Here is a 144179-nt window from a genome sequence, read left to right as displayed (position 1 = left end):
TATCTATCTATCTATCTATCTATCTATCTATCTATCTATCTATCTATTATATAGTGCCTTTCATATCTATCTATCTATCTATCTATCTATCTATCTATCTATCTATCTATCTATCTATCTATCTATCTATCTATCTATCTATCTATCTATCTATCTGCTACTGACTCTGATATAAAGTCCTATGACTGAGCTGCTAGGCCACACTAACCAGGTGAATGAAAATAACAGTAAAGGTGAAGTCTAAGGTAAGTAGCCATTGATGCTGTGGCTCGGTGTCTGGTGATGCTGCCTTAGGGCTCCAGATTTCTGCCTCCAGGCTGTGTTTTCCATCAGTTTCTGTGTGGGTTTTTCACCCATTACTTCAGTTTTCAGTTTTTTCAATCCAAAAACATGCAGGTGGACTTAACTGGTGGCTCTCTAAACTGTCCCTTCGGAGTGAGTGTGCCCATGATGCACCAGTGCCCTGTCAAGTGTGGGGTCTCGCCTTGTGCCCACTGCTGCAGTAGTAGCCTCTTATCTCACTATGATACTCAATTGGACAAGGGGTTAAACATTGACAGACAGAAGAAAAATAGGAATTAAAATAAGTGCTATGAAAAAGTATTGGCCCCATGCCTAATATCTTTTATTTTTTTATGTTTTACACAATGAATGGCCTCAGACCTGCAGACAAATGCAATATTAGAGAAAGACATCCTGAGTTAACAAATAATGCAGATTTTAACCATTACTTTATTTATTTAAACAACAAAGTTATCCAACAACCCTCTCACCCATGGGAAAAAGTAATTGCCCCCATCGTTTCAATACTTGATTGCAGCACCTTAAGCTGTAATAATCATAACTAAACACTTCCTGTAACTTGACACCAGTCTTACATTTCTGATGAGGAAGCTGAGCCCACTCTGCTTTGCAGAAATACTTTAGTTCAGACACATTGGCAGGTTTGCGACTTCGACTTGTGACAATGTGAACTGCTCATTTCAGGTCCTGGCCCAGCATCTCTGTTGGGTTCAAGTCAGGACTTTGACGAGGCCACTACAAAACTTTAATTTGGCTTCCTCTGACCCATTCAGTTGTAGACTTGCTTTTTTGCTTTGGTTTATTGTCCTGCTGTATAAGCCAGTAACGCTTCAGCTTCAGGTCACAGATAAATGACCAGACTTTCTCCAAGTGGCAGACCAAAATTTTTGGGGGCTCAGAGGGTTGAATGGAGGCCACTTTGCAACCAGCAATGAGGTCTGGGTAGATTGAAGGCACTATATAATAGATAGATAGATAGATATGAAAGGCACTCTATGATAGATAGATAGATAGATAGATAGATAGATAGATAGATAGATAGATAGATAGATAGATAGATAGATAGATGAAAGGCACTATATAACAGATAGATAGATAGATAGATAGATAGATAGATAGATAGATAGATAGATGAAAGGCACTATATAACAGATAGATAGATAGATAGATAGATAGATAGATAGATAGATAGATAGATAGATAGATAGATAGATAGATAGATAGATAGATAGATAGATAGATAGATAGATGAAAGGCACTATATAACAGATAGATAGATAGACTGTCCCTAGTGTGTGGGGGGTGTGTGTGTGTGCCCTGCGGTGGGCTGGCACCCTACTTGGGGTTTGTTCCTGCCTTGCGCCCTGTGCTGGCTGGGATTGGCTCCAGCAGACTGCCGTGACCCTGTGTTAGGATATAGTGAGTTGGACAATGATTGACTGACTTCTACTTTTATTTTTATACTTTTGCTTTTTACTGCATTTTATTATTCATTGTAATTTAAAATAGACAGTTGTAGTGAAATACTCAAGTAACTGATGTTCTGTCTGTAATAACTAAGGCCCAAACCGTCTTCCTCCCACGCCCCTCATACTCTTCTACTGCATATACCATCTCTTTAAATTCAATCGCGTTCTCTAACAGAGGATGCGCCCCAATGCCCGTCGAGTGACTCAGCCACAAGGTTGTGGGTGCCCAGCACCCATCCCAGGGAGTTAGCAAGTGAAGAGGGCAGAGCCCTCTAGTGAGATTAAAATTTTTCAAGGTTACCATTACAACTTACATGGGGTAAGTAACATTTAAAAAATATATAATTTTTGGGTGGCATATTCCTTTAAAATATTACAAAATTGCATTCTTTACCCAGGCTGATGCTTATAGTAATGTTTTTTACTCACAAGCTAACAAACAAGGTTGTTTTTTGGACAGTATAAAGAAATTAAGTAACAGATAAAGATTTGGATCAATAAAGATTTAAAGAATGAAAGATTCAGAGTTGACATCAATACCTAGCAGTCTGCACTACTGTCATTTAAAAGAAGCAAAATCTGTAAATGTAAAATAGAATGTGCATCTGTGCGTCCAGATGTCGACATGTTTCCTATACATTCCTACACCTTTGACTGATTTGGACCAAATCTGGCACGGTTGCTCTCCAGGGCCACACGGGCACAACAGACTACTTTGGAACCCAAAACTTTGACCCTGGGGGTCCCAGTGTTTTTCTTTTTCTTTTTTTTCCCTGTGTGCTAGAGTTTGCACACCAGTGCCACCTGCTGGTTCAGAACATGTGAAACATCCAAACAGACAATAAACTAGTAGGACAAGTCAGACATGACAGAGTTCATAGTGGGAATCAAACTGAACCCAAAAAGAACAAATCCCAGAGTCACGAGAGCCCATTGGTGTGTGTACATGTGCTTCAATAACCTGATTATTCACAGATACCTGGTTTCTAAAATGCCTTGTAAACCATTAATGTGATTGGAGAAATCCTAAGAATCCTGACTAACAGAGGTAGATTTCTGTGGCCTTGTGAACCCCTAAGTGGGTTACTGTTAAGGATTTTGTAGTCTGCGTATGTCCAATGCACTCTGTCAGCCTGCGTATGTTTTTGTTCCACACTCGCTTTTAGTGCCCACAGGTAGAAGCGTCAATAGGCACATGTTGTGGTAATCACATTATTCCTTCTCTTAGCCAAAATAATCTGTCTAAATATATAAGAGATCACTAAATTTATGTTGATGAGCTGAACATACAGAGCTTAACTCAGCAACACAATCTCGAGAGCAGTAGGGTAACGTGTTAAAAGTACTGCGCATTACATAGTCTGATAAGAGAAGATTACAACATTAGAACAATCTAGATGAGAACAGGCCATTCTGCCCAGTGAAGATCATCAGTTCTATTCATTTAATTCTTCTAAAAAAAATCACATCTAGTTTTGAAAGTCCCTAAAGTTTACTGTTTACCACACTACCTGGTCGCTTACTCCAAGTGTCTGTTGTTCTCTGTGTGAAGAAAAACTTCCTAATGTTTGTGCGACATTTACCCTTAACAAGTTTCCAACTGTGTCCCCGTGTTCTTGATGAACTCATTTTAAAGTCACCATCTTGATCCACTGGACTAATTCCCTTTATAATTTTAAACACTTCAGTCAGGTCACCTCTTAATCTGTATCTTAATCTTCTTTTGTTTAAACTTTAAAGGCTCAGCTCTTTTAATCTTTCCTCATAACTCGTCCCCTGTAGCCCTGGACTCAGCCCTGTTGCTCTTCTCTGGACCTTTTCTAGCCCTGCTATGTCCTTTTTGTAGCCTGGAGACCAAAACTGCACACAGGACTCCAGATGAGGCCTCACCAGTGTGTTATAAAGCTTGAGCAGAATCTCTTTGGACTTGTACTCCACACATCAAGGCACTATATAACCTGACATTCTGTTAGCTTTCTTAATGGCTTCTGCACAGTCTCTGGATGTTGATCGTGTAGAGTCCACTATGACTCCTAAATCCTTCTCATAAGGTGTACTCTCGATTTTCCGACTGCCCATTGTGTATTCAAACCTCACATTTTTACTTCCTACATATAATACTTTACATTTCCTGACATTAAATTTCATCTGCCACAAATCTTCCCAAGCTTGTATGCTGTCCAAGTCCCTGTGTAATGATATAATGGATTCCAAATTATCTGCCAGTCCACTTATCTTGGTATCATCTGCAAACTTAACCAACTTGTTACTAACATTCCCATCCACATCATTTATATTTATTAAAAATTGCAGCAGCCCTAGCACTGATCCCTGTGGAACACCACACTAAATGTCAACCAGTTCTGATGAGGTTCCTCACACCATCACCCTCTGCTTCCTGTGTCTGAGCCAATTCTGCACCCGTCTACAAACTCCTACTCCTTTTAGTTTGATGCCCAATCTCTCATGTGGCACTTTATCAAACGCTTTCTGAAAGTCCAGATAAATAATATCATAAGCTCCACTTTGATTGTATCTTTTTGTTGCTTCCTCATAGAATTCCAGCCTGTTAGTAAAGCATGATCACCCTCTTCTGAAGCCCCCTGGAAAACTCCTGTTCTTGCCAGGTATTGCTCAATCTTATCCTTAATAATTCCTTCCATTAATTTTCCTAAGATGCATGTTAAGCTTACTGGCCTGTAGTTGCTTAGATCTGTATAATGGGATAATATTTCCCAGTTTCCAGTCTTTTGGAGTTTCCCCAGTGCGCAGTGACTTCCTAATAATATGTGTCAAGGGTTTATATCTGTACTCGCTAGTGTTTCCTTAAGAGGCATTAGCTCTCTGGGAATGTATTCTTTTCAATTGCGGCTTTTTAATTAACCTGAATTTAAATAATAAAAAGGTATTATCCCCCTCCAGCATGCAATAAGACGGTTACAAGATTTCACGAAAAGTTAAAAGGATAATTTAGCTCTTTATTGATGGGTTCACGCGGTATTACAGAGTGGTGGCTCTGAGGCTAAGGATCTGCGCTGGTATCCAGAAGGTTGCTGGTTCGAATCCCCGTCACTGCCAAAAGAGATCCTACTCTGCTGGGCCCTTGAGCAAGACCCTTAACCTGTAATTGCTCCAGGGGCGCTGTACAATGGCTGACCCTGCGTTCTGACCCCAAGGGGTATGCGAAAACTAACAAATTTCTAATACGAGAAATCGTATAAGACGAAATAAAGAACAAAAAAAAAAAAAAAAAAGCTTATGACAAACATATCAAGCATGTGGGTATCTTGACCTACGCAGTCTGCCATCTCTCATCACCACGCTGAAAGGATTTTCACTGGACGGAAGACATAATCTTCCGCCCAGCAGCTTCAAAGTGTGTTGGCCATTGGTCCATTCTTATATACTGGTTGCTCCATGTGCAGGCTCTTGGTTCTGAATCCAAACAAGGACAGGAAAGGACTCAAACCCCACCTTCAAAAATACAGGAATAGCACAATGCCTACATACAGTTCTCATTCTCCCAACAAGGAAAGAGAATGGTGTGCTGACAGAAGACAGAAATATACTAGTCTGTCTTTAGGCTGACTATTCAGTTCTCCAGTTGTCTTTGGTTCTCTTGTCCTGTGTTTGGCTCGGCAATTCTAAACGCTGATGCTGTGCCCCTGTGTACCATACTTGGTCGGCCTGTATGAATGAGCCCATAACAGTGGGCACAGAGAACAGTGACATTAAACTTAATAACAAAACATAGTATAACAGCTAGCCTCCTTAAGAACTTGAGGGTAAATATTATCAGGCCCTGGTGATTTGTTTGAGTTCAGCTTATTTAATGTGAGCAGCTCTTCTCCCTCTACAATTTCCAAATCACTCAGAACCTCCTTAGTTGTCCTTGTTACCTCTGGGAGGTTATCCACTTGCTCACTTGTGAAGACCTCCGAAATATGCAAGTTTAGAGCACTGTCTGTATTTTTTCAATTCCCTTTTATTATTCTTGATGTACTTTACCTCCTCCTTGACTGTTGTTTTACTGCTCAAATACTGAAAGAATCTCTTTGGGTCGTTTCTGGCCTTATCTGCTACATTCCTCTCTAACTGACTTTCAGCCTCCCTAATATCCTTCGTAATGGTTGCCTTCATCTTCTCATACGCCCTACAATAAATTTTTAAAGTGACGAGTAATTTTATTGAAGTAAAAATATCTGCATTTTTATTATCCCCCACAGCACTGGGTGTAAGGTGAGAAGCACATGTACCAGTATGCAGGTCCTTTGCGAGGCTCAATGGCACAGCCATGCAGAAAAGAGTGTGCTGCATGCAATCCAGTGACAGAAACCAATAAATAACATGTCAGTGTGACTAAGAGTATTTGTAAAACACAAGAAAATGATCACAGGCCTCATTCTTATTTTTGAATTCACAGTGGCCAGTAATGATGGTTAACTATTTTTTGCTCAGTTTAACAACGTCGGAGTGTTTTGCCAAATGAGGACTCCCGAAGATTACTTGCACATGTAAACACGGATTATTAAGAATCCAGATTTCTGCCTTAACCGGATTACTCTCCTTAATCTGATTATGTGTGTGCATGTAAACACAACTGAATGACAGAGAGGCAGTGTGGGTGACAGATGGACAGCTAGCCATAACAACAGGGTCACCATTTTAAAAACACAGAACTCTTTGCCTTCGTTCCTTAACCTATTCTACAAAAAAAAACCCGGGCAATGCCAGACACTTTGGCCATATTATTAAGAAACCAAGTCTCTGCCTTAACTGGGTTATTCACCTTAACCTGATTATGCATCTGAATGTGAACGTCCCGAGTGATAGGCAGGAAGTGTGGATGACAAATAGGACAGCTAGCCATAACAACAGGGTCACCATTTGAAACAACACAAAACTCTTTGTTTTCATTCCTTAACCCATCCTACAAAAATACTTGGGCAGCGCCAGGCACTTCAGATAACATCAAATGAAGAATTCAGCAGCTAAAATTGTAGCTTGTGTTTGAGCAAACCATCTGTAATAAGTACATAAGTTTAATATGTCACTGTGCTCTGTACAAAAAATATTTTATAAATCCACTCACATGTACAGCTAACACAAGGCCAGATTTAGCACACAGGGGCTCATCATTTAGAACTGCTAGGCAAGCATTAGAAGATAAGAAAGGAACAACTACGAAATGGGCATTGTACTATTTCTGTGTGTCAGAGTCAGCATGACATTGGATCTTCTTTTCCTTGTCTGGAATGGCAGAATTTGCCTAAGTGGGGGTCTGCACATGAAGAAAAAGTATAAAGCCTTGGAACATTGCCCGGCACACCTTTGAAGCCGACGGATGGATGGGATATAACGTCAGCTGATACTGAAAATCCTTCCAACGCAGAGATGAAAATGGCAGACTCTACACAAGGGCTTGTCATGGCTTCCTCGTCTGTTATGACACGCGTAAACCGTCATTAAAGTTATTTCTGCAATGTGATTTCTTACCGCTGTATCACTAATGGAGGGGTATCGCCATGTTATATTATGTCTATATAGTTTCGGCTTATGTAACATGCCGCAATTACAAAAGAACTCATTCTAACAAGGGAGCTAGCGCCCCCTGCTGGATAGACCATCTTTAGTGTGGCTTGGTGAAAACAAAGCTTTTCTTGATTAAAGTTAGTTAATCAGTTTGTATTGAACATTTCCACTGTAGCAACTTGTTAATCGGTCCATTTAACTTCATTAACGTTCATATTTTATATACAGTATTTTAAATTCGCAGTGCAGCAGAGTGAGTTTGAACATTGATTCAAACTTGTTCCCATCACTATGCAGGGTGCCATACTGTGCTCGGCTGTCCTGCCAAGAAAGTCACACTAACCCCAGAAATGCGCTATTGTAATTATAAGGTTTGTAAAATGAACAAATAAACAATAACGTAACATTTAAGAAGCACCAGCCCCTGCAAACATTTACTGCACTAAGCATTCATTCATTTCCTTAACATAGGGACGCTGGAGCCTATCTCGGCGCAAGTCAGGATCAATCCCTGGAGAGGGCAGTAGGCCATCTGAGTGCGACTTCACGGACACACACATCAGGGGTCATTTTAACAACAGCTATTCACTAAACATTCATGGCTTTGGACTGTGGGAGGAAACCCACACTAACAATCCAAGATAGGATCCTCCTTGTTTTGAGGTAGCGGCCATACCACTGCACCACCATGTCACCCCTGGAGTGAGCAGATTTGTAAAACAAGTAAACGACTGGATGAGTGAGTGTGTTCTGTGGTGGGATTCTTGCTGCCATGTGAGTCCCCTTGTAGCCTTGTTTCATGAGTTAGCAGGTCATTCTTACTCTGAATGAATGACTATGGATGGTTGCAGGAGGTCCCAGTGATGCTGCCATGTCTTTAGAACATTTGAACAATCTAAACGAGAACAGGCCATTCAGCCCAACATAGCTCACCAGTTCTATCCATTTATTTCTTCCAAAAAACACCAAGTCAAGTTTTGAAAGTCCCTAAAGTCTTACTGTCTACCACACTACTTGGTCGCTTATTCCAAGTGTCTATTGTTCTTTGTGTAAAGAAAAACTTCCTTATGTTTGTGCAAAATTTACCCTTAACAAGTTTCCAACTGTGTCCCCGTGTTCTTGATGAACTCATTTTAAAATCACAGTCTTGATCCACTGGATTAATTCCCTTCATAATTTTAAACACTTCAATCAGGTCTCCCCTTAATCTTCTTTTGCTTAAACTGTAAAGGCTCAGCTCTTTTAATGTTTCTTCACAATTCGTCCCCTGTAGCCCTGGACTCAGCCCTGTTGCTCTTCTCTGGACCTTTTCTAGTGCTGCTATGTCCTTTTTGTAGCATGGAGATCAGAACTGCACACAGGACTCCAGATGAGGCCTCACCAGTGTGTTATAAAGCTTGAGCAGAACCTCCTTAGACTTGTACTCCACACATCAAGGCGCTATATAATCTGACATTCTGTTAGCCTTCTTAGTGGCTTCTGAACACTGGCTGGAAGTTGATAGCTTAGAGTCCACTTTGACTCCTAAATCCTTCTCATAAGGCGTTCTCTCGATTATCTGACCACCCATTGTGTATTCAAACCTAACATTTTTACTTCAATGTGTCACACTTTACATTTACTAACATTTAATTCCATCTGCCACAAATCTTCCCAAGCCTGTATGCTATCCAAGTCCTTCTGTAATGATATAACAGATTCCAAATTATCTGCTAATCCACCTATCTTGGTATCATCTGCAAACTTAACCAGCTTGTTACTTATATTCCTATCTAAATCATTTATATTTATTAAAAATAGCAGCGGCCCCTGCACTGACCCTTGCTGGACACCACTCCTAACATCAGCCAGTTCTAATGAGGTTCCTCGCACCATCACCCTCTGCTTCCTGTGTCTGAGCCAATTCTGCACCCATCTACAAACATCACCCTGAACTCCCACTTCTTTTAATTTGATGCCCAACCTCTCATGTGGCACCTTATCAAATGCTTTCTGAAAGTCCAGATAAATATTTTCATCTGCTCCACTTTGATCGTATCCTTTTGTTGCCTCCTCATAGAATTCCAGCATGTTAGTAAAACACGACCTCCATCTTCTGACCCCACACTGACTGTTCCTAATAACTCCTGTCCTTGCCAGGTGTTGCTCAGTCTTATCCTTAATAATCTTATGTTGAAACCTCCAAGATACACCTTGTAATGAAATAAATAAATAATAAAAATAATAATAAAAAATAATAAAATAAAAATAAAAAATGGATGGATGGGTCATTCTCTTTAGGTGCTTCCTTTCCCATTTTTAAACAGATTTAACTTTATCTCCTGCTAGTTTGACTCTGAGGCCCCGTTAACTGGGACAGGAATATGAAATCTTTCAATCTGACTGACAGAACTATAATTGAAAACATTTTGGCCAGACATACTCTTGCGTGAATGGCCATCGACAATACTAAACAGTTGCATTTCTTTTTTTTTTAAATTTTTTTGCCAGTCATATTTGCATTTGTTGTTTGCTGTTTGACAAGGAAGCCTTCTGTCTCTCACAATTGAAACCTGCTCACAATTATCATCCCTTAACCTCCAGAATAAATTATTATAATCTGTCAAACAAAAACCACACAAAACCAAAAAAAAAAAAAATACAAAAAAACCTTTGAAGGAAGTCATTTTGAAATTGGATCTGCTGGTTGTCGGAGGTCAGAAGGCTGTCCCTTTAACCTCAGAAGCTCCCCACTCATCGGCTGCAGCTCAGAATTCCCTGCCTGTCATCTTTATTTTGATCTTGTATCTGCGCTTCATTCCCATTGCACCCTTCGTAATTTGCAGATTCAGTTTGACAAATTGCTGAACTGTCTGCCAAGGGCTTCTATTCAAGATGGGTCAACGGTATCAAGTGACTGCCAGAGGGGGCAGGCCATGCCCACCATCCACTGCGGTGGCCAGCATGGGCTTTCCCAGCAGACTGTCACACCCAGCTGATTAAAGCCAAAGTTATGAGTGCCATCGCGGCGCTGAGTGTGCACATTAGTCATGCCGGCCACAGATAGAATTTGGACAATGGACGTCTGTTTCTTTTCCCAAATGGCTAGCAGATCCTGCTCTGAGTGTCATTCTCCTACTTAAGAATGATTCAGGGAATCTGTTATTAGTGGAGACAAAGAGCAGGAAAAGGGGACAGCTGGAATGGACACAGGCCCATCTTCAAAGCCTGTGCTTCCGGACATTGGCCGCGTCAGAGCCACATCACCCCTCTCTCTAATGTGTATGTGTGTGCCAGCGCGCTCCTAGCGTAGTGCTGTCCGTCGGGGCAGCAGCCTTTCTTTTATTTTATTTCAGGTTTTTGGAAGATGGACACTTTTAAACACTAAAGCTGGCTTCTGCTTTACCACGTGGACCAAAGAAAATTTAAAAGTGCTTAACAACGCACATAGATAGATAGAGAGGACACCTCCCAACCGAGAAGAAACCATTCAGTCCGACAAACTCATTTGATTAACTAATAGCCAAGCTGGTCCGATAACTCAACGAAAAGCCGTCAAGGGTTCCTCCTCAACGTCGTGACTCAGTAGTTTGTTACACAAATCCACACTGATGTGTCTGAATACTTACACTTTAGCTTCACATTCTAATTGTAACTTCATGATTCAGAAAGTATTCAGACCTCTTCGCTTTCAGCAAAATTTATCCTGTTGTAGATTTAATTATGGATACATTTTCCATTTTTGTCCATCAATCGATATGTGATAACCCATAATGACAAAGTGAAACCATGTTTTTGGAAAGGTCTGCAAGTCTATTCAAGATCAAAAAGCATGTAAGTAAGACCATTTGCTGTCAGATGGATTCTGTTTGCTTTGAGTCTTCTTGAGATGTTTCTAGAACCTGTGGCACATTGAATTGATCAGACATCATTTAGAAAGGTGCACATGTGCCTGTGTATGTGAGGTCCACAGTTTACATCTCAGAACAAAAACCAAGGCATGAAGTCCAAGGAACTCTCTGTAGACCTCCGCAATCAGATTGTAGTGGGGCATAAATCAGGGCAATGAGATAAAACCGTTTCTAAAGGCTTGAGTGTTCATGAGCGCACAGTGGTCTTAATAATTGTGAAGTGGAAGATGTTTGGAACCAGCAGGACTCTTCCCAGGGAATGGCAGGCTCAAACAGGAAATGTTGGGGCATCAAGAAGGCTGCCCCCATTTATTTAACAGTATAAGCAAAAACAACACTCGATGGCGTAAAAAAGATATAAAAACTCTGGCCAACTGAATAATGTGGCCAGTACAATAATGGATGTTCTATCTGCTGTCAAATGATTGAGAAGCTGCTTTGCTCTTGTCACTTGGAAAAGAAGTGACTCCTCCTTCCAGGCTGTCGTGTTTTTATGCCCCAGGGACTGGAAGGGGTAGAGTCAGTTGCCCTCATTGGGCGGTTTTCTCTACTCTGTGGAGGAACAGAAAGACAAGACAGTTAGAGGCAGCGCCCCCTCTTGGCCCACGATGGTGCCACATACCTGGGAAGAACTTGGAGGGTGACCCTCTGAAGCGCATGCGTGACACTAATTAAAGAAGCAGGAATGGCCTTGGTCAGGTAGGACCAAGAACTCAGTGGTCACTCTAACAGAACTTCAGAAGTCCTCAGCGGCACTCCATCAATCATGTATTTATGGAAGAGTCTCTAATTCCTGCTTTCAGTTTATCAAATGGCATTTAAAGGACTCTGAGAGCCTGAGAAAAAAGATTTTCTGGTCTGATCAGACAAAATTGAACTCTTTGGGGAAAAACTCCAAGTGCTCCACTGCTCCTCATCTGTCTAATGCCACCCTTACGGTGAAGCCAGGTGGTGGCGGCATCATGCTATATGGGATTAAAGCACCCAAAAACAGAGAGGTCCTTGAAGAAAACCTGCTGCAGAGTGCAGTGACCTCAGATTGGGGCGATAGTTCACCTTTGAGTATGACAATGTCCTGAAGTATAGAGCCAGGGCAATATGGAGTGGCTTTGGGACAAGTCTGTGACTGTTCTTGAGCAGCCCAGCCAAAACCCAGACTTAACTAGGTTAGATTAGATGAGATGAGATAAATTTGATTGATCCCATGTGGAAATTCAGATGCATGCAGCAACAAAAACATAAAAAACAATACAGACTCACAGGACAAATAATACATCCAATCAATCAATTAATCAATGAAAATAAAAGATAAATAAATAAATACATGTATATTGTGCAGAAATTTAAAAATGAACTTAATGAGTGTATCAGGAGGAAGCATTCAATTGCCTAAGAGCAATAGGTAGAAAGGATCACCACTAGCATGGCAGAATGAGCCATGAGAACACATCCTGGAGGGGATGGTGGGGATTTTTCATGATGGCATCCAATTTTGCCATCATTATCTTCTCCATAACAGCTTCTAGTGTGTCCATGGTTCACCCTGTGATGGTTCAGACTTTCCTGGTAAGTTTGTGGTTGTTTTCTGCTCAGGTTGTTTCCCCAGGATACTGCACCACACTGATTATTATAGACTGGTAGGACATTTCCAGCTGTTTGCTGAATACATCAGAACACCTGCGTCTCCTTAGCAAGTCCAATCTACTCTGGCCGTTCTTGTACAGCACCACCGTGTTATCAGACCAGTCCAGTTTGTTGTTCATGTGAACCCCCAGGTACTTGTAGCTCTGCACCACTACCACGTCGTCCCCTGAATGGTGACTGCTCCTTGGCATGCTCTTTTGTCTTGAATCCCATTGAACATCTATGGAGAGACCTGAAGATGGCAATTTAAAGAAACTTCTCATCCATCTAATGGGGCTTGAGAGGATCTGCCAGGAAGAATGGGATAAACTGTCCCAGTCAAGGTGCTTAAAACCAAAAAAGACATAAAGATGTAATTGCTGTAGAAGGGGTTTCTACAAAATACTGAATTAAGGGTCTGAATACATCTATGATTGAAAGAATACAGTTTTTTATTTTTAACAAATTTGAAAACCCTTTTAAAAACATTTTCACTTTATCATTATCGATTATTGAATGCAGATTAATGGGCAAAAATGCAGATTTATTATTTTAGCCACTCTGCTATAAACACCTGCTTGATGGAGTGCTGCTTAGATAGAAGAACCTGTCAGGCAGTCAGCCATCTCTGCAGCACTCCATCAATCAGGCATACTGGTGACTTCTGGAGCTCTTTTAAAGTGATCATTGGCCTCTTGTTCATCTCTGACAAAAACGCTTCTTGCCTGGTTACAAAGTTTGGCCAGGTGTCCAACTTCTAGAAGTAGTCCCGGTGGTCCAAAACGTCGTCCATTTCACAATTCATGAGGCCACTGTGCTCCTGGGAACACTCAAAGCTCTAGAAATTGTTTTTATCCCTGATCTTAACCTCACCACTGTTTGATTATGGAGGTCTTCAGAGAGTTCACTGGACTTTATGGCTTGGTTTTTGTCCTCACATGCAGAGTGTGTGCCTTACTAAATGATGTCCAGTCAATTCAGTTTGCCACAGGTGGACTCCAAACACGTTCTAGACACATCTCAAGGATAATTAAAGCAATTTGGAGTGCCACAGCAAAGGGACTGAATACTTAAAGGAATAAATGAGAAATTTCAGATTTTGATTTTTAATAAATTTGCAAACCTTTATTAAAGTACTAGAAAAATACCCGCACTTCGCAGTGGAGAAGTAGTGTGTTAAAGATGTTATGAAAAAGAAAAGGAAACATTTCAAAAATAACGTAACATGATTGTCAATGTAATTGTCGTAGGCTTGTTTTAGTATTGAGAGTAAATTTGATGATTGTAAAGAGTTTAATTTATAATTGTAAATGTTGTGTATGAGAAATGCACATTTTTAGGATGTAAGGATTTCTTTGTAAATGACGTTTGCAGTTCTGCCCTCGGGCTGTAAAATGACCAAGCTGTCTGCTGATCTTACTCTTGAGCATGGAATGTACAGTTGACCATGTGAGAAGCAATCTTGTGTCAAGTCAATGGCGACTGTTTTTAGAGTCTGGCCCTGTGACTTATTTATTGTCATAGCGAAGCAGACCCTAACTGGAAATTGGAGGTGTTTGAATTGGAATGGGAGGTCAGAAGGTATGAGAGGGATGCGAGGAATAAATCCAGTTTCCGCTGAGCCAGTGCCAGTGAAGACAGTTGCCTCAATGAGGTTCTTGTGCAGAGATTTGATCTGAAGCCTGATGCCGTTACAAAGTGTTGGTGGTTGTAAGTTTCGTAGTAACATAATTGGTGCGCCGACCTTCAAAAGTAGAGTGCGCGGTGGCATGCCTGGAGGATTAAGAGTGTGAAGAAACTAAATGAAAAGGCAGGAGTCACCAGTAGGAAGATGTGAAGCAGGGCGAACAATAACAGGCTTGAAGAGGTGGATTAAAGAAGAAGGGAGCAGTGAGCACGACGAACAACTGAGGAAACTAAGAAAGCGAGTGAGGAGGCACATGAGCGCGGGATGTCATTAATATATATGAGCAGGGAGCCAACCACATGGTAGGTGCACGGTCAGCGGCCATGCAGAAAAAGGAAGGGGGACCGGGGGTGGCCCTTGTGCGTCTCTGCAGTGAAATAAGGAGTGAAACTACCAAAAGGAGAGGTCAGTTCCGAAAGTTCTTTACAGCATAATGGTGAGAACCACCAAAAAGAAGACGTTATTTTCGAAAGTTCATTACGGGTCACGGTGCAAAATGAAACATACTTAACGTTTGTAAGTACAGTGTAAAGGATGAGCATGGGAAATTTGGGTTTCCTTCATATATTGGAAGTCACTGAAATAGTGAGCAGGGGTTTCCCCTATCTATATATACAGTTTAGAGGGTACACCCGTTTCCCCCCCTTGGGTGTTGCAATAGGACATGAAACATACCTAACTTTTGAAAGTACACAGCAAGGAATGAGCACGTGAAATTTCAGCTTCCCACGTATATGGAAATTGGGAAAATTAGTGAGGAGTCAGTGAGGGCTTTGACTTTTTATATATATATAGATGTTATCACTTTGTCTTCATGGGTTGAGCGTAGACTGATGGGCAAAATTGGTAAGCTTATCCATTTAAATCTAATTTTGCAACACAATAAAGTGTGCAGGGGTGTGTGAAGGGGTTCGAATACTTTCTGAACCCACTGTAGGGTCATTTGTTTCAGATAAGGAAGAGAGCAGTTCTGAGGTTAAGAAGACTGACGTTTCAAGTCATTGGCACATACAAGTTTGAATTTCACTGCATTCTGTACGTGTGACACAGATGACCCGATAAACCTCTGAACCTGTAAGCACCTCCCGACTGACGTCAGTGTTACAGTAAATGCAGTTCTCCATAGTGTCCACTAGGTGCCCTGGAGTATTTGAGTCACTGTTTCATTGAAATAACTGATGGATCGATTTTATTAATACTTTTGAGAATTCTGAAGACCTGGATTAGGTTCTCACACAGCCTACTCAGCTTGAGACCAAACAGATTTAAACGTGAACTCCACCTAAATGTGATGTTTTTTTTATCTGTTACTTACCCCATGTGTAATGAAGGCCAAGAAAAGTTTTTAATCTTATGCTTTCACACAGAAGAGAGATAACAAAGTTTCTGATATAGTGGGGGACTGTGGTGACCAACGCTGTACAATAGCACACGTTAGTAAATGTAGTGGCTGAACCAGGAGGTGACTGATGACTGGACATTGACACATTGGCTCAGGTAGGTGCAGGGTGACAGGGAGGGCCAGTGATCAACTCTGGCTGTGTGCTTTGGGTCATTGTCGTGTTAAAAGGTGATCCGTTGCCCCGGTCTGAGGTCACTGCACTCTGGAGCAGGTTTTCTTCAAATTCCTCTCTGTCTTTGGCTCCTTTTGTTCTTCCCTAACTTCTGACCAGTCTCCCTGTGTCTGGCACTGAGAAGCGCCCCCATAGCATGATGCTACTACCATCATGCTTCAATGTTGGGATGGTACTAGGCAGGTAACGAGCAGAGCTTGGTCTTCACCAGACATGGTGGAGTTTTTCCCAAAGAGTTCCATTTTTGTCTGATCACACCAGAGAATCTTTTCCTTTCCCCTCATTCTCTAAGAGTCTTTAAAATGCCATTTGGCAAACTCCAAGCAGGAATTAGACACTCATTTTATTTTCTCCATACACATTCTTCCTTATTTACCTTCAGTCTCCAAGGCAGACGGCACATTGTTTTGCACATATCCTTTCTTCTCTGTATGTGAAGCAGGTGAGGCATGCCTGCTCATTGCACTCGAGAGGCTTGGGGAAAAATGGCTTACTTTCACAATGAAGGGGATTTGCTTTTATTATCCTGGAGCCTGCCGGCACTATTGTGCGTCACTCTGGGGCGTGTTAGATTTCTCTCTGATCTGCAGCTTCGTCTACAGGGAGGTTCAGCTTGGGATAGCTTGAGCAGAATCTGAACAGCCGGTCAGGGTGAGTTAAGTGGCAGAGGCGACGGCTGGGAGATTATCTCCAGTAGCTCTGGAGAGCCCTGTATGACCCACCTCAGGGTCACCCTCTGCTCGGCACACACTAGAAGATCATCAGTGTGTTTGAAGGTATGAATGCCACTTAAACACACAGTATGTACGCAGGGGGCACCATTTCTGAAACAGTGCGCTATTTTTTTGTATATCAAATGTTTTGTGTCTTTTATTGTGCAAAATAGCAAACATCCAGTGTATAATGTGAAAGCCCAGCTTGTATGTCAGATGTCTCACTTATGTGGCAAATCTCTCATATCTCATATATCCAGCTTATATGGTGTCCCTCACTCAAGAGGAGGACAGGACTTGAAAGATTATTAGGGTGTCAGCCAGGCCACTCTGTTTACTTGCAAAAAACAAAAAGAACTGAAAATAACAGGCACCTGATAGCGCAAAGGGTTAACTAAACCATCTTTAATACGTTGACTTCAAATCAAAAGGCTCTGGAGAGTGGTCCAGTCACAGGGTCGGAGCTCCGTAACGTGGGTAACTCGTCTCCTGAATGAGACGCCACCTTTCAGGAGCACCTTGTTTTTATAGCTCCTGGCACCAAAGGGCTGGGGTCAATTACCCTCAGTGGGGGTCTTCTCTGAACTGAGGTTGATGAGAGAGATGAGAGAGTTGGAGATTGCGCCCCCTGGCGTCCCGCAGTAGTAGTAGTGCTTACCTTAGACAAGCTTGGAAGGTGACTCTGATACTGTTATGTTACAGTGTGGCGCTTTGGTTAAGGCTTTGGACTTCAAACCCTGAGATGGTGGGTTTAAATCCTGCTACTGATATTGCGTGACCCTTAGCAAGTCCCTTCACCTGCCTCACCTGTGTTCTAATTGGGAAAAGAAATGTTAACCAGTTACATCTCAAATGTAAATATTTCAGCCAGCATTTCTCCCCTGGCTGGAGTTCTAAGTCATGTTTCTGGTCTGTCTTGTCTAATTTTGTATTATTTATTTGTATTCATGTTTCTTTTGTTTATTATGTACATTTTTCTTTGTGTCTATTTGTAACAGGTTATGTCCCATGTCTTTTGTGGGTGGTTCCCAGAGGGGGTGTGGTCACCTGCCAATCACCACCAGGGACGGCCCTCCACCCTATTTAAGGGAAGGCCTTCCATAGTCCCTGGTGGTTCAAGTCAAATGCGCTAGGGCAGGGGTCCTCAGTCACGGTCCTGGAGGGCCGCAGTGGCTCCAGGTTTTCCTTCCAGCCAGTTTCCTAAATAGAGGACAGTCCTTGCTGATAATTTATATTTAACTGTTCGGCTTGTTAGTGCTTTTGTTCATCCAAGAGAAATTTTAATTGCACTGTAGAGTTTCCTTCTCTGAGAACATTATCCCTGGGTTTTGTAGACCAGAATAGATGTGAACTTAATGGTCCTTCCAATTCCCCTCTCATTTATTTCTAAACATTTTTAAATGTTTATATGCACAGGTCTAAAAGGAAGCACGTTAGCTGCAGAGCTGCTGGTTTATTGGTTTTCTGCATTCCATTATTAACTAATGTCTGCTTAAGAAAAAAGGCAACAATTAAATGCAGCTGCTAAAAACTAAAATAGGCAATTAAGGGCTCTGAATTGTAACAGGTAAGATAACTAAAAGTAAGCTTTAGTAGTAAATAAAAGGGTTCTAATTAAGAAACTGGTTGAAGTAAAAACCTGCAGCCACTGCAGACCTCCAGGACTGTAATTGAGGACCTCTGATGTACAATGTACAGGGGGTCCTCGGGTTACAACGTCTCGACATACGACATTTGACTCCCATAAAAACTTAAAAAAATTGAGACGTGAGTGTTTCAGCTTACTTCAAGCGTTGTACTTACAGACTACGTGGGTGAAGTAGTTTGGTTGCTTGCAGCGGAAGAACACGCAGTAACGCGGCGTATGAGTGAGGGAGTTGGCAAACTAGTTTGGTTGTTCGCAGCGGAAGTGTTCCGTTTGTGTTGTTTTGTTTGGTGACTTTTTGACCTTTATCATGGCTCCTAAATGAAAGTCAGGGTCTTCAGATGGTAGAGCTTCGAAGAAGAGGAAAGCCATCACAATGGATGTGAAATTAGAAATTGTAAAGAGATCAGAAGGAATAAAGGTAAGGAATTTTTTTACACTCAGTTTTTGTCATTTTTTCTGTTATTACAGCACAGTGTACAGTACAGTATATTTATGTTCTTTTCCTTTTTCTGTGGCTTAGTTGTGTTTTTATCTTCTAGATTATGATTTTGCAAATGTGTTAGGATAGATAAGTGACTTAGGCTAGGGTGTGTTTCGACTTACACCAAAATTCAGGTTACATGACTGTTATAGGAACGGAACTGTGTCGTAACCCGAGGACCCCCTGTAACTAAAATTTGTCTTAAGTTAAATACCAAGTTTCATTATCAGCAATGATTGAGCTCTAATTAGGAAACTGGCTGGAAAGAAAACCTGCAGCTACTGCGGCCCTCCGGGACTGTGATTGAGGACCCCTGCGCTAGGAAGTGGAGAGTTTTTGTGGTTATTGTGCTGTATGCTAATGATTCCTAATTTTCTGGTATTTTGACCCTGTGCTCTTTTTTTTTAATACATCTTTGGGTTCTGTTTTGGAACTGTGTTTTATTCTTAATTAAACCTTTGCTCTGTATTTGACTACACCTCCGGATTCTGTGTTGAGACTTTGTTCATTGTGGATTGCGTTTCCTTTACAGGCAATTCCTTGTGCTGTTCGGGGCTTAGTGCATTGCAGAGCCATTTAGCAAATAAACCTTTTTACTTCATCAAGATTTTTCAAGGCCCTTTTTGATGTCTAGTCGGGGGTTTTGAGGGTCTTATCTCCACCTAGAAGGCAACCTTTGAAGTGCTTTTGGAACTTTTGTGCTTTTGGGATTCCCCAGTCATGACACATATGTGACAATGGCAAATATCAAGTTGAACTGTTAAATAGACAGGAAGCAACTCATTTGCCATATGAACTGAAAATATGCCAAATAAATAACAGAATAGCCAAGTAACCTGTAAATCTATACCTATACTGTATATATACTGTAATGTCATGTGGTGATGGTAATTCTCTGCCAATGCAGAGGTTGGTGCAGTATGATAACGGCTTCTCCTTTCTCCATCTGCAGAAAGAAAGATTGGCAGCATCGCTTCTGGGGTCCGCCATCTGTACCCGCCTCATAACCAGAGGAATTCCCATCTTTGTCAGTCACCTAAGAGGACTCTGGTCTGAGGAAGACTTGCACTGCATTTATTATGCACTTTTTTAAAAATGTATTATTCATGTAATTATACAGGGTGTAATATCTATATATATTACTTATTGTGATAAGTCAACCACTCCAGACATCATAAAGGTTTGGGGCAGCCACCCATATGTTATAACCTGGATGAAAAAGTTTAAGTATTTGAACAGAGATGTTCACAAGATCGAGTCCAAATCCGAACTGCCAAAATGGAGGTAAGCTGGCGGCTTTAAAGGCCCGTAGAGGAAGTGACGTCATCAGGGCTGGAACTGGAAATGACGTCATCCCTGGTGCTGGAACCTGGTGGGATTTCCTGGGAATGATCTGCAAGGAACTGAGAAAGACAGTCAGTACATCCTGCCGCCCCCTGGTCTGATGTAGTATTAGAATTACTCAAGCCCTTTAGCTGTGTCCTACTTGCACCTGTGTGACACTATCTAAATATATATTGTCACACACATGCACATGGGAGATGGCTTACAGGCTCAAATAGAATTCTTTTTCACCCAGAACAGGGGTTGGTGCTGTCATCTGATCCTCTCTCCTCTTATCCCTCTGTAGACCAGCCAAAGACGGCGCCTCTCAGTGACCTCACCACTGGTCCACCCACTGATGATAACAATAATAATAATAATAAGTTTTATTTATGTAGCGCCTTTCATACACTCAAGGACACTTTACAATTCAATACACACATTAACAAGACAGTAGAAATGACATACATGAAAAAGAATAATACTCATTGAAAGGATGTGTTTTTAACAGAAGTTTGAAATTAATAATAGATTTTTCCTCGTGAAGGCTGAGAGAAAGAGAATTCCAAATTTTAGGAGCTATCACTCTGAAATCTCTGCCACCCATAGTTACTAACCTGCATTTAGGTACAGTGAGTAACTTAGCGTCCGATGATTGTAATGCATGGGCAGGAGTGTAAGGAAGCAGCAGCTCCGACAGATAATGAGGGGCTAAACCATGAAGGGCTTTAAAGGTGAGAAGAACAATTTTATATTTGATTCTTGAAGAAACTGGTAACCAATGTAAATCATAGAGGACAGGAGTGATGTGAGCAGATTTTTTTAGTGTGTGTAAGTAAACGAGCAGTGGAATTCTGAACATATTGTAATCTACTGATATATTTAGTTGGGAGGCCATAAAACAAAGCATTGCAATAGTCCAGATGGGTAGTGATGAAAGCATGAATGAGGGTCTCAGTATCTGTCACACTGAGGAAAGAATGCAGATGAGCAATGTTGCGAAGATTAAAAAAAGCTGTCTGTACTATTGAGCTAATGTGTGGTTGAAAAGTAAGAAGCTGATCAAAGATGACACCCAAATTACGGACTGATGCTGGGGGTTGAACCAGGATTCCATTAATGTCCATTTTTAGCCACGAAGGGTAGAGAGGACAGATTTGGTACCAACTAATAAGATTTCTGTTTTATCAGGACTGAGTTGTAAAAAATTATCTGTCATCCAGTGATTGGTTTCCCGAATGCAGTCAGTCAGTGCAACAGGTGAAGATGTTGCAGTTTCCTCAACGCTTACATAAAGTTGTGTGTCATCGGCATAGCAGTGGAAGCTCAGACCATACCGACGAATAATCTCACCTAATGGGAGCATACAGATGTTGAGGAGGATTGGACCGAGAACTGGCCCTTGAGGGATACCTTGTGTGAGTGAAGTAGTGGCAGATTTGTGTTCCCTAATGAAGACATAATACTGATATTCACTGAGGTATGATGTGAACCAAGAAAGAGCGGCACCAGAGATACCAATAGCTGAAAGTCGGGACAGTAAAATGTTATGGTTAACTGTATCAAACGCTGAGCTCAAGTCAAGAAGAACTAGAATAGCGGCCATCCCAGAATCTGTGGTTATAAGTAAGTCATTGGCTACCTTAAGTAAAGCAATTTCAGTGCTATGTAGGGCTCTGAATCCTAATTGAGAAGGCTCAAGCAGGATATGCAGATTTAAATAATCATGGAGTTGAGCAGCAACAACCTTTTCTAAGATCTTAGTCATAAATGGAAGATTAGAAATTGGGTGATACAATTTGAGCTGTAAGGGATCTGAGCCAGGTGTTTTTAAAACAGGGGTTACAGCAGCAGTTTTTAAATCACTTGGAACAACACGGGTGCGGAAACTACAGTTGATAAAGTGAGAAATGGAGGCATAAAGTTTGTCAGTGCAAGCCTTAATCAGTAAAGTAGGGGCAGGATCTAAGTGACAGGTAGATTGATTTAATTTAGATATTACTTCAGCAATAGAAGTTGGTGTAGTGAGGTTAAATTTAGATAAATAAACTGTAGATTTAGTATAATCAGTCGACAGAGATGAGGAATGGTTAGTAGAGAAACTTTGATATATGGTCATAATTTTTGACTGAAAATAGTCCAAAAATAGATTACAGTGCTCAACGGAGAAATAAGGATTTTTAACAGCAGGTTGACAAAGTCTGTTAACTGTATTAAAAAGAGACCTAGGGCGACAAGTGCCAAAGTCAATGAGAGTAGAATAGTACTTTGAATGTGCCGCCGACAAGGCACATCTGTATTCCTTCAGATGTTCGGTGTAAGTCAGGGCGTGAACAGCCAGACCAGTCTTCTTCCAGAGCCTTTCCAAGCGGCGACCAGTTTGTTTCATGGTATGCAATTCTGCTGTAAACCATGGAGATGACCGGGTAGTAGGAACAACCAAGGATTTAATAGGTGCGTAATGATCCAAAATTTGTGACAATGTGGAATTATATAGAGATAAAATCTGCACAGGGCAAGACAACCCAGAAACATCATGGAGACAGGAAGGACCAACAGACATAGAGATGGATAACTGATCAATGTTCTTGATATTACGATAGGTTATTTTAGATTTTAGACTTATTTTAGGGAGGGGATAAGTGAAGCAAAATTCCATCTGCTTGTGATCGGAGATACCAATAACAGTACCTACCGGATGTACAAACATCCTGCAGACCAGTGGAACATACAAGATCCAGAATATGGCCCTTAGCATGGGTTGAAAAACCAACATGCTGCACAAAACTGAAACAATCCAGTACTGAACGTAGCTCACAAGCAGATGGACAGTCAGACGTAACATTTTGCCACGTTATGATGTCACGTCTGGCACCTTTTGATGTCTTCACTTCCAGTACCCAGAACCCATCCACCTGCCACATCAGTTCTATTAAATAACTATCAAACCCCAACTTGTGAAGTAAAAGAGCAACAAAATATCTTTACAACAACAACAACAACATTTATTTATATAGCACATTTTCATACAAATAATGTAGCTCAAAGTGCTTTACATGATGAAAAAAGTAAGAATTAAAATAAGACAACACTAATTAATATAGAATAAGAGTAAGGTCCGATGGCCAGGGAGGACAGAAAAAACAAAAAAAAATCCAAAATAAAATCTGCAGGGGTACCAGACCATGGGACCGCCCAGCCCACTCTGGGCATTCTTATAAATTGAAAATTTATTTAATTAAAAATAGAAAAATGCAGAAATTCTCAACAGAGCAAAAAGAGACAAAGGAGTTGCCTAAATGGTAATCTTACAGCAAACAAGTGTAAAAAAAACTCTATCTAGAAATCAGAATGTTAAGTTGGAACTAACCAGTAAATCTAATAATAAAAATAGCAATACTCACAGATGTCTACAGTAAATGAAGTGATCTCCTACTCCTGAGCCTTCTCAGCTAACTTAAATAGCTAAAGGGAGGGCTCAGGGGTGGAGATGTTATTGTATCCCCGCCTCCTGGAGCTCCACCCACAAAGAAGAAAGAACAGAGGGACATTTAAAAGAACAGCACATAATGATAGACATAACAGAAAATACATTCAAATATGACACATAATAACTCAAAAACAGCTAATATCAATAAAATATATAAACACATATTAGTACATAACAGGGCGGCACGGTGGCACAGTGATAGCGCTGCTGCCTCGCAGCAAGGGGATCTGGGTTTGCTTCCTGAGTCCTCCCTGCGTGGAATTTGCATGTTCTCCCCGTGTCTGTATGGGTCTCCTCTCACAGTCCAAAGACATGCAGGTTAGGTGCATTGGCGATCCTAAATTGTACCTAGTGTGTGCTTGGTGTGCGGGTGTGTGTGTGTTTGCCCTGTGGTGGGCTGGCGCCCTGCCTGGGGTTTGTTCCTGCCTTGTGCCCTGTGCTGGCTGAGATTGGCTCTAGCAGACCCTGTGTGACCCTGTAGTTAGGATATAGCGGGTTGGACAATGACTGATTGACTGACTGACTGACTAATACATAACAATACATTAAACATGATGACTAAGTGACAAATGAACATGACATTAACAGAAATAATCATAATAAATAATCCAAACAGAAAATTGAATGAAAAAGAAAAGGAATTTAAACATAAGTCAAGTAAAGAACCCAGTCTAAAACATAACAGAACCCTGCATAACTGTTGGCTATTGTGTTTTTCATCTTTCTGGATTCTTCTTATGATTTCAGCTTGAAATCTTCTTTTTTGTCTTTGTGGCTGAATGAGCTTGGAGTCTGTGTTCTTGATTTTAGTTTTAAAATTTAGCTCATTCTAATAAAATGGCTACTTTAGCAGAATAAATTGGAGATCTTCTAGTAGCAGGGATGGCAGTCCTCCACTGGATTTTTCTTTATGAGTACTTCACGTCTGTCACACATATGTGTCAGAGGGTCACCATCCGGGTTTCTCCTAGGTATGTAATTCTGCTGCGGGCCGAGGGTGGCTGGGGGTGCTGACGGTAAATGTGTTGTCTTCCTTTGTCTCCAAAGTGCCAAGAAACAACCCAAGGAAGACAACTAACTTCGCCCCTTCCAGTCCCAGGACCTTAAAAGCCCAGCCACCTGGAAGGAAGCATCACTTGTTGACTGGAGAGCAGTGGAGATGGAGCTCCTGCAAGCCCAGAGAAAAGCACCTGAAGAAGCCTTGTTTTGTTAGGACACTAGAGGGCGACATTTTTTGTTTGTACTTGCGCCATTGAGCGCTGTTTGTTTTTCAGTTTGCAAGTAAACAGGCAAAGCTGGGTTGGTACCCCAACATTTATCTTGTCTTTTGACCCATCATTCCTTCAGATGACCACCCATTTCATTCATCCATCATTCCACTATTAAACCTGACTAACCCAGTTCAGAGTTATGAGGGCCAAACCCATGACAGAACCATAAGGTGTAAGTAAGGCAGGTAACAACCTGGATGGAGTGCAGGTCTTTCGCAGGTTATGCACACACACAAACACTCCTGCAATCCCACTCACACAGGGCCACCTTAGAGTCACATGGCTTTTCTTATAACTGGGCTAAGTGCTTTCATGTAGGTTGCCTTTGACTGAGGGGCAGACAGAATCCTGATACCTAACATTACCAGCTGGGTAGCCTCAGTGCGGAAAGGTGTTAGTGTGGTAGGTAATTCGAGGGGAGCCACTGACTCATTTACTTTGAAAGTTCGTCACACTGCCCACCTGAGGCCAGGAGGCCGAAAATGTGCAAGGCATACCACACCATAGTTGTCTTAAACACAACCTCACATTAAATTCTGTTCTGGACAAGGAAGGTTTGTTTGATAAGTGTGTTCTCTGTTAATTGCTCATCTGGGTAAATGACATTTTTATGTCATAAGGAAGCAGAGCAGGTTTAAATTGGCACCAGTAGATCATCCATAGTTCAGCAATTAATTAATAGCCAAATACCGCTGGGCTCTGCTTATGTTAATCAGTTTCAAACCATTTTGTTGCTAGTCATAGTAAAAGCTGCATTTGTAAAACTTGACGGAGTGCTGTATGACTGGACTCATTGAAGAGCACTATACAAAAATAAACTGAAACTGGGGGTTGATTTGTTTTCGAATCTAGTTTTGTAAAACTTGACTTGCTTGTATGGAATGTTATTTGATTTTTAATAAATTAAAAAAACAAAACAAAACTGAAACTGAACCTACAGGTGGCGCTGTAGCTCAGTGGTGGCACTGCCGCCTTCTAGTAACACCAGGGTTTGTGTCCCTGGTCCTGCCTGCTTGGAGTTTGCATGTTCTCCCCATGTCAGTGTGGGTTTCCTCCAACAGTCCAGGGGCCTCATGTATAAACGGTGCGTACGCACAGAAATGTTGCGTACGAACGTTTCCAGGCTCAAATCGCGATGTATAAAACCTAAACTTGGCGTAAAGCCACGCACATTTCCACGGTAACTCATACCTTGGCGTACGCAATTTCTCCGATCGGTTTTGCAGACTGGCGGCACCCAGCGTCAAAGCAGTGCTACTGTTCCTGTGTGATCACCTTTCTTTCTTAGATCCACATTCCTGACGCTGCTTTATAAATACACTGAAACTAACTGCATATTGTGTATTAGTGTAATGCATCTGATTGTAATTAACCTGTAGTAATATAATGGTCCAGGGAATAGCCATAGTATTCCAAATACCATAACTGCTTTAGCGTTGTAACTCTCACTGCATCTTCTTCTTCTTTCAGATGCTCCCGTTAAGGGTTGCCACAGCAGATCATCTTTTTCCATATTACTCTCACTGCACTACTCGGAGTATTTATATCACTGTATCTGAGTGGGGAATCACAGCAGCAGCTGAAATATCGGTATACAGCATGAAGCAGACGCTGCCTGAGCCATGGCAAAACGCTTTATAGAGACTTCCCAGTACGGACTTCGCGGTTTAGAAAAGGTTTCATCCCAAAAACTCTAAACGCACTCAATCAGTCCATCAAGTGCTCCTTATATAACTGTTTACTTATAAGTACAATCACCTCACTGTAAACTTGCACTACAGTTATAATATTGCACAACCTGCGCCACTTTATAAAGTGCGTATTTACATATGATGACGGTATTCATTTTTAAGATGAAATGCAGCAAAATATGTTGATTATATTATACAGATAAAACTTTAACTTCATTTAAATAATCTGTATTGTTAATAATTAAACATGTGAGGACACGGTGCGGCAGCGCTAGCTAGCTCAGGGATTGTTCCTGCATTGCGTTGTATTCTTGCGCTGACGCGACACTGGAAAGATAGACGGATAGAATAATTAAACATGTACTACGAAGATATTTCGATGTTCCTTAAAAGTTTTGAAGAATCGGCGTTCTAAGTTTACAGATGGCTTAACGTCTATTACAGAGCTGATTGTGTGGCGATTGGTCATTTGGAGAAAGAAAAGTAAGGACAGGAATTGGAGGCTAGTACGTTTGAAAGAGACAGTACTTCTGTAATAAATTATTTCATCGAAGGTCGCACATGGCGCAGCAAGCCTCTTGCGTGAGATATGAACAATCACTGCGCCACCGTGTTCCCATGTTTAATAACATGCTTTCATTCCTATCATCATGAAAATGATATCACGTATACATGTCAGTATTTTAATTATTCAGAGAGCTGTAATATCACGAATGAAATTGATTCTGTGTCGGAGAAAGAGAAAGAACGGAAGCACGTAGTGATTCATATACATAGAGCACAAAGAAGATCAAATACAGAACAAAGCATTTAACGTGCTACTTGAGAAACTAGTAAAATAAACGATCTTAAAATGAAGTTTATGATGTTCTACTTTAATGGCAAAATAAACTACGTGAAATTTCGAGATTAAAGTTGACATTTCGTGCTTTTTTCCCACTGTGTGCCTATTTTTTTTTCTGTACCCTGATAAGCTTTCATATGACACTCAGACGGTGGGCTACGACTCGCCTTTTCATGGCGACTTTGATATGTGATTTCTTTTTTATTTCGGGCACTGTGCGACTTTGTGAAGTTGAGCCTTCGAGTTTCTCCGACACTCTGTCACTCGATCAACTTTCTTTTGTTGATTATACCACTGCTTAAACCAACAAATAGTACGTTTTTCCTTTTCCTCCACTTGGTATTCGCTGAAATTCTTATATTTTCCCCTGTGCTTTTCCCATTGTCTTTTCACAGAAGGCTATTTATATTGATTTGCATATTGAAAGAGGCGTAATTCTGGGAGGAGTTGGGGCGGGACAGAAGGCGCGTGCACGTGCGTTACTTTTCACGCAAATTGGGATTTATGTAGTGGAAGAACGTGAAAGTATGCGTGCGCACAGATTCCTGCATCTGGATTTTTCTGTGCGTACGCACAATCCCGCTTTTGTGTCTTACGCCATGTTATAGTGTGAGTTCTACGCACGGCGTTATACATGAGGCCCCAGTTTAGGTGGACTGACAACACTAAATTGGCCCTAATATGTGTTTAGTGTGTGAGTGTGTTCACCCTTCAAAGGAGTATGCTAGCTGTGATAGGCTCCTGCAGCACCCCCTGTGAGCCTGGTCTGGACTAAGCGGGTTAGACAATAACATGACGTAACGTCATCCTACACAGTGATCTGCAATAGAAACTTAAAAAAAGCTTTCAGAATAACCGGATGTGACATTGTGTGGTATACTGAAGGTGTGAGTGAAGATGTGATGAGTCGGACTAGAAGAGACTCGAATTGGGCTTCAGGATGTGCTGCCATATGGAGTTTGGCACTTTAGCAAATTGCAACCTAGTAGTACTGCTGTAGTGTAACAAAGCAGAAATAAATACTCCGTTTATCCATCCATCCATTATCCAAGCCGCTATATCCTAACTACAGGATCACGGGGGTCTGCTGGAGCCAATCCCAGTGAACACAGGGCGCAAGGCAGGAAACAAACCCCGGGCAGGGCGCCAGCCCACCGCAGAAATACTCCGTTTAGTACCTGAGCATATGTGGAGAATTTTTCTAATTTACATAACATTTTGTAATTTTTGCACTTTTACATAACTACAGACAGATAGATAGATAGATAGATAGATACTTTATTGATCCCGAGGGAAATATAAGAACTTTCAAATACAAACACAAGTCGCTACTTTTACTCCGATTTCTTTTTGCCCGTCAATTTACGCTGAATAACCAAAAATGACGAAATGAAGGCATGTTTTCATAAAGGTTTGCAAATATATTATAAATCAAAACTGAAGTTTCATTCGTATCAGAAGCTGACTGGAAGCGAGTAAGTAGCCAGCCGATTAGGTTGGTGACTTCAGTCTCGTCTCGTTCGTGTGTTGCACCTGCCCAGGAAACGCTGGGCTTAAGGGAGGAATCGACACTGGATGGTGGAGAGCCCAATCACGCACACACATATGCATTCGACATTAATTTTAATTGCTTTTATATAAAATAACTAAGCTGCGAAGTAGGCAATGGCTCCTCGCGGCCTGGCTTCAGCTGGACCAGCAGGTTAGAAATGGATAAAATGATGCACAAGTTTCTTCTTTTCAAATATCAGAGATATGTTTTTTAATGTATGTTAAAATGCTTTGCCGCATAATTAAACAACGAGTACAGGAAGACAGGCAATAGCCCTAAGACAAGGAAGAGGGAGGAGTCACGCAGAAGACACGCCCCCTTTCATCTTCTCCCCTTACCTCCCCTCTTCCACTCGGCTCGGCGCAGCTCAGCACGACTCTTACACAAGACGCAGGATGGCAGGATACGTGACGCTCTCCGCTTGCATCTCGCTCGCCTTAATTTCCTTGACTTTGGCCTCCGACCTCTTTGACTCCCAGTTAGGCGACATCGCTTACTGCAAAAGGCAATGCAAGGCAGCTTTCCGGGAGCGGAGCGCCGTCAAGGTAAGAGATGGGCACCCTCGTCCCAGTAGACAGAGGCCTCTGCCGGCGCTGCCGCTGCTGCTACTGTTACTGCTGCTGATGGGATTACCAAGAATCAAATAGGCCTCCCCTCCGATGTCTGCCTTTATGTTATTTGTGGGATAAGCGGCTGCCTAATCGGGTCTCACATCGACGACGCGCAGGAACCGCAGCTCGTTCAGTACCATTTTGTGCAACGAATGTCGCCAAATCTGGCTGTAGAAAAAAAAAAAACATGTAATGACGCGAAGACAGCGTATCGTTATCCTTAAAAACACAAACGCAAAGCTTTGATTTAAATATGGAGAAATCAAATATTCCCCAGGATAGAAATTAAGCTGTCATTACACACGAAAGACTACCGCAGGAGCGTCACGGTGTTGATGTGACACACGCGAAAAACCGCGAGCGGGGGTAAAAATAAACCAGACGGGCACCGTTTCAGTTTATAAACATTTTCTTGGTAGCAGGCAAGCATGAGGAGGCCAGGCTATACGTTGTGATAATGTATCAGCTAAGAATATTGTATTATGTGTCAGTTTGTCTTTTATGTGGTTAAGCGCATTTTGCAGCGAACACTATTACAGTGTACAATTTCGAGATCCAAGTTATACATTATTAAACAAGGCTTATTGATAACATTCTGTAGTAGATATAAATAAAAGCGCATTAAGGAATGCATTGATGACTGCCATCTAAGCAATCTATTTTTATTACAATGAGTGCATTTTATGTCTATTGCTGTGCCAAGACTGAAATACATCAGTTCACAGTACAACCTAAAAGGTCCATCCATAAATTTACAGAATCTGCTCAATCCAAATTCACCAAAGCAAACAATATACTTGTGTATAAGCATAGTGACAGTATAAAAGTGTGTGTGTGTGTACATATGCATACATGCAGGGGTGGGCAAAAGTAGGTTTACAGTTGTTCGTATGGAAAAACACATGCAGGTTATGATTACAATAGCTTTATTAAATCAATAGCTTTAAGAAGAAGACAATACAATAATTAATAAATAATATTACAAGAATATATATATATATATATATAATATATATATACACATATTCAGAAGGGTTATTGTGCATTTAACGATGTGATAGGTAATTTCAAAGAGAGAACACAAAATTTCAGCTTACAGATCAGTCAGTCAAGTAACCGCTCATTTGTACAGCAATATCCACAGCTGGATAGGTAATGGACAATTGCAAACCTGAACAGCTTTACCCGAGTTTAAGAATGTTACATTACTGAGCACACAAGGTGTTGTAGAGAGCAGATAGAGGACCCGTGTATGGAGAAATTGTGCATTAATTACCTGCTATGGATGTCCCCTCTTAATAATAATCTTTACTTTTTAATCAAATTTCATTTGTCACATACAGTCACACAGAGTGCAACATGTAGTGAAGTGCTTAGTTGCTGAGCTACAAGACTGTGCATTAGAAGAAGAATACAAAAGACAATTTCAAATGACCCAGTAAAAATTGATATGTACTGTACAATGACAGTAGTAGGTTGCATTATTTTAGTATAATAAACAATGGGGCATCATGCGGATGTGTGTGGACTGTGGACAGTTGCTTCTGTTTGGTCTCTCAGAACTGCTATGGCGTTTCACTGACCGCAGCACAGAGAAGAGGCTGTAGCCTGGGTGGCTGACATCTCTGATTATTTTCTTTGCCCTGGTCCGACATCATTTAATAAGGATGTCCTGGAAGTTAGAGCGTGCACACCTAGTGACGAGTTCAGCTGACTGTACAATTCTCAGTAGAGCCTTGTGGTCCTGCTTCATGCCATTTCCAAACCAGGTGGTGATTTTTTTTCCTTCAGGATATTTTCAATTGGCGGATAATGTAGAGGTTCGTTACTATCTGGAAGGGAAGCATAAAATCTGTGAGGCATCTGAGGTGGTAAAGATATCATCGTGCCTTCTTCACCAAGGCATCTGTGTGCTTGGACCATGGCAGCATTTCTCATAAGAAATTTCTGTGCAGTTAAGCATTATATAATTGAGTGCATTGTGAGCCCAGCAGTGTTAAAAAGTTATTTGCACATCAGTCCAAATTAAAGAACTCAAAGACGATGTTGACATCACCAGGCTGAAGTGACTCAAATTCAATTTTATTTCTGCTTTAACATGACACATGTCTGATGTTTTCAGCACTGTGTGGATACAGAAAGCCAACCTTTTCAAATCAGATTTGTATCGCTTTCGTATGTGGTCCTAGATTGGAATACGTATCCAATTTGTGGCGATGTGACATGTATGATCGGAATTCATGTTTTTTTGTTGTCATCAGCCAGCCCCGACAGCATGGTAAAACAACAATGGAGGAGAGCTACAGCTGTGACAATAGTCATGGTCCCCCCATTACAGGCACGTTTCTTGTCCCCACACATCTCTTGTTGCAGCAGTGCCAGCAGTAGCTGCTAAAACACCAAAATCTAGTCGCCTGGCTTTAGATCGTCTTCTCCACCTAATCATGTACAGCTGACGAACTTGTTTGCTATCCTCCAGAGCAAAATGCAATGCACACACTAACTACTAGCTCATCTTTTTTGTTGGTTTTAATACCTTAATTTGTCTCACAAGTATAATGTTTTCAGCTGTTGGTGATGCAGATAACGTGGGCACCAATATATAAATGCATGCCATTTCGGAGGTCAGATGCGTTCACGTTAAATTAGATACAGAAGGTCACTTGTTCTTATGAATGTGAACTGTCAGTATAGGCAAACCTGATCTGAGTGAAAAATTGGGATTGCGCGATGAGGCTTTTAATGTGAACATAATGAAACAATGCACGTGCAGCGCAGCTCTTTCATTCGGTCTTTATTTTGTACAGCTGTTAATTGCATGTGTCATAAGCAGATGAAGATTACGGTACAGAGAGGAAGTCTGTTTATTGTGATCAAGGCTTCATTTTGTATAGTGCTGTAAATAGCAAGAACCATAACAATATGCTTTTTAAAGCAGAGAAAATGTCTTGGAAATGCTTTATGATTTTGATTAATGTGATTTAGATTTCTCTTTATAGTTATATACAAAAATCAAATGCAAATTTGCATTGAAGTGTAAATCAATATTGCTTTATGTTGTCCTTTAGCACTTTGAGCTTCATCCCATGCATGGAAATGTGCTTTAGAAATAATAAATGCTGTTGTCTTTATAGTTAGCACTGTCATAAAACGACATGGCAGATTGTACAGTGTGTTTGTGGAACATGTCAGCAGGTGTAAAGTGGGGAACATTTGTACCTCAACAGAAGGCAAGGCTCAGACTGGTAAAGCGTCAGCCATGCTGTCTTTATTTTCTGTAGTGCCATTTTTGGAAACCATCATCAAAATAAGAAAAGCCCCACAGTGTTATCAGTTACCAAAAATATACAGTGCATCCGGAAAGTATTCACAGCGCATCACTTTTTCCACTTTTTGTTATGTTACAGCCTTATTCCAAAATGGATTAAATTAATTTTTTCCCTCAGAATTCTACACATAACACCCCATAATGACAATGTGAAAAAAGTTTACTTGAGATTTTTGCAAATTTATTAAAAATAAAAAAACTGAGAAAGCACATGTACATAAGTATTCACAGCCTTTGCCATGAAGCTCAAAATTGAGCTCAGGTGCATCCTGTTTCCCCTGATCATCCTTGAGATGTTTCTGCAGCTTAATTGGAGTCCACCTGTGGTAAAGTCAGTTGATTGGACATGATTTGGAAAGGCACACACCTGTCTATATAAGGTCCCACAGTTGACAGTTCATGTCAGAGCACAAACCAAGCATGAAGTCAAAGGAATTGTCTGTAGACCTCCGAGACAGGATTGTCTCGAGGCACAAATCTGGGGAAGGTCACAGAAAAATTTCTGCTGCTTTGGAGGACCCAATGAGCACAGTGGCCTCCATCATCCGTAAGTGGAAGAAGTTTGAAACCACCAGGACTCTTCCTAGAGCTGGCCAGCCATCTAAACAGAGTGATCGGAGGAGAAGGGCGTTAGTCAGGGAGGTGACCAAGAACCCGATGGTCCTCTGTGGACAGAGGAGAACCTTTCTGAAGGACAACCATCTCTGCAGCAATCCACCAATCAGGCCTGTATGGTAGAGTAGCCAGACGGAAGCCACTCCTTAGTAAAAGGCACATGACAGCCCGCCTGGAGTTTGCCAAAAGGCACCTGAAGGACTCTCAGACTATGAGAAAGAAAATTCTCTGGTCTGATGAGACAAAGATTGAACTCTTTGGTGTGAATGCCAGGCGTTACGTTTGGAGGAAAGCAGGCACCGCTCATCACCAGGCCAATACCATCCCTACAGTGAAGCATGGTGGTGGCAGCATCATGCTGTGGGGATGTTTTTCAGCGTCAGGGACTGGGAGACTAGTCAGGATAAAGGGAAAGATGACTGCAGCAATGTACAGAGACATCCTGGATGAAAACCTGCTCCAGAGCGCTCTTGACCTCAGACTGGGGCGACGGTTCACCTTTCAGCAGGACAACGACCCTAAGCACGCAGCCAAGATATCAAAGGAGTGGCTTCAGGACAACTCTGTGAATGTCCTTGAGTGGCCCAGCCAGAGCCCAGACTTGAGTCTGATTGAACATCTCTGGAGAGATCTTAAAATGGCTGTGCACCTACGCTTCCCATCCAACTTGATGGAGCTTGAGAGGTGCTGCAAAGAGGAATGGGCGAAACTGGCCAAGGATAGGTGTGCCAAGCTTGTGGCATCATATTCAACAAGACTTGAGGCTGTAATTGGTGCCAAAGGTGCATCGACAAAGTATTGAGCAAAGGCTGTGAATACTTATGGACATGGGATTTGTCAGTTTTTTTATTTTTAATAAATTTGCAAAAACCTCAAGTAAACTTTTTTCACGTTGTCATTATGGGGTGTTGTGTGTAGAATTCTGAGGAAAAAAATGAATTTAATCCATTTTGGAATAAGGCTGTAACATAACAAAATGTGGAAAAAGCGATGCGCTGTGAATACTTTCCGGATGCACTGTAAGAGTAGTGAAGTGCTCTTTGTTTTAAACAATCCGCACCATCACCCTGCTTAACAGGTTAATCCACACTGGAGTAAGAGAGGAGATCAGACAGGTGTGCGAGAAGAGGAGAGTACATGGCTAACTCCTTAGAAGATAGGTAAGGTCAAGACAAAGTTAACTGTAACCAAGACTGCAAGATGAGTGCCTTCTGGTAGCGTCACCTGAGCTCTCTCTCGCATTCGGCCTACACCTTTCTGTTCAGTGTCGCCACTACACTTCCCCTGTTCTCTGTGCGATTTCTGCCAACTGCGCCACATGTTTTGTCATGGAATCACACAACAGTCCATCCTAGGTTGCACCTTTTGCACTGTGGTAACTGCTGGTGGTCAGCCAATGAACCCTGACATCTAGATTACAGATGTCCTGAGAAGCAGTTTTTCTATGGCAAGAGCAATAGGAAACTTCTATTCTCTGCCATGCAGAGACTGCCTGTGAGCACTGAAAGTGGAGACCTTCCTGGTGACATCACATTAGCTCACTCGCTCACATTCAGCCTCCACCTTTCTGTGCAGCACTGCCACTACCCTCCACCCGGTCGCAGTGGAAATCCTGCTGACTACGCCACATGTTTTGTTATAGAGTCGCACACAATCCATCCCAGGTTGTACATTTTGCACTGTGATAACTGCTGGTGGTCAGCCACAAACCCACAATGTCTAGATTACAACTGCCTTCCAAAGTGCTTTTTCTGCAGCGTTGGCTAACAAAAGAACTCCCCTTCTTGGCGGGCCAGAGAGTGCCAGTAAACACTACAAATAGACCGGTGGCATCACCTAAGCTCGTCCGCTCTCTTATTCAGTCCCCACCAATCTGTGTAGGACTACCACTGCAGGACACAAATAGGAAAATGAAACAAATATGTTAAAGCATTTTTAAACTGTAATATCCAGAAATAAACAGTAAGCCAACGATTACAAAAGTGTTATGTCAATTATTTCTTAATCCATTTTGCTGGTAAATGCACCAGAAATTTTGACTTTGCTTTTTCAATACTTGTCACAGGCACGGGAAATTTAAATCATCAACAGCATTACATTTACTTATTTGGCTGACACCTTAATTCAAGGTGACTTACACCATTTTTGATACAGTTGGTTCCGTTTCTTTTGGTTTTCCAGTTGGAGCACAGGCCGGTCGAGTGACTTGCTCAGGGTCACACAGCGTCTCTCAATAGTGGGATTTGAACCCTCAGCCTCAGGGTTTGAAATCCAAATCCTTAAGCACTACACCACAGTTTACTTTATCTCAGTAGGACATGCTGTTGTCAACTGCAATAACTGTAAGCAACGCAAAAGATGGTGGGCCTAAGGAATGCTGGCTTATTAGTACAGAGTTGCACTTTTGGACAGATTGGGCTCTGGCAGTTGACCACAGAGAAAAGAGTTAGAAGGAGTAGCTGTGAGAAACAGAATTGTGGTGCAGTACCATCGAGTTTGTGTTGTCCTGATAATTAAGTCATCAACATGTGCTGTATATGTCAGAATGGTTGAATTTATTGCTTGGTAGAGAAGTTACAGTGTCTTCAAAGTTGATCGGAAATGGTCAAGAAGCTGTTTTTATAGACTGATGCACTCATTGACGATGGATGGAAAGCAAAGGTGTCTGCCTTGAATTCTATCTCAGAAATGTGCTACGAGTTTTATATTTTGAAATGAAGAGCATTGTTTTCTGCAGCTGTCTTTTTTTTTTGGTTTGCTATAGAATACTGCTGGGGGGCATTGCTATGTCAGCTTTTAATTCCCCCCTTCTGGATTCTGCTCACTGTTGAGACAGTTAATGCGTATTAAAAGGTGCTGGTTATGCAGTGACGGCTTTCCCGATCAGCCATGCCTAAATTTAAAGAAAGAATTTATGTTTGAATTATTGATACCCTGTCTGTCAAGAGCTTCAGTAAATCATTTCCTTAAAAGACGAATTGAGCTCATTTGTAACTTGCATTACAAAGCAGTTAATACATTTTAAGGGAGCATCATTCAGTGTGGGATTTCACCAGTGCAATTCAGATGAGTCTCTGCAGTGAGAGGGCACATTCACTGTACTCCTGGCAATACATATGGTTTAGTGTTTATTTTTATAATTGACCTCCTTGGCGTTAACCCCAGGCCGCTCTCAGGATCGAAATTCTAAAAACGGTTAAACCCGAGTATCTCTCAGGTTAGGCCGTTATGACACAAAGCATACTATTAAGCTGGCAAAAAGGCTGGTAAAGTATTCTGCTGCCATCTAGTGGATAAAATAATGTCATGCTACAAAAGAATAATGAATATTTTTAGGTATTTTGCCACTGTATGGTATCTCATCAGTGTTCATGAGTGGGGTAGAGCTTTCAACCAAAGCACTCGATGGCATGTAAACGAAAGGCTGTAAAGCACTGAACTGAGTCATTAGTTGAATTACCGAATAGTGGACCTGCATACAGCACTGTACGACTAAGCCACCGTCCGGTTACATAAAGCCGCTCCAGCGTGCAGAATCTATGTGGCAAAATGATTGCAATCAAGTGGATGGACAAGAAAGACATTACAGTGGAACCTCGGTTTGCGAGTAACTTGGTTTACGAGTGTTTTGCAAGACGAGCTAAAATTTTTAATAAATTTTGACTTGATAAACAAGCGAGGTCTTGCAATACCAGTAGTATGTATACGCTTTGTCTGCTGAGCGTCATGTGATCACAACTCAGCTGATGGTTCTTCTCTCTCTCTCGCTGCGGGATTGTGGGCAATCATCTCCTATTCTCCGTCTGAGTCGGCGTGCCTCACTTATATAGTCAACATCCGTACGAGCGTATACTGTTTACTACAGCATTGTGACTGTGTGTGTGTGTATGTGTGTGCGCTGTGTCGTGCGAGTCCCTGTCATGCGCCCCAAAACAAGAGGCTGAGTCTCAGTACTTTAGCGACACCAGCTTTATTCAGCTTGAAACAGCAACAGCGCGGTTATTTATTGTAGCGGGATCTGCCGCTCTCCTATACACAGACACAGCAGTCAGGCAGGGCCGTGGCCAAGTAATACTGTGCCCTGCGCATTTATAATGTTCCTTGTTCCTTGTATCACACATTGACGGCAGGCATTTATAGCATGTCCACGATCTTTTCGGATTCGCTTTTACGGCAAACTGCTACAGCGCTGGGAGACTGCGATTGCTTTGGGACGCTCTTTCGCGTGTTGTCCCGTTGGGTGCAATCCCGCAAGAGTTTAGAAACTCACTCACACCAGCCATGATTCTTTTCAAAGGTAAAGTACAGGTTAATTTGTTTCATGTATTTTTACTTTATATTTTGTATTAATCATTTTTATATGAATAGTTTTGGGTTGTGGAACGAATCATCTGAGTTTCCATTATTTCTTATGGGGAAATTCACTTTGATATACGAGTGCTTTGGACTGCGAGCACGTTTCCGGAACGAGTTATGCTCGCAAACCGAGGTTCCACTGTAGCTCCCTAAGCGCTGTTTACAGTGCAGCAACTGTCAAAGTTCATGTTGGGGAAATGTAGAAGTCACTAAGCCTTGAGCTGCTGTAACCAACAATAATACAATGAGCGGCACTGATCATGCGCATATGGCACGCTAGAATTTATACCCTCTAATGTGAAAGCAAAAGAAAAAAATAAGAAAAGTTCCCAGAGAAACACGCTTCTACTGTCCTGATTGAGATGACAGGCTGTACGTTGCTGGCTGTTTCAAAACGTATCACATGAAGGTCTTGTACTAAATCTGTATCAGTACAGCAGTGGACACTAGACATACCTTTTCTACCGTATTTCTGTTAACACACAATACATTTTTTCTTATCGAAAAATGTTCCGCATTTTTGGCTTGGTTTCCAAAAATTCAGATTTTTTGGTTCGTTTTTCTGGAGTTAAACGTAACGCCAAGGAAGTTAAGCTTCAGGATTGCACAGTGTGTGTGTGCTGAAGGTAAAATCCACTCATTTTACTTGGAGAGTGAACATGAGAGTGTCCCGATGTTACAAGGAATCTTGTGGCTCCCAAGACTGACATCATACCAGACTCCCAAAAATCACAATACAGGACTTCAGAGCGAGATCATTCCTTAGCTTATTTCTTGAGTTGTTTCTGTGCCATGAAATGCGGATTCTTTCCATCTGTTCACAGAATTAATATTCCTGAAGCAGTAAAGATATTGCCATCGTGTGTGTGCCACATAAATTTTGTTGACCATCTATATATATAAAATCCCTGTGTGCGTCCAGGTGTCCGTGTGTGTTTGTCATGCGCGGGACACGTTGCGATGCGCGATATTACTATCAGAGAAAGTTAGAGGCGTTTTACGGAAATACAAACCCGTATTACTGTGAGAGGAAATTAAAGGTACACAATACAGTGACGCATATTACAGCCACATACAAGCCAGTATTACTGTCAGAGGAGATTAAAGGCATATTACCAACGCGCACGCCTGTATTACCGCCAGAGAAAATTAAAGGTATATTGCGGACGTACAAGCCAGCGGATGTACAAGACGGTATCCTTCAATAAGGGCGCGCACAAAAAGGCGAGCCTCAAAAGGGCGACCTCAATTGGGCGCAGCGAATAAAGGCGCGCGTAAATAAAGATCTGCACCTGTTGTTCTTCACATATTCCAGAGCCATTTGAACTAAATTATCTACGAACGCCTTTATTCGCCTCGCTCAATTGAGGTCGCCCTTTTGAAGCTCGCCTTTTTGTGCGCGCCCTTATTGAATAGAGCCGTACAAGACAGTATTACTGTCACAGAAAGTTAAAGACACACAATACACGGCGGCAGCCCATGAAGAACGGTCAGCTCAGCAAGTAAACATAAACAAAAGAAAGGCTGAAAGAAAGAAAAATACGACCAACAAAAAGAATGAGGTCAAAGTCCCTTGCCATTTAATATAGACTGTTCCTACTAATGTTTATGCACTACTGTACTAGTGCCCGTTATTGTAACGGACTAAATGACTAGTTCTTAATAATTATCGTAGGGCAGCATAGTAAGATTAATGAATCGCTGTAGGTTTTCTCCCTTTACGGTTGTCATTGTACAATTATGAATGGGTTACGTATTCATTTTTGAATGAGATTTTCTGCATCAATGAATAAGGATTGAGCACTTGTTTTGAGGATTTCTTGATGCCTACATTCTGAATCTTCCATTCATTTTTTTGATTTAAAAATTAACTTTGTTGTTGTACCATTTTTTGCCACCATCTTGGCTATTTACCAATTAACGCTATTTTGTCTTCCTGTTGTTAATAGTGTGTCCTCAGAAGTTGCAACCCACATTAACAACGCAGTGGTTTTAAAAAAGTCACCCTTGAGATCCGTTTCCTAACTGAAACCTGCGTCTCCTGTGGCTCTTCGTAATCAAGTCACTGAGCGGCAGTCTTTATCACCTCCTTTGGATGGGGTGTGACACATTGTTTATGTCGAATGCATATTTTGCTGGTTGTATTTTTATGAACAAAGCAATTTATTGTAACCAGAGGCTTGGTCTCTGTCAGATCAAATTAACAAGAGCACCACTGCTCTTTGCAGTTCAAAGTCACTCTGAGCGCCACTTTCATGAGGTGATGGATTGGTTTAGAAATGTGACACTCAGTGAGCCGTCTAATTGTTCCCCAGCACTCATGGCTCTCTCCAGACGTCCTGGATATATTAAATGTCTGGTGCAGTGAGACTACGTGTAGACTAGTAGCACAGACTACCGCATGTGTGCTTTAAATGCTAATGCTGTTTTTTTTTCTTGTGTAGTATGTGACAGGACTTGACATTTGGACATGGTGATTTATAGTATGTGACAAAACGAGACTCCAGACATGATAAAGGTTGGGGCTGCAAAAGAAAAGAATTGTATGACCAGAGTAGTTTACAAGACTGAGTCCAAAACAGAACTGAAATCCAGAGGAGGTGAGAGAGGTTTTATAGGGAGTCTGGGGGAAGAGATGTCGTCCTCGGGCCCAGGACCAGAAGTGACGTGCTCTGAGCTGAGGCACCAGCTCCTGGTGGGATTTCCTGGGAAAAGGTCTGCAAGAGACTTGGAGTCAGTTCACCCCACCACCCCCTGGGCGGACGTGTTAACATCATTTAAATCATTTGGATGATATCCTTGGACAGGGGAAGAAAACCTAGGATATGAGAATGACCTGACATAGCAGAGTTAAAGCACTAACAAGCCATGAAATGTAATTATTGGCAAGAATGTGAATTTCCCCTTGGGATTAATAAAGTATCTATCTATCTATCTATCTATCTATCTATCTATCTATCTATCTATCTATCTATCTATCTATCTATCTATCTATCTATCTATCTATCTATCTATCTATCTATCTATCTATCTATCTATCTATCTATCTATCTATCTATCTATCTATCTATCTATCTATCTATCTATCTATCTATCTATCTATCTATCTATCTATCAGCCCTTCAGCTGCTTCCTATTCACACGTGTGTGACAAGTACAATAGGTTACATTTTCGTTCTTGCTTATATGTTGCACGATTCTCCTTAAAGCAGAGTAGCTGAATGTTTATTCATGCCCTATAGTTCAATTATAATTAATATTTTAATTCTCTTGGATTCAGGTCTTGTTTATATTAAGGGGAAAGTGTGTGTTGGTCTTTGTGCAGATTTTTACAAAGAAAATCCTGTAGGCCACTTTGAAATGGTTTACTCATACTTGGAGTGTGTGATCACAGAAATACTTGCACTGGTGATTTCAATGTTTTTGTAACTGTTTTTACTTGAATTCTTCAATTTTAAGTAAATAAATAAGACCTGCTTTCCTTAAATATGTTGTTTCCATTAATATCTTTAGTAAGCAAAAGTTAATATCCTGTTTACTAGAGTGAGCTGGAGCTTGTACGATATAAGACCTTTAACACTAGAATTACCAGAGCCTACGAAAAAACTCATAAATCCGTCCCACCTTAAATCGCGTCTTAAATCTGTTTGCACCTCTCCGCCAGAGTCCTTTGTCATCTAAATGTGCTGATAAACAAAAGCTACTAGCAGCCAGCTATTCCATCCCCCCACCGACTTAGAATGAATTTCTCCTAGCTCATGCCTTGCCTTGATTTGATTATCTGGGATTGAAGTGGAGTTTTAGAGTGGAAATAATATAGTGTTATTTGGAATACACGCATTTCATGTGTGTTCAGTTTCTATAGTAGTCTGTGCAAGCACATTTTTAAAACAGAAACGTTTTTCATATTCTAATAGTAAATGACAAAATGTAGGCATAAACTATATAACGTATGAAGCCTGAAGTCCATATATCAAAGAAACACTTTCACAAAAGGTACAAATAAGAGAACACGTGCGCTTTTATTCAAAAATATAACTGCACAAAAAAAAAAGCCGCGTTAGCATGCCACATTGACATTCTTACTACAACTGCCGCAGTGGCGTAATGGTATCAGCTCCTGACTGGGGATCAGAGGGTGGCGAGTTTGATCCCGCACGGCTCCACTTCGAGAAATGAACTGCTCTTATTCTTACAATTTTAGAATAACAACATAAATTTGATTTCAGTCTGTAACAGCCGGTGTAACTTATCATACTGGTAAAGGTTAGCTTTTTTTTTTTTTTTTTAATTCACTTTTCATTCTCGCAGTCGCATTCAGAATCAATCCATACAACCCCATCTGACATAAAGACGCGCTATAGGTCTGCAGTGTACCACGATGCATACTACCGCCCCCCCCCCAAAAGGGTTCTGACACACAAACGCTGGCGAAGCTGCCTTCTTCGTATCTCACCGTCACTTGAAATCAGCAGTTCTTAGCTGCTTATCAATCCATACAACCCCATCTGACACAGCTGTTTTCACATAAATAAAAGTGTACTTTTATTCAAGACTATAACCGAAGAATAAAGAAAGCAAGTTACAGTTGGTGGTTGATACGACAGCTTGCGTGGTGCAATGCTAAGAACTGCTGATTTCAAGTGACGGTGAGATACGAAGAAGGCAGCTTCGCCAGCGTTTGTGTGTCAGAACCCTTTTGGGGGGGGGGGGGCGGTAGTATGCATCGTGGTACACTGCAGACCTATAGCGCGTCTTTATGTCAGATGGGGTTGTATGGATTGATTCTGAATGCGACTGCGAGAAAGAAAAGTGAATTAAAAAAAAAAGCTAACCTTTACCAGTATGATAAGTTACACCGGCTGTTACAGACTGAAATCAAATTTATGTTGTTATTCTAAAATTGTAAGAATAAGAACAGTTCATTTCTCGAAGTGGAGCCGTGCGGGATCAAACTCGCCACCCTCTGATCCCCAGTCAGGAGCTGATACCATTACGCCACCGCGGCGGTTGTAGTAAGAATGTCAATGTGGCATGCTAACGCGGCTTTTTTTTTTGTGCAGTTATATTTTTGAATAAAAGCGCACGTGTTCTCTTATTTGTACCTTTTGTGAAAGTGTTACTTTGATATATGGACTTCAGGCTTCATACGTTATATAGTTTATGCCTACATTTTGTCATTTACTATTAGAATATGAAAAACGTTTCTGTTTTAAAAATGTGTTTGCACAGACTACTGAACGGAACGGAACACACATGAAATGCGTGTATTCCAAATAACACTATATTATTTCCACTCTAAAACTCCACTTCAATCCCAGATAATCAAATCAAGGCAAGGCTTGAGCTAGGAGAAATTCATTCTAAGTCGGTGGGGGGATGGAATAGCTGGCTGCTAGTAGTTTTTGTTTATCAGCACATTTAGATGACAAAGGACTCTGGCGGAGAGGTGCAAACGGATTTAAGACGCGATTTAAGGTGGGACGGATTTACGAGTTTTTTTGTAGGCTCTGGTAATTCTAGTGTTAAAAAGGCATTTTTGAAGGATGCAAAGTATCATCTACTTTTCGTTATCGACAAAATGATCTCATCAGACCTTCTAATGCAGGGAATCTTGGTGTCCTTTTTGATTCCTCCCTTTTTTATTCCGCCCCCTTAAACCACATTAAGAATCTTTGTTACTTCCACCTTTGTAACATATCCCGTGTTTGCTCATTCCTCTCTTTTTCTACTGCTGAGAAACTTGTCCATGCTTTTATCATACCCTGTATCCATTATTGTAACTCTCTACTGGCAGGTGCCCCTGCTAATCTTCTATCACAGCTCCAGTTGATTCAAAACTCAGCTGCAAGAGTGCTAACATGTAAAAGCAACAGCGAGCACGTAATACCCATCCTGCTTCACCTCCACTGGCTCCCTGTGTCTTACTGCAGAGGTCCTCAATCACAGTCCTGGAGGGCCGCAGTGGCTGCAGGTTTTTGTTCTAACCTGGTTGCTTAATTAGAAAGAAGTTCTTGCCAATAATTTAATTTCATGGCTTGTTAGTGTTTTAACTCTGCCATGTCAAGTCATTCTCATATCCTAGATTTTCTTCCCCTGTCCAAGGATATTATCCAAATGATTTGAAGGCTAAAATGGACGAGTAATTCTCAGTCCTTCACTTTTCTCTCTTCACTTTCCTTCCAAGTATTTAATTAAACCCAATAGTGTATGATATTTACACACAGGTGTAAATGGTAACCAGCTAAATTGATAAATGCTGGTCTCTTTTGTCATTTGCATGTTATTGCTAATTAGGAGCCATTCAAAATGAAGAATAGAGCTGTTTAAGACTAGATAGATAGATAGACAGATACTTTATTAATCCCAAGGGGAAATTCACATACTCCAGCAGCACCTTACTGATACAAAAAACAATATTAAATTAAAGATTGATAATAATGCAGGTAAAAACAGACAATAACTTTATATAATGTTAACGTTTACCCCCCCAGGTGGAATTGAAGAGTTGCATAGTTTGGGGGAGGAATGATCTTCTCAGTCTGTCAGTGGAGCAGGACAGTGACAGTAGTCTGTCGCTGAAGCTGCTCCTCTGTCTGGAGATGACACTGTTTAGTGGATGCAGTGGATTTTCCATAATTGATAGGAGCCTGCTGAGCACCCGTCGCTCTGCCACGGATGTCAAACTGTCCAGCTCCATGCCAACAATAGAGCCTGCCTTCCTCACCAGTTTGTCCAGGCGTGAGGCGTCTAAGAGCGTCTAAGTCTGAGACTAAGCAATAAGGGTTCAAAATCTTAACAAGCGAGACAACTAAAACGAAGCAGGAGTGTTACTTGAGCAATAAGTGCTTCTTATTAAGCAATTGGGTTGGAGCAAAAACCTGCAGCCACTGCGGCCCTCTAGGACCGTGATTGAGGACCCCTGTCTTACTGGATCGAATGTAAAAATCTATTACTAACCTACAAAGTTTTAAATGGCCTCACACCAGACTCCATCAGTGACCTTCTCCATCACTATGCTCCTGTTGCCCACTAAGGTCCTATAATTCTGGCCATCTTGTTGTGCCCCACACTAACCTGCACTCTATGGGTGACAAGGCCTTCAGCTGTATAGCGCCCAGACTCCTGAAATGAATGAGATCAGCTGATGCCATTCATTCTTTTAAAAAACAACTGAAAACTCGTCTGTTCAGGAAGGCTTTTAATTTAACCTGACATTCTGCTCCTCTTTCAGTCTTCCTCTCTGTCCAGATGCTCAGGAGAATGTGTGTGTGTGTGTGTTATATGACAATTGATGTGATTTGCTAGGCTTTCTTTTAGTATTGCATTTAGTATTTTATTGTCTTTTATTCTATTTAATGCTTTGTATATCCTATATCTATCTGTTTTAATGTTCTGTTTAGGAAACATCTGTATCCAATGTTGCATATCCCTGCTGTTTCTTTATGAGACTCGGTAAAGTGCCTTGAGCATGGGGAAGGTGCTATATAAATTATTATTGTTATTATTATTAAATCCCAGAAAATATTGAGATATAATTTTTTGTCAATATCACTCATCCTACTTTGAGATATTAACGATTTTAAATGAACAACTGAAAAAGATGAGTTAAACACAAATGTATGTAATTTGGAATGTTCACTACCAACAATGATGGATGAGAATGTGTTGCTAGGCTACAACGTTTAACAAGGAAATACGGTACAAATTCAAAAGTTTGCTTTGCTAATCTCTCTTGTGCCACTGCTACAACATTTATGTTTATATGTATTCACTTGGCAAACAGTTTTATCCAAAGCGACTTATAGTTAGGTCCATAAATATTTGGACAGAGAAAACTTTTTTCTAATTTTGATTCTGTACATTACCACAATGAATTTGAAATGAAACAACTCAGATGCAGTTGAAGTGCAGACTTTCAGCTTTAATTCAGTGGGGTGAACAAAACGATTGCATAAAAATGTGAGGCAACTAAAGCATTTTTTTAACACAATCCCTTCATTTCAGGAGCTCAAAAGTAATTGGACAAATTAAATAACTGGAAATAAAATGTTCATTTCTAATACTTGGTTGAAAACCCTTTGCTGGCAATGACAGCCTGAAGTCTTGAACTCATGGACGTCACCAGGGGCCTCATGTATAACGCCGTGCGTAGAACTCACACTATAACATGGCGTAAGCACAAAAGCGGGATTGTGCGTACACACAGAAAAATCCAGATGCAGGAATCTGTGCGCACGCATACTTTCACGTTCTTCTACTACATAAATCCCTATCAGCGTGAAAAGTAACGCACGTGCACGCGCCTTCTGTCCCGCCCCAACTCCTCCCAGAATTACGCCTCTTTGAATATGCAAATCAATATAAATAGCCTTCTGTGAAAAGACAATGGGAAAAGCACGGGAGAAAATATAAGAATTTCAGCGAATACCAAGTGGAGGCAAAGGAAAACGTACTATTTGTTGGTTTAAACAGTGGTATAATCAACAAAAGGAAGCTGATCGAGTGACATAGTGTCGGAGAAACTCGAAGGCTCAACTTCACAAGGTCGCACAGTGCCCGAAATAAAAAAGAAATCACATATCAAAGTCGCCGTGAAAAAGCGAGTCGTAGCCCACCGTCTGAGTGTCATATGAAAGCTTATTAGGGTACAGACAAAAAAAAGGCACACAGTGGGGAAAAAAGCACGAAATGTCAACTTTAATCTCGAAATTTCCACTTTAATCACGTAGTTTATTTTGCCATTAAAGTAGAACATCATAAACTTCATCTTAAAATCGTTTAATTTACTAGTTTCTCAAATCCTATTGTAACTAAAGTGGCATGTTAAATGCTTTGTTCTGTATTTGATCTTCTATGTGCTCTGTGTGTATGAATCACTACCTGCTTTTTAAACGGGCTTTCTCTTTCTCCGACGGGACACATACTCCATTACATTCTTGATATTACAGCTCTCTGAATAATTAAAATACGAGATGTATACGTGATATCATTTTCATGATGATAGGAATGAAAGCATGTTATTAAACATGGGAACACGGTGGCGCAGTGCTTGTTCATGTCTCACGCAAGAGGCTTGCTGCGCCATGCGCAACCTTCAGTTAAATAATTTATCACAGCAGTACTGTCTCTGTCAAACGTACTAACCTCCAATTCCTGTCCTTACTTTTCTTTCTCCAAAAACTCAATCGCCACACAATAAGCTATGTAATAGACGTGAAGCCATCTGTAAGCTTAGAACTTCGATTCTTCAAAACTTTTAAGGAACATTGAAATATCTTAGTAGTACGTGTTTAATTATTATATCCGTCTATCTTTCCAGTGTCGCGTCAGCACCAGCAATAATACAGCTCAAGGCAGGAACAATTACTGAACTAGCTAGCGCTGTGGCACCGTGTCCTCACATGTTTAGTTATTAACAATACAGATTATTTAAATGAAGTTAAAGTTTTATCTGTATAATATAATCAACATGTTTTGCTGCATTTCGTCTTAGAAATGAATACCGTCATCACATGTAAATACGCGCTTTATAAAGTGGCGCAGGTTGTGCAATATTATAACTGTAGTGCAAGTTTACAGTGGGGTAATTGTACTTATAAGTCCAAATATTTCTACAAGGAGCACTTGATGGACTGATTTAGTGTGTTTAGAGTTCTTGGGATGAAACTGTTTCTAAACCGCGAAGTCCGTACAGGGACTAAAGCGTTTGCTGTGGCTCAGGCAGCATCTGCTTCATGCTGTATACCGATAATTCTCTTTCCAATCAGCTGCTGCTGTGATTTCCCACTCAGATACAGTGATATAAATACTCCGAGTGGTGCAGTGAGAGTAATGTGGGAAAAGATGATCTGCTGTGGCAACACCTAACGGGATCAGCTGAAAGAAGATGCAGTGAGAGTTACAACGCTAAAGCAGTTATGGTATTTGGAATACTATGGCTATTCCCTGGACCATTATATTGCTGCAGGTTAATTACAATCAGATGCATTACACTAATAAACAATATGCAGTTAGTTTCAGTGCATTTATAAAGCCGCGCCAGGAATGTGGATTTAAGAAAGAAAGAGTGATCACACAGGAACAGTAGCATTGCTTTGACACTGGGTGCCGCCAGTCTGCAAAACCGGGCGGATAAATTGCGTACGCCAAGGAATGAGTTACCGTGGAAATGTGTGTGGCTTTACGCCAAGTTTAGGTTTTATACATCGCGATTTGAGCGTGGAAAGGTTCGTACGCAACATTTCTGTGCGTACGCACCGTTTATACATGAGGCCCCAGATGCTGGGTTTCCTCCTTTTTAATGCTCTGCCAGGCATTTACTGCAGCGGCTTTCAGTTGCTGTTTGTTTGTGGGCCTTTCTGTCTGAAGTTTAGTCTTCAACAAGTGAAATGCATGCTCAATTGGGTTAAGATCAGGTGACTGACTTGGCCATTTAAGAATTTTCCACTTCTTTGCTTTAATAAACTCCTGGGTTGCTTTGGCTGTATGTTTTGGTTCATTGTCCATCTGTGTCATGAAACGCTGCCCAATCAATTTGACTGCATGTAGCTGGATTTGAGCAGACAGTATGTCTCTGAACACCTCAGAATTCATTCGGCTGCTTCTGTCCTGTGTCACGTCATCAATAAACACTAGTGTCCCAGTGCCACTGGCAGCCATGCACGCCCAAGCCGTCACACTGCGTCCACCGTGTTTTACAGATGATGTGCTATGCTTTGGATAATGAGCTGTTCCACGCCTTCTCCATACTTTTTTCTTGCCATCATTCTGGTAGAGGTTGATCTTGGTTTCATCTGTCCAAAGAATGTTTTTCCAGAACTGTGCTGGCTTTTTTTAGATGTTCTTTAGCAAAGTCCAATCTAGCCTTTCTATTCTTGAGGCTTATGAGTGGCTTGCACCTTGCAGTGCACCCTCTGTATTTACTTTCATGCAGTCTTCTCTCTATGGTAGACTTGGATATCGATATGCCTACCCCCTGGAGAGTGTTGTTCACTTGGTTGGCTGTTGTGAAGGGGTTTCTCTTCACCATGGAAATGATTCTGCGATCATCCACCACTGTTGTCTTCCGTGGACGTCCAGGTCTTTTTGCGTTGCTGAGTTCACCAGTGCTTGCTTTCTTTCTCAGGATGTACCAAACTGTAGATTTTGCCACTCGTAATATTGTAGCAATTTCTCGGATGAGTGTTTTCTGTTTTCGCAGCTTAAGGATGGCTTCTTTCAACTGCATGGAGAGCTCCTTTGACCGCATGTTGTCTGTTCACAGCAAAATCTTCCACATGCAAGCACCACACCTCAAATCAACTCCAGGCCTTTTATCTGCTTAATTGATAATGACATAACGACGGACTTGCCCACACCTGCCCATGAAATAGCCTTTGAGTCAATTGTCCAATTAATTTTGAGCCCCTGAAATGAAGGGATTGTGTTAAAAAAATGCTTTAGTTGCCTCACATTTTTATGCAATCGTTTTATTCACCCCACTGAATTAAAGCTGAAAGTCTGCACTTCAACTGCATCTGAGTTGTTTCATTTAAAATTCATTGTGATAATGTACAGAACCAAAATTCGAAAAAAGTTGTCTCTGTCCCAATATTTATGGACCTAACTGTACATAAGAGGTAAATATAATCGAGTAACATTAGGCTAAACCTGTTTGTTTAGCAAGTGTAGTAGGACAGGTAAGAAAAGTTGTTAGTGAAAAGATGTAATAACTAATAAGTTAACAATCAATTAAGCAATCAAACTTAATATAACAACATATCAGCTAACAATATGAAATATCACAGAGCGAAGTTTCTGTTTGTTTCTTTTTTTCCCCACTCAATTAGACAGCCATTCACAATAGAGGTGAGTTTTCAGTTGCTTCTTGAATACAATGAGTAAGTCAGCTGTTCGGATGGAGGTGGGCAGCTCATTCCACCAACTAGGAACTTCACAGAAAGAGAGTCTGGATTGAGACTTAATACCGCACAGAGGCAGCATCACCAGACACTGTTCCCTGGCAGACCTTGTAACAGCCGACCCCTTACCCAGCTGGCAGCCACACTACCAGGACCTGTGGCCTGGATGAATTACTGAGAAAACCTATCAATACCAAGCCGTACCTCTAACAAATAATAATTTTCCCTCCTCTCCAATCGACGGTTAAATACTAGCAAACGAAAGCAAATACGTAAAATAAGTGTGGGAATACTGTATATTAAATACAATACAAAGACAGATACAAGAATAATCATCCGTGACGTAAAATATATCTACATTTTATACCAAAGCAGCTAAGTGAAAACAACACCTGTACAAGAACAAAACCTCCCTTGCCCCTGCAAACGTATAATAAACACAAAACACAAATAATAGCAATGTATGAATGCAGTATGAGAATGAACCTGAAATTGAGTCCGGGTAAATAACTGTCCAGAACACGGATAACTGATCAAATGGATGTGTTTGAATCTCCCGATTAATACAGAATGACCTCATCGTGCTTCCTCGGCGAATGGTGGATTATAATGTCCAACCCCGGGTTTTCTGGCGATGATGGTGTTGTCGTGATTTCGGCAGAATGAGAATCAAACTGGAACCAGGCACGATGTAAATAATAGCAGAATAATGTTGATCGGTTGTCGGTACTTGAGTTCTCCATCTCTCTCCCTCTCCTTTCTTCTTTCCCTCCTGATGGTTTAAATCAGGGGTGTCGAACTCCGGTCCTGGAGGGCCGCAATGGTTGCAGGTTTTCATTCTAACCACCTTCTTAATTAGTGACATGTTTTCCTGCTAATTAACTTTTGCCTTAGTTTTAATTAACTCAGCTAAGACCCTTTAGTTCTTTCTTTTTCCTTAATTAGCAGCCAAACAATAATTTGACACAAAATGAACAAACAGGGGACAAGCTAAGCACATTATCTGAACATAAAGAAAGGTGATGGTCTTGGTAAGGTTGATCTCTCAGGTCAGTAATCAGAAACAGAAAATCAACAGTTTGGGAAATGTCTGCTGTGGTAGAATGAGAGCAGCAGCAAGCTATGGAATTAAACAACAGGCTTCATTAACAGCCAGTATTGGCTTCTCATTAAGCAACTGGTTGGAGTGAAATTGGTTGGCTTTTGAAGCCCCAATTTAGCTGGTCATCTGTTGCCTCGTTTCATGTCTTATTTCTGTTTGGCTGCCATTTAATGAAGAAAAGAATCAATTGAGAGGACTGAATCCTTAAAAGTAGGGCTAGTAAAATGAAGGGAAAAGGAGTTAATTAACAGTGAAAACTGGTCAAGTGTTAGAATGAAAACCTACAGCCACTGCAGCCCTCCAGGCCTGGAGTTCGACACCTGTGGTTTAAATAATGATAAGCTGGATGTAACTGTTAAAATCCCAGTCCTGATGTGTCCAGGGGGTCGCTGCCTCCCTGCACCACCCTTCTCTGTTTCTTATTACGGGGACGACATTTAAACAGACACACATTAGTTTAAACAGGGTGCTGAGGCGAGACGCGACTGGGTGCAACACAATAAACAACAATACCTATGTGGCCCCACTACAACCTTAGAGGGTGAGAAGGCGGCAGAGCACCTCACCCGTGTCTCCATATACTCGGGTGCTGACCCACTGACTACTCTGTAGACAATCATCAGGGATTTGAACTTAATGTGTGCTGCTACAGGGAGACAATGTATCAACCTGAAGAGAGGAGTGACATGCGCCTGTCTCGCTGGTTAAATACAAGAAGGGCCGCTGCATTCTGGGTCATCTGCAGCGGCTTGATAGCACATATGGGTATTCCTGCCAGAAGTGAGCTGCAGTAGTCCAGACCAAAGCCCGGACCAGAGGCCATGCTGCATACACTGTCAGATAAGGTCTGGTCTTGTGGATGTTGTACAGCTTGAACCTGCGTGAATAGTAGAAATGTGGTCAGAAAAAGATAGCTGCTCATCGATCACCACACCAAGGTTGCATACTGACTTGGCAGGTGTTGGTGACAGTCATGGGGAGTTGACTGGCTGGCCAGGGTCACAAGAAGGTACAACTGCAGTGTTCACTGTAAATTACTTCCTTGTTGAGGTGACAGCGAATTGGCAGTGCAGGAAAGGGTTTGGTTTTTTTTTTTGGAAAAAGGCGTTGCCAACAAAAATCAAAGTAATAAAACATAGGCAAAGGTCAAAACCAAAAAGAAACTAAGCAAAAGGGTTTTTAGAATCCCTAAACTCAGTACTCGAAACGCCCAAATCGACAAATCTGCTAAATGGCAGCAGTAGAAGTGCGGCTGCACAACATCCACCTTCTCACTGCATGTTTTAAGTTGAATAACTAAAGGAAGTTAACACTACCGGCTAATTGGAAAGCAAACATGCGTTGTAAGATTAGCCGCAGCGTTTTAACACGTCGGGTATCCATTGACCACAAAGCAGTTCTCAAACACGCAGAGCTAAATGGCTGTTTTTTTTTGTCACCACATTGTTTACAATGTATAAAATAATCTTGAAGCTTCCGTTACGTTGTATTTGCTCCTCAGCTCCTGAACTGATAACAGCCATTTTAGATTTTTATTTTCTCTCCGAGTCAAGTCTTTTGTTTGTTATATTTTGCTGTGTTCTGAACCCTGGCAGTTTAAACTTCGCAGACTGGAGGAATTGGGGATGGGTGTTTAAAAAGAAGTCCTGTGGGTGTAGCCTGTGCTTTTACAGGACTTCACCACTATTTCTATTAACTTTTTTAAAATGGTTGTCTCAGTATCACTTCTGGTCCCGCGAGAGAAGGCTATGTGACGTAGTGATAATACTTGATAATGTCAGCTCACACATCTTTAACACAACAATTAATATAATATCACTGATGATGCATATCACACGCCCCAACCTCAAAGCCAGTCTGCCTAACTAAAAGACACTCTTTGCAGTGGTTCACTCACTTAGTGCTCCTTTTATTTCATCTCCCCAGAGCACTTTACACAGCAAAAGTATTGTAATAAAATATCAGTTACTAGCTGTACCCCGTGGCTGCGCCCATATAGTAATGAAACAGGACAAACTTTAAAAATCAATAGACGTTGGCACTGTATCTGATCGTGCTCAGCTCTGACGGGAGAGAGTGTTCCCCGCGTGGGGAGAACAGCACATGACCGTGATATCTCTGGCAATCCGCAGCTACCCTCTAAAACACATGGAGCTCAAATCTCTCTGTCAAAAACGTCAAACGTTACTCCTTAACAATCTGTAGATGTTAATGTTTGTTGAACAAACCGGTATCGCTAGCTAAGCGGAGACAAGGTGCACTCCAACACATGGGGAGACGTAGACCAACACGAACTGAGGCTGGTGAGTGAATGAAGGAGACCCCGCCCTCCTGCTCTCGGCCCACAGCCACTCTCTTGGATTTGCATAAATACATCGGTACTGCAAGCAAACTATGGTACTTAGCGCGATGAGAGAAGTCGCAAAATCAACCGGAAAGTTCAAGCAAATTATTGAAAACAACCAGATCTAAATCCGTTAAGTAATTCTCTCATGAAAAGCGGACAGACATACAGACAGAATGTGCTTGGACCATGAAATTTTTAAAACCATTTCTTAGCGAGTGCCTATGGACCAAGGGTAACCTACATTCCAAATTTGAAGTCCTCATGGTTTGAGTGATTTCATGATGGGTGAGTCAGTGGTATTTGGCTTTTATATATATATATATATATATATATATATATATATATATATATATATATATATATATATATATATATATATACAGTGCATCCAGAAAGTATTCACAGCGCATCACTTTTTCCACATATTGTTATGTTACAGCCTTATTCCAAAATGGATTAAATTCATTTTTTTCATCAGAATTCTACACACAACACCCCATAATGACAACATGAAAAAGTTTACTTGAGGTTTTTGCAAATTTATTAAAAATAAAAAAAATTGAGAAAGCACATGTACATAAGTATTCACAGCCTTTGCCATGAAGTTCAAAATTGAGCTCAGGTGCATCCTGTTTCCCCTGATCATCCTTGAGATGTTTCTGCAGCTTAATTGGAGTCCACCTGTGGTAAATTCAGTTGATTGGACATGATTTGGAAAGGCACACACCTGTCTATGTAAGGTCCCACAGTTGACAGTTCATGTCAGAGCACAAACCAAGCATGAAGTCAAAGGAATTGTCTGTAGACCTCCGAGACAGGATTGTCTCGAGGCACAAATCTGGGGAAGGTTACAGAAAAATGTCTGCTGCTTTGAAGGTCCCAATGAGCACAGTGGCCTCCATCATCCATAAGTGGAAGAAGTTCGAAACCACCAGGACTCTTCCTAGAGCTGGCCGGCCATCTAAACTGCGCGATCGGGGGAGAAGGGCCTTAGTCAGGGAGGTGACCAAGAACCTGATGGTCACTCTGTCAGAGCTCCAGAGGTCCTCTGTGGAGAGAGGAGAACCTTCCAGAATGACAACCAACTCTGCAGCAATCCACCAATCAGGTCTGTATGGTACAGTGGCCAGACGGAAGCCACTCCTTAGTAAAAGGCACATGGCAGCCTGCCTGGAGTTTGCCAAAAGGCACCTGAAGGACTCTCAGACCATGAGAAAGAAAATCCTCTGGTCTGATGAGACATAGATTGAACTCTTTGGTGTGAATGCCAGGCATCACGTTTGGAGGAAACCAGGCACCGCTCATCACCAGGCCAATACCATCCCTACAGTGAAGCATGGTGGTGGCAGCATCATTCTGTGGGGATGTTTTTCAGCGGCAGGAACTGGGAGACTAGTCAGGATAAAGGGAAAGATGACTGCAGCAATGTACAGAGACATCCTGGATGAAAACCTGCTCCAGAGCGCTCTTGACCTCAGACTGGGGCGACGGTTCATCTTTCAGCAGGACAACGACCCTAAGCACACAGCCAAGATATCAAAGGAGTGGCTTCAGGACAACTCTGGGAATGTCCTTGAGTGGCCCAGCCAGAGCCCAGACTTGAATCCGATTGAACATCTCTGGAGAGATCTTAAAATGGCTGTGCACCTACACTTCCCATCCAACCTGATGGAGCTTGAGAGGTGCTACAAAAAGGAATGGGCGAAACTGGCCAAGGATAGGTGTGCCAAGCTTGTGGCATCATATTCAAAAAGACTTGAGGCTGTAATTGCTGCCAAAGGTGCATCGACAAAGTATTGAGCAAAGGCTGTGAATACATATGGACATGGGATTTCTCATTTTTTTTTATTTTTAATAAATTTGCAAAAACCTCAAGTAAACTTTTTTCATGTTGTCATTATGGGGAGTTGTGTGTAGAATTCTGAGGAAAAAAATGAACTGAATCCATTTTGGAATAAGGCTGCACTATATATATATATATATATATATATATATATATATATATATGTATATGTATATGTATATGTGTGTGTGTGTGTGTGTGTGTGTGTGTGTATAAATATATATATACATATATATATATTTAAAGTGATATGTATAGTAAATGCAATACAGCAAATAACAATTGTTTTTCGAAACGTTTCCATGGTTTATTTTTACATTTGTTAATCTATTTTGCGTATTTACAATTCATTACTTTTCCTGCCTCTCAGTGTCACACATTGTTATATGTATAAGTTTGTGTATTTTACGCTTTCTTCCTGTAAGGATTCCATTTTCATTTTGATGCAGAATTCCAATGTTTATTTTTCCTCACGTCTTGTTCTCTGTTTATTCTTCGGCATTACATGACCACAGGTGTTGCATAGATGACATTGCAATTGCTTCACTCCCAGTTTGCATTTTTCCTCAGTGCTTGCACAAGTTTCATTTCTCTGCAGCATAGCTAGTTTCTAAATTCGGGTAGGCCCCTAGCGCTAGGTTTGTTTTTTTTGGTGTAGACATCCTGTTGTTCCTGACTTATGATTCTCACCTTGACCCCTTTTGAAGTTGATACAGTCTCGCAGCTTTGACCCTTGCCTGGTGTTCACCACATCTCCGTTTTGTGCTAACCATCTCCTAGTTACAGAAGCTGAGAAAGGACATGCAATATCATTATTTTTTTAACTTGTCTCCTCAAGATAACATACTAATTTTATCGAGATTTCAAGAAAATGAATGTTGTTTTCTCGAGATAGGAATAATTTTATCACGATCTCGAGAAAACGAAACGTAGCCTTTGCTCCTGGCATCAGGCTCACTTAGATTGTGACGCCTATACAGCTGAAGCCTTGCTAACCGTCTTCTTAAATGACGGACACTAACGTTATTATTTTCTTAGCTAAGGCATAAACATATTTCATCCTGCGTCAGCCCTTGATTGAACAAAAATTGACACGCTGATCAACACAGTTCTGTACTTCTGCCATTTCAAACAGGACATGGCTTCCATAAACTAAACATTAACGTTTAAACGTTAGATACAATTATTTCATAATTTCGAGAAAACAAGATCTTTTGTTTTATCGAAATAAAAGTTTGTTTTCTCGAGATCTCGATAAAATTAGTCCGTTATCTTGAGGAAACAATTTAAAAAAAAAAAAAATAACGATATTACACGTCCTCTCTCTGCTTCAGTACCTGGTTAACTGGAATGTAACAAAAATCTTTTGGCACGTTGAGTGCGTCAGCACTCAGTGCACTTCTACCAAATGGAACTTTAGCTCCTGGGGGCCCTTAGAGAAATGTTTTTACGTTTCCCAATTTCTTTCACTCCGTCATCATCTACAAATCGACAACCTCCCATTACTGTAATGAGGTTTCCTCCTCTTCCTTTACTCTTGCTTTGATGACTTTCTTCCTGTCTCTCAAAAGTTATTGATATTAATGGCAGTGTTGAGTGTTGTGCTCTGCAGTAAGGTGATACAATGGCGCACTGGTTGGTGCTGATTCCTCACAGCTCCAGGAACTTTGGTTTATATACCAGCCCAGTCCATTGATGTAGCATGTGGATGTTCTCCTTGTGTTCTTGTTTGACATTCCCACAATGCAAACATATGGACCTGTGCTGTGCTTAAAAACAGGTGTGAAATTTAACACGTCTGTATTCTATGGTGTATAGTAACCGCCATATTCATGACTGCAGCAGCAACTGACTTGCATACAACAAGATCAGTGACAGCAGGATACAGAACTGCCACACGTACTCTTTCAGGTGATGGTGTTATCTAAATTGCCTTCTGAGTCACTTGGGTTTATAGTCTTGTTTTAATTGTTCTATGATAGAAGCACCAGGAGCTTAAATGGCTGGCAGAGGGGGTTATTTACACCACAACAGCTTGACTGCTAGGGTAGCAGGTAGGACATCATGGTAGTTATCTGTATATTGCATACATGGTAGATGCATTGTGGGATTATGGGTGAAAAGGGTCACTTCTCGTTATGATTTTGACTGTGGATTGTGCAGGGATTTTTTAATGGCAGAACTAGCTGGTGTTTTATGTGCAGGCAAAAAATGTATTTGATTTAGGCTGTGTAGTCTAGTGGTTAAGACATTAGAATGCCAATGCCTGTTCAGTCCTCCCCTCTGTCCCTCCGTGAGACCCTGAGCAAGTCACTAAGCATGCTTGTGTTAAACTGTTTAGCTCTGCCTTTGTGCAGGAAGACTGCCTTGGATTGGAGTTTACTATAGGAAGGGGATATACATAATAAAGGTTATTTAAATGCTGTTTGCTATCCTTAACGTTTCACTTTCAAAACATTTTTCACATAGACACTCCTCAAACAAGAGGTAAGCATTCTTAGCATTGTGTTCCGATGCCTTAATCACACGGAACGTTTCACGTGCTGAAATTTATTTCTGAATTAGAAGAAGTCAATTGTTGGGGTGCCGCAGGTGTCCCATGTACCTAATCAGCCTTCTCCATACAGTACAGCCCGGTCCTGTGCCTCCTCCCCAGTCAAATCTTCTCTTTCAAATCTTCATCAACCTCCGCTTTGGCTTCCTTCTCTTTCTCTTCCCCTGCACTTCCCTTCATCACTCTTGTGCCCACATATTCATTGTCTCTCCTCATCACAGGTTGACACCACTTCAGCCTTTCCTTCATGTACTGTCTTAGATATCTCTCCCACTTTTGTTGTAAATCTAATTTGTTTTTTCAGTTCTTTTTTTGTAACTCCACACTTCATTCTGGACATTCTCATTTCAGTCTAACCTAACCTCATATGGTGTCCTCCCTTTACTATCCATGTTTCAGCTCCCTACATCATTGCTGGTCTTAACATTGTCTTAAAAATCTTGCCTTTGTTAAACTAAAAAAAAAACACCTAGCAGATGAGTTAAATTTGTAGTTGACTCTAAACTACGCAGATAAGCAGATGGCTCCTGCGGAGATGCACCTGGGCAGAACTTACATTTAGCTGGCATGCAGCAGTAGAATTTCCTGCATCTTTGTGCCACAAATCCCTTAAACGCCAGAAGTGATTCCACTCTGATTGGCCCTTGAGCAAGGCCCTTAACCTGCAGTGGCTCCTTCCTGGGTATGATGTTAACCTGCATCCAGCGCTGCAAACAGGTCCTCCAACTTGCAGGGAGAACTTGGTGGTTGGTAGCAGGATTGGCACTCCAGCCACTGTTTAAAAAAAAAAAAAAAAAATATATATCTCACACAGTTCCACTGTATTCATACTAGTGTGGTGCTGAGGTGTCACCTGTTGCATGGCTACCCCCGGGGGGTCCTACTTTGGGATCCTGAGATTTATCGGCGTGTGTTGAGTGCAGCAACGTGCTGTATCAGTGCATGCTCCTAACCTCTCTCTCTCGCTCTGAAGATAGACATTCTTTAATCCGGTTTAATGTGATTTAATGTTGCACCTTTGCAGTGTAAGAAACAAGAATAGTTTTGATAAAATCAGGTCGCCCAACCCTTATTTACTTACTTTTACAATACTAGGGGGCTCTGCCCCCTGCTCGCTTTGCTTGCCAACCCCTGTGTGGGCCCTACACACTAGTCATTTCCCGGATCTGCTGCTGGCGACGAATTGTGCTATGCTTTTGGCTAAACACGAATATCAACTCTGTCTTCTATATCTCCGTCTTTCGAAACTATTATCGCTGACAGTAAGTAACATGTTGGTTTATTATATAAGCGAGCATGATGTTTCGTATTCATATAGAAATCCAAGAAAACTACTTTGTCCATGTTTTTCTGATAAATTTTGTTTAGAGTGCGATACTTTTGGACGTATGGATTTGCATCCATTATTGGCTGTAGAATTTCTAATCTGTCCGATCGTTTAACTCTTTCGATTCTATGTTGTATCTCTTCTCCGTGATCATAAATATAAACCTGACCAAATTGTGGTTTCTTTGAAATTAAACTTATCGAAGCTTTAATTGTTGCGGGACCACAGATTCTCATAGTGTAATGTCCTGAATCGTGTAAATCTACGTTTTGAGCATTGAATGATGCGAACACGGACAGATTATTGTAGATGCAGATGTTTTGGCTTTAGTGTTTGTGGATTTCACTTTCACCAAATAACAAATCTTTTAATTCTCATGGATACACCTCTTCATTGGGAAGAAACACTGCTTTTCCCTGATGGCAGCACAAATTAGACGATCTACAACTCTCCAACTTAAACTTCAAAGCCAAACAATATCTACATACTTCTGTCAAATCATGTCTATATATTTGATCTCTTTTCACTGTTTGGTTATTTCACTGAGTAATAATTTCCATTTCTTAGCGCTAATGCGATCTTTACTATCAGTTTTTTGAGACTTTTGAATTTGAGTACTTTCATAATCTCTAACCTGCTCTGCATGTGTATCATGCCAATGTTTTTGAACCTCTTTACGACGTTCTACTTTGTCTTCTACTTTGTCTTTTTATTTCCGCCCCTGCTTGGGGAGCTGAGAGCACAGGAACTGTGTCTGACAAAAGCATTCACACGAATGAGAGGTGAGTGGACCGTGGGTGTGATTAAATCTCCTGGCACAAAGTCTTGTCTCGCGGGACTTGAAATTATCTTTCTGAAAAAGTCTTGTCTCGTCCCAGGATTTTTTTTTTATATAATAGGGATATATCCTCAAGTCAAAATATGAAGGTCCCCAAACTAACTACCATACTGCTTGGTGGAACCACTTTGTGATTGAAAGCTTTCTGACATTTATGTGAAATTTCCCTTTAAAGGAACACTCCACCCAAAAATGATTTTTTTCATATTACTTGTGTTTTGTAGTGATGACCAAGACAATTTTTTAATCTCATGTTTTCATGGAAAGCAGACAAAAAAGTTTAATGGCTATGGTGAGCAACGCTGGACCAAAGGAAACAATATCAGAAACGAAGATGAAAAAAAGAAATTTCCTGTTACTCTTGCCACGTAATCTACATGTCAGTTATCCAGTTTTATGCTCACAACGTGCATAAAAATATGGTTAAATTAATGCACCTGGAAAAAATAGCACTGGGCATAAACAGGACCCGCAGTTTGTGTTGGATTGTAGCATCGCTTTGTAGCATCTCTGCAAAACACATTGGGTAGCATATTAAAAAAATATAATTTGGGTTTAGCATTCCTTTAACTTTCTTCCATCAGTGCTAAAGTGTTCCACTTGAAATACTCATTTTAAAGTACAGTATGTCTACAAAGTCTAATTTAAATATATTTCACTATCTTTAATTTCTGACTACAGATTAGTCTCAGTTAGTGACCTGCCTTGCCGTGATTAAGGCATTGAGGGCACACGGTTTTAAACCGTGCCTTAACATGCCCAATAGTATGTAACACAATGTGCTCCATTGAACGTTTGTAGCATACTGAAGGTGAACTAAAGCATCTTTAAGTGTAGAAACAACTGAAGTTTGACAAGAAAAAGTAAGTTTAGAGAAGCGATTTTTTTTTTTTGCCTTTTTTTCTATGTGTACGTATAACAACCTGTTCTTTATTCTTGTGTGGACTGTTTGCTTTGCAATTTCCCTAAATCTTTCAAAAACTGAGAAATTTCTGTCGGCACGTGTTTGACACTTGCTTGATCCTGCCTTACTCACCAGCAGCTACAAAGACTATTCTGGCAGCATAAGATGCAGAGGAACAGCCATGACTAGACATGCTGTTGGTCCATTTTATGTTATATTTGTGCAGATGACACAAACACACCAAAGTTCAGTCAACATTTAACCTAAATTGAACATCTTTGGGATGTATGAGGAAACTGGACTACCTGGAAGAAAAAAAAAACATTAGGGATATGGGGAAAATGTGCAAACTCCACAGAGACCATGACTATGTTCCGATTCTCTCACCACAAAATGTTAAAATGGAAGAGGGCTTCAGAAAGATCCACAAAAAAAAGGCCACAATCCTCACTGGCCTGCCTCCATATAGGTCTCACCCAGGCAAGCCTGACCCTAGGCAACTGGGAATTTCAGGCTGACCTGGCCCCGAATGTGTGAAACAGGCTTTTAAAGTTTAAAATTTCAAAATTCCAAATTCTTGGCTTATTAGAGGCAATTCAGACAAGGAACGGTTTATAAATAAATAATATTTATTTAATATAAGTGCAAGAAAGCAAGTACGGGTTTTCCAAAATGCAACTCAAAGCAGTCATATCTCAATATATAGTCCAGAGAAATGCTTAAAAACAAGTGCAGAAAAATAAACGAAAGCCAGAAAATCAATATCAGATTTAAAAAATAAAATATAAGACATCACCAGGCAAATTCAGTGAAAAACAAAGAGACTAACTTCTGAGCCTGCTTTTTAAAGGCTGGTTGTGCGGTGATGCAAGGAGTAGTCCTGACCCTAGCATATAAGGAACATAAGAGATCACACTTAAGTACATGGACACAAAATTATGACAAAACAAAAAATAACATTTAGTAAGTGAAAAGCAATACATAACAGTGAACAAAGAAGACATCTAAAAAAAATGCATATAAGCCAGGGAACACATCCTGGTACAACATGGCAGAACAGACTGATTTCTGTGCACTGTAATGTACTTTCAGTGCATCGTTTCGTCTTGTAGTTTAGTATTCTTTGCTTTTGAAGGCAAACCCTCAATTAAAGCTTCGATATAATAGAAAGAAAATGAAGTGTCCTACATGTAAACATTTAAAAACATCTTAACGTATTTATAATAATATCCAGGACAGCTGCCACATAGTAAGGAAGAATGTTCAAGTTCTGGCTTATCCAGAGTCATCTTCCATACACCAGTCTTTGAGCTCCATTTCAGCACCTGAACTCCCTCTTTGTTTGACGCATTTATTATGGGTTCTGAATTGGCATACACCCTGGTAGACTTAGTCATTGTAATCTTAGAGCCATCTGTTTGTTTTAGGACATAACTGGAGGCAGAAAGAAGCTTCTCTGATGTATTTAGAGAAACCAAAATGGAAGGTCTGTTATGTTCCGACTGGTATTTCATTTAGTAATTAGTGCAGGTCTTGAATTCATGTGTTTATACAAGAGCCAATCAGTCTGGCTTTTTTTTTTTCTCTCTCTCAAAACAAGTCGTTCCTGAATTGGAAGTGCATCTCTGGTTTCAGTCAGGCCCCCGGTTGCCAGAGTATCCTAATGTTTATGAGTAAATTTCAACCCTCCTGAAGCTGTGCTGTTGGATTCCAAGTTTTTGATTGACTTCAGATGCCTGTTGGGCGCCTCACTTTGTGTTGTATATTGCATTTTGGATTTGCCTTTGTGTGAAATGCTCATCTGAAACTGCATAATAACACCTGGAAGAACAATGATGCCAAAAACAGAAACAAAATGAGCACTTTGCTTTGAAGTTGATAGTCTTTATAGTTTGTATATTTTTAAGGTCACCCTGATGAATTTCTCCAGTGGTGGGCTGATGTCACAGCAAGTCTGATTCTGCATTTGGTGCATATTTTTCCTCGAGTCGCTATGGTGTTTTTGAGGACTTCCCAGCTCCTCTAAACTGCCCATATTCGTTAAATTGTCCAAATCTAAATGGCCCTGGTTTGAATAAGCGTGGGTGTGGTGTTTCACCCAGGGCTGCTTCCTCCTCTGAGCCTAATGTTGCCATGACACACCAATTTGCAAAAAAAAAAATACATTTAAAAGGTTTTCTTTCCAAGCACTTTCTTATAGTAGTTCCTGTAGAAGGCAGCAAGGAAAATAATATACTGTAGTACGTGAACACTAAGAAGAAAAGAGAATCAAGGAAACCTGGTATGCAGTGGTGAAGATGCACTTAACTGGCTGGGAGTTCCCATTGAAGGGCAGGTGGTCCAATGAAGGAAAAGATAATAGTTCTGCATCAGTTTTCATTGTAATATATCATTGATATGCTGACGACAGGTTTGAGGATTATAGTTTCAATCTATGGAAATGTATATCCATTTTTATTCAAAAAGTTAAAACAAAATATATTGCTTTGAACACACTGCTAGCTTATTGTTTTTTATTTTCTTATGAAAATGAAACACACTGTACACTCCTTCAGAATATGGAGCATAATGGGCTGTGCTTTTCTCCTGAAAAGTTATGTACCATTGGAACGTTATGAATATTTGATAACCAAACAGTTCTCAGTATGTTTAGATTGTCTATATAAGTAATTGGTTCATTGTTGTGAAAATAACATTTTAATGATCTAATTACACATACCAAATATGTGAATTTACATGTATGCAGGTCACAGAATTTTAAATGCACATTTGTTTACATTTAAACAGAAAATTTTACATATGAAGCATTCTGTTCTTAATGATTGAGTAACACACAGGGTATAAGCATAAGTGCTCATCTCACAAGGAGTCGCTCAGAGCTAAAGTTAGACAACATACTGATGTGTGCAGTATGAGGTAGTTGAATTTTTAAATTTCATTTAATTTTCACAGATTAAAAATGTATTTAGTGGGGTGAACTGAGCCAGAAGTTCTCCTTATTATGGTATCGTGACCCAAGTAAACAGATACTATCATATCATTGTATCCTTAGCAGGTCCCACATCTATTATGCCATGTTCACATCCAAACAACATTTTCAGAGTTCTGACTTGTGACGGTTCCACTTTAGCGCATTCTTGTCAAATTTTTAGAGAAATGCATTGTTGATCTATTGCTTGGTCAGTAAAAATCAATCACAGATAAACTTTATTTTTTGATTAAAGAGCAAAATAAATGAACTGAATTTGTATCACTTCACTCCAAATACAATTTCTGGTTGATTGGCTTATATTTTTCAATTTTATACAAATAACTAAGGTGAAAGGGCAGTGTTGTGTCACAATTCATAAAATTCAATTAGCTGTACTTTCTCTCGGAGTGCCAAGTTCAAACAACACTTTTGTGGAATTTCGGACTCATATTTACCATCAGTCTGATAGCATGTGAACACAACATCAGTCCTTGCACTTTGTTTGATCGTTTGTTGATTCTTTCTGTCTTTTTGCTAATGTAGTAATTTTTAAAGGGATTCTGTGCCAGTGGACCCCTCACATCTCTTTACACAACAGAGCTCAATAATACAAATCTTAGAGAGCAAGCTATCTCTAATCTATCTTTTTAATCCTTATAATTATAAATGCCAACGTAACAATAGCTTTCAGGGCAATAACTCCTGGGAAAATTGGGAAATTAAGGTTAAAGCTGTCTTATTTTCAGTTAAGACTTAAAAATGACAATAAAAGCTCAGATGCAATGTCTCAAAGACTGAACAGTTAACTTTGTGAGCTGGAATGTTAAAGACCTGAATCATGAATTAAAGAGAGAACTCTTTTAAACACTCTTATATAAAAATATATTTATTGAAACAGTTGAAACCATTGTATTCTACCATGGATCTTTAGAAACATTTGGCACAGGAACAGGAAATTTAACCCAAAACAGTTTATGAATTGCTATTCACGCAGCTTTATTAGAAAATTGTTAAACTGAGAGATTAGAAGTCCATCAAAATGCACCTATGAATTGCATTATTTGGCATCGTATCTGAGGGATGTAATGATGCCAAATGCTTGTGCTAAATTTACCCTTATGCACTTATCATCATGTCAACTCTTTATCTCCATTTTGTGTTAAGTGAAGTTATTCAACTCCTGTCATATTTCCTCACAATTTACTGAACTTATTCCAGGACTAAAAGATGTATTTCTTCCCCCTGAACCTTTCTTTAATTTGTGAAAACTTTTTTATATGTTAACAAACAACTTTTTTTTAACAGATGTATGCTAGGTGCAAAGGAAAACCAAAAGTTCTCAACATCCTTTTTGTCAGTCAGATTAAAACTGTAAAATATTATGATATTCGATTACCAGACTGTCAATGGTTGACACTGGGGCGTTGCTTGGATAGTCGAGCCATGATGTGCCTCATTGCCTGTGTCCATGTTTGACCAAGTGAACTGGAGTGAGAAAATGATTTAACTTAGTGCTTTGTATGAAAGCCCTGCAGAGAGTTACATGTTAAGCATTTCTGGAGTTGGGTGATAACCCCATGTGTAGCAGCTTTGTTTTTATAGTGTAAGAAGACGCTATGTAGCGCCCGACCTGACACAGATTTGACACTGGAGGCACTCGTAAAATAAAATAAACTTTTTATTTTCTTCAGCTGGAGGGCACGTCTTCCCCATAATCCCTCCAGCCACAATACAGTCCCAAGCACTAAACGCTGAATCACCACACTCCTCTCTCTTTCACCACCACTCCTCCACAGCTTTGTCCTCGTTCCACCCGAGTCTGGCCGTCGAGTGGTGGTTGCTGGCTCCTTTTATGGCCCACTCGGAAGTGCTCCAGGTGCTTGATCACCTGTTTCCGGTTGCACTCCCGGGTGGGGCTGAAGATTAGTCTAGCTGAGCTCAGGGACCCATGCCGCACCCCTGGTGGCCACCCCAGACCCCAACAGGGCTGTGGAGAACTCCATCTCCCATGAAGCCCTGAGAGAGACCGAGGCACCGCTTCAACCCAGGGGGGCAGCCATCCAGCATCCAGGGGGAGGTACTGCACCGTCCAGGGCTGCTCCCCCTGAATACACATTGAAGGGGCATCCTGGCCGGGCATGGGACCTGGCCGTCCGCCACAATAGCTATGGGAATTTTTTTTTTTAACTGTAGAATGAACATTAGAAAACCTTTGATGAGAACAGGCCATTTGGCCCAACAACGCTTGCCAGTCCTATCAATTTAATTCCTCCAATATGACAGCGTGTCTAGTTTTGAAGGTCCCTAAAGGTCTTACTGTCTACCGCACTACTTGGTAACTTGGATTCCAAGTGTCTGTTGTACTCTGTGTAAAGAAATATCATATCACCTCTTAATCTCTTAAACTGAAAATTTTCAACTCTTGTAATCTTTCCTCCAAGTCTCACTGTAATGATTTCACTGTCTGCCAATCCACCTAGCTTGATATCATCTTCAGACTTAACCAGCTTGTTGTTTATATTCCTATCCAATAATTTATATTTATCAAAAATAGTAGAGGTAATAACACTGACCCCTGTGGAACAACGCTCTTAATGTTAGCCAATTCTGATGAGGTTCCTCACACCATCACATTCTGCTTTCTGTGTCTGAGACAATTCTTCACCCATCTACAAACATTACCCTGAACTCCCACTTCTTTCAGTTTGATTCCCAGCCTCTTATGTGGTAACTTATCAAATGTTTTCTGAAAGTCCAGATAAATAATATCTGATGTGCCATTTTGATCATATACTTTAGTTGTTTCCTCATATTATTCCTGCATGTTGGTTAAATATGACCTTCCTCTTTTGAATCTTTGCTGACTGATCAGTAAAACTCCTGTTCTTGACTTGTGTTGCTCAATCTTTCCCTTAATAATTCCTTCCATTAATTTTCCTGTGATGCACGTTAAGCTTACTGGCCAATAGATACCTAGATCTGCCCGGTCACCCATTTTATATAAAGAGAGAAATATTTGCCATTCCCAGTCCTTTGGAATTTCCTTAGTGTGCAGTGACTCCGTAAAATTATGCGTCAAGGTTTTATATCTGTACTCGCTATCCTCCTTAAGAGCTCAAGTGTAAATACTATATGGTCCTGGTGATTTGTTTGATTTCAGCCAGTTTAATCAGAGCAGCTCTTCTTCTTCTCCAGTTTCCAAATTACTCAGAACCTCCGTAGCAGTCCCTTTTACTGCTGGATGGTTATCCACTTCCTCACATGTGAAAAACCTAAGGGAAATGCAAGTTTAAAGCATGCACTGTTTTAATGTCTGTATATTTTAATTCCTGTTTACTAGTCCTAAGCTCTTCACCTCCTCCTTGATTGTTCTTTTTCAACTTAAATCCTGGATGAATTTTTTTGGGATGTATTTCGCCTTATCTGCTATATTCCACTTTAGCTGTCTTGCCTCCCTAATATCTTAATGGTTGCTCTCATGTTCTCATACATCCTACAGTTGACATTAGTTATTAGTCTTACATGCCTTATACAGCTGTCTTTTCCTTTGCTTCTGCTTTTTTTTTTATCTTTTTATCTTCTTACTTACCGACAGCTTAGGCTGTGTATCTATCTTGCATTACATGTAAAATGTATTTAAATCTGTTCCACTGCTCCTCGACTATTTCTACATTTACTATAAAATTTTATTCCAGTTTACCCCATTTAGATTTTGTTCAAAATTTGTTTTGCCAAAATTAAATTTAATAGTTTTGCCCTACGCATTCGCACTCTGCCAAAACACCTAAATTGTACTATATTATTGTCATTTGACCCTAGTGGTTCAATAATTTCTACAATCTCAATTCTGTTTTGATTATTACACAATATTAAATCTATTCAGGCTCCCCTCTACATTGTTGCTTTAACATTCTGTGTTAAAAACAGTCACTAATTACGTCTAAAACCTCCTGCTTTTGTGCTATCTGCTATTTGCAAGGTTAGCCCAGTTAATATAAGACCCCCCCATGAATATGATATTCTCTTTTAAACCTGCCTTTTTAATATTACTAAAAAGGTGCATATTGAAATTACTGTCTGCATTGGGGGGTCGATAGCACACTCCTAAGGCTTCTTTCCCAAATGCGTTCCAGCTTAATCCAGATGTTGTCACTAAGAAGGGGCTCTTCATCCAAATGAAGAAGACTTTCATTTAAATTCTGTTAAACATAACCGGTAACCTCCCTCTTTTTCTTTTTTTTGTCTGTCCTTTCTAATAAATGTATACTCCTCTATGTTAGGCTCACCCCTATCACTGCTATTCACATAATATAAGATGATACCCTTTTTAGTTATGTAATGGTGCAAGACGAGTAGGATCAAACAGTTAGTTACACTTATTTAATTATACTAAACCAGTAACGGATAACGTGCAGTGCATACACTTGAGCATTCATAGTCTTCATCCTCTTTCTCTGTACGTTTATCATTTTGTTTGCTCAGAGGTTGATGCGCTTGCTGCTTCCTGAGCAGCTCTTCTTTTTTTCACCCTAGCGGTCTGCTTCTTCTCTTCTTTCGTCGGCATATTTTCACATTAAAACTGATTAAAAAAAGTACGTTTTCTTTAATTTTTCACTTAAGTTGCTACAATCTGCCTCCGGAATGATTTAAGATATGAAGAGGTAGGGGAATTGACGGCAAAGGTGGTAGGGATGAGAACGGCATCTGTATGCATGTGCCGTACGGCCGCCCTGCTGGCCGCTGCCAAGAGTTGATTCTACAATATAAAATAATAATAAAAAGAGGAATAACCTTGGAGGTCAATCATCACCTGGATAGTAGATGTCAAGTAGTATATGTGTACCAAATTTCAGGTCAATAGGTCAAACGGTTTGTGAGCTACAGGTGATATAAAATCCCAGACAGACAAACAAATAGCCACGGTAGCTTATTATATATAAAGATAACAAATTCCACTTCAAAATTATGTTTTCTGTTTTCATTTCAAAGCATTTAAACTCAAAAGGAATATTTTAAGTTCGAAAATATTCCAAAATTAAAAAAAGTCTGGTGCTTGCACAAAATTTGATCCTCACACTTTAATTCCCAGGATCAGACCTGACATGCAAGGAATGCAGGCAGACACGAGCCTCCTTTGGCCTTGTGTTTCATTTTTGTCCCCCAGCACCTCAGATTTTTCTGTGCTTGGTGTTCCAATAGACATTCAACCTCTCATAACTCTTCAACTCATAACTCTTGCTGTTTATCACTTGATTGGATCACTTGATTATCACAATTGCTAATTTAAATGTATCACTGTTTTAAGTGGTAGTGTTCATCTGATGGTTAACTGAAGGTGAAGCACTAAAAGGCCCAAAGGTAGGCTCACTAGTAGCCTACTGGGCCTGAATTACATTCATGGGGTGGTTCCGCCCAATGTAGTAACAATTTGGGGCAATTTAACAGACTTGAGGAGGACTTTGACATGGGATTTTTGTCAAGAATTGTATGATCGGCATGGAATACCACATTTTATTCACTATTTTCTACTGTATGTGTTCAGTGTATACTGCTTAAAATCAGTACTAAAAGTAAGAATTTTAACTTTATTATAACAGCACCTTATGAATTAGTAAATGCCAATGTTATTTAGATATTTTCATTTACACAAACAATTACAACTGCCTTTGTAACAACACAGTTTTAAAATCAGTTTTGTCAGCAAGTCACTTTTGTCAGGTTTGTTACAATTGGTGTTGTGAGATTCATGTTTGCATCATCATATTGAGGAAACATTAACTGGTTAATAACTCTTGTGGAGAAGTGAAGTTATTTAAAAATTTCAAATGTCACTAACTGCTGATGCTTTCATTTTCCAAATCTTTCCCTCCAGTTTTTACATTTTTCTCAATTTTAAAGACATTTTCCACTCAAGTATATGATATTTTTATACAGTCTGTCACTTATACTGTATGTCTCACCCGGGTTGTGCTTTTTTACTGAAAACAGGACTCCTGACCAGTGAAAGCGCAGGAGAGAGGTGGGTCATCATTTCAAATGTGAAGGACAGGAAATTTGAAATGAAAGTGGATGGTTTCTTTTAGTAATAAACATCACACATTGATTGCACTGATACAGAAAGAGACTCTTCAGATTCTTCCAGCAAATACAATACAGTTTTCAGTCCGTTCATCCCTTTTTGAACTGGTTTCTGTGCAGTGCTGAGCTTCAGGTAACCCTGGGCGGGGCGCCACTCTATTAGTAGGCGGAGTGGTGGCACTGAGGCTAGGGATCTGCACTGGCAGTCGGAAGGTTGCCAGTTCGAATCCCGTAAATGCCAAAAGGGACTCTGCTTTGTTGGGCCCTTAAGCATGGCCCTTAACCTGCAATTGCTGAGCGCTTTAAGTAGTGAGAAAGCGATATATAAATGTAAACAATTATTATTATTATTATTATTACAGGATACACGCATACTTGCTAATTTGTAGTTAGTTTAGAGCTGTCACTTAATCTAACCTGCATATTTTTGGAGTGTGGGAGGAAGACCCACGCAGACATACAGAGAATGAGTAAGTGGCACTGAGGCAGTGCCAGTTACAGTTACAGCACGCACCCACCTCCATACTTGTGCCTAGTCTACAACAGTGCTGGAATGCTCTACATAGTGCTGCTTTGAAGCATAACGCAGGCTGCTGTAATGAAGCAGATGCTGTGAAAAATCGTATAGATGTGCAGTTAGTGAGTCTGCTAACACAGTACACTAAATTAATAGAGACAAATTAGCAAACACCAGTATTTGTCAAATAAGTTTATTAGTGCATCATTTAAAATACCAAAAGCATACACATTACGTAATTGAATGGTACGGGAGTGACTGGGATGCGGTCTCCAGTTACAATTCGATTACTGTAGTTGAGGCCAGACCTGTTCTGGGAATTCAGGATGAAGTCATCAAAGCACAGGATAGACATGCAAAAATATTTGAAGTGCATCTCTTCATCATGTAGGTCACCAACTCACGAGATTTTTATACTTGTCCTTCCTCTACCCCTTTTGGTTAATCGGTCTGACATCCACCTTATTTTTTTCCTCTTAAAGGCAGTAATAACAGGCAAAACTCTTCTTCCATCAGCAGAGTCTCACTTCCTCTTCTGTGACATTGTTAGTTATGTGACATTGACCAAACACCGTCACCTCCTGACTAGAACAACATCAATGTGCGGATTGAACAGCCCGCCACAAGTATACAAGTATTGTTATGATCTCAGATATTTTTATTTCAAGAAAATAAGTATTGTGTTAACATTACACTTTACTTTAAAAAACAGGCAGGGTTTTCTTTAATTTAGAAGCTAGCAAGAAAATAAATGTGCATTTGTATAACAAGTATTGCTTCTGAGAGGATGTTCAGTACAGCTGGCAACATTGATACCCCAGTGGGATGTCACCTTAATCCAGATGAGGTGAAGATGTTGGTATTCCTTGCCTGGAATCTACCTACCCAGTGATGAGCATGATTGGTTGTGGTTAGGCATGACAGGGATTTTTTTGATCATGGTACCTTGGTTATTGGATGTTGTAATGTAATTAATGTGTTATCTGCCAGGTCCAATTTTTGGTTAAAAAGCCTTAAAGGCAAACAGAAATGCAGTTTTTATTTATATGTTCAAATGTTTCATGCCAATAAATGGCTCTTCTTCATAAGGTGTATGTGTAATATTAAATTACTATTAGACTTTTTCTATAAAAGTGGTATAAAATGGACAGAAAAAGACAAATTGTTAATCACAATTATTTGTCAGCTAAAATTTCATGATTGTGACAGCCCTACCTTCACACGGTGCCACACATTTGAAGACGGGACACTCAACCAATGAATATAGAGTTACCATAATTATATGACAAATGGAGTGCTAGTTAAGGCTGAACAATTGAACCATTTGATAAGTTTTTATTGTAAGACAGTATGGTACAGCAAAAAAAAACTTGATTGAAAGACTGGCATTCTTATAAGTTGCTGTTTTACAAGTGAGAAATCGTCCATATGGAGCTACCGTGTTTCCCCGAAAATAAGACCTGCTCTGAAAATAAGCCCTAGCATGATTTTCAGGCTGCTTTATAATATAAGCCCTACCTCAAAAATAAGTCCTAGTCAAGATCATCAGCTGAAAAGTAAGGTGCCACGCAATGCGATGCGTGTGCCCGAAACATCCATTAAATTCCGAGGATACCTTGCCACAATATCTCTGAAAAGGATGTTTAATGATTACATCCATCAATTAGGAGATGCGCAAGATAGAAACAAAATCCCTGGATGGGGCATCAGCTCATCGCAAGGGGAACACAAGCACACATAATACACTGGCATCATTTTAGAGTCATCAAATCCCGAAACCTTCATGTCTTTGGATGGAAAACTGAGCACACTGTGGAAACCCACCAGGAAAACATGCAAACTCCAGGCAGGGATCACAAGGAATGTGACTCCCTGCGAGACAACAGCACTACCACCGTGCCACCCCCGTACAGTATGTGTAGCTATTAACAGTATTCATTATTTAAACAAAGTTAACGATTTATCTGTAAAATGTAACATACATATTTTAATGCATTTCATCATAAAAGTGATATCAAGCATAAATCTAAGAATTCTAAATGTGCAGAGAGTTAGAATATCATAAATTTAATGTGTTCTGTGTGGCGATCTATTGCTGCTTGCCGCTGCTGTCAGGTCAGGAGGAAAAACCAGAAGCGCGTAGCTATCAACAACTGGGTTGGTTTTAAGATGACGTTTACGATAGTCTACTTTAATGATAAAGTAAACTACGAGGTTATAGTGGACATTTCGAGTTTAAAGCCGAAATTTCCACTTTAATCACAAAATAGACATTTTCATTATGTCCTTATTTTTTTTCTCTGTAGCTCAAATATGCCGCCGTACATTCTGATGGTATTGTGAAGGTGCAAAAAAAAAAAAAAGAGAGACGGCACAGAAGATGGTACAAGATGGAATAGAAAATGTATATGAAAGTTTTAAAATATGTCGTGTCATTACTTTGGGGAATATGCAATGCTTGAATATCAAAGCACCACGAATGCATTTATATGTCAGCATTTTGCTTCACCACATCGAACCATTCATCAAACATCGAAGCACGCACATCGATCCTGTAGGATCCTAAAAGCGGCTGGGGTAGCAAGAAATTCAGGCTGGAATTCAGGGTCTGATTGTGGAGAGTTTTGACTATATTCCAGAAGAAGATGACATGACTGTACAGTATTTGGATAAATGTATATTGTTGTACATGAATAAATATAAGATATCCCTGAAAATAAGCCCTAGCGCATATTTTGGAACAAAAATTAATATAAGACCCAGTCTTATTTTCGGGGAAGCACAGTATCTTCTGCACCCAGGTGTCCCACATAAGTGGATGGCCTGTACTAATGGCCTGTCTCTTTTGCTTCCTCAGCACGGCCCAACACTGAATGCCTGCCATCGTGGCTGCCGACTGTTCTCCATCTGTGGGTTTGTAAATGGAAATGCTGACTTCAACTCGACAAAATCGGAGTGTGAGTCAGGTGAGTATCCAGTTGGGGAGTGCATAAACTATTCCTAGTGGGTGACTGAACCATTTTCAAACTTGTAAGACAGCAAGTTGATAAAGTTGGCAGTGTTCTGTATATGAATATATTAAGTAATTTTAACATAATCTAATAAAGTCATCTACTTATTTGTAATATACATTTACCATTAGAAATGCATCCATTAAGTTTCAGTTCTTGCTTTATCCAGTTCACTATTGCAGGCACAAATCCATCTGTTTTCTTAACCAGTTTTAGTCTGTGTTAGCAGCCAACAACATACAGTGCATCCGGAAAGTATTCACAGCGCATCACTTTTTCCACATTTTGTTATGTTACAGCCTTATTCCAAAATGGATTAAATTCATTTTTTTCCTCAGAATTCTACACACAACACTCCATAATGCGCTTTGAAGGTCCCAATGAGCACAGTGGCCTCCATCATCCATAAGTGGAAGAAGTTCGAAACCACCAGGACTCTTCCTAGAGCCTGCCGGCCATCTAAACTGAGTGATCGGGGGAGAAGGGCCTTAGTCAGGGAGGTGACCAAGAACCCAATGGTCTCTCTGTCAGAGCTCCAGAGGTCCTCTGTGGAGAGAGGAGAACCTTCCAGAATGACAACCAACTCTGCAGCAATCCACCAATCAGGCCTGTATGGTAGAGTGGCCAGACGGAAGCCACTCCTTAGTAAAAGGCACATGACAGCCCACCTGGAGTTTGCCAAAAGGCACCTGAGGGACTCTTAGACCATGAGAAAGAAAATTCTCTGGTTTGATGAGACAAAGATTGAACTCTTTGGTGTGAATGCCAGGCGTCACGTTTGGAGGAATCCTGGCACCATCCCTACAGTGAAGCATGGTGGTGGCAGCATCATGCTGTGGGGATGTTTTTCAGCGGCAGGAACTGGGAGACTAGTCAGGATAAAGGGAAAGATGACTGCAGCAATGTACAGAGACATCCTTGATGAAAACCTGCTCTAGAGTGCTCTTGACCTCAGACTGGGGTGATGGTTCATCTTTCAGCAGGACAACGACCCTAAGCACACAGCCAAGATATCAAAGGAGTGGCTTCAGGACAACTCTGTGAATGTCCTTGAGTGATCCAGCCAGAGCCCAGACTTGAATCCAATTGAACATCTCTGGAGAGATCTTAAAATGGCTGTGCACCGACGCTTCCCATCCAACCTGATGGAGCTTGAGAGGTGCTGCAAAGAGGAATGGGCGAAACTGGCCAAGGATAGGTGTGCCAAGCTTGTGGCATCATATTCAAAAAGACTTGAGGCTGTAATTGCTGCCAAAGGTGCATCGACAAAGTATTGAGCAAAGGCTGTGAATACTTATGTACATGTGATTTCTCAGTTTTTTTTATTTTTAATAAATTTGCAAAAACCTCAAGTAAACTTTTTTCACGTTGTCATTATGGGGAGTTGTGTGTAGAATTCTGAGGAAAAAAATGAACTGAATCCATTTTGGAATAAGGCTGTAACATAACAAAATGTGGAAAAAGTGATGTGCTGTGAATACTTTCTGGATGCACTATATGGTGAGTCCTAAACAATTAAATGGCATACAGCAAAAGCCCAAACATAACTCAAAAACACCATCCAATGCATACACTGTTATATTGTTGAAAACTGTCCTAGGTCGTCTGGTAACTATGCATTGCAATACTGTGCAGGCAAACAATGACAACAACAACATCTATACTAATAAAAGGCAAAGCCTTCACTCACTGACTCACTCATCACTAATTCTTCAACTTCCTGTGTAGGTGGAAGGCTGAAATTTGGCAGGCTCATTCCTTACAGCTTACTTACAAAAGTTAAGCAGGTTTCATTTTGAAATTCTACGTGTAATGGTCATAACTGAATCCTACTTACGTACATATAGACGTCCATAGCCTGCAGCTCGGTCGCTGTGTGAGGCGGGGTTGCGTCCTGCATCCCCCAGCCTCCCACGTAGTTGGCTGCCTGCCTATTTTACACGTTTGGAGAACCGCCAATGCCTCTTAAACATCTTAGATTCACAGGTGATGATTTGAGTAGTGGACGCTTTGATGTTTATGAATGTTTCAACTCTCAAAAGCTGGATGCGAGGTTATCGATGAAACCTTACAACGCTTGACAGATGCCGAATGTCACTTCAACACAACAAGTCCTGAGAATACTAATGTAGTTGAAACAAACCATGAAACTCAAACCGATTATGACAGCAGCAATCCAAGCTGTGAGAAAACAGCAAAAAGGAGGCGTGTCAGACGTCGTGGTACATTTTCTGATGCAGCTAGACGGAAACAACTTTGTGACACTCCCACCAAATACTCGCAGGCAAATTCACAAGTTAATAGAGCTTCTGTTTCTAGGTACGATCCCAATAATGAAAAGCGGCTCATACGAAAACAACAGGTTTGGCTCAAAAAAGCCGATTGTGGATTTGCGTACAGCCACCAAAACTTTGTAATGGCACGAGACTTCAGGTCATATGTCTGCAAAAGAACCTAATTGAGGCAACTATTTTTACTGGAAGTGGCTCAGGGGAGAGAGTTTTATTCCTCGCATCCCCATTATACCTTCTGATCTCCCATTTCAATTCAAATGCCTCCAATTTCCAGTAAGGCTCTACTTCACAATGGCAGTAAGTCTCAGGGACAAACCCTACAAAAGGTTGGCATTGATTTGAGGCAAGATTGCTTTTCACATGGCCAACTGTACGTTGCATGCTCAAGAGTAAGCTCAGCGCACAGATTAGTCATATTACAACCGGAGGGCCGAACTGACAACGTGGTATACAAAGAGATCCTTAACAAATAATTGTATATTTTCCCTCAGTTTAAAAATGTTTACTTTTCTTCTTAATAACAATTTTAAGGCAGTACTTCGCCGCTGGGAAGCGCGAGTATTTTGGTAGTTTATTTATATAGCACATTTTCATACAGATAATGCTGCTCAGAGTGCTTTACATGACGAAGAAAGAGAAAAAAGACAAAATAAATAAGAATTAAAATAAGGGAACACTAATTAACATAGAATAGAAGTAAGGTCCGATGGCCAGGGAGGACAGAAAAAACAAAAAAAAACTCCAGATGGCTGGAGAAAAAAAAAAAAAAATCTGCAGGCGTTCCAAGGCCACGAGACCACCCAGCCCCATCTAGGCATTCTACCTAACATAAATGACCTCAATCAGTCCTCATTGTATTCAGGATTCTCATGGAAGAACTTGATGATGATGGTTGTGTGGACTTGTGGCTTTTAATCCATCAATGTAGGAACATCATGGTGCTTTGATCAGGTGGTGGTGGTGCAGGTTGCCACCCCAGAAAATCGGAAAAAGAACAGAAGAGAAAGTAGGGGTTAGTACAGATTTTGAATATGAATACCATGAATAATAATGATAATTAATTGAATATACAGAACATCAGGATTAAACTAAGATGAAGCTATGAGAAAGCCAAGTTAAACTAATGTGTTTTCAGCAGTTTTTTTAAAAGTGCTCCACCGTATTTTCCTGGCGAATTCCTATTGGCAAGCTATTCCAGATTTTAGGTGCATAACAGCAGTAGGCCGCCTCACCACATCTTTTATGATAACTTCAGAAGAATACCACCATACTCTAAACTTCAATCATCTTGTCCAGTTCCATTAACCTCCTTAGTGTTACATTTTTTCTCAAAAAAAACGTAAAAATCTTTGCAATTTTTTGCTTGAAAAATTACATTTTTATTGAATCTCATCTTTGTACCGTAAAACGTGCAAAACACAAAGTACAAAGTCTGAAGTGTAGAAACTACGATAATAATAATAATACTAATAATATGAACAGCACACTGCACATGTGTGAGTGACGCGAGTATCACTTTCAGATTTACCAGCATCACTTTCGATTTCACTGACCATTTCAGTTTCAAAGCCTGAAGTCTGATTCACTTCGTCATCACTGCTGATGAGAGGCATTTCTTACGAGACGCCATTATTAGGCTAAGAGAAGATGCATCCGATGCTTATGCAAGACACGCCTATGCCATTGCTCAAGGAACGCTCGGCCCTATCACTGTTGGCACTTTTACAGCCCAAGTAGATCTCGAGTCTTTTGTGAGACGCGTCAGTACTGTTTCCCAAATGAGACTCGGGACTGATACTTTTGCACTGTTTTTACAGCCCGAGTGACACTCGGGTCTAACGCTAAGGAGGTTAAAGGAATACTCCACCCAAAAATTATAGCTTACCTACCTCATGTAGTGCGAGTGATGGCCAAAAACTATTTTTAATTTCACGCTTTCATGTAGAACAGTGATAACAAAGTTTCTGATAGAATAGCTGTTTATGGTGACCAGCTCTGGACGACAGCAAACAATATCAAAACATCCATGAAAAAATTTCACATTGCTCATATTGCATAATCCACATGCCAAGCCATCCAGCCATATGCTCACAACATTCATACATATCAGAATTTCTTCTCAGATGTTTAGGCTGAACTCCAGACATTCTGATTGACTGAAGATTGGCGCTGGTTTCAAGGATTAATCAAGCCTTGTGATCTGATAAAAGTTAATTTCCAAACGAGAAAGACTCTGAATGAAGACAGAAGAAGATGCAATTAATTATTGATGAGTTTATTAATTTCAATGTTAAAGAGTTGAAGCTTAATTACCCATTGGGATTAATAAAGTATCTATCTATCTATCTATCTATCTATCTATCTATCTATCTATCTAATTAAAGAATTGAGGAAGAATGTGTTTTTACATTGTGGACCAAAAAAGGGCACTCGAGCACCCCCTTAACCCAAATCACAATATGGGTGATCAAAATAATGGGAGGAATAATTATTATAATGAGCCACATGAACCAACACGGTTTGGAGCTTTTATCTGCTGTAATAAATGTTACTCCCAGACCACTTTCTTTAATCACCCATCTTCCCCTGCTCAGTCGTTCTTTCCCTCTCGCCAATTGAGCCTTAGTGAAAGCTCACCATACAACTCCCAAGAATCCTAGCTCTCTGACCTTGTTGTCAGAAGTGGCTTTTAATCCTTGGCAAGTAATCACTTCCAGGGATAACATCACCAAGTGTTCTGGGCAGCACCAGGTAGACTGACCTTCCCAGTGCATTGAGAAACTGTAATACATTGCATGTGGACTATACTGCCCTCTAGTATAGATAGATTGATAGATAGATAGATAGATACTTTATTAATCCCAAGGGGAAATTCACATACTCCAGCAGCAGCATACTGATAAAGAAACAATATTAAATTAAAGAGATAAAAAATGCAATCTAGTGGCTTGGTAATTCACATTAAACTAGCCAGAGCTTTTTTTTTTTCCTTTATGGTTGCCTAAGACCCATTCCTTGTGCCATCTGGTGGTCATAAATGTTGTCGCTACTGTTCTGTACTTAACAATATTTAAGTGATTCTGATCTTATCAATACCGCATGGCATGTGACTGCACAGGCACAATTTCAAGAGCTTAAATACCTGCAAACATGACATCTGTACGAAATCTTAAAACATATGTTCCCCCACTATGCTAAATAAGATGGGTTTTGGCATCCGTCTGATCACAATGAAAATGCTTCCTGTTAAGCCAGATCTGCCATCTGACAGAGGGAAGGATTCAAGCATCTATCTTTAGAAATTATAATGTCATATAAAGGGAGATGCACTTAATATATTGCACCCACATTTGAAGCTCTATTGCAACTGTTCCAGCCAGCAGTATAAAAGTGTAGGAAATCCAACATGGTAGGAAAGAGTTTAAATAACTTCTATTTAAAAAAAAAAGACTATTTAAAAAGTCTTCTTCTTCTTCTGGCTGCTCCCATTAGGGGTTGCCACAGCGGATCATCTTTTTCCATATCTTCCTGTCCTCTGCATCTTGTTCTATTACCCCCATCACCTGCATGTCCTCTCTCACCACATCCTTAAACCTTCTCTTAGGCCTTCCTCTTTTCCTCTTATCTGGCAGCTCTATCCTTAACATCCTTCTCCCAATATACTCAGCATCTCTCCTCTGCACATGTCCAAACCAGTGCAATCTCGCCTCACTGACTTTGTCTCTCAACAGTCCAACTTGAGCTGACCATCTAATGTCCTCATTTCTAATCCTGTCCATCCTCGTCACACACATTGCAAATCTTAGCATCTTTAACTCTGCCACCTCCAGCTCTGTCTCCTGCTTTCTGGTCAGTGCCACCGTCTCCAGCCCATATAACATAGCTGGTCTCACTACCGTCCTGTAGACCTTCCCTTTCACTCTTGCTGATATTCGTCTGTCACAAATCACTCCTGACACTCTTCTCCACCCATTCCACTCTGCCTGCACTCTCTTTTTCACCTCTCTCCTTCAATCCCTGTTACTCTGAACTGTTGATCCCAAGTATTTAAACTCAAGCACCTTCTCCAACTCTACTCCTTGCATCCTCAGACCCCAGCACAAAGAGTACTGGCCACACATAATCAGCATGTACAAATATCCCTGCTTCAAGAGAGGAGAGGACCGGACAGTTGTGCAACTTCATACTCATGACAAGATGCTGGTTCAGACCCCACATCAGATAAACTGTGTCACCCTGCTATTTTCCAAGTTGGTTATTTCTTCACGGTCATGGTGTATATAAGTCTGCCAAATGGAATTATGTTCTAAAGGGGAGAATATTTTATACATTTTTAAAAACAACTAGCCCTCTTTTACGTTTTGTAATGGAACTGACTTATGGGTAGCAGAGTTTCACTATGAAGAAAAGCCTTCAAACCTATCAAATACATCCACTTTTAAGCTAAAAAATATTTTTCTTATTTATCCACGTATTGAGATTACATACATATTGCAGAATACCATATCGTTTTTAAAAGGGAAAAAGTAAAACAAGATATGAATTGCTGCATCAGTTTTGTACACAGCTAGACAGTAATAACTTATGATCGCTTATATTATTTCACTATATGGAAACTTATTTAATTATCTCTTAAAGATACTGCCTGCTGCTGGATTGATAATGCACACATCTGCTTCTGTGAGGGAGAATATTGAGCGTACATATAACATGCAATCAAAATGACAAGAACTAAACAAGATGTTAAAGGCATGCATCCATCCATCCATCTTCCTAACCTGCTTTATCCTAAGGAGAGTTGCAGGATAGCTTGAGCGTATCCCAGCAAATATACGGCGCAAAGCAGAAACAATTCCCAGGTAGAGCACTAGGCCATCACAAGGCAAATGTATACAGAGCTGCTGGCAAATGGCTGTGATAGACATACTGTAAATAATAATTGTTCTCAATATTGTCCATCCTTTAATCTATTCATATATTTTTCTCCACTGTTATCCCGACAACAATAATATTATAATAAATCCTCCCACCATTCATCTTCCTAACCCACTTGTCCAGGGCAGGGTCTAGGGCAGCTGAATCCCATGCCATCAATCATCAGACATAAGGCAGGAACAACACATGTTATAACCCCACCCATGATGGCCACTGCAGACAGAGAAGTGAGCAAAACACATATTCTTATTTTGGAAAAACAAGTACTAAGAATCTGAGATAAAATGTATTGTTTCTGGTTTACTTTTGTTGTCACATACATGCCTTAGAAATCTGGAAGGTGCAAAGTGAACATATCTGGTAAGTTTTAAGGCTATTCTTTATAATGAGAACTGTTTTAGTTTGGGAAAATGGTTCCAAGGTTTTAAGAGAAAATAAGCAGGCAAGAATCAGAGAGGAAAGGTCCAATACTTCAATTGTTTACTTGTTCAAATATAATATCAGTTACATACAATATAATAGCAATATACATGCAGATATAGGAATTGTACTATTGACAAAGATATATGATTTATACTATTAACTTACAGTAATACAGATATGTGAATTATACTATACTTACAGTAATATCAAAAGACCCAGAGCCATCATCCTAGACCAGTAGACTGAGGGAGCCCGCGTGTCAGTCTCGTCAGAGGATCAACTCGTGAGCCTGGTCCAATACCGGGCGGTGTGCACGTTCCCCACGGTTGAGCTTCCGAAGAAACTGAGGGCGGAACCTTCCCTTATATACTAATTGAGTGTCCTTACCCAAAATGGCTTACGTGTAAGCAGTGTATACAGAAGTGATCAGTTTCTGCACACCTTCTTCCCACGGGACATCTTATTGTTTTTCTTCTACTTGGCCCTCACTGAGATGGTGCCTAGTATCAGAAGACACACAATAACAAGCGTTGCCCTTCAATGAAGCCCCTCGAAGTGAAAAACAAGTACATGGCCTTGACTGTATTCCCATAACATTCTGAAACTCTTTATGAGAAGCAAGTTTTTGCACATTCTTTCGCTATCATCCCAAACATTCCAATCTTTGTAGCTGGTTTTGCACTGAAGCGACCAATCCCCTCTTACTCCTTTATTTTATCCCTTCTCCTGTTACAGAGAAAACCTTTTTTATTACAATCGGTCCCTCGCTCAGCGCAAAATCAGCAACCTTGTCTGTCGTGCTCTGTTATTAATTCGTTTTAAAACACAAAACACATAGCAATTAAATATAGTCATTAAAGCAATAATAATAATAAGCAGCACCAAAGGGCGGAGGAAAACTGACAACATTGTGGATGCCTTTGGTGACCAACCTGTAAAGATTGACCACCACGCATTTACAGATTCACCTTCAATTTTGGTCCCTAAAATTTGTAATTGAGACGTCGTCATGACTGTCTGTACAGTAAGTGCATCTACATGTTTTTGATGTTTAGCAGCCAATTCTTTTAATTGCAGGGAGCTATTTAATAAACGTTCAGCTACAGCCAGTGAAATTGAGGTCGGAGCATGGCAGACTTGCCATTGAACCTTGGTAAGATGGTTTTTAGTGGTGTAATTATTCAGATAGTAAGTATTATTTGCTATTTGCCAAACATATACATTATCAAGACATCCAGAAAACGGAACCTGTGGCAGCCTACGATTAGCGATGGTGGTGGAAACACAGAGTCGGTGAGGTCCCACTTCATACAGAGTGGTGTTCTGATTAACTAGTCTCCAATTACAGGTGGTTGCTTTACCTGAAATACATGGGTTTTCCTGTCCTGACATCAATCCACAGAACATACCAATATTAGTGTGTTCGCAATTTCGTAAATCATATGTTTTGTTTGTTTTAGGTTCTAGCCACTCACCATCCAATTGCAGCTGCCAAAAGTGTCCGTGTGCAACAACAGGTAAAACGTGATATCTACACAAGGTTATCATAGTGGTAACATTATATTGAAACCAATACCCATTACATATTGTATCATTACACCTAGTGTTTTCAGGTTTAACCGTTAACCATAAGCTACTGCTAAAGTTCCATATATCATGCCATATTTGCATATTATTTTTCTGTATCTGTGCTTGTAATATATTAAAAGTGCATACAGTCCAGTTCATGAAAGTTGAGACATTTAGCCATCGAATGTCATTGCTAGCCGTGATTATCCAATCTGAAGCGCGTTGTTCCCAGTTTACTGTTTGCTGATGAGAGACCATGGACTGAGGTAACCACCTAGCCATTTGGTCTGCCACTTTGTGAGTATGTCGTCCCACATTCTCAAGCTTGTTTGCAGTTATTTCATTATCTACGGTGTTTAAAGTTCCTAGGGTGGTGCCAACCCCTCCTAAGAAAGTGTCGTACCATGCTCGTTTAGCACGCTTATACTGTGGCAACAGTGGAAACGTCACTTGCCATGTAACCTTAGTCCTTTTTGCTGTCATAGAAACAAGTTTACATGTGTCAATTATTGGTTCTACATGTGACTGTCTCGTTATGGGGGTTCTGGCCCACACGGCTATAGCAAGCATTGGTATAGTCCTGTTAATAATTTCAGTTGCATTGATCCAGCCAATGGGCCCAGTCTTATTAGAGGTGTATTCGCCTGATGTTGCATTGACCTCGCACTGTACCTTGGAGCCATTCCAGGGCCCCATACACCAAGTTACTTTCGACGTCCAGGTAATATTTAAGTTTTCAGAGCACTCAATCAGATACTTCTGTGGTTTTACCCCCGGCACCTTCAAGTTCGAGGAGTAGATGGTGCACCCGTCACCAGTCGTAATTGTAAGGACATTGCAAGACTGATTCTCCGGACACGTCGTGTTCTCCTGCCGTCTAGATTTAGTGGAAGTGTTCCACCACCATCGGACCTGAGTCGTCTCCGTTACCTCGCCTCCTAATGTGGTGGCTCCTACTTCATTCAGAACACCCCAATTCTGTAAAACAAGAACACAGCATGTTGCACCCACTCCTCACTCCCGTCTATAGCAGTGTTTTACAGGAACATTTACCCATGCTTCTTCTCCATTGTATAGAACAGTTACAATCAAATCCTGTCCCATTGCGATGATTTCTGCCGGGCGGGGTGGTTCATGGGGTTGTTTAACCCACACTTTCGCCCCATTAACCAATTTAGGAGCATCTGTTGATCCAAATCCCCCCACATTCCGGCCAGTCTTAACTACTGGTGCAGTACTTTCCTGCACTTTTCCCATGTGAACTGGTATTATTAACAAGTGCGCTATTCGATCTCCCTTAGTCAATTTGATTGGATCCCCCATTGAGGATTGTAACAGAACTTTGACGGTCCCTTGGTAATCTGCATCGATTACGCCTGCTAGCACAGTGACTCCCTTTAGCGCCAGACTTGATCTTGGGCATACATGCCCGTAGTGTCCCTTCGGGATTTTCACCCCTTTGTTTTACATGCTGAGCTCCAAAAACTGGATGGTAAGCCACTGCCTTTCATTTACTTATTCCCCAATATGAATGTGCTGCTTGAAACACCAATAAGTTTTTTTCATTCCAACTAACTGCTAAAATGGCCATTCCATTAATTCAAATGCAGTACTTTCAAAAGCTTTCATATACAAACACGTGCTTTGCTTTCATCTCCTCTATTTCTTTCTTTAATTCACTTAGTTTTCAGTCACATTATTCAACTCATGCCCTGCAGTCTACAATGGCTATACAAATCCACCAGTTTCTCCACATTCAATGTCTAAATCAAATCTTATCTTAGCACTGGTTACTTTTACAAAAAGTTATGAATTAACTATTGGTATAACATTTTTAAACCTCAGAATTATACAGAGAATGCAGTGCAGTAGAGAATAAATGGAAGAAAACATTCTTACTCTTTTCCTTTTCTTTCAGTCCTCTGTTTTCACTTGCAGTTTGGCATTGGCTGTTTTTATACTGCCACATGCCATTTTTCATACCAATTATTGCATTTAAACAAATGCACACCATATTGTCACGTACACTTTCCTTCATTACTACATACAAGTAACCCTCACATTATAGCAGCTTTACTTGTAAACTGACGTCTCCAATATACATATTGTTTTCTCTGCAGCAACAATCAACACAGGGGCTTTGAAAGGAGTGCTCCCAATAACCAGCTTAAGTTCTACTGCTGTTCCTCAGGGTCAAAAGACCCCGAAATCAAAGCACACACTTTAACACTGAGCGGTCGTTGTTTAATCCGTATGGCATTCTCCTTATGCATCGCTACGTGTACTGCTAGCTGCTCGTGACTTTTTAGCCAGGTATTACTCCTCTCTCTTGCTTTCCCATCTATTTGCTTTATAATTATTAACCATACACAATCTGTCTGACCAGCAGAAAAGTGTAGGTTTTCTGTTTCAACCGCCTTTGCCTCCACTCTATGCAGAGACACCTTATCTGCGTCTTTGACTAGCTCGGCTGCTGCAGCTGACTCCGCCCTCCTCAAGGAAAGCACAACGGCCTCCGATTCGACTCTCTTTATTGCTACTGCTACGGTTAACGTTGCCGTTAAAGTTTCTGTTGCAACTACTGCTGTCTCCATTTTTAGCGAAGAAAACACAGCTGTAAAAGCTGATTCTACCGTACACCTAAAAAACTTCAGAAATGCTGTTGATGCACGCTGACATTTGCAGGCTGTATGCCAGCATGCGATTACAGCATATTTGCCACCTGTGGACGATCCATCCCTATTATATACTCTTTCACTGGGGTGATTAGTACGGGGTAGGGTCTCACGGGCAACTGACCAATTTGTAACATCACCGTCACCTGAGTGGCAGGGATGTCCGTTCCCCCAATCCCCTGCACTGTCAATCGTTTCCCCTTGAATTTAGATGGATTCCCATATATTAAAGTGGCCTCCGCACCCGTATCGATGAGAGCCTTTACTATTTGTTTGTTTTTAGTTTCCCAATGTATCGTTACCGGTACAAAAGGTCGAATGTCCGCATCATGCCAATTTAGGGCTCTCACCTGTGCTTGGCCCCATCCCTAACAATCTCGTGCTGCGCGTTCTAATTCTTTGACGGGATATAAAGTCCTTCCTTTATTTTTCCCTTTCCCTTTGCTTTTAGCTTTCTTCCCTCCTTTCTTATGTTTACTCTTGCGCCGGTTTTTCCCCCTGTCTTCCTCCTCCTCCTCCGAGGAGCTCTCGGAAGATGAAGAGGGGCCAGTTTCATCACGCTTCTTACTCAACTTTTCCCACTCAGCAAAAGTAAGAACTTCGTCATGCTTTTTACTTAATTTTTCCCATTCAGCGAAGGTAAGAAGTAAATGTACTTCTGCCTTTGCTACTCGTTTCTTTATTCCACCAGACTTATCTATAAGTCCTTTTTTCTTTGCCCTGTCCAGGAGCACTCCTGTAGGCTGTCCATCTATCTCCTCCTTAGGGACCTTAGCATTAATTAACGCTCCCCATAACTCCTTCCTATTCACTCCCCCTGTTCTATAGGCGCTATTCCTTGATGTAGCCCCAGTGGGTTGTGTTGCAGCTGTCCCTGGCGGGGCTCCTCCCCACTCCCCCAGGTCACCTAAATCCCGTAATTTGGCTACAACTTCCCCCACTCCTGCACCTACCTCATTCAGTAAAAGAGTCATTATTATTCCTTTCAAGTTAGCAGGGGCTGTTTTTATTAGGATGGTCCTGGCTACAGATGTAAATGGGAACACATCTAACTGATCCGCTTGGCCCGCTACCACGGCGTCCCTCATTGCCAATTCTCTAACCACTCGAATCGCCTGCTGCAAAGTCGTCCATGGTTTTACTTCAGGCCAATTCTGTGGGTGTGGATATATATTAAATGCTGCGTTCGCCGCCAGCGCCAGCAACGTGCTGTCCCCTTCTAACTTAGTCAATTCTTGTCTCATTGCTTGTTTAAAACGGGGATCGATGGCATAATCTGTAAATTCAGTACCATCCCCCTTATCCAGTGACACATGCCCGGCTCCTGCATCATGCAAGCGTACAAGCCATGTGTCTACTGGCTCATTTCGCCCTTGTGCATAACGTGATCTAAATCCTTCTCTTTCTTGTGCAGTGTAATCTTCATAAACATCTCCCCTCCTAACATTACCATGTGCGTCAGTAAAAAGTCTGCGACGCATCACGGGTTTAGCCTGTAAAGGCAGAGGATCAATTACCGACCCTGCATCGGGTCCGTCATCATCCTCATAATCATCATCCCAAATTTTACCGTCCCATTTTTCAGGATCCCACTCATGGACATTAGCTGCGGCTACAAACGCTTTAACCTTCGCAACATCCGGTCTACGCTTCTTTTTTGCATTCACCTTGGCTATGCAAAAGGCTGCCTTTTCCGACATCCCCTCGGCTCTCTGTACCCGCGGCAATAATACAGCTACCTGGGATTCGGCCATTGAGGCCCGCCCTAACGCATCCGCCAAGTCCATTTGCATTTTCTTAATCTCCCTTTCTTTTTCGTCTATCAGACTATCCAGACTTCTAACCGCAGTTAGCAAAACCCACTCCCGCGTCTGCAAGCCCGTTATGGGTTCCTTTACAGACACCTGACATTTCTTAAACATCTCTGATTTCCTTTGCCTCACTTAGTAATTGAATATTTTACCAAATTCCCCAAAATCCTGCAACCGACTACGCCAAAATGTTTTAGTTTGGGAAAATGGTTCCAAGGTTTTAAGAGAAAATAAGCAGGCAAGAATCAGAGAGGAAAGGTCCAATACTTCAATTGTTTACTTGTTCAAATATAATATCAGTTACATACAATATAATAGCAATATACATGCAGATATAGGAATTGTACTATTGACAAAGATATATGATTTATACTATTAACTTACAGTAATACAGATATGTGAATTATACTATACTTACAGTAATATCAAAAGACCCAGAGCCATCATCCTAGACCAGTAGACTGAGGGAGCCCGCGTGTCAGTCTCGTCAGAGGATCAACTCGTGAGCCTGGTCCAATACCGGGCGGTGTGCACGTTCCCCACGGTTGAGCTTCCGAAGAAACTGAGGGCGGAACCTTCCCTTATATACTAATTGAGTGTCCTTACCCAAAATGGCTTACGTGTAAGCAGTGTATACAGAAGTGATCAGTTTCTGCACACCTTCTTCCCACGGGACATCTTATTGTTTTTCTTCTACTTGGCCCTCACTGAGATGGTGCCTAGTATCAGAAGACACACAATAACAAGCGTTGCCCTTCAATGAAGCCCCTCGAAGTGAAAAACAAGTACATGGCCTTGACTGTATTCCCATAACATTCTGAAACTCTTTATGAGAAGCAAGTTTTTGCACATTCTTTCGCTATCATCCCAAACATTCCAATCTTTGTAGCTGGTTTTGCACTGAAGCGACCAATCCCCTCTTACTCCTTTATTTTATCCCTTCTCCTGTTACAGAGAAAACCTTTTTTATTACAAGAACCCATTAGCCATTGCCTCTATTATAAAACTGTGGGCTAGTTATTTTTTTACATTTATAAAGTACTAAGGGGTTCCCTAACCCTCACCAACATCTCTGCTGCTTACGTTGTGAAGAGGAGGGCTGAATGCACCCTAAGGAGACGCACTTGCTGAAGCCCCTCTTAAACTGTGTTACAATGGGAAACAAATAGGTTTTTTTAAACTCCTCTTTGCTCGATCAGCTGCTGGCTTGCTGCTGATGCAGTGCCACGTGATCTGCATCTCCCATGGTGCTTCGAACATTTAAAAGCCTATAGAGCAGCTGTCCTACTCTTTGTCTTTTACTTTCAGCCCCGGGAGTGGTTAAATCTCTTGGCACAAAGTCTTGTCTCATGGGATGTGAGTTCTTGATATTTTTTAGTTTATAATTTAAAAATGGAATAAGAATCTGAAAATCTAACGACATCACATTAAAGTTCGATAAATTCTGAAAAGAATGATACCAAACATATATATGTAGGTTTTAAAATAAGCCCGATTTAAAGCGTGACAAAAAACGTGACATAAGAACGTCACATAAAATCATTGCACAAAATCTTTGCACTTTTAGGCTTAGGATTTTATATATAGAGAGTAGATGTTTCTGCAATGATTACTGCAATGTGCTTCTTTTTGGAATTAGCCAGGCCTCCATAGCTCGCCTACAGCAAGTGCAAAATGCCGCTGCTCGATTTTTAACTGGCACAAGCAAGCATAAGCACGTTACCCTGATTTTTGGCTTCCCTTCAACGGCTTCCAGTTCATTTTCAAATCCATTTTAAGATCCTTGTATTTGTTTTTAAATCCTTTAATGGTTGTGCCCCATTTTATTTGTCGGAACTGCTGCACCCTTATGTATCGTCTTGCTCTCTCAGGTAAGCAGACCAGATGCTTTTACGTGTTCCTAAGGCACAATGCAAACTCTGAGGTGATCGGGCTTTTTCAGTTACAGCTCCAAAACTCTGGAATGATTTGCCGTTGCACATTAGGCAGGCTCCTTCACTTGCTGTCTTTAAATCTTATTTAAAAACGCACTTTTACTCCCTGGCCTTTAACCCAGTATGATATGTTGACTATCTGTGTACTTTTTATTATGAATCTGTTTCCTTTGGTTATTGTTTTTCTGATATGTTGGATTTTTATTGTACATCACTTTGGTTAGCCTTGATGTTGTTTTTAAAATGCTTTATAAATAAATAAATAAATAAATAAATAATGTTTCATGTTAGAATGCAATTTCAATGCAATGTGGTAAACTAACATATACCATGATTGCGAAGAAATAACTTTTACTTGATAAACACCAAACTTATCCTTTAACCTGCAGATATGCCAATTGCAAAATAAATCTTTGCAGCAGACACACATTGGAAAATAAATTGTGTTAGCTTCTTTGTTTAAATTTTTTTGTTTGTATTCTGAAGATAGGCCTTTAGATCAATGAGGGACAACAGTTTGTGAATAATCGAGCAACAGATGCAACCTGGATTTGAGCCGTTTTCTAACCTCATTGTAATCTGCCTTCTTGACAGCATGCCTTGAAGCATACAGCACATTTGAAGAACAGGATGGTTGTGTTACAGGATGCCGAAGCCAGCCTACTGAGGAAGACAACAGGAGTCAGAGGGTAGGAAATTCATGTTTTTGTTTTTATGTAGTGCACACAATAATGGTTTTCTTTGCATGCAAGCCAACTAAACAGTCTACAGCTGTATCGGCGAGGATGGAGGTCAGAGACGTGTTACTGTACGTGGTCATAGAATTTAAAGTCCCTCTTTTGTCAGAGAAGAGCATGTTGCAATTCACCTCCACTCTTTGCCCTGCTGCTTTCTTGTAGTTTGAAGCAATGGCCCAGGAGCCCAGCCTGTTATCTGTCATGGATTTGGTGTCCAACTGGTGCAGCGAAATTGTGAGCTCTGCCCAGAGCTTCATCTCCTCTACATGGACCTTCTACCTGCAATCTGATGATGGCAAAGTGGTTGTATTTCAGGTGAGACAAAAATTTTTCCTTTGTTGTTGAACGGCAAGATGTGAACGACCCTTGTGATGCATGTTAGGTCCTTCATGGCGTGTCAGTCTGCCTGTACGTTATACTACATCTGTGGCAGAGCGAAGGGCGCTCAGCAGGCTCCTATCAGTTATGGAGAATCCACTGCATGCACTTAATAGTATCATCTCCAGACAGAAGAGCAGCTTCAGCGACAGACTGCTGTCACTGTCCTGCTCCACTGACAGATTGAGGAGATCGTTCCTCCCCCAAACTATGCGACTCTTCAATTCCACCCGGGGGGGTAAACGTTAACATTTAACATTATACAAAGTTATTGTTTTTTTTTCACCTGCATTATTATCATTCTTTAATTTAATATTATTTATTGTATCAGTATGCTGCTGCTGAAGAATGTGAATTTCCCATTGGGATTAATAAAGTATCTATCTATCTATCTATCTATCTATCTATCTATCTATCTATCTATCTATCTATCTATCTATCTATCTATCTATCTATCTATCTATCTATCTATCTATCTATCTGTCTGTCTGTCTGTCTGTCTGTCTGTCTGTCTGTCTGTCTGTCTGTCTGTCTGTCTGTCTGTCTGTCTGTCTGTCTATATTATGTTGCATCTGACTTTGTTCTGCGTTGTATGATGTGCATTTTAGTAATGTGTAATCCCAGTTAGATTCCAGCTCTTTATCCCAACCCCCCCATAAACTATTGTCAGTTTCCATTATCATGAAACTGGGTCCAGCATTCACAGCGGGGTCTTCAATAACATATTGATGTTCAAAGAAACATGAGTAACATTAAATCTTTTGTTTCAGATTTGCTTTGAATATATTCAGGCTTGTTAAGGCCGCCTAAGAACAAGCACAGTACTTAAAGCCTAATAGAAAACAATTCCCAAACTTCAGGCAGCAGCTTGTATTTAGCATAATATTAATTCCTCTCAGCTGTACCCTCTGGATTTAGACACAGTAAAAATTTAATTTAAAAAAAATAATTTGTTTTCTTTCTTTGGTCTGCTGCCAACCTATTAACTTCCTTCCTCTAAAATTGACAAGCTTTTGAAATGCATCTGGAATTTATAATCACTATAATGGCAAAAGCAACTTTAGCATGTGTGTGTCGTCAGCCCCTTTTACAGGTATGGGGCAGAGTTGGGCACATACTGTATTTCTTACAAAATTACATATTCGTTAGTAGTTTTGGTAAGTTTAACCTCTTAAGGTTTTGTGAAAAATTGTAAAAACTGATCTCTCTTTACTTGCATAAAAGTTTTCTTTTCTGTAGTTTTTCACATGTTGGACCTAAGAAATCCCCAAATAAGCCATTCCAGGCTTTTAGCAGGATATGCTCAAATGCACACCATTACTAATTTCTCTGGCAGGTACCATTTACATATTACAGTTCAAGACATGAGGATGGGGATTTTAAAAATTTAAGACCATGATGGATGCTATAGAGATGCTTTGATTTTACCTCACAGATCTGGCGTCTTGGGTTCAGATCTGCTGTGTGGCTGCTGTTTGTGTGAAGTTTGCATGTTCTCCTAGTGTTTCTGTGTGATTTTTCTCTGTGTGCTCAGATTTTACTCCCATCTTCCAAAGATGTGTATATTATACTAATTGGTGGTTCTAAAGGGGCACCATTTGGGTTAGTGTGTGGTTGTGTGCCTGAGAAGAACTGCATTGGACTGGTGCCCTGTACAGGACTGGCCCCTGCTTTGCTGCTGGGATAGGCTTTAACCTGTCTGACCCTAAATTGCATTAAGTGGATTTAGGAATATATTGTGTTTTATTATAATGTACTTGAACAACAAAGCCCTATTCTAAAAAATAATCAGAGCTGTGTGTGGGAGAATAAAAAGTGGAACTAGATATGAAGCAGCCATGATCTGAAGAAGGTATGTTACTGCATATCCACTTTTCTTGAAAGTTGTACAAACTTCAGTTTCCACAGTATGAACGCCATAAACATTTTGTTTTGTTGCCACATTAATGCACTACTTGTGTAGTTGGTGATAAATGTGTTACGTTCAGTTTACTAATATGTAAGCAGCTGTGTTTGTGGCTGGTGTGTGGCCACACATGGAGGTAAGGAGAGTTAACATTTGCATTTTCTGTTTGGACTCCACTTCTTATTTCAGATTCCATTCTATTTCCAGACACTTTTCAGAGAGCTAACCTTGCATTATATCAATTAATCATGAGAAGTTGAGCAAAGTGACACCTTTTATTGGATAACTGAACAGATTACAATATGTAAGCCTTCAGGGCAGCTTAGGCCCAACTACAAGTTGCCTGAAGAAGGGGCCTAAGCTGCCTCAAAAACTTGCATATTGCAACCTGTTTGGTTTGCCAATAAAAAAATGTCATTTTTCTTGACTTCTCATTGCATGCATTATGGCTGACATGGTACAAGACCCTACTACTACTACCACTACTACATCAGTTGATCATAAACTCTACATTGGGGTGGACCATTTGGTTCCTGACTTGTATATATACTTGCCTGTCTATGTTCTGTTGTATCACGTAGGTGAAAGCTTTGTGACTTTTTGTGTCTGATGGCTTAGCAGATGCAGCACACTGCTCACTTTGTCTTGATCTGGGAAATTTCCAGGTTGTATTTTCTTGGATACTCTGCTTCATATGTCCTTTGATAGTTTTCTAGTAAATTTCTAGAGGCACTTGTACGTGTAATGGTTGCGCCACTTCCATACAAAAACACCATATCTTACATTCACTGAGCAAATTAATTAGAACACTACGCTAACACTGGGTAGGGCCTCCTTTGTCTCTCAGAACTGCTTGAACTCTTCATGGCATGGATTCCGTGTTGACGTCATTGCATCACACAATCCATATTACTAACCGAGAATGCTAAACCGGATGGACGCAGGGACATCCGGCCATGGGCCGTAGCCGCAAAAAGATGTACTGCGCAGGCGCCCCAAGAAATGAGGGGCCGCGAGAGGCGGACAAGAGCACAGAAAAAAGGAGTCAAAGAAATGAGGCGACGCGAGCACAGAAAAAAGGAAAAGGCACAGAAAAAAGTAGTCAAACGCAGGCGCCGCACGAAACCCATTGCACACGAAACTAGCACACAAAAAAAAAGAAGACGCTCGCGCACAACAGCAAGGCCCCCCCCCTCCCCCCCCCCCCCCCCCCCCACAAGCACCGGACGGGACACACACCAAGAGGGGGATTCAACAAGCCCCTGGAACACAAAAAGAAAGAAGACGCTCGCGCAACAACAATCCTCACCCACCCCCAAAACATCAATAAGAAGTGACACCCAAAGCCACATATCTAAAGGAAACGTCCATATTAAACATACGTCATCTCAACACCTTCACACTAGGCAGCATAGGTGGATATCCTTACAATAAAGCACTATTAACCGTTCAACTGCAGAAAAGGCTCCATATTAACAGTGAGTGCGATCCTCCTTATTACTTATCCATATTTCGCACGCTGAGGAACAAACAAGTCATGAATACACGGTCACGGGTACAAAACGATTCGGATCGGATAACGGGACAAAACACACGAACACGAATGAAACAACAAAATACACGGCGGAGCATACAACGCGCTTCGGAAACTCCGGGAGAAAAAATGTCTCGGATCAAAAAAAGCAAAGCTCAAGTAACCCCGTTACAGTGACGTGCCCAAATGGACAGACACAATGAACGTAGACGCATACAGCGCGCGTCTCAAAGTACTGCATTGAAACAAGCACGATTTCAAAAGAAAGAGCTCGCGTCTCAGACATACAAAAAAGGGAGCGAAGAGACAGAATAAATGAACGCAGACGTGTACAACGCGCATATGACCTGTCAGAAAAAAAGCAAGCAAGACTCCAAAAGCAGAAAGCTCAACTGACCGACATACAAAAACGGACAAGGCTCGATACAAACAATGCATGACGTAGACTGAAACGGACTTTTCGCAAAGCGGAGGCGAATCAATTAAAACTCAAAAATAGCGCGTCACAAATAATGGACATGCAACAACGCGGCACTCAAACGCCACAAGCAAAACATGCCCGTCGCGGACATCAACGCCAGACACCTGCTAAACGCTTACGCCAGTTGGCTGACAACGCCTTCAATAATGAGTCCACTATTGAGGAAAATTCATTGGGATTAATGAATGTCATTTGCAATCATTGTCATTCACTTAACTTCCCAGAAGAAACAACTGGCAATACAAATAATGAATTTACACGTTGTTGTCAAAAGGGGCAGATTAGACTGCCTCCTTTACATTCATATCCTGAATATCTACAGAAGCTTCTAACTAACGATGTGCCTGAAAGTAAAAACTTTATGAACTGCATTAGATCCTACAATAATTCATTTGCTTTTGCATCTACCGGAGTACATATCAGGCCACCAAAAGGCAATGGCCCATACTGCTTTCGCATATGTGGTTAACACAACGCACTATATTATGTCCAAAAAATATTAATGTTAATCACATTAATAACCAGGTCATTTCATTACTTCCTGGACAGACACGGCTCTTTCTAAGCTCTGACAAAGTTGACTCTGATGACGACAATGAACATCTGAATTTCCCCATAGAATATTTGAACACTATTAATCCGGACGGATGACCACAACACAACCTTACCCTTAAAAATGGAACAATAATCATGCTATTAAGAAACCTTAACACTAAACAGGGTTTATGCAATGGCACACGGTTAGTCGTCAACACCATGACACACAATGTTATTCAAGCAACAGTTCTTTCAGATTCACATGTTAACAATACTGTTCTCATTCCTAGAATTGACCTTACGAGTTCTGACCTAGAATTACCTTTTACATTGAAACGCCGACAGTTCCCCATTAAACCTGCATTTGCCATGACCATCAACAAATCACAAGGACAAACCATGGACAAGGTTGGCATCTACCTCTCTGAGCCCGTTTTTGGACATGGACAACTTTATGTTGCCTTCTCACGTGTTCGACGTTCATCTGACGTTAAAGTTAAATTTATAAATGATCCATGCCAAGGAAGACTCATTCAAAGACAAGACACCATCTTTACTACTAATGTTGTATACAAAGAAATATTCCAATAAAACATTACTCTATGCCAAACACTCTATTTTTTATTTATATAGGCATCATCCAAACCTGCACACTATTCTATATCTAATTCATACATCTCACTCTTTGTCATGCCCCAACGCCAGGGGTTGGCGAGCGGAGCCCCCTAGTTTCTACAGATTTGTCAGCTGCATATTCATGCAGTGAATCTTCTGTTCTACCACATCTCAAAGTTGTTCTGTTGGTTTCAGATCCAGTGATTGAGAATGCCACTGAAGAACACTGAAATTGTGGTCATGTTCATGAAATCAGTTGGTAGAGACTTTTGTTTTGTGGCATAGTGCATTATCATGCTGCAAATGGCCAATAGAAGATGGGTAGATTGTGCCTATGAAGGGAAGCACATGGCCAGCTGTAATACTCAGATAGGCTGTGGCATTCTTGCACTGATTGATTCATATTAAATGGGCCGGAAGTGTACCAAGAAAATATTTCCTAGACCACCACAACTACTAGCCTGGAATGTTGATACAAGATAGGTTAGATACATGGATTCATGCCATTGGCATCCAAATTCTGACCTTATTATGTGTGTGCCACAGAAGAAATTAAGATTCATCAGACCAGACTTTTTTTTCCAGTCTTCAACTGTCCACTATTGGTGAGCCTGTGCCCACTGTAGCCTCAGGTTTCTGTTCTTGGCTGACAGGATTGGAACTCGATGTGGTCTCCTTCTTTTGCCACCCATCTGCCTCAAGGACTTGTTGTGCATTCTAGGATTCTTTTCTGCTCACCACAGTTGTACATTGAGGTTATCTGAGTTTTCATAGACTTTCTGGCAACTTGGACCAGTTTGACTGTTCTCTTCTGACCTCTCCCATCCACATTGCGTTTCTGTCTGCAGAACTGGCACTCATTGGATGTTCTTTTGTTTTTCTTCCATCATTAAGAATACACTCTGGAGACTTTTGTGTGAGAAACTCCCAGAAGATCATCAGTTACAGAATCGCCCAAACCAGCTCCCTGGCATCAACAATCATGTCAAAGTCTGAATCACTGAGATCACATTTTTTCCCTTTTCTGGTGTTTGATGTGAACTCAACCTGATGTGCATTACCTGTTTCTGCATGATTTTATGCATTGCACTTCTGCCACATGCAATATATATATGTATTGTTGACCTGATGGGGGTGCTCCAGCCATCCAAACCCGACGCAAGCAGATACCAGGGCATATGCGTTTTTATTCACATGAGGTAGCGCTTTTCCCTCCCTTCCCACAGCAGCACTGTACAAAGTACCAAACACAAGTAACACAGTACTTTTCGTCTTCGTCTTCTTCTTCTTCTCTGTCTCTGTCTGTCTGTCCCTCTTCTTTACTTCCAGTTCATTAACTAATTCATTAGCTTAAGGTGGAGTGCTGCTTCATTTTAGTAGTCAACATTCTGGAATCAGGAGTGGACTTATAATTAGTCTGCTATCTCCTGCATTGTCACTCTTTAGTCCTCCTTTATGGCTTGCTCCATGGTGGCTAGTTTTTCTTGTGTCATCAATGTTGATTAGATCTCATTTCTAAGCAGGGCCTCCTGTTGTCTCTGGGACAGCCTGGCCTGAATTCAGCAAGACGCTGGAAACCGTTCTTAGAGATCTGGTGTATGGGGACTTCCTACAGATATTCTGGCCACTCTTTTATTCTTTGCACCTTCCATTTTACCTCTTCTCCTCTGGAATCTGTGCATGCTAGTGAAGTAAACTCAAGACACTGTCATGGTTGTGGAACCAACTTGAGATGGATAATGATCAATGTCATAAAGTGTGAATCATTTAAAGGTGGGCAGACTAGTGGCATAAAGGGATGGTCAGCAACTTTTCTTAGGTGCGCTGTGATATTCTGAAGAGACACTTTTGGTATTAAAAGGCCTCATGTACTAAGAAAAATATTTCCTTTTACCACTAAAATACCACGACCAGCATGAATGGTGAACAGCAGATCCATAGATTGATATAGCTTATGCCAAATCTGCATGTAACGCCAGAAATCAAGAGAGTCTAACCAGGTCCCATTTTTCCCAATTCTTAGTTGTCTTGTTTTGGTGATCACATACTACTGTAGCCTCACCTTCCTGATCTTAGCTGACAGGACTGCGACTTGGCTTGGTCTTTTACTGTTGCAGCCCATCTGCATGAAGTTTCATTGTATTTTGAGATGCTCTTTTTCGTATAAATGTTTTAAGGAGCTGTTATTTGAGTACTCTGGCCTTTCTGTTAACATCAGTTGATCTGGCTGATCTCTCCACAGATCACCCTCATTAGCAAGGTGTTTTCGCTTACAGAGCTACCTCTCACTGGATGCTTTTTGTTTATCACACCATGGTTTTTAAACTCTAGAGACTGTAGTGTGTGATGAACCCAGGAGGGAAGCTGTTCCTCAGATCTGCAGTAGGAATCATCACATTTGACACTTAAGAATCACACAGTAGTCCCTTAAGGCTCTGTCACATTACGCAGCTCTTCCAGTGATTTTCAATCATCGCCTTCAATTACATAATCTTAACAAGTCGGAAGCAGTGGGTGGCATGCTGTCATGAAGCTGATCACCTAATGTGACATACCCAATAGTGGTGTAAAAAAATATCGATACACCTGAGTATTGCAATATTAGGTTTTTTTTGATTCTCAAAAACATAGTATTCATTTTTAATGACGAGTTTACATTCAAAGATTCAAGGCACACAGTTCCTTTTGCGTTGTGTTTAAACCCCTGATCGCAAGATAGCAGCTAACGTAACAACATAAATTGAGACAAGAAGTTGCGTAAGGGTTGATGTATGTAGGCTTTCAATACTCAGGCGAGCGGATCTGGCAGACAACGTGGATTGTGCAGTGACAAACCGAACTGACTAGTAACACGACAACCAATGGCTGAATCCAGAAGAGTTAGAGCGGCTCCTGCAGCGTACAAAGCAGAAGTGTGGGCTCATTTTGGCTTTCACAGTAAAGAAGGCACTAAGGAGATTGACAAGAGCCATGTCGTCTGCAAATTGTGCCATGCCAAAATCAAATATTCGGGGGAACACAACGAATCTGAGAGCACGCTTAGCAAGACAACATTCTGAAGTACAGATAGAGGAGCAGCAAACGGCAAGCGTTAAAGTGTGTCCCTCTCAACTCACTAATAGAACAAGTTCACACACCAAAGTTAGCAAACAGACCTCAACTCACGCAAACAAAATAACTTAGTCAATGCTGTATTTAATTTGCAAAGATATGCGCCCTCTGAGTGTTGTAGAGAGTGAAGCCTTCTGAAATATGGTGAATGCAATGGAGCCTCGTTACACCATACCCTCCCGACAACACATCACTGACATCGCTGTGCCCAAGTTGTGCGAGGAGATAAAAACGAAGGAACTGGAATCTCTCAGCTCTACCATAGGAGACATTTTTACCGCAGAGAAGTGCTCTGAAAGCTGGGCATGTTGACCAGCTCATCTTCCTCCACAAAAACCTTGACATTTAAAAAATAAGCACTGACATACATACAAACTGTAATAACACGTGCAATCCAAGTTTAAGATCTAAAAATGTTCACTATCAATATATACTGTACGTATTTTCTTACATTTGTTTAATATTTTCTTTAGGAATCCTGTAAGCACTTTTAATTTTCACTGATACAGGCAAATGTAGTTCCTTTTTTAAGATTGAAGAAAATCTAGTGTTATGATGTTACAGGGACAATGCATTTTCTTTTATTAACCACTTCAGATTGAAAAATTTAAAAATGGCCTATATACTATAATAGAATGTGAACCATTAAAGCAGAATTTAATATACATACTGTCTGAATTTATTTGTAACACTTTGATTTTTTTTTTTAATTTTCTCAATTTGTTTACCTAAAGAATCCTGCAAGCACTTTTATTTTTTACTGATACAGTAATCCCTCGCTATATCGCGCTTCGCCTTTCGCGGCTTCACTCCATCGCGGATTTTATATGTAAGCATATTTAAATATATATCACGGATTTTTTGCTGGTTCGTGGATTTCTGCTGACAATGGGTCTTTTAATTTCTGGTACATGCTTCCTCAGTTGGTTTGCCCAGTTGATTTCATACAAGGGACGCTATTGGCAGATGGCTGAGAAGCTACCCGGCTTACTTTTCTGTCTCTCTTGCGCTGCCTTTCTCTGATCCTGACGTAGGGGGATTGAGCAGGGGGGGCTGTTCGCACACCTAGACGATACGGACGCTCGTCTAAAAATGCTGAAAGATTATCTTCACGTTGCTATCTTTTGTGCAGCTGCTTCCTGAAACGACATGCTGCACGGTGCTTCGCATACTTAAAAGCTCGAAGGGCACGTATTGATTTTTGATTGAAAAACAAACTGTCTCTCTCTATCTCTCTCTCTCTATCTCTCTCTCTCTTTGTCTGCTCCTGATGGAGGGGGTGTGAGCTGCCGCCTTCAACAGCTTTGTGCCGCGGTGCTTCGTGTACTTAAAAGCAAACAGCCCTATTGATTTGTTTGCTTTCCTCTGTCTTTCTGACATTCTGTGCTCCTGACGCGCACTCCTTTGAAGAGGAAAATATGTTTGCATTCTTTTAATTGTGAGACGGAACTGTCATCTCTGTCTTGTCATGGAGCACAGTTTAAACTTTTGAAAAAGAGACAAATGTTTGTTTGCAGTGTTTGAATAACGTTCCTGTCTCTCTACAACCTCCTGTGTTTCTGCGCAAATCTGTGACCCAAGCATGACAATATAAAAATAACCATATAAACATATGGTTTCTACTTCACGGATTTTCTTATTTCGCGGGTGGCTCTGGAACGCAACCCCCGCGATGGAGGAGGGATTACTGTATACTGTAACTAAATCTTAATTCCTTTGTTCAGATTACAGTGCTATGATGTTATGCATTTTCTTATAAACTGCTTGAAACATAGTGTGGCAAACTATGAACCTTTAAAGCAGGGTCACAAAGTACCGTGATTTTTTAGTGATGTAGGAACAGATTGCACAAAAGGTATTGCTATGATGTCTGAAGTTATAAGGACTGTGATAAATGCAGTTGCAGATCCCACTGTTCTGATTGCATAAAAAAGTAAACTTTTTTTTACTCAGATTTTATGCATATAGTGATGTGAAAAGTTTTCTTTTCTGTAATTTTCACATGTTGGATCTAAGAAATCCCCAAATAAGCCATTCCAGGCTTTTAGCAGGATATGCTCAATTGCACACCATTACAACAGCTAATTTCTCTGGCAGGTACAATTTACATATTACAGTTCAAGACATGAGGATGGGGATTTTAAAAATTTAAGACCATGATGGATGCTATAAATGCTTTGATTTTACAAAATGTATTCAAAGCGGCACCGTGGTTAGCAATGCTACCTCACAGATCTGGCGTCTTGGGTTCAAATCTGCTCTGTGGCTGCTGTTTGTGTGAAGTTTGCATGTTCTCCTAGTGTTTCTGTGTGATTTTTCTCTGTGTGCTCAAATTTTACTCCCATCTTCCAAAGATGTGTATATTATACTAATTGGTTATTCTAAAGGGGCCCCATTTGGGTTAGTATGTGGTTGTGTGCCTGAGAAGAACTGCATTGGACTGGTGCCCTGTACGGGACTGGCCCCTGCTTTGCTGCTGGGATAGGCTTTAACCTGTCTGACCCTAAATTGCATTAAGTGGATTTAGGAATATTTTGTGTTTTATTATAATGTACTTGAATAACAAAGCCCTATTCTAAAAAATAATCAAAGCTGTGTGTGGGAGAATAAAAAGTGGAACTAGATATGAAGCAGCCATGATCTGAAGAAGTTATGTTACTGCATATCCACTTTTCTTGAAAGTTGTACAAACTTCAGTTTCCACAGTATGAACGCCATAAACATTTTGTTTTGTTGCCACATTAATGCACTACTTGTGTAGTTGGTGATAAATGTGTTACGTTCAGTTTACTGATATGTAAGCAGCTGTGTTTGTGGCTGGTGCGTGGCCACACATGGAGGTAAGGAGAGTTAACATTTGCATTTTCTGTTTGGACTCCACTTCTTATTTCAGATTCCATTCCATTTCCAGACACTTTTCAGTGAGCTAACCTTGCATTATATCAATTAATCATGAGAAGTTGAGCAAAGTAACACCTTTTATTGGATAACTGAACAGATTACAATATGCAAGCCTTCAGGGCAGCTTAGGCCCAACTACAAGTTGACTGAAGAAGGGGCCTAAGCTGCCTCAAAAGCTTGCATATTGTAATTTGTTTGGTTTGCCAATAAAAAATGTAATTTTTCTTGACTTCTCATTGCACGCATTATGGCTTTACACTACGATAGTTTTCCTAAAATGAGTTTTAAAAAAATTGCAATATATCACCATGCTTACAGTATTGCAATATATCGCAATATATTGAATCGTAACCCATGTATTATGATACGTATCATATTGCAAAATTTTTGCCAGTAAACAGCCCTAATACCCAGCGACTCACTCCAGCTAGCCCATGACTCATTACAGATAAATCACACAGGTTTGATTTTGTGCTTAGTCAGAGTGGTGGGCTGTGTGTGCATGAGAGCGGACAAACAGTGAATTCTTATCCAGAAGGATGAAACATAGAAGGCAGCAATGAGGAATTAGAAATGCACATATTTTGAACCTCGCAAAAAGAAGAGAAGCTAATCTATCTGATCGCTCACATTTTATGTACTAAAACAGAATTGAAAGTAGAAAAATGCGACTGGACTCACTTTACTTGTTAACCTGTTGAAACTTCATATAGAGCTGACTCCACCATGCAGCCTGGGGGCCTGTGGACCTCACAAACAGAAGAGAGGCTGTCTGTTGTTTTGTATTTTACTTACTACACATGACACAACAAACATGATGTTGCTGGACGGTTGGCGTGTGATTGCTTTTTGTGACATAGGCAGTGATTTTAATTTATTTAAATTGACTTTGTTTGGAAATGAGATCAGTGACTGCGGTCAGCTAACTTGGCATACCCCATGACTCATGTAATGTGACATTGACTTTAGTTGTTATGTCCCTTTCCCAGTTAGGTTCAACAACAACTAAACCTCTTGACCACATTTGGTCCCAGTGCCTACTAGAAATCTGATGGTAACTTTGAAGGACCTCTGTCACTTTATTTCAAACTCTGATCACTGTCTGCATCTTGCCACTTGGACCAGCTCACCACAATGCTGGTGTGAGTGCTTAGCTGGGTGAAGAATGAAGAAAAAAAAATTTAAGATAAGCCATCAAAAGTTGTAATTGTTTTTAACACTATATAAGAAGCCAACAAGGTTTTAATATGGACCATCAACATTAATTTTATATGTTGCCACATTGACTCCTGTGTGTGTGTGTTCATCTTGCAGTGGACTGGTGACCTGTCCAAGGATTGTTCCTGTCTTGCACCCAATGCTTGCTGGGATAGGCTCCGGCTTTACTGAAACCCTGCTGTGGATAAGCAGTTTTAGATAACAGGTGGCTTGATGGAGGGATGTTGTTCTTTATAGAGACCGTCAACACAGGCAGTAACTGTCATATAGCGACTCACACACACTCGGTCCATTCATGTACACACGGCCCCTGTCACTTCTGCTAACTTTGCTTTTCCCATTGCACTCTTGTCACGGTGACTAAGCACTTAATGCTGAAGGCGTTTCACCCTGGAGATCCTCTCTTTGAAATGAAGGTGTCACTTGAGAATGAGGAAATAGATGTAATTCTCCAGGGCTGCTTACACACACACACACACACACACACACACACAGTGACTCCCTGACATGTGAATTTGCACAGTTCAGATATGAAAAATAAACTGCATTATCTGTGTGGTATCAGCCTGTGAGGACCCAATTCATAGTCGTTAAAAACCTAAACTTGTAACCCTTTTCTGTGCCTCTGCTTTGTGATTTGTAACTTGTACGATCAAAAATCTCAAACATATCCTGAACTGGCTTCAAAACCCATCCATTGGGACATTTTCTTTATCTACAGGGGACAAGCGAATATCCTGGTACCACAGGGCACAAGGCAGGATTAAAGTATTGGATTGGATTGTATTGTAGGATTGCAGGATTGTATTGTATTTACCCCGTTTTTTTGACACCCACTCCACAATCAACCTACCTGGAAAGGGGTCTCTCTTTGGACGGCCTTTCCCAAGGTTTCTTCCATTTTTTTCCCTACAAGGGTTTTTTTTTTTTTGGGGGGAGTTTTTCCTTGTCTTCTTAAAGAGTCAAAAAGGCAGGGCCTGTTAAAGTCCATTTCGGCACTTCTTGTGTGATTTTGAGCTATACAGAAGTAAATTGTATTGTATTGTATAAAGCCAGCATGTCACAGCGCACTTTCACTTATTCAGTGCAGGTCCAGTGGAGAGACACCGATTGAACTAAATTGTATTTCCTCAGGATGTGGGAAAGCCAGAGTACTTGTAGGAAAACTCAGATGGAGAACATGCAAATAGAACACATACAGTGGCTGTTATTATTCTGCTTGAAAACTAACACACACACACACACACAGTTGCAGTGAAGTAGTAGTGAATCTGAGGTGCTCAGTGCATGTCACATAGGCATTCAGTGTAAGACCATCTCACATTACACAAGTCCTCCTAATGGCTAACACGGTACAACACCCTAGTACAACACAAGTCCTCCTTTGATTTTCAGTCATAGGCTTCATTTACAGAAGCTTAGCAAGTCAGGGGCAGTTGGTTGACCGCGTCGGTGAAGACATTCGTGTATATTGACGTCCCAGCAATGTCTTGACTTGCTCCAACAAAATCAGATCATTAGTCGTTGTGGCAGGCTCTGTGTACATGAGAGCTGACAACCAATAAATACTCATCTGGACGTACAATTCATATAATGCAGCAACAAGGAATAAGGAATGTGGGTGTTTTGGACAACACAAACAGTGCAGAGGCTCATCTGTCTGCTATCTTATGTACAATGACAGAATGGAAAAATGAAAAAGAGAGCAGAGATTGCAAATGGACTTGCTGTTGTAGCTACAACAACAACATTTATTTATATAGCACATTTTCATACAAATAATGTAGCTCAAAGTGCTTTACATAATGAAGAAAGAGAAAAAAGACAAAATAAATAAAATAAAATTAGGGAACACTAATTAACATAGATGGCCAGGGAGGACAGAAAAAAAACTCCAGACTGCTGGAGAAAAAAATAAAATCTGCAGGGGTTCCGAGGCCACAAGACCACCCAACCCTTTCTAGGCATTCTACCTAACATAAATGACCTCAATCAGTCCTCATGGTATTCAGGCTTCACGTGGAAGAACTTCACTTGGAAGAACGGTCATGTGGATTTCTGGCCTTTAATCCATCAATGTAAGGACATCACGGTGCTTTGATCAGGTGGTGGTGGTGCAGATCGCCACCACAGAAAACCGGAAAAAGAACAGAAGAGAAAGTAGGGGTTAGTACGGATTTCACCATGAATAATAATGATAATTAATTGAATATACAGAGCATCAGGATTAAACTTAAATGAAGCTATGAGAAAATCATGTTAAAGTAATGTGTTTTCAGCAGTGTTTTAAAGTGCTCCACTGTATTAGCCTGGCGAATTTCTATCAGTAAGCTATTCCAGATTTTAGGTGCATAACAGCAGAAAGCCGCCTCACCACTTCTTATAAGTTTAGCTCTTGTAATAATAAGCAGACAGTCATTTGAAAATCTAAGGTTACAATTTGGAGTGTAAGGTGAAAGACATTCTGAAATATAAGATGGAGCGAGATTATTTAAGGCTTTGTAAACCATAAGCAGGATTTTAAAATCAATTCTAAATGTCATAAGTAACCAGTGTAGTGACATCAGAACTGGGGTGATGTGTTCGGATTTTCTTTTCCTAGTTAAAATTCTAGCAGCTGCATTCTGCACTCGTTGCAATTGATTGATGTCTTTTTTTGGTAGTCTTGAGGATCGATAGATAGATAGATAGATAGATAGATAGATAGATAGATAGATAGATAGATAGATAGATAGATACTTTATTAATCCCAATGGGAAATTCACATTCTTCAGCAGCAGCATACTGATACAATAAATAATATTAAATTAAAGAATGATAATAATACAGGTGAAAAAAACAGACAATAACTATGTATAATGTTAAATATTAACGTTTACCCCCCCTGGTGGAATTAAAGAGTCGTATAGTTTGGGGGAGGAACGATCTCCTCAATCTGTCAGTGGAGCAGGACAGTGACAGCAGTCTGTCGCTGAAGCTGCTCTTCTGTCTGGAGATGACATTATTTAGTGGATGCAGTGGATTCTCCATAATTGATAGGAGTGTGTTACAGTAATCTAGCCGACTGAAAATAAAAGTGTAAACTAATTTCTCAGCATCTTGCAGTGTTATAAGAGGTCTAACTTTTGCTATATTTCTTAATTGAAAAAATGCTGTCCTAGTAATCTGATTAATATGTGATTTGAAATTCAGGTCAGAGTCAATCGTTATTCCTAAATTCTTTACCTCTGTCTTGACTTTTAATCCTAATGCATCAAGTTTATTTCTAATAACCTCATTATATCCATTTTTGCCAGTCACTAAAATTTCTGTTTCTCCTTAACCCTTCGTACAGTGCCGACTCCGTCAGGCAGCACGCTATTGGCTGTCATAAAAAGGGGTGAGAAGTCGTCACACAGTTGGAAAATTAGACACGTCTAGCAATGAGATTAGCAACTGCAATTGATAAGTCTCACATACTTTACAACTACAAGTCATGTAATGTGAACATCGGCTTTAGTGCGGCTTTGTAGTACAAGTAAAACTGCATTACTGCATGTCTTTGGGTCCTTGCTGCTACACATTTAAAATCTTCTGTTTGTCAGATGCTGATGACTTGAATGAGCACCATGTAAAAATAATATAGAAATATGTTGAACGTACAGCTTATACAAATAATTGTATTGTACAACTTGTACTAAAAATAAATTGAATGTATGCCTTCTTCCATCCATCCATTTTCCAACCCGCTGAATCCGAACACAGGGTCACGGGGGTCTGCTGGAGCCAATCCCAGCCAACACAGGGCACAAGGCAGGAACCAATCCTGGGCAGGGTGCCAACCCACCACAGGACACACACAAACACACCCACACACCAAGCACACACTAGGGCCAATTTAGAATCGCCAATCCACCTAACCTGCATGTCTTTGGACTGTGGGAGGAAACCGGAGTGCCCGGAGGAAACCCACGCAGACACGGGGAGAACATGCAAACTCCACGCAGGGAGGATCCGGGCAGCGAACTCAGGTCCCCAGGTCTCCCAACTGCGAGGCAGCAGCGCTTCCCACTGTGCCATGTATGCCTTCTTCAAAATCATAAATAATTTAATAAGTAAATCTTCACCTAATACAAAATCAATACATAAGAGTTTGTGGAAGTTTCGTTTCCCTTTTAAGATTGCTACTCTCTTACCTGGAATGAGAGGGCCTATCCTTCCTATCAAATGGTTGAATTCCCCGGTAGGTGTGAATGAACAAATCTCAGTAAATTCCTAGGTTGCTTATCCATATTTGTATGTGTGGAGCAGTCTTGTAGCCTCAGGGATGCTTCTTTTATAGAAGCTTTCTGAAGTCATACCCACCCACTTGGAGTGTATTGTCAGTAATGGCTAAAAGGGTAAAATGTGGATGTAGCAGCATTTCATTGTTTTCATTTTTTTTATGTAAAGCAGGAAAAGGAGCCGCGGTCTGCTCCTAGCAGGACTCCAGTTTGATTGAGCATGGGAAGAAATGCTAAACCTGTCACATTAGTAATGAGGAGGAAAGCCATTTTTGAGTTTCATCTGGTAACATCATTTGCTCAGGCGGCACAGTGAAGGCATGTGGCGAGAAGGCAAGAGCTGAGCGCCAGCCTGGCGAGACGGCATAAACCCAGCATCAAATTCTTCTTTAAAAACTCTAGTCAGAGATCTTGTTTTAATGAGTTCCCACGGGATGAAAGTACAAGTCTTATAACTGTTAGAAAAAAAAATGTTACAAGGGAAGTCTGAAAGATCTGGAGTAAAAAATATATAAAGGGCACAGTAGTGTGTCCTTTTCTGCTTCATTTATTATTGTTTTCATGATAATTCTTTTTTCCCTGAGGTTTGACACAATTCACTATGGGGTGGGGTTTGAATTTGCTTTAATTTTAACGGGAAAATTCGTTAAAACGTTCAACCTCTCTGCAAAATGTCAATTTACTGATTGACACTTTTCTCTCAGCACTATTGATGTTTTAAGCACAAAACTCTTTAATCATAATATCCAGGAAGGCTGCCATTTTATGAAATACTAGACAAATTGTTTTCAGCTGGCTTTAGTAAAATGCGAATGGCAACTTCATATAAAAGATGAGCCTGTTTCCTTGACAGGCAGTTTTAAGAAATTAACATTTGCCTTTTATGAAGTACATATTTAGTTTTGGTAACACTTAAGTATATCTGATGCAAAAATGCATGTATTACTCATTTACGGTTATATAACAAGACCGTAACGCACACTTCTTTGGGTTTTCATAACGCTTGCAAAGCATCGGTAAAGTGTTTCTTCATCTTTGTAATGTGACTTACTAACAAAACGTCACTTTGGAGTGGCCCAAGATGGATTAGCTGAGACACACATCCCCTGATATTACATATTTAGGCATAAGACCCATGAATCCTCCATATTAACAAGTAACTTTACCATCATGTCGACACGCCACACTGCACAGAGATCAATAACTGATTTGCTGATTTTATGTAAGTGTTACGAAGGCCAAAGAACCCTTTGTTAAGACGTTTTTACCCAAGAGTACGTGAGGAACAGATGCATTTTTCCAGTACCTAAACTAAAGTGTTACCTTAGCTTTCGGGCGGCCTGGTGATGCGGTGGTTAGTGCGGCTGCCTCCTAGCTCCATAGTCCTGCCCGCTCCCTGTCTTTGCTGGTTCTCACTCTGTGTACTTGGCGTTTCACTCCAGGTACTCCATTTTTTCCTTTCCATATCCCAAAGATGTGTATGTGTTACATTACTTGTGGACCCTTAATTGGTGACACGTGAGAATGTGTGTGTGGGTGTTGTCATGATTTGCCTTTTCTATTTAAATTTGTTAAAACCTATGTGGCCATTCTTGGGGGGGTAATTAAACCCCCAAACTCCAGACACAAAAAAATGTATTTTTTAAGTTAACGACGTACCTTCCAACAGGTGGTGTCTTCTTCCAAATCAGCACAATACAATGCACAGTTCTTTTGTTTGTCCCTTTCCACTCCTCCCGTCTACGACTCCCTCAGTGAAGTGGAGGGCTCTCTTTTGAACCCACCCTAGGAGAACTTCAAATGCAAAACCATTGTCTCCCTGGAGTGTCCTGGTAGCATCACCTGGCAGCACCCAAGGGAACCCTACAGGGCAGCACTGTGGAACCACAACCCCCATGCTTCCCTGCGGGCGCCCAAACAAGGGCTCACCAAAAGAGATGCTGCCACCTAGTGCTGTGGGGTGTTCATGAGCGTTGGAAGCAGTCTCCCACTGTCCCTTATTTTATCTGGCCTCCTGCCTGGGAAAGGAGATGCTAACCATCCCAGTTGGACAGCTAGTGGATTTCTATCCATTGCTGCCAGAATGATAGTCCCAGTGTACAGTCTGCCTCAGTGCCCCTCCATGCAAGCTTCGGGTAGAGAATGCCATTCCTCTCTTCCTGACCATCTGTTATACTGGCCTCTCGTTCAGGTAAAGGACAGGGGTCCTTCCCAGCCGGGATGCCAGTTCATCCATGACACTTCTAGAAATTAAGACGTCGTTTTAGAGGTGAAGGAATCCATTTGTTACATTTATTTTTGGAATAGATGTGTTTTTCATTTTGCTAAAAACAAATAATTTCCACTGGCACCCCTTTGTTTTTATTTTTTGTTATGGCCATCACAATTTTGTGATCTTTGGTGTCTTTCTTTCCGGGCAGATGCTAGGTAAAGTCAACTGGAAGTGTACGGCGAGTGACATCATGGGGTCAAAGCATGGTCACTGCTCTCGCAGTTGGCATCGGGCACTTTCTGGTTTGAATCCGTCACTGGATATTCAAAGAAATCTTAGCCGTTCTATTTGTGTAATTAATTGAAAAGCTATTTGGCTGTGAACTCTCCACTATCCCTGACTATGTTTTGGCTCCAGTTACTTTTACTAATCTCACTTTTGCCCTTTTTACTCCATTGTTTTCCTGTTGCATGTCCTGGGCTTTGCTATCTGGATTCCTGACTATCTGGTTTTGAGCTTACCTTGATTTTGACCTCACTGTATCTTTTTATTCCAATTTCTAATTAATACTGCTGCCACCCTGTGCTGTCAGTGGAGGTGTGTGGTTCAGCTCTGTGATGGACTGGTGCCCAGTTCAGGGGTGGTCTTCGCTTTTCAACATTCTAACTGGTTAAGTGATGTAAAAGACAGACAGGTGGATATTTTCTTTCCTTTTTCTTCCTCTGTCTCACTGTATTTCTAGTTCATGAATGCTTTATTTTCTGCCAGGTCTTATTTATAAATGTCATCATTTCTTTCCAGTTTGGACTCACTCTTGCATGTGATGATCATTATGGTTAATCTCGCATAAATGTTTTGGCTGTCAGGTAGTAAGAGGTGCCACACAGAGCTGCTTTTCCCAATCTGTGGAGCACAGTAACTCTGTGTCTGCTTTTCTAGTCTTGATAGTCTTTTTGCAGCTTTATACCATGTAAAAGCTTTACTGTCAACCTCCCAGGAGGGCTTAACTTTTGTAGGGGATATTGTGGATATCACCATAAACCACTGTAAAATGGCAGGACTGGCTATGTATTTTTTAAAATGTATAGAAACTGCTTAACTTTAGAATACAATTTTGTGTGGCAACTGCATATGCAGTGGTGGAAATAAGTACAGTATTTGATCCCCTGCTGAATTTGTAAGTTTGCTCAATTACAAAGAAATAAACAGTCTCTAATTTTATAGTAGTTTCATTTTAATGGACAGAGACAGAATATCAACCAAAAATCCAGAAAAACTCATTACATAAAAGTTATAAACTGATTTTCCTGTCATTGAGAGAAATAAGTATTTGATCCCCCACATCCCAGCCAGAATTCTGGCTTCCACAGATTGGCTGTGTACCCATGTGGCACACAGACTGCAATCAATCAATCAATTCCAGATGCTCCTGATCTCAACTCATTATGTGTATAAAGCACACCTGTCCACAGAATCAGTTTCTTCTATTTCAAGCTCTCCACCACCATGGACAAGACCAAAGAGCTCTCAAAGGACGTCAGGGACAAGATTGTAGACCTGCACAAGGCTGGAATGAGCTACAAGACCATCAGCAAGAAGCTTGGTGAGAAGGTGACAACTGTTGGCACGACTATTAGGAAATGGAAGAAATATAAAATGACTATCAATCGCTGTCTGTCTGGAGCTCCATGCATGATCTTGCCTCATGGGGTGAGGATGATCATGAGAAAGATGAGGGATCAGCCCAAAACTACACGGGAGGACCTTGTTAATGATCTGAAGGCAGTTGGGACCCCAGCTACCAAGAACACCATTGGTAAAACACTATGCCGTAATGGATTGAAATCTTGCAGGTCCCCCTGCTCAAGAAGGCACACGTACCGGTCCGTCTTAAGTTTGCCAGTAAACTTCTGAATCATCTACAGTCTTATCCTTGACGTCCTTTGTCAGCTCTTTGGTCTTGCCCATGGTGGTGGAGAGGATGAAATGGAAGAAATTGATTCTGTGGACTGGTGTTCTTTATACACATAACAAGTTGAGATCAGGAGTATCTGGAATTGATTGATTGATTGTAATCTGTGTGCCACATGGACTCATAGCCAATCTGTGGAAGCCAGAATTCTGGCTGGGTTGTAGGGGATCAAATACTTATTTCTCTCAATAACTGGCAAATCACTTTATAACGTTTATAAATTGCAGGGTGCCACTGGCTTTAAAGCACAAGAAGTCTCTTACATTTGCATTCCATTACATTAAGCACGTGGCTACAATGAGAACCTACAGCCGCTGTGGCCCACTAGGATTTTGCCTGGTCAGTCTAACATATTTAGAAACCCATTCATGTATTTGCTGAATTTGTTTAATACAATTTTAGGGCTGCTGTTCAAAACCCATCCTGACAATAATGAGCACCAAAGCAGGAAACAAGCCTGGGGCACACGCTGTCAAAAGAAGGAGCTGAAATGAGTGACAGCTTCTGAGATGTGGAGCTTGATAGAGATGACGAGGAAAAAACTTAAGTGGAGGGTGTGTGAGAACGTGAGGGAGAAGAGAAATGTTTGATGCAGATCACTTGTAAAACTTGCATGCTGCAGTTATATTTTCTTGAGTCAAGCAATAGAAAAAGTTTGGAACCATGTGAATTACATACACCTCTTCACTCACATGTGTGTTATTTTGTGCCTTTCATAGATAGGTAGACAGAACTTTGTTTGTCCCCAGGGGGAAATTTGGCAACAACGAGCCCAGTTGCAAAGCACTTGACAATTTTTTTGTTTTTTTCTTCTTAAGAAAATGAAGTATCGTATCACATATGCAAAGTGCTAACTGAAAAACAAAGCAAGAATAAGTCACAGTAGTTAGTTGCATGGAGTTAATGGTCAGCTCTGTTAAGAGCTGCTGTTTTGGTAGATAATATAGCTGCTCATCAATTTTCTTAACAGTAGAATCCCTGAGGCCTACGAAAAAACTCGTAATCCTGGACCACTTTAAATTCCTTCACACCTCCTCATCAGCGTCTTTTGTTTTGCAAATGTGTCAATCAGTACAAGCAGCCTGCTATCCCATCCCCCACCAACGGAGCTCAACTCGGGCAGAAAGCTCTCCCAGCTCAAGTGTGTTTATCTGCATGTGAGGTACCTGGAGTTGTATAGGGTTAATAATATGTCATTATTTGGAATACATGCATTTCATGTGTGTTACGTGTCTACAACGATCTGTGTAAGTATACAGGATGAAAGGAAATTTGAGTCAAAAAATGCTGAACACATACCTAAAAGAGAAACTTCTTCCATGTTATACAAGTAATGACGTGAAGTGTATAATGAGTGAAGACTTTAGTCCAAATATCAAATAAACATGTGCTTTTATTCAAGAATATAACCAAAGTATAAAAGAATCATTCAATTTACATGTTGCTGTCAATGAGTTGAAAACCCAAGCTCAAATGTCAATTGACAGAAAGCTGATATGTATTCTTAGATGGTACAGAGTTAAGAACTGCTGCCTTATAAGCAAAAGGTTCCAGGTTCGAGACTGGGTGCTCCGTGTTTTGAGTAGTGAGCTGCTATTATTATTACTATAATATAATAAAAACATACACTTGGTTTGAGTCTGTAACACCCGATGTAAATTCTGGCTACTTGTAAAAGTTAGCGATTTTTTTTTTTTTATTATTCACTTTAATTCTGTCAGTGACGTTCATATGATACAATGAGCTTGCCTCTCCCACTCTGAGTTGATGGCGTTTATCTCCATTCTTTTCACAAGAGCAGCAATGTGCCATGACCGCTATCAGACTTATCATGTGGCATTTGCGCTTTGACAACAAAGACACCTGTGCAGAACGTCTGAAAAACGACAGGTTTGCTGCGATTTCGGACATCTGGAAACGTTTTGTTGAGAACTGTGTTTTGAGTTACAACCCAAGGGCAAAAACTTTCCAAGTCTGTGGTCATAAAGCTTATGGAGCCGTTTTTGGACAAAGGCAGAACCATAACAACCGATAGCTTCTTCTCAGCACTTTTGCTAGCTAATAGACTGCTGCACCGCAATGCAACTCTGCTTGGAGCTGATGGAGAGGTGCGAAGGAAATTAAAGTGGCCTGGGATTACGAGTTTTTTCATAGACTTCAGGGATTGTAGTGTTAATTGATTTAATCCAAGTCTGCAGTATGGGAGGCATTTTGACCAGCATCAGGTGCAAGGCAGGAGTCAGTCTTTTGCAGGGTGCAACACCTGTATGCTCACTAATACATGAGCAATCTTTGTCAACAGTGAATCCACACTCTGTAATGTTCTGCAGTTCACAATGAGCCCAATTGCATTGGAAATAGTTTTACATGAATGTGCACCCTCATGCATTCTCACAGATGCCTGATCTAGTTCAGAGTTACTGAGGACTAGAAAACATGCAGATGCTGGTTACTAGAGTTTGGCAGATATACCCAACATTGCAATTCTGCAAAAAACTTTTGATTGTTTTACTTTATATACAGTATATGACTCCAACTATGAAAACATTATATGACAGAACATTCTCAAACCCGCTTAATTTAATTCAAGATTGAGTGCCAAAGCCTAGCCTGGCAACACTTGGTGCCAAACAGGAATCAGACCAGAAGAGGTACCAGTCTAACGTAAGACATGCATGCCTACTCACACTAGGCCCCTATTAGAAATGCCAGTTAAACTAAAAACCCTAACTGAAAATCAAATTCTGATTGAAGGCCAGTTGATTCCATGACAATTGTCTGTTTTGCCATTTAGTACGGTCACCAGCCCATTTTCTTAACTTGTTATGCAGGGAGCTGGATCCATACTGGTCAGATGACAGCGGGTGTAAGGTAAGAACCGTCTCTAGATGGGGTGCCACAACATCACAGGGCACATTCATGCACATCAGGCTTACTTAAGATTTACCTCTCAACCTAAAATCTGTGTCTTTGTGATGTGGTAAGAAAAGTCTTGGACACAGGAAAACCATGCCAACCTCCACAGGAGGTGTCTTAATATTTCTGTCATTGAGGTCCAGGTTTCTGTGTTCACCAGTTCTGTCCTGACTTCTTTTTTTTTGCCATTATAGAGTGAACCAGAAATGGCATTTGCTGCTCCAGAAGTTCAGGCTCCACGGTCTGATGTAGCAGAAAAGGACTGGCCTCCAGCAGACGTCAGCACACTGAATCCTCAAACCAGTAAGCACTTGCTTTCTGTGTGTTATTGCACAGTTAAAAGTTTTTAATGCATTTGTATTTACCAGTTGCTACTGGACAAGACTCAACAAAAAGACCTAAGGCAACTACATGGGTAAGGAAGTAGAGCAAAGCAGTTGTACATGGAGTGTAACTTCTCTTTTATGAAAGCCTTCTCCAAGATGGCACCACTTGTAGTGATTTTCCCCTGTGTCGATACATCAGCCTGATTGGAGTCATCGTTAAGATGGGAAAAGTGAGGTGCAATATAGGGATGAAACACAAATTATAGTTTTGTCTGTTCCAGCCTTTGTGTGGTGTTTTGGATTACAGTTCCTTTGTTGTACTTCAGCTTCTTACCCCTTCACTTAGTAACAAAACATTCTTGGACCCAGTTAATCCAATTCAAGGGCTTCGGGGGGCTGTAGCTTGTCCAGTGCTATGTCCTGACTTATGATAAGATGAGATGCCAGGTCATCACAGCCACCATTCACACTCATACCGAAACAGTTTAGAACACTGGTGGGAAAACTATTGCCCTTGGCGACCCTTCTGAGGTGTTCTTAACAAGATGATACTACATTTAGCTGGTTTATGTGTAATAATGCTTCATTCAATTTGAAAATGGAAATTTTTGAGTTCCGAGTAGAAAGTTTCTACTGGGATGTCCCCACAAGTCGGATTTCCAACTTAAAAGTTGGGAGAGCCATACCTAACCCCGACCTCAAAATCCAAGATGGCTGCACTGCACATCAACAGAAGTGAAAGCTTTAGTGTTATACTGTCTATTAGTACTTCTGTCTATTTATGTCTCATTAAATCACTCATACATCCAGTACTGTCCAACTTCCATCTGTTGCTATGGTGTTTGAAAGCTCAAAATACTGCATAATGCAATGTTTAGTAGTTGTCTGTATTCCAAAAGAGCAAGCACTACAAATGTTTCCTAGAGCTCACAGATACAGTATGTATCTTGTCTAAAATGAGAGTGGAAGTTCCACCATGTACCTTACTTCATCCATTTGACGAATGATCTGGGAGGCTGCCGCTGGCTGCCCTTGTTTCCGTGGTTACTGGGGAACAAACAGTCTAGGTAGATTTTCGTTTTTAGTGCCATGACATGCAGTGCAGGAGAGTTGATACTTGTCAAAATGTGCTGGGAGCGTATTTGTGCTGCAGCTGGTAAATTTTGTGAATCAGACAACTCGCCTACAGATTCCTTCTAACAAATCCCATCTTTGTTGTAGGACAGCAAGAGAAGCCTGATAAGGATTCCCGGATCGTTGGAAAGCTGAAACACATGCTGCAGCATTCCGATGATGCACAGTTCAAACATGACTTCCTGGGATGCATGTCCAGGTAAGGAGAAAAGTCTCTAAAGCCGCCTTTCATATCAACACTCCAACTTGAATAATAACTGGATTTTTTTTTATTATATTAATATTAAAGTCCATCCATCCATCCATCAATTTTCCAACCCGCTGAATCCGAACACAGGGTCACGGGGGTCTGCTGGAGCCAATCCCAGCCAACACAGGGCACAAGGCAGGAACCAATCCTGGGCAGGGTGCCAACCCACCACAGGACACACACAAACACACCCACACACCAAGCACACACTAGGGACAATTTAGAATCGCCAATCCACCTAACCTGCATGTCTTTGGACTGTGGGAGGAAACCGGAGCGCCCGGAGGAAACCCACGCAGACATGGGGAGAACATGCAAACTCCACGCAGGGAGGACCCGGGAAGCGAATCCAGGTCCCCAGGTCTCCCAACTGCGAGGCAGCAGCGCTACCCACTGCGCCACCGTGCTGCCAATATTAAAGTCTTAGTTGGAAAAAGCACTGCGCATATTTTTAAAGTGCATTAAGCCAGAGGAATACTTTCAAAACTATCTTCACAAATGTAATGATAACAAAAATACCTGATTGTTATCACATAGTATTTGTGTTGGGTGGCTGTGCGTATCACATCTTCTTCTCCATACTGCTTTTAATGCCATCCACTCTGTTCAGCCCAGATTGCTAAGTGGATTGTTGTTTTGTCCAATGATATTTAAGGTTAAACTGTTTCCTGGTACAATAAAGTGTCTTCATTGTCAACGTGTGTGGCCCGACATGTTTCCAGTAGACACTGGCATTCTAGTCTTTTTGATGGGTGTTGCCACAGATCTGGCTGTTTCCATTTGTTGCTTTACCTACATATGCCATCAAGATACATAGAGGGAAAGTTTTTTGATGGAACTAAACTACGACATCTGTGTTTTTATTTCCCAGTAGATTTCCATATTTTGGACATAACCCTGAACAAATTGTGACCACTTTGAGTAATGTTATATGAGTCTGACTATATGTGAGCATGTGAGTTTTTGGACAAAACTTAGTCTGGGTAAAACGTGGCACCATTATTTGCTTGCTAAATACTAGAAACCTATTGATTTTGAGCAAAATGACATTAATAGATTTTACTTTGCAGAGACAGTTATTTTGATTTCCTTGTACATTTGCAACATAATAGAAGAAAGATAGCAAATCCCTTTTCCAGTTTAATATGATTCTTCAATTTCCTTCCATCTGTTCAAAAATACTCCATAGATGGGCCTGATAAACTCACAATTTTATGTATGAATTGAAAGTTACATTTTTTAATAGTGGGGAGCACAGAATGGTGGCGCACATCCAGTTTTCTATGTCCCAGTAGATGTTTGTGTGGGGTTTATACAGTATGTATATGTGTACTCCCGATTTATATGTGGGGTTTGCTCTGGCCCATCAGGTTTACCTCCCATATCTCCAATGACATGCTTAATATGGTAATTGGCAAGTTGGCTGCATGTGTGTGCATAGGCCCTGTGATGGACTCATTTCTTGTCCTGTTTGGGTGAGCTGCTGCACTTCACTACCCTCAGCTGGATTTAAAAGGTTTGAGAGAGTTGTACTGTCTTATGTATTGATTGTCGTACATATACAGATATATGCAGATTTTGAAATTGAGATTGGAAATGCAATAAAAAGAACTGATAGGTGGCACAAAGATTAAACATTTAGTGCAATTCTGGAGCCTAGTCCAATCAGTGAGGAATATGCATTGTCTCTGTATCTTCACAAAGACTTTATCTGCGTATGCTGGATTACTGCCACATCCAAGACCTAGCAGGACAATTTCTAAATTAGACATGTTTGGACATACATGTGTCCTGTGGTAAACTGGCATCCTGTACCAATTTAATTTTTGCCCTGCATCAGTTTGGGATGAGTTCTACCTATTTTTTTAAATGAGTTTGAAAAATAGATTGACAATTCTGTTATTACATGGCAACATGCAGGCAAGTTTTCATGGTATTTAAATATATGTACAGAGAGGTGCAGAGAGAAATGTCTATATAAGATGGAGGCATTTTCATGATAAGGTATTTAAGAAAGAAAAGCAAAAGTATTATTAAAGACACCAACCATCCTGCACTGCAGCCCACTTTTCTCCCTTTTCTGTTTTTTGCAAGTGGCCCTTTTCCATTCAAGTTATACTCAGGTTGATAGCTACTCACACTTCCAAGCGCATGAGTTTTTCTTATTTATATGGTCTCTCTGTTTTAATAAATGTAAGGTCCTGTATTCATTGTCTTTGTTTTGACATCCAAGTAAGAAGTTCATTGCACTTGAGCTTACAAAAAGAATTAATCCTAAGCACTAAATAGAAAATCAATCACAAATCATTCAGGTCATAGCCCTGACGATACAAATCATCCATTCTGGTCTCGGGAGAGGTGATCGCAGTGTAATGTACTGTACAGCCCTCAGCAGTGAATGGCTACAGCAGGTTACGTAGGGTTACATTAGTTTGTGGGTGGCTACTGCTGACTTTCAAAACACACCTGTTTTACATCCATCCATTAATGTTCAAATCTGTTTAATCAATATGAGGTTTGGTTGGGAGCAGAGTCTATTCTGGTAATATTGGATGGACGGTGAGCCAGTACTGCATGGGGTGTCACTTCATACCCACTCACCCACACTCACATTCACTCGCTCGCACCAAGCTGGTTAGCCAAACGTGAACGTCTTTGGGATGTAGGAGTAAACCAGAATGCCCGGGAAAAACTCACACAGTCCAAAGGCATTATGGGGCACTTTGTGTCATTCTATGTGACTGTTGTGATATACCTGGACAAATGACACATAAGACTAACATGTCATATTCATTCTCATATTCTAAATTAGCAAAAATGCAGATTTGTCATCTGGAAAAAAGTCCACCCTTAAATTTATTACCACTTCGTATCCATAAAATTAGAATTAGGTGTTCCTGATTAGGTGCCAATCATTAGAACCTCCTTAGGGAGTATGAACGTGGATCCCGTCTTATTTAAACCACAGATGCCTAAAGTCTGGTGTTCTCCTTGCTCTTAACGTGTAGGTGTCATCATGCCAAAATCAAAAAAGGTCTCTAAGGGCCTCAGAAAGAAGGTTGTGGATCCCTTTCAGTCTGGCAAGGGATCTATCTTACTAAACTACAGTTAATTTATGCACGGCGGACGCACCGAGGCGCATGCACACTGTGGCCTTGGCGCCCGCCCCAGAGTCCAGAGTCAAACGCACGCATGCGCACTGCGGCCTTGGCGCCCGCCCCAGAGTCAAACGCAGCGATTTCCCAGAGTCAATAGGGGACGCCCAAAACCAAATAACACAACGTGCTGCGCCGTGGCGCCCGCCCCAGAGTCAAACGCAGCGGCTTCCCAAAATGCAGCAGCTTCCCAGAGTCAGTAGGTGGCGCCCAAACAACATGGATAAAAACAATGGACGAAGGCGCCCACACAAAGAAACCGCTTTAGTTCAAATGGGGTTATTGAATTAAATGGAAACTTTACCATGCCTACGACCTGTGAACTAAACCTGAGGTAAAGCGTGCACGCCAGGTTGTACAGCCGCCCGGATGCGACCGGCCACATCACCGCATATACGACGACACAGCCATAAAAAAACAAAAACGAGACTGCATGAAGAAAAACAATAGCAGAAGCGCGTTGAAATGAACTGTCCCAGGACGTACCCACCCTCCATGATATTTCATCACGCACCGGCTTCCCCCCTGGGAATGGCCCATACTGCTTTCACGTGTGTTGACAAATATTGCATCGGATGGGAACAGTGCACCCTGAGCCAAATCACCACCGCAAATGTGCCCAAATGTACGTGTTACATCTAGATGACGCAGTATATCAACCACAGAGCTAATAATGAGAAACGTAAAGAGAAGCCAATACAAAAGCAGAGGCGGACGGTGTGGCACCAACTACAATTGCCTTAGTGCTAATAAAGGACAAAGAACAGGATCCGAGATGATACAATGTTCCCATCGTTAATGAAGTGGCAATTGTGTTTCAAAGTGATGACGGCGAGCCTCCGTTTCACCGCGATATTGTCATGCATTTACGTCCTGATGGAAACAAGGCGCCTACAACGCGCTTCTGAAACACCACAACCACATGAGTCCCAGCTCCAAAAAGAAACCGCTTTAGTACAAATATGTTTATGTAATTAAATGACATTTCCCAGGATGCACCCACCCTCCATGAGGTGATTGCCATTCTTGGATTTGCGATTCTTTCGAGAATCGCGGGCTTGCTGGTTTACAGAGATCTCCAAGTTAAAGTTAAATCATCTGTTATACCTGCATTTTTAAATTTAATATTGTTATTTGTATCAGTATGAATTTCCCCTTGGGATTAATAAAGTATCTATCTATCTATCTATCTATCTATCTATCTATCTATCTATCTATCTATCTATCTATCTATCTATCTATCTATCTATCTATCTATCTATCTATCTATCTATCTATCTATCTATCTATCTGTCTATTATATAGTGCCTTTCACATCTATCTATCTATCTATCTATCTATCTATCTATCTATCTATCTATCTATCTATCTATCTATCTATCTATCTATCTATCTATCTATTATATAGTGCCTTTCACATCTATCTATCTATCTATCCATCTATCCATCCATCCATCCATCCATCCATCCATCCATCCATCCATCCACAAGTGATGTTGATTTCAAACAACTGCTAATTTGTCCAAGACTGGCCGGCCTAGGAAATTCAGCCTAAGAGCTGACCATTTGATTCAGAAAGCAGTCTTCAAGAACACCAACATTTCATTGTGGGATCTGCAGGGAACTGCTGCAAACATTGGTGTCAAAGTGAATGTCTAACAGGACCGTACAACATTACAACATAAGAGACTGCAGAAATTTGACCTGCATATGAGGTGTACAAGGATAAAGCCACTGCTATCTGAAAAGAACATTAGAGCAAGACTACATTTGCCATTGAACACCTAGGCAAAGACCAGGCCTTTAAGAACAATGTGTGCTGGACAGATGAATCAGATAGTTGCTTGACCACAGTAACAGTTGATATATTTGGCTCAAACTGAAGACAGCGTTTCAGGAGAAAAACCTCATTCCTACAGTGAAGTAGGGTGGTGGAAATGTTCTGGTTTGGGGTTGCTTTGCTGGCTTCGACCTGGGTAGAGTCACCTAGGAATACTGCATCATATCAAAGTGTGCTTGAGGCGAATGCGAGGCCGTCTGTCTGAAAGTTGGAAGTTGAACTGGAAATGAACATTGGAATGATCTGAAGCACACCAAGAAATGCTGCAAAAAGAAGAAAGTAGTAGAGGGTTATGGAATGGCCTAATCAAGACTCTTGATTTGAATCCCATTGAAATGTTATGTGAGGATCTGCAATGGGCACTACATGCAAGAAAACTCAAAAATATCTTTCAGCTGAAGGAATTTTGCTTGGAGGAGAGGTCAAAAATTTCTCTTAGTCATAGACTGGATGGCAGTTATGCAGAATGCCTAGAAGAAGTAACTTCTGCCAAAGGAGGCAATACCCTGTAGTCCATTACATCTGTTGATATTTTTGTTGAATAAATGTTTGAAAATTATTAAGAAATTAAATTTTCCTTGTGTTTTTATTCACGTATATTGCTTTTTTCTTTACACACTGTTTGCTTGAAGATCTGCTGTTTTCCTGATCAAATATATTAAAAAAGTCAAAAATTTCCATGGGGTGTACTTTTTTTACATTATTATTCATGGAACACAGCAGTGACTCTGCAGGGTAGGCGCGCATTCCCAAACTGTAACCAGTTGACAGTCTTTCTAATGACACGATATCTGTGATTGACAGTCACTTGTCTTAAATAGAATAAAGGACATATTTACAGTATTACTTAATAAGACTTTTTTTCCATCTTCATGGACAGTTTCTTGCTGTGTTTTAACTGTTCCCATTCACTCTTTGGTTTAATGGCCAGAAATCCTGAAACGTTTTAGCTTACCTGAACGCCAGCACTGCTGTACGATCAGTTGATTTGGGTATGAAAGAATATGTCATAATTTATTGAGCCATGAGCAGATAGTCAGTGCACTAGGTAGGGATTTTGTTACATTGTGTAATTTGCATTCTTTCAAGTTCGGTTGGGCTTTGATGTTAATAACTTTTATTGATCAAGTTATTTAGCTGTCCTTCTAAAAGACACGCCCTGTGAGCTTGTCAGCAAGCTCATTCTTTTACAGTTTCAGGACATATTTTGTTATTAAAGGATCAAAGTGTAATATTGCCATTTCACCTGAGGGATCTACATGCAGGTCATGTCAAGGGCCAACTTGGGCAGAGTAATAAAAATCATCCTGTAACGTTCACAAAGTAGGATTCACATGTTCAGTGTGTGAACCCTGTGTGGTTTACTTTATTATTTTTAATAAAATGGCTTGGCATTTCCTCACCAAATTAAGAGTGAAGCTTATTCTTCCCCATGGGATATAGTGCCTTAGTGGTGAAGCAGTGAATATATTTCATCCGATTTCCATATTCCTACATCATTCAGTTTTCAGCACAATCTTCATTAAAAGATGCTTACCTTCATGGCCCTGGGCTACGCAGTGACCACACGTGACCGTGCCTGGGCACTTGCCTATGTGCCAACCGGCTTACAAGCCTTTTGAGTGTGTGAAGTAAATATGTAAGAAAACAGCTCTTAATTTATGTGTTGTGCCGTACATAAAGCGTACAGAAGAAGAAGCTAAGAATTTTTAAGTAGGGAAGAAGAAATTAAGAACCTTAAAGTAGAGAAGAAGAAATTAAGAACATTTAAGTATAGAAATAACTAAAGTCTTTCAAGAAAAGCTAAGTTTATAGAAGATACATTTTTCCCTTTTTTTGTCTTTTATTCTACGTGTGTAACTATTTTTTCTTTTATTCTTGTTTGGATTATTTGCTTTTAACTTTCACTAAATACCTTTAAAATGAACTCTTGGACTTTGAGAATTCTTTTGACACGTGTCTTACCCGTGCCTGATAACACCTTATATTCCAGCAGCTACACTAAAGTTTGACTGAAGTTTAGTTGTCATTGTATTGAATGGCTTTCCGTCGTCATAGAGATGGTCCTTTGTTAAAACGTCATATTCAAAGCGACTTTCATTCACACCACGCAGATGTTTCCTCTGGATACCGGAATCAGGTGCCATGACGATTTTATTAGGTGTTTAAGCTCCTTTATAATTTATACAGTCTCGTGAGGAGCACTAGCAATTCTCAAATATGTCCTACTCCGATGAAAGACAAAGATTAGAGGTACCTGTTGAGTCTTTTTCAAGTCGTCGTCGTAGTCCGATCTCAAGCGTAGAACATGCAGGCTCACAAAAATGCAATTTGTGACAAAGACTAGCAAGCCACGGACTGGTTTCCAGAATGTGACGGGCAACTCAGCATAAGCAGTAGCTTCCTTATTCATCACATTTCAGCACAATCATCCTCAGCGGGATGAGATGGAGTGAGCTGTCTGGAGTAAAGGTCCAGCTTCAAATACTCAGTAACGACCTTGAGACACATTAGGGTCTGCGCGTGACAGTATTCGGTATTTTCAATATCTTGTGTCCATGGCCTGACGAATGGCAGAGAGGCATTCATACCTGCTCAGCAGGTATAATTAGTAATATGTATTCATTTAATGGTTATGCACGCTTATGCATTTTTTTGTAATATTTGCAGTACATATTTACGCATATGAGCATAGATTTAGCATATTTATGCACACACATGTAAAAGTATTGGCTTGTACTCTGAGTGTGAGATGCACTATGAGGTGCAGAACACGATCCTTGTGAAATGTAAGCACCCAGAAACGAATCGGCAAATAAGACTTGAGGTTTAAAGCTCAACTCTTTAATACAACCAAGAAATTGTTTGAATATTTTTGGTAATAGAGAAAGAAAACCCAGGTTTAACATCTGAGTGCCCTCCAATTGGAGGTGATCTGATCAAGGAATCCAGCTTTTAGACATTTTCACCAAGCCAGTCTGCATGGACACAGCTGAAGAGTCAACACCCCAGGTACACACAAACTTTCTATTTCTGTTGTACCACTAACTCTTCTTTCATGATGTTAGATCAGCATTTAAAGTCAAGTTACATGCTCTTTTTCTGTAATGATTGAGTTTTTGGTCCTCTGCTGAGATGGCTTAAGTTGTGTTTTTTGGCTAATATTTAATCACAAGATAAAAGGGAGCCTGTGACCCTTCAGAATAATCCCACTTAAAACCCCTTAATCAAGTGGTTACTCTGACGTGTATGATTTAGGCCATGTCTGGTTGCACGAAATATGAGAGATAGTACATTTTTTTACTGGGTAGACTGTAGTCATTCCCCCAACTCAGTCCACACTACAGTCCACAATACATTTATTATGTGGAAAAAGCTACTTCTTAAAAGATAAAGGAAATGGATGGGCCATCGTTATGTTTCAAATGACGTATCGTTTAGTCCTTAGCTGCACGATGTTTCACTTGTGTAGAAAGAGTCACATGCTTATTGGCCAAGTGGGGCTCGTGCATCTTAATCTGAATTGTATGCTGCTTGCTTGCTTCTTATGGAAGCTTCCACTTGGCTGTTACTCTTTTGTCTTTCATATTGTACAAGTTGCTCTAATCCAATCCATTTTTTTTTTGTTTCTTTTCCCACCCCAGAAGGTCTGGACTGCCCCGCTGGATCTTGGCAGCCTGCCTTTTCCTTTCTATTATTGTCATGCTGTGGCTGAGCTGCGCCAGTCTGGTGACTGCGCCCGACCAGCACATCAAGACTCAGGTGAGACAAAGTTTTTGGTGCCTGTTGTGATGAAGGTAACCTCCTTCTTGATGATGTCCAGTGACCTAGCTGAGCTTTTTGATCTTGGTCGCCTAATAATTTTGTGTTTTATATTTATAATTAATTTACACCACTTTTTAGAATTGTTTTTTCTCTTTGACATTAAAGAGTAATTTTCTGTTGATCACTGCCAATAAAGCCAATTAAATCTGTTGTGATTCAGTTTTGTACAGCAATAGTATTTGAAAACTTCCAAGGGGGTGAATACTTTTTTTGGGCGCTCTATGGATATGAAGGTGGGGTGTGCTCTTAATTTTGTTTCATTTTGGACTCCGCACCAATCCCATCAAATTCACTCACAAGTTTAGGCAACGAAAGATACCAGTAGGCCTTTTAATTGGTGATTTATGAGAAATGTTGTCCTGATTAGTCCTCTTGTTTCTCTTCATCTTGCCCCACTTCTATGAGTGGTCCATGTTTTATACGTCTTGGCCTGATTTTTCTGGTATGTTGATTAAAATAAACTTCTAATATCTATTGTGAGTTTCCCAAATATTGTAGATTATCATGCCTACTATCAAATTCTGGAGTATTTAGGTTCATGTCCGTTTTCATCATTCCGTACGCTGCTGCTGGCAACATTCAATTTTCAGCAGCAAGTTCCACTCCTGCCACCTATGAAGATGAAGCAGTCATAGACCTGCAAAATGAGTGCACCTAACCTCTGTGGTTTTTACACTTTACAATTCTGTAGTGTAATCAATTCAGACATTACTGATAAGACTAACGGCGGCAGCAACCAAAAATAAGGAACAGTCATTTTTTTTAGCAATGTTGGCACTGAAGAAAAAGCCCAGTCTCCGAAGAGTTTGTGACTGGTACACACTTAGACAAAATTAAATGCAGTGGTCCATATGGTTTTCTGCTATTCTGCCCTTTTGATCCCAACAGTGAATTATTCGATTGTTCACTTTGAGTTTGAACTGTTCATTTTCAGGATCAGTAGTTCAGTAATCAGATTTGATGCTCATCACTAGATATTCTTTTCCTCTTGTAAATAACAGTGGACAGCACATTTTTTCAAACGTTTTGTTTCCTGAAAAACGTTTGGTGATTATAATAGACAGCTTCAAGCTAAGCATAAATATATTTCAGACTGACTATATCACATAGGAATATGGGTTAAAGTGAAACAAACTTTTATTGAATCTAGTGTGTTTATGCACTTAATGATGCTGACACACTGCATCAGTTCAGCAGAGCTAATAATGTTTTGCTGCTGATTTTCCTTTGTTCTTGGCATCTGACGCTGCTTTTCCATTGTTGGCAATGTCCTGATGAAACCTTTCACCATGTTTATTATCGACTATTACAAGAAGTGCAGTGAAGAAGTATGAATGCAGAAAATGCACCTTTAGCGACATGTTGCACTGCATGGTTTTGTATGCTTGAAGGTTTTTGTTGACTAGCTGGACGTAGTGGACATTCTCAAATACTTCCATAAATGCCTTCCATGTGATTTCCTCCAGCCTCACTAGCAGATCTCCAAACGACTTGACATTGATAACGTGTCCAATCTGTGGACCAACAAAAATGCCTTCATCATTTTTGAATCAATTATTTAATGAAACATTAGCCTTAAATATTGAAATGCTTTACCTTCCTTGTTCGCTGCTTTCACCAATTTTTTTTTTTTTTATCAGCCCAAGTTTTATATGAAGAGTAGACAAAAATATACTGTAGTATGTCGCCAAGTGGTTTATGTGTCCCACTTTTCTGCTGACAGAGTGACCACTTCTTTTTAATGTGATGAGACTGTCTAGCATGGCTGTCCCATTTACAGTACTTGGTATGTCCGAGCAGCAGGGCCACAATATTTAGATCACCACTTATGTTCCAGTTATATTTGTTATACTGGATATGTAGACTTACAATATGAGAGGAAACCACAAAAGTTGGTAATTGCAATGCAATTGTGCCTGATAGGAAAATGTAAAGGTGATTTTTGTGATTAGCAGGCCAAAATCCATAAGACGCACCGAAATGTGTTCATGAAGCTCCTCATCTTGCAACTCCCTCACGCCGTGTTGACGTCCTTTTTTTTTTTCTTTGTTTCTTTTCCAGCTCAGTATCAATGGTGACAAGGAATTCCTGGATGATGTAAAGAAAGTGGCCCCATACATCTTAACTCCTGTGATTGCTGTAGCTGTGAGCCAATCAGACGATGGTGAAGAGGCAGGCCCACTGCCTGTAAAAGTGGACTTGGACAAAACGGTTATCTGAGGCATCACTTTTCTGTTTCATTCTTATTTTGTTTTGGATCATTTGTCTGCATCCCCCTGCAGTAAAGTAGTAGAGTGTAGAAGCTGCAGGCCTGACAAAATAAATTTGTATATTTGCTCCTGAACAGTCATGTGCACAGACACTCATACTCCCATCTCAGTAAGGCTCTCATACATTCCATCTTTGTTTTTCTTTTAGACATTCAGCCAAGTTTGTGGTCGTTCATTCTTGATACATTTAGGTAAAGATGTGAGATGCCAGGCTGGGTTTATGTGGGGCAGGGGTGTTGGCTGGCACAATGGCAGAACCACATCAGAAAAGCATGCCACGTGGCAGCACTGCCCCAGCTGCATGGTGCATCGGGGGAATAATAAAACAAGTGGGCACAAGTGAGGTGTGCCTGTTTTCTACACCCTGGACCCACCAATTGAGATGCTGGCACCTTTTTCCTTTTTTTTTTATAGGCCCATGTGACCATTTTGATGTGAAGTGTTTGGCCGTGCACTTCCCAGTGTCATTTCGCTTTCACTTCCTGATTTGTTTCAAAGATTTGCTTTTTCTTGTTCTCCGTTTTAATAAGAATTGCATGGAATCTTATTTTTTAAGTGGATGATAGTGAATGATGAAAAGCTGCTCAACTTGGCTAGACCACCTGCTAAGGAAACTTGTTCCGGATAGATTTGTGATTGATTCACAGCGCTTATAGATTAGATTATGGAAATTTGTATTGTTTTTAGTTGATTACAGTTTAAATAATATAAAAAAAATGTGAAAGATTTAAAATGATTGACCTGATTATTTCACTCAAATGTATGTGTTTTGTTTCAGTTGTACTGCTGAGGCTGGGTTATAGAATTTGGGGGTGGGGAGGGCATTTGCACATTCTAATTTTTTAATTTTTTTTTTTAACTTGATGTATTTGAAGTACACTGCACTGACATCCCAGTCGAGACTGCGTTTGGCTAGGTGTTTTTGTTATTTGTTGCATACTAACTGTGAAACTGATGTGAGCCAGAAATGAATAAATGGATCCTGCTTAGCTCACCTGTTTTTGGACTCCAACCTTGACACTCATTTTGCACTTTAAGAAGTTTCTGAAGGTCTGAAACGTTTTAGAACATTCAAATGAGCGAGACGAGAACAGGCCATTCAGTCCAACAAAGCTCACCAATCCAATCTGCTTAATTCTTCTAAAAGAACTTTAAATCGAGTTTTAAAGTCCTACTGTCTACCACACTACCTGAGCACAAATTCCGTGTGTCTATGGTTCTCTGTGCGAAGAAAACCTTCCTAATGTTTGTGTGAAATTTGCCCATAACAAGTTTCCAACTGTGTTCTTGATGAACTCATTTTCATTCACAGGACTAATTCCCTTTATAATTTTAAACACTTTAATTATGTCTCCTCTTCGTCTCTTGTTGAAACTGTAAAGGCTCACCTCTTTTAATCTTTCTTCATAATTCACCCCCTGTAGCCCTGGAATCAGCCCTGTTGCTCTTCTCTGGACTTTTTCTAGTGCTGCTATGTCCTTTTTGTAGCCTGGAGACCAAAACTGAAGACCAAAAGGCGGAGTGGTGGCTCTGAGGCTAGGGATCTGCACTGACAATCGGAAGGTTGCCGGTTCGAATCCTGTAAATGCCAAAGGAGACTCTGCTCTGTTGGGCCCTTCAGCAAGGCCCTTAACCTGCAATTGCTGAGCACTTTGAGTAGTGAGAAAAGCACTATATAAATGCAAAGAATTATTATTAATTATTATTATTATTAAAACTGAACACAAGACTCCAGATGAGGCCTCACTAGTCCATTTTAAAACTTGAGCAGAACCTCCTTGGACTTGTACTCCACACATCAGGGCGCTATATAACCTGACATGCTGTTTGCCTTCTTAATGGCATCTGAACACTGTCTGTCAGTTGATGATGTTGAGTGCAACTCCTAAATCCTTCTTATAAGGTGTACTTTTGATTTTCAGACCTCCCATTTTGTATTTCAACCTAATATTTTTTCTTCCTACATCTACTGACATTAAATTTCATCTTCCACAAATTTGTCCAAGCCTGTCTGCTGTCCAAGTCCCTCTATAAGGATTCAACGGATTTGAGATTATCTGCCATTTGGATTTGGTATCATCTGCAAACTTGTTTCTTATATTTTGTATTGTGTCAATCGGTCAGTTGTTGAGATAACAACTAAATTTGATAGACTTCAGTTTTATAGTATGGGGTGGTGTGGAGAACTATCATGACAGTGGCTACTTACTGGAACACAATAGAGTATGTGTCATGTTATATGCCATCATCTGATCAATTGGTGTTTTCAACATCACAAGGATATGCCTGAAAATGCCTGTTAAAATGCAGAAATGGATGACTTCATTTCTCAGAAAGACTTGCAGGTAGTTAAAACCTACAGTCATGTGAAAACATAGCAACCCCTCTTCTGAAGATTAAAGTGCCAGGTTTTTATTTAGTCACATTTACTTATTTAGTCACATTTACACTTGAAAGTATGACATTTGCCCTCTCAGTTACATCCAATGATAGTCAGAAGTAAAATAAAAAAACAGAGTCAAGACAGGTTGGACCTTACACAAAAATTCTAAAATATTTATATAATTTGAAAACAATTTGATAATACGTTACTAACTAAAACAGTTACATGTTACATATGAAAAGCTCTGCACTGATAAGATTTTTATTATCTCTGATATTCCTTATTAAAAAGTCTGTGTGCGTCTTTAACGAAACTCTCCTTCCTGATTTACTGAAGTTAAGTTCCGCGCGTGATGAGTGTTGGTCATCAGTTGAGATCATTTCCAGTTTTTTCAGCATTGCCCTCAGACACACGCTTAGCAGATCATCTACATCATCTCAAATAACTTGAACTGCATGTTTAGTAATCTGCTGGAGCTTTTTGTACATTTTGATTTGTCAGATCACTAATCCAGGTAATGAAGCTGAAAGTGATGACAGACTGAATCATGCTGCCACAGAGAAGTAAACGCTGAGTGCATTTAGGGTAAGCATTTCTTTGAATTAATGTTCCAATTAAGATTATTATCTAGCGTAGCTCTTAAATGTTAATATTCAGTCACTGTTTCTACCTCCTCTCCAGAACAATGATAGGTGAACATGCTGTTCTCTGACTCTTAGGCCGGGGATATGCCTAACGCTACACGATGTATGGGCTAGAGGGCGCTACTGCTACACAAGAAGTGTGCTTTCAAATAAATCTGGAGGATTCCACCAGGTGGCAGTGCAAGAAATCATCACACGGAGAAAACTCTAGAAATAGTGCTGTGACATAGGAGCCATGTTTATCAAGAAAAGGGTAGATTTGATGTAGGATAACCAGCAGAGCATCTTTCACACTTGATTGTGTGCAGTAAGCAAGGTGGTTGTTATCTCAAAAGGATTTAGCCTGTGCCATTAAAATGTTTCTCTCACCAAGTCTTCCAAGCACGTTATTGGATTGGAAGTGAGCGCCACAGGCCTGTAGGAATTCAGGCTGCATGGCCCGGAAACCTTAGGCACTGAGGTAATGGTCGGGGACCAGTTACCAAAGCAGATGAAAAACTGGAGCTGCTTGAAGCAGGACTTCAGGAGCTGAGCTGGTACGCCATCTTGCCCCAATGCCTTCTTGGTTTTTACCTGCTGTGAAGATTTGTCCTCTTCATTTATGCTGACCCCCATCCCAGTAATATTTCTGACATTTCTACAAAGAAGAATCCTTGCATGTGTATTGAAGGTACCAAAATCATTGGGTTCAAATCTTGTTTAAAAAACCAAAAGGTTAGGGTTAGGCTCCTCTGCTAAAAGCTTGTGGTCCTCGTCTATTGGAAAGGTGACACTTTTTTTAGAATCCAATCCTGTGATTGTTTTCAGACCTTTCCGCATCTGCTTTGAATTGTTATCATTAAACCACCTCTTGATGATTTTCTCCCTGATCATCTTTTAATTTTGTTTAAGTGACCTGTTAACCCTTTGCTGCAAACACCCCCCCAAAACCATTCAGTTTCCTCATTTTCTCCATAAGAATGTTGTTTTTCCAAATACAGTGCTTCTATTCCTTTGGTGACCCGTGGCATACTTATTTGGGTACATTTTGACAGTTTTTAATGTGTCACGGATGAGCGGGGACACTGCCCGGCCGGGACGCCTGGATAGTCCCCGAGTTGGACAATACTTCTCCTCGGCCACAGATGGGCAGCCGCCCGGGCCTAATTGGGGGCCACAGGAATGGAGCCAGGATACTCACCACTGTGAGAAGACATGGCCACCGCCAGGGGGCGCCCGGACAGTTAGGGAGTCCTGGATGGCAGCACTTCCGCCACACCAGGAAGTGCTGCCGGAAGTAATCCCAAGGGCACCCGGTGTACTTCCAGGTGCTCTCCTGACACTTCCGCCACACCAGGAAGGGATGTCATGGGAAGCACCTGGGGCTTATCCGGGTCATAATTAAAGGGGCCGCCTCCCTCCACTAAGAGAGCCAGAGTTGGGAGGAAGAAGACAAAGCTTGTGAGGAGGACGAGAGGAGGTTGAAGGTGAAAGAGAAGAAGAAGGAGAAGAAGAGAAAGAGAAAGAAGAAGAGAGAAAGAGAGAGAAGGTTGAAGGTGAGAAGAGAAGGAAAGAGAAAGAAAAGAAGAAAGAGTTGGTGAAGGAAGGCATTGTGGTGCTGTAGGAAAATAAAGAAGTGTGTTTTGGACATTCTGGTGTCTGTCTGTCTGTGTCTGGGGGTATGCTTTCCACAAATGATTGTAGATTCACAAAGTTTTATATTTTCAGAGCCAGTGGCCTCATCAGTTCTGCTACTCTGTCATCTCACCATTTCTGTTTTTTCTTGTGTTAGCTTCGGCTTGTACAGTGCCCTTCATTAAGTTTGGAACAAAGATACATTTTTCCTTAATTTTCCCCCTCTGCTTCACAATTTAAAATTACAAATCAAACAATTCAGACATTGTGATTAAAGTGCACGTTGCAGACTTTCATTTCAGTGACACTTTGTAGAAATGACCTCACTTTTTATACACAGTCCCCCTGTTTCAGGGCACCATAATGATTGGGACAATTGGCGTCAGGTGTATTTCTTTGCTTCATAAGATACCTCGGCTCGATTCTACCCTTTGGAGTCTGTAGTTGTCAGTGTTCAACATGAGGACAAGAGCTGTGCAAGTGAACATCAAAGAAGCCATTTTGAGGCTGAAAAGCAAAAATAAAACTGTTACAGACATCAGTAAAACCTCAGGATGACCGAAATCAACTGTCTGGAATATCATTAAAAAGAAAGAATGCACTGGTGAGCTCAGTAATCACAAAGGGGCTAGTAGGCCAAGGAAGATCACCACTGGTTGCAACAGAAGAATCCTCGCTATGGTAAAGAAAAAGAATCGAACGCCTGTCTGACAGATCAGAAACAGTCATCGGGGCCAGATGTGTGTGTGTCAGAGACGACTATCAGCAGAAGACTTCATGAACAGAAACACAGAGGAGGCCACACTGTAAGATGCAAACCTCAAAAACAGGAGGGCCAGATTACAGTTTGAGAGAAAGGACTTAAAAGAGCCTGCAGAATTCTGGGAAAAGGTCTTGTGGAGAGATGAGACAAAGATGAACCTGATCAGAGTGATGGCAAGAGCAAAGTGTGGAGATGGAAAGTAACTGCTTGAGATCCAAAGCAGACCACCTCATCTGTTACACGTGGTGCTGAGGGTCTTATGGCTTGGGCATGTCTGGCTGGCACAGGTCCTGGCACACTTCTCTCCATTGATGATGGAACTGCTGACTGCAACAGCACAAGGAAATTTGAGAAACATCTCATCTACTCAAAGTCCAGTCAGTGCCTCCACACTCAGTCGATGTCGCTTCATCCTACAACAAGATAATCATCCAAACATACTGCTGAGGCAACACAGGAGTTTTTCAAAGTTAAAAAGTGGAAAATTCTTGACTGGCCAAACCAATCACTGAGTTTAAATCCAATTGAGTAGGCCCTCCATATCCTGAAGAGTAAACTTAAGGGGACAGGCCCCCAAAACAAGCAGGAGCTGAAGATGGCTGCATTGGAGGCTTAGAAGACCCTCAACATCTAGTCTGGACCGATCAAGCAGTCATTGCAAGCAAGGAATATGCGACAAAGTCCTAAATATGACAGCTTTAATAGACCTGCCATTGCTGTGTCCCAAACATTATGGTGCCCTGAATAGGGAGGCCATGTATAAAAAGTGATATTTCTACACGGTGTGACTGGAATGTATGCAGATTCCCTTAAATGAAAGTCTGCAGTGTGCGCTTTAATCGCGTTGTCTGAATTGTTTGATTTTAAATTTCAAATTCTGGAGCAGAGGGGGATATCAAGGAAAAAATGTGTCTTTGTCCCAAACGTTATGGTCGGCACTGTATGTGGGGTCCAGTGGCTATTGGGCATCTGTTGGTGAAGAAAGATTCATGGATCTTGACTTTGCTGACGATGCTGTGATCTTCGTGGAGTCGATGCAGGCTCTGGTCAGGGCGCTCAAGAGACTGAGTGAGGAGTCGGAGTGTCTGGGCTTGTGAGAAATCCTGATAAAAACTAAGATCCAGGCCTTTAATGACCTCTTAGGCACAGCCATCAGCAGTGTGTCTGTCTACGGAGAGAGTGTCGACCTCGTCAAGAGGTTTACTTACCTTGGCAGTGACATTCATGTCTCTGGTGACTCTTCCTATGAAATCAGTAGATGGATTGGGAGAACATGGGGGGTCATGAGGTTGCTGGAAAGGGGTGTGTGGCGCTCCCGATATCTATGTAAAAGGACGAAGGTCCAAGTCTTTAGAGTCCTGGTGCTTCCTGTCTTGCTATATGGTTGGACATGGATGCTACCTGAGACAATGACTGGACTCCTTTGGTACTGTGTCTCTCCAGAAGATCCTAGGATACCGTTGGTTTGACTTTGTGTTGAATGAGCAGTTGCTCATGGAGTCCCGAATGAGGCACATTACCTGCATTGTGAGGTAGTGTCAGTTACGGCACTACGGCCATGCGGCGCGTTTCCCTGAGGGTGATCCAGCTCATAAGATCTTCATTGTTGGGGACCCGAGTGGCTGGACCAGGCCAAGGGATCACCCACATAACACCTGGCTGTGGCAGATAGAGGGTCATTTCCGGAGGGTGGGACTGGACCGCGTGTCTGCCTGGGGGTTGCCAACCGTCCCCGAGTTGTTTCGTCATGTAGTGGGTGCGGCAACACACTGTACCAGTGCATGCTCCCCAACTTGGCTTGGCTTGACTTGTATTTTGGTGATAAGTGAATAACAAGGTGGCTGCTCTGCAATGGGATATGTAGGCGCCAGAGATCAGAACATAACTGACGATCATCTCGCCCACATTGGGTGCTAAAATGTTGTCAGTCTAACAACAGGTTTTCCTTCATCATTATTTATTCAATAATTCAACAAAAAATAAGCAAACATGCACATGCCTTGTGTGAGTTCTTCTTGCCTTGGTGTCCATGAGTAAAGTCCTGCTCATCACGTTGACTTGACTAGTCAATAATAAGTCGCAGTGCTGTCACCTTGATGTAAAAGCACATCCTTTGGCCAGTTGACCTGGGACATTATTCTGTAGCACCAAGACAACTGTAAAAGTCATCTGTAGTGACGTCAAGAGCGGCAGTTGCTGCTTATCCCTCTGGGAAGGGTGCGACGACCACTTCCAAATAGTGTGACATCCATTATTCTGCAGGTAGTTGAATACTGATGTAGAACATTCAAGATGGTTGTGGATCTTTTCCGGGGTGAGCATCCAAACAGATTCACGCAGTGTGCTCTTTTGGGAAATCATAAAGAACCCCAAAGCTCTGGCCATGGATCTCCAGGCCTCTGTCAAGATGGCAAACGCTCATACAGCTTAAGCATGGCTTTCTTTAAAGCTTAGCCAGGAAAAACACTCTATTCTCTCAAAAGAATATGACAGCCGGAGCACTGGTTTGCAAACCTGAATCTGAATGAGAGCCCCCTGTAACAGACCCCTCTGAGTGCATGAGGTCAAAGTGGACTTGTTTGGTATTTATGCACAACTGCGTGTTTGTTTAAAATCGTCCCCATTGTGTTAACAAATGAGCTTCATACCAGCTGTCAAACATCATGGTAGTCAGAGTGATGATGATCATGATGACCAAACTAAGTGCAAGGGCAGATAATGTGGAATCAGTTGAATTGTCACAGAGGGACATTGTCACCATACTGGCTTGACTAGATTTGTGGCAAATGAAAGTTCACATAAAAACTGTAAGGCGTAGAAATGTTAAATTTGAAATCACAAGGGGAAGTCTGAAACATGAAAGTACACCCAAAGACAAGGACCGTCAACATCAAGGCCGTGGACAAGAGCGATCGATAAGGCTAATAGGATATCAGGCTATATGTCACGATAGGAGGAGAACAAGTTTAGGGAGATTATGCTCAAGTTACAGTATATAACGCAGTGGTGAGGCCTCATCTGGAATACAGTGGTGCCTTGGTTTGTTAGCATAATTCGTTCTGCAAATGTGCTTGTAATCCAAAGCACTCGTATATCAATGTGAATTTCCCCATAAGAAATAATGGAAACGCAGATGATTCGTTCCACAACCCAAAAATATTCATATAAAAATGATTAATACAAAGCATAAAGTAAAAATACATAAAACAAATTAACCTGCACTTTACCTTTGAAAACAATCATGGCTGGTTTGAGTGAGACGAGAGAGAGGAGGAGGAGGAGAAGAAGGAGAAGGGTCATTGTGTCAGACGACTTTCATTATAACTAACACAATCACTACTATCTGTTGGCTCACTGGAATCCTTCGTTTTTTCGTGACTTTAACAAGGAACCTATCTAATGACAGCTGCTTTTGCCTCCTTTTGAGGATTTCACAGAAATGTGACATTGCATTGTCGTTAAACAGATTCATCGCTCGCACTGCTGCAGCTTTATTCGGGTGGTGCTTTTCTACAAAATTTTGCACTCTTTCCCACATTTTACACATCTCCCTAATCTAGTACCGTTACTAAAGAACAGTCACTACGCTTGGACACAAATGCTTTACACACACACGCACACACGTGGTCACAATGCTATCGTAAGCATATACGCTCGTATGGATGTTGATTATAAGAGTGAGGCACGGCGACTGAAACCAAGCATGGGAGACGATTACCCACAATCCCGCAGCGAGAGAGAATCACCATTGGCTCAGTTGTGATCACGTGACGCTCGGCAGACAAAGCATGTACGTACTACTCGTATTGCAAGACCTCGCTCGTTTATCAAGTTAAAATTTATTAAAAAATTCTTGCAGAACACTTGCAGACTAAGTTACTCAAATCCAAGGTTTTACTGTATTTGTGTTCAGTTTTGGTCTCCATATTACAAAGAAGACATAGCAGCACTGGAGAAAGTCCAGAGGGGAGCGACAAGGCTGATCGAGGGATCGAACCTATTCAGTTGAAGCAAAAAGAGATTCAGAAAGAGGTGACGTGATCAAAGTGTTTAAAATTATGAAGGGAATTAGTGAGGGACACGGTTGATACCTCCTAAACCAGCCACAGGGGATACACAAACCAGTGTGTTTCTTCACGTCGGTCCCAAGCCTGGATAAATGGGGAGGGTTACGTCAGGAAGGGCATCCGGTGTAAAATTTTGCCAAATCAATATGCGGACAAGATGATCTGCTGTGGCGACCCATAACGGGAGCAGCCAAAAGAAGAAGAAGAAGAAGATGGTTGATAACTCCTAGAGGTCATTCAGTATTTCACACAAATGTTCTTAAGTTTTTCTTCACACAAAAAGCTATGGACAACATGGAATAAATTACAAAGTAGTGTGATGGAGGGTAGGACGTTAGGAACGTTCAGATCTCGACCTGATGTTATTCTGCACAGTCTATGTGAACAGGATGGACAGTTCTTGTCACAATTATTCTGATAGGTGGAGATGGCTGCCTTGCGATCAAGGAGTCCACCATGAACATCTCTTTATATCAGAGTATTCTAAATGAAAATGCAGCGGCTAAATATTGGACAAAGTTGGAACTGGACGATAATCCTAAGCACAGCAGTAAACCTACAGCTGAGTCTGTGACCAAGCAAAGAATCAAAGGTGTTGGAAAGGCAAAGTCAAAAACCACAGACCTCAGGGCAGTTTGGGAGAGCTCTGCGGTACATAAACGAATGTCGTCAAACGTTGATGAATTGATGCAGAGCTGTTAGAGGGTGCCAGCTGTGGCCACCAGGTGGCACTCCAACTCCCTGGACACCCAACACAAGCAGGCTCAGACACAAGTATAAAATAAAAAGCACAAGACAGTTTTTATTGTGGGAAAGTCTTCCCCAAGTGTTTCCCACCACAGTCTCACGTAGAGTTCAGCACAATAATGAGCACTCAGCAATACTTTTGTCATCTCTCTCTCGGTCCCTACCTCCTCCACTCCTCCATGCAAGCTTCATCTGCCTCCTTGCTCCCAGCTGTGGCTCCCAGAACAGTGGCAGGCAGCTTCTTTTACGTCTCACCCGGAAACACTTCCAGTATTGCAAAGCTGTAGTTTGGAAGCACTTCCCGGTGTGGTGAGAGCCCAATAAAATAGGGCTCCCCAATCCATGCAGTGCTCCCTGATTGCACCCACAAAACCCAACAGAGCTGAGCTAACAAACTCCAAAGTCCCATGATGCCCTGTGGAGCTGGTGCAACCCCGGGGGGTCTGCCATCTAGCAGTCTGGGGGAGACAGTGCCCTGTGCATGCTGTCTCTCTCTGCCCTTCCATCTCGAGGGTGTCTAAGGATGCCAGCCATCCCTCACACAGCCAAACCTGAAAAGCTCAGACAGAACAGAACAATTTCAAACTGTTTCTGGTAAAGGTGGTGTGGTGTGATGCTCAAGGTGCCTGCAAACTGACTTCTTCGGTCTGTCTGGACCATCAATAGTCATAACCAAGTAAATTTACCAAAGTGGGTATGGAACTGGTGTAGGATGTAGGGAGTGGACCTCACAAGCCACGTGTGAGTGTTGAAGTCTTCACAAGGTATACTGGGAACTCAGGAAAAGCCCACGAGGAGAAACACGTAAAAAGAGTGCATAACCAATATGGTGTCAGAAATGTCAATGGGCAACGTGTGTGTAAATCCAGCCTGACTGGGTAATGTGTTTAAAGTAATCGAAATGCTACATCCTACGCTCAGTTCTCCTGAAATAATGTCTTTGTGCCTTCATCTTGGCTGATAACCTGACCCAGGTGGGTGAACATCCATTCCTTTATTTTTTTAATTCACTTCCTTCTAATCCAGGAGAGAGGCAAGAATCGGCCCTTGACGGGGACGTCAGCCTGCCACTGGTGGACGTGAATGTTGTACATTCATTGGGTCTGAAATATCGTTCATTAGTAGTTTTGACAAAGATGGGAGTCTGGTGAGGGTAAAATATCTTGGCAGAAGTGTGTGATGAAGTAGTGTTCAGGTAAGGCAGTTTCGAGGTAAAGTAGTAATAGTCGCTGCTGACATGACGCATGTCGATTAGCACAAGCAACTAAGAAACTCACTGCACTCTGCACACATGACAGGAATTACCCCATAACCCTACAAATGCCCGGGTAGCAAGCCCAAATAGGCACCGACTGTGTTTTAAATAGGTGGTCCCTATGGGACCCATCAAACTGGGCACCCGATAGAGGTAGTGCCAGTGCCAAAGTATTTTGTGCCTTAACCTAGGCTTATTAGTGTGCCAACCGACTGTCCAGTAGCTAACCCGTGTGGCTGGGTCCTAAACAACACCCCACAACCCTAATCAGCACTCTAGGCAAATGCCTACCGTATATACTCACGTTTAAGTTCTCCCGCAGATAAGTTGGGGCTTGATTTTACAGTATAATTTCTGGTCTTTTATAATGTTGGTTGTATAAGTCGAATGTGGAAAACTCACACTATTGGTCCAAGAGATGATGATATGCTAACGCCCACCTGAGAGAGTAACCATGGAGCACACTGCCTTTTTTTTTTTTTATTTGCTATGTATTGTGCCTACGTGACCACACAGTAATACCCAAACTATTCCGAAGCGACGTTTGCACTAATTTGTGATTTTTGTATCTCACATTCCTCATACACCTTTATCGTAAGAGCATCCCTTATCTACGATGGAGCGTTCGATCAGAAGAAAATATGAAGCTGGTTATAAATTAAAAGTCGTTGAAGTGGCGAAAGAAATTGGTAACTGTGCTGCTGCAATAAAATTCGATGTGTCTGAGAAACTGATGCGAGATTGGAGGGGGCAAGAAGATGTAAAAAAAAAATAAAAAAATTAAGTGTGGTATTTTTGAACTGGCGTATAAGTCGGGGTCTGATTTTATGATCGATTTTTCGGGTTACATGACCCGACTTATACGCGAGTATATACGGTAATTTGCCTTAATGGTGAGGCTGGCCCTGTCTGGAGGTTAACACGCAGTTAGCAGTTTAGGGGTCCCCGGGGTCTGGGTGGGGTTCCGACAGTAGATTAGTGTTTCCTAAGGTTCGGTGCTGTGGCCTCTTGTGCCTGCAAGTTTTTGTCCCTGCCCATTCCTTCTCTTAATTGGACTTCCATCTTAATTAAGCAAGCCGTTATTTCCCAATTTCTATGCTTTGTACATCCATCCAGAAAATACGAACTAATTTGGCCACTGAGTGAAGCAAGATGTATGTGTTAGATGGGAATACAGCTGGGGAAGAAAATGAGCGAATGCACGTGAACTTTCGAGGATTTCTTTGGCTGTGTTTATACAGAACTTAGCGCGTGATTCCGAGTTTTCTTTTTCGATCAGATCTTCTGTCTGACGCGTAATGCTTGAATGGCGTCGCCTCGGGTGAGCGCACTGAAATATGAATGAACAGGAGCCGGCAGGGCGTGCGGCGTACAGATCGATTTAGTGGGAAGTTCTAACAAAGAAAGGGATTTCTTAAATATACTTGGGGGCTGTAGGTATGACTGATTATTCTTTCTCGGACCTGTACACATTTCTTAACATTTTATTCCTGTGGTACACACCTGGTTTTAGTTCCATGTGATGGACAGCCTGCCAGGGCGGCACCAAAAACGTTACAGACTGGTGATTAGAAGTTGAGCGGGTCAATCCATTAGGGGGCGCCGTTTATGAAAGTTAAGGGTCGCGCGCTCCAGATACCGACGGGGAAGCTCGTCTAATAATAACAGTAACTACTCGCAATGGACAGCGAGGCACACCGAAGCCTGGGGCTCCAAATGGGCTTCTTGCGGCACTGCAGTAGTAATGTTAATCGCTTTATAGCTATAGTCGTAAACTCAAGGCAGAAGCTGATGACGAAGATGAAACGGTAAGAGAATTGGGGAAAATGGCTTCGACTTTAAAACCCTATCTAAGCAGCCGAGGCCGTTTACTGGCATAAGCGAACTGAGTGAATGCATTGAGCCCTGCGGTTTGGGGGTCGTTAACCCACATAAAGAAAAGCCCAGAAAAGGCCCCGCCTACCGCAATGCATGGTCACATAAGATAAACTGCACACATAAGACTTAAGCTCGCACCTCCATCCATCCATTCATCCATTTTCTTAACCTGCTTATTTAGGGCCGGGTGGAGATTGTGCCCACTCCAGCAATCATCAGACGCAAGGCAGGGCCCCGGGACAGGGAGGCAGTCTATCGCAAGTTTAAGACAGACAGACACACACAGACACGGGCAGGTTTAGTCCAGGGTTCAAACTCCGAGCCAGCTGTAGAGTATGTGCAGTCCCGGCGCTTCAGCGACCCGCAATTCTAACTGGTCATGTGTAAGTGCAATGTACTAGTGTCTCACTCGAGGTTGGTCCTTGCATTGTGGGACTCCCCGATACCTTTAACGAAATTGAGTATGGACGTTTATACTATGGACGGAATGTGGGAGCAAATCGAGGTACAACAGGTAAACCCAATCAAATGTGTAAAGTCTATATAACAGGTGGTTTGGTCGCAATCAGAACTCGGGACTCTGGGGCTGTGAGGCAGGAATGCTAACCACTGCGTCACCGCATCGCTCTGCCCCTAAACTGTAATTAATGCAAATCGTGACACGGCTCAGGGATTATAGCTCTCGTCTGGCCAGGGGATCGAGGAGCTTGAGACTGTTGTTGAAGATATTGTGGTCTCAGCTTGCCACTGCGCCCCTCACCTGGAAACGAATATGTAAGTCCGCAGCCCACAGCCTCAAGGCTGGAACCGCAAGTAGGTGCCGTTACGCGATCCTCCCGGTTACGCTATGTTTAAGCTTAGGGTCGTGGAAGGGTTACCAGACTCAAATAACGAAGCGGCATAAACCTGCGATTCAATGGATGGGCCTCTTCAAGGGGCGAGTCAAACCCACCTACTTGGGGCTCCACGGCTGCAGAAGTGCACTTCTCTCCCTGGAAAATAAAGATGGTCTAAAAAGTGAAGATTAGAACAGTTAACGTTTTCTGCCACTAGATGGCAGCACGTCTTAATTTTTCGTCTGGCTTGTTGTATTACGCAGTCGTCCCGAGGATCCTCAATTAGCGCAAACCGCTCGAGTCCAGCGATGGCCGACGCGCTGGTGGGATTTGGAGGGGTAAGGGAGCTGGGTCACGCTTGTAGGTCAGCGGGCGTCCCTGAGTTGACCCAATGTGTGCCCACTCTGCACCGTTACATCCATTCCCAGCAATAGCCATAATTTTGATTCAATTCAGTTTATTACAGTTAATTATTTAATAAAAAGCCACATAAATGTGTTCCTCGTAACATAAACTGGAGACTTACCCCTTTCAAATGAGGCTTACTAATATTGTTATATGTTTTTTTATTTAAATAGGTCAGTCAGATTAAGGTTAAAGACTCTTTACAGTATAAGAAGAGAGCAGCAACACACAAACATAACAATATAGACATCAAAATATCCATCCATCCATTAGCCAACCCGCTACATCCCAACCACAGGGCCACGGGGGTCTGCTGGAGCCAATCCCAGCCAACACAGGGCGCAAGGCTGGAAACAAACCCTGGGCAGGGCGCCAGCCCACCGCAGAGCGTGCACACACACACACACACACACACACACACGCACACACACACCAACACACACACACACCAACACACACACACCAAACACACACTAGGGACAATTTAGAATCGCCAGTGCACCTAACCTGCATGTCTTTGGACTGTGAGAGGAAACCCACAGGGAGAACCTGGTAAATGAACCCGGGTCTCCTAACTGCGAGGCAGACATCAAAATATAACATATAATAAAACATACAATATCAATATACTTATTTTCATCATTTAATTTCTTTTATTTGGACACAAAGCATTATAATAATACAACTGAATCAAAGAAATAACAAGAACAGCCTCATTGTTGTCAACCCACAGACAGAGGTCACTTTTGCCTTCTCCCTAAAGTCCGCACACTGGACAGCCCTGGTCGTCGTGTTGTTTCTGTGTGCGTCTGGCCCACTACTTGCATTCAGCTTTGCTTGGCAGAGCATGAGACCTTTCAATGAGACCACTGGTTGAAGGTCTCCCTCAATATTTAAAGTAGTCTAACCATAACCATAACCAGGTTTCAAACTCCTGGCTGCTTTATCTTTACCATGGACGTCTTCTCTCTGTACACAGTCATTCCACACGATGAGGGTCTTATTGCCCTCAGATATGCATTCAATAGGCATCCAGTCCACGATCCCCCCACCAACACCCTCAATAGACTGGCCAGGCTGGTTCATAACCTCAGTGCTGTCTCTTTGATAAGAACTGTGTTCACCAGGTCAGTGGAATTGCAATAGATGCTAGAATGGGCCCCAGCAATGCCAACATCATCATCGGTGGGCAGGAAGAGCATTGTTTTTCTTCCTATCTTGGCTTTGTACAAAAGGTTTAACAACAGTTACGTTGGTGCCACCTTTTGTTCCAGACGCCAGCTACAGGAAGTCATTAATGGTTTTACTGGTTTCCATCCATCTCTCAGGTTGATGACTTTTAGATACCAGCCTTCCTATCAGCTTTCCAGGACTTAAAGTCGCTGTCTGTTACAAACCCACAGACTCACACAGTTACCTTTCTCTACAGCTCCTTCCATCCCTGACTGCCTCTTCCTCTGTTCCTCAGACTCCACTGACTCTTTGGTAATGAAGCACTCAGAGTGAGGAGTTTCTTCATTGACAGACGGTACCCATCTCAATATTGTGGACAGGGCCCTCAATCAAGCCAGCACCTACTGTAAAAGGGACCCCAGTAATGAAACCCACAGCCCGCTAACCCTCCCATTCCACCCTAACACTCTTTCTCTTTCTCCACAGGTCATCAAATAAAATTTCACAGGAAGCTTTTTTCCTAACCCCTCCTCAATCTCCTTCGGCTGACCACCAAACCTACGCAATCTTCTCATCCTCAGCTTACTTCACATTCCTCACCAGGCAATCTGAGCTGCAACAGGTCTGCCGTGTCCCTTGTAAGTCTGTCACCAACAATATCCTTGGATCTGGTCCCCCCTGGTAAATTCAACATCGAACAGCGGGCCTCATGCCAGTCTGAATTTCTTGTAGGAAGTGTCCAACTGTCTACACGGGTGAGCCAGGGAGACGACTAGCAGACCGTTTTAGGGTCCGTGTCCGAGCCGTTAAAAGGAAAGCCTACTGTAAAACACTTCACATCCCTTGATTACAGCCATGCTGAGCTCTCTGTTTGTGTTCTTTCACAGGGCTTCAAAGACACTCTTCAAAGAAAAACCGAAGACGCTAAGCTCCATGTCATCCTGCGATCACATATTTCTCCAGGTCTCAATGACCACCTAACTTTTTTACTTTTTCTTTCTTCATTTTTCTGTAATGGTGTCTTTTTCTTGCCTCTTCTCACCTATTCCCCTTTCATCTGCCATGGTTTGCCCCCCCCCCCCATATATTTTTACCTGCATTTTCCTTTCCAGCTGCGCACCTGATGAAGGCGATACGCTCAACACGTCATGTCTTTTACCTTCTGCATGGAAGTAACCTTTAACCTTTTTACCTACCTTATATACTCGCATTTAAGCTCTCAAGTGGACAAGTTGGGGCTTGATATTACTGTATAATTTCCTGTATTTTATAATGTCGGTCGTAAAAATCGAATGCAGAAAACTCACGCTATTGGTCCAAGAGATAATGATATGCTAACACCCACCTGTGAGAGTAACCACGGGGCACACGGCCTTTTTCTTTCTATGTATTGTGCCTACGTGACCACACAGTAATACCCGAACTATTCTGAAGTGACGTTCGCACTGTTTTGTGTTTTTTGTATCTCATGCCCTCATACATCTTTATCGTAAGATCATCCCTTATCTACGATAGAGCGTTCGATTAGAAGAAAATATGAAGCTGGTTTTAAATTAAAAGTCGTTGAAGTGGCAAAAGAAATTGGTAACAAAATTCGATGTGTCAGAGAAGCTGATGTGAGATTGGAGGAACGGCGTATAAGTCGGGGTCTGATTTTATGATCGATTTTTCGGGTTTCAAGACTCGACTCATACGCCAGTATATACGGTGAATGAGAATGACAAAGAAGATACAATGGTGTTCTTCGAAAGAAAGCAATGAAACTCAGCATGTTAAAACATGGGCTGATTTTAAAAA

The 144179-nt window shown here is 41.1% G+C and overlaps 1 protein-coding gene across 2 annotated transcripts; it reads left to right on the top strand.

The window, feature by feature from the left end:
• The first annotated feature begins 29437 nt into the window (after positions 1-29437).
• tmem59l (transmembrane protein 59-like) lies at positions 29438-127617 on the top strand. Of its 2 annotated transcripts, none has more exons than XM_028816384.2 (8): positions 29438-29636; positions 73243-73351; positions 89632-89726; positions 89937-90089; positions 114012-114120; positions 115365-115476; positions 124170-124284; positions 126409-127617. In XM_028816384.2, exons 1-8 carry the CDS (start codon positions 29487-29489, stop codon positions 126565-126567), a joined length of 1002 nt encoding a protein of 333 aa, XP_028672217.1. In that variant the 5' UTR covers positions 29438-29486; the 3' UTR covers positions 126568-127617. The 2 variants fall into 2 exon arrangements, with proteins under 2 accessions (XP_028672217.1, XP_028672216.1); XM_028816383.2 differs by having other exon boundaries at positions 124167-124284.
• The last annotated feature ends 16562 nt before the right edge of the window (positions 127618-144179 follow it).

This window comes from Erpetoichthys calabaricus, chromosome 12, assembly GCF_900747795.2.
Source record: "Erpetoichthys calabaricus chromosome 12, fErpCal1.3, whole genome shotgun sequence".
In the NCBI taxonomy this organism is placed as follows: Eukaryota; Metazoa; Chordata; class Cladistia; order Polypteriformes; family Polypteridae; genus Erpetoichthys; species Erpetoichthys calabaricus.
Note: the sequence above shows the minus strand (reverse complement) of the source record. Positions and strands in the feature narration are given on the sequence as shown.

Bases quoted from the DNA above. Each gene is read 5' to 3' on its own strand.
- tmem59l (XM_028816383.2), top strand. From the start codon at position 29,487: ATGGCAGGATACGTGACGCTCTCCGCTTGCATCTCGCTCGCCTTAATT. The intron at 29,637-73,242 runs GTAAGAGATGGG...TTGCTTCCTCAG, and splicing joins GGGAGCGGAGCGCCGTCAAG to CACGGCCCAACACTGAATGC. The intron at 115,477-124,166 runs GTAAGGAGAAAA...TTCCCACCCCAG, and splicing joins TTCCTGGGATGCATGTCCAG to AAGGTCTGGACTGCCCCGCT.